Source organism: Salvelinus namaycush, chromosome 14 (assembly GCF_016432855.1).
Source record: "Salvelinus namaycush isolate Seneca chromosome 14, SaNama_1.0, whole genome shotgun sequence".
Classification (NCBI taxonomy): Eukaryota; Metazoa; Chordata; class Actinopteri; order Salmoniformes; family Salmonidae; genus Salvelinus; species Salvelinus namaycush.
Window position 1 is genome coordinate 30,762,753 of NC_052320.1, and position 144,179 is coordinate 30,906,931.

The 144,179-nt window shown below is 41.8% G+C and overlaps 6 protein-coding genes and 1 pseudogene across 6 annotated transcripts; 5 read left to right on the forward strand and 2 right to left on the reverse strand.

The window, feature by feature from the left end:
* The first annotated feature begins 12,079 nt into the window (after positions 1-12,079).
* Positions 12,080-13,488, forward strand: LOC120058698 (putative nuclease HARBI1). The gene is made up of 4 exons (XM_039007443.1): positions 12,080-12,413; positions 12,651-12,697; positions 12,794-12,905; positions 13,000-13,488. The coding sequence occupies exons 1-4, from the start codon at positions 12,080-12,082 to the stop codon at positions 13,368-13,370; spliced, it is 864 nt and encodes a 287-aa protein (XP_038863371.1). The 3' UTR covers positions 13,371-13,488.
* Positions 13,489-16,160: 2,672 nt separating this feature from the next.
* tmem51a (transmembrane protein 51a) lies at positions 16,161-28,203 on the forward strand. Its single transcript, XM_039008380.1, has 3 exons — positions 16,161-16,598; positions 22,222-22,674; positions 26,424-28,203. The coding sequence occupies exons 2-3, from the start codon at positions 22,292-22,294 to the stop codon at positions 26,806-26,808; spliced, it is 768 nt and encodes a 255-aa protein (XP_038864308.1). The 5' UTR covers positions 16,161-16,598; positions 22,222-22,291; the 3' UTR covers positions 26,809-28,203.
* Positions 28,204-36,703: 8,500 nt separating this feature from the next.
* On the reverse strand, positions 36,704-43,708 carry LOC120058699 (annotated as a pseudogene).
* Positions 43,709-46,875: 3,167 nt separating this feature from the next.
* Positions 46,876-50,353, reverse strand: ela2l (elastase 2 like). Its single transcript, XM_039007693.1, has 8 exons — positions 50,237-50,353; positions 49,826-49,914; positions 49,378-49,475; positions 48,791-48,910; positions 47,991-48,127; positions 47,660-47,805; positions 47,274-47,426; positions 46,876-46,968 (listed from the first exon to the last, which is right to left on the reverse strand). Exons 1-8 carry the CDS (start codon positions 50,274-50,276, stop codon positions 46,951-46,953), a joined length of 801 nt encoding a protein of 266 aa, XP_038863621.1. The 5' UTR covers positions 50,277-50,353; the 3' UTR covers positions 46,876-46,950.
* A 4,286-nt stretch (positions 50,354-54,639) lies between these two features.
* On the forward strand, positions 54,640-58,058 carry LOC120058945 (chymotrypsin-like elastase family member 2A). The gene is made up of 8 exons (XM_039007694.1): positions 54,640-54,700; positions 55,038-55,126; positions 55,407-55,504; positions 55,684-55,809; positions 56,167-56,303; positions 56,638-56,783; positions 57,480-57,632; positions 57,978-58,058. Exons 1-8 carry the CDS (start codon positions 54,664-54,666, stop codon positions 57,993-57,995), a joined length of 804 nt encoding a protein of 267 aa, XP_038863622.1. The 5' UTR covers positions 54,640-54,663; the 3' UTR covers positions 57,996-58,058.
* A 5,195-nt stretch (positions 58,059-63,253) lies between these two features.
* Positions 63,254-98,097, forward strand: fhad1 (forkhead-associated (FHA) phosphopeptide binding domain 1). Its single transcript, XM_039007445.1, has 27 exons — positions 63,254-63,349; positions 63,712-63,905; positions 65,312-65,463; positions 65,666-65,763; positions 66,747-66,974; positions 73,781-73,904; positions 73,985-74,115; positions 74,521-74,592; positions 74,719-74,823; positions 75,222-75,311; positions 75,884-76,036; positions 76,343-76,538; positions 76,856-76,926; positions 77,422-77,520; positions 77,669-77,755; positions 78,054-78,324; positions 83,588-83,702; positions 84,937-85,043; positions 85,691-85,850; positions 86,201-86,327; positions 92,065-92,215; positions 92,570-92,649; positions 92,933-93,028; positions 93,334-93,560; positions 94,042-94,210; positions 96,721-96,801; positions 97,924-98,097. The coding sequence occupies exons 1-27, from the start codon at positions 63,254-63,256 to the stop codon at positions 98,095-98,097; spliced, it is 3,654 nt and encodes a 1,217-aa protein (XP_038863373.1).
* Positions 98,098-106,130: 8,033 nt separating this feature from the next.
* efhd2 (EF-hand domain family, member D2) lies at positions 106,131-132,689 on the forward strand. The gene is made up of 4 exons (XM_039008381.1): positions 106,131-106,656; positions 128,780-128,927; positions 129,210-129,344; positions 129,628-132,689. The coding sequence occupies exons 1-4, from the start codon at positions 106,361-106,363 to the stop codon at positions 129,757-129,759; spliced, it is 711 nt and encodes a 236-aa protein (XP_038864309.1). The 5' UTR covers positions 106,131-106,360; the 3' UTR covers positions 129,760-132,689.
* Positions 132,690-144,179: the final 11,490 nt, after the last annotated feature.

Sequence of the window (144,179 nt, forward strand, 5' to 3'; positions counted from 1 at the left end):
CACAGCTCTGACCACTACTCCAGGGTCGGACAGAACACTGTCCTTCAGAGAAGTACACCACATGATGCAGTCCACACCATGTATCATTCAGATCATCAGCCTACATATGCTGAGGTAACCTCTGGCAAAAGACACCTAGAACAGTCAGAGATAGGAGAGGTGCGCCAACTACTGCATCTAATATGCAGACTACTGAGCTAGACAGACCCTTTAATTCACGGGCACACACACACACAGGGTTGCAGATTGCATTGTACTTATTTTTTGTGCAGTCTTATTCCATTCTTATTAATTTGTTTACAACTATTCTTAATTTTATTGGCACCGGTATAATAATAATATTTATATAATGGTGTGTGTGTGTATGTATGTGTGTATGTGTGTGTGTGTGTGTGTGTGTGTGTGTGTGTGTGTGTGTGTGTGTGTGTGTGTGTGTGTGTGTGTGTGTGTGTGTGTGTGTGTGTGTGTGTGTGTATGTATGTGTGTATATGTATATATATATGTATGTATGTGTATATATATATATATATATATTATTTTGTATTGTTTTCAATGTACTTTACTCAAACCAGTGAATATCACTTATTATAAATGAGATCATTAACTATCAGCTCTTGGAATATCCAGGGACTTTACTCTTCACATTTTGGTTATAAAACAACAAATCCAGAATTTATTAAAAACATCAAAGGACAGGACATCATAATCCTACTGGAAACATGGTGTCGTGGAGACATAGATACTCAGTGTCCCTCAGGCTATAGAGAAAGTTTACTACCATCAATCAAACATAAAAATGTTAAACGGGGCCGAGACTCAGGTGGAATCATCATTTGGCATAAGCAGGACTTGGCACTAAATGAAATGAAAAAAGGTACCAGTCACATTTGGCTAAAACTTAACAAAGGTACAATCTATTGTGATAATGACGTGTACATATGTGCAGCTTATGCTCCTCCTTCAGATTCACCATATTATGATAATCAGTTTTTTGACAATCTCCATACAGAAATCATTACATTTCAGGCAGAGGGTAAAGTGCTTCTTTGTGGAGATTTCAATGCAAGAACAGGTTCTGAGCCTGACTACACTGATGCGGGAGGTAACCACCACATATTTGGTCACCACTCCTTGTACAGTAGCCCTATTATAAATAATAGAAACAGTCCTGACCAAATACTGAACAAAAATGGGAAGGAGTTAGTGCATCTCTGTCGAGCCTTAGGCCTGTACATGCTTAATGGTAGAATCAGAGGGGACTCTTTAGGTCAGTTTACTTACTGCTCAGCTCTTGGGACAAGTGTAGTCGATTATGCCATCACGGACATTGACCCCTCCTCCATTAGTGCATTCACTGTCAGACCACAGACACCATTGTCAGATCACAGTCAGATCAACGTGTTTTTGAAGAAATTAACCAGCAATATTCATTCAAAAAAACTGCCCAATAAACTCTTCAACATAAACCAATCATACAGATGGGCTCCAAACAGTGCAGAGAGATTCATTGAAACATTGAACTCAAAAGAAATGATGAACTCTATACAGTTTTTCAATAACTCACAATACCAAAACAATAAAGATGGTGTCAATTCGGCTACTCTAAACATCAACTGCATATTCCAAAAAGCAGCATCGAAAGCAAATTTGAGAAAACCAAAGAAATGCAACATCAGAAACAAAAAACAAAATGTTTCTGACAAATGGTTTGATAATGAATGTAAAACAATTAGAAAACACCTAAGACAAATGTCAAACAAAAAACATAAGCAGCAAAACAACCCAGAGATACGATATGAATACTTTGAAACTCTGAAACAGTATAAACATACACTGAAACGCAAGAAACTGAATTATACCAACAAGACACTTGATGAAATTGAAAACGCAATTGACCAAAATCAGTTCTGGGACATGTGGAACAATTTAAGCACAACAAAGCCACAAGAATTAGCCATACAAGATGTAGGAATTTGGAAAACTTATTTTGATAATCTATACAAAAACATCCCACAAAAAGACTTAAAACAGAACCAATTAGAAATTAAAGAAAAATTGAACATCCTTGAATCAGTCATTAAAAATAACCAAAATCCATTAGATTACCCAATAACCCAACAAGAACTAAATGAAAAGCTCAAATCTATTAAATCAAAGAAGGCTTGTGGTCTAGACAACATCAGAAATGAAATGCTGAAAAACAGCACACCTGAGTTGCAAAATGCTGTGCTTAAATTGTTCAACATGGTTTTAACTTCTGGCTGCTTCCCTGATGTCTGGAACCAGGGGCTCATCTCCCCTATCCACAAAAGTGGAGACAAATCAGACCCCAATAATTACAGGGGAATTTGTGTAAACAGTAACTTGGGAAAGGTTTTCTGTAGCATTTTGAATTCAAGAATCCAAACCTTTCTTCAAGAAAAAAATGTAATAACTAAATGTCAAATTGGCTTTCTCCCTAACCATCGCACTACTGACCATATATACACCTTACACACACTAATTAATAAACACGTCCACCAAAAAAAAGAGGGCAAAATCTTTGCTTGCTTTATTGACTTTAAAAAAGCATTTGATTCTATTTGGCACGAAGGGCTATTCTACAAAATTCTACAAAGTGGGCTTGGTGGTAAGGTGTATGACTTAATAAAATGTATGTACACAGAAAACAAGTGTGCAATAAAAATCAAAAACCAAAGAACAGAATTCTTTTCACAATGTCGAGGTGTGAGACAAGGCTGTAGTTTGAGTCCAAATCTTTTCAACATTTATATCAATGAATTAGCAGACATGTTGGACAATTCTCCAGCCCCAGGACTCACACTATTTGACACAGAGGTGAAATACCTGCTATATGCTGATGACTTGGTACTTCTATCACCAACCAAAGAAGGTCTTCAACAGAACATTAATATTCTAGAGCAATATTGCCATAATTGGGCCCTGGCAGTAAATTTCCCAAAAACTAAAATCATGATTTTCCAAAAACAAAACAGATGTCAGAAACACAAATATAAATTCACCCTGAACAACACCATCATTGAACACACAAACAATTACACCTACCTTGGTCTGACCATATCTGCATCGGGAAACTTTAATAGGGCAGTGAATGCACTCAAAGAAAAAGCCCGCAGAGCATTGTATGCAATAAAAATGAAATTATTCAAAATCAACATCCCAATTAGAATTTGGACCAAAATATTTGACAGTGTAATCCTACCAATAGCTCTTTACGGAAGTGAGGTTTGGGGGCCACTCAATAAACTGGACTTTAAAATGTGGGACAAACATCCAATTGAAACCCTACATGCAGAATTCTGTCGGAAAATCCTACAAGTCCAGAGAAATACACCAACTAATGCATGTAGGGCAGAATTGGGCCGCTTTCCAATAATAATGAAAATACAGAAAAGATCATTAAAATTTTGGCTACATCTAAATTCAAGTCCAAATTCGAGTCTGCAATTTAAAGCACTTCAAACCCAAGAGCTGAGCCCAGAAACGAGCCCTCTCAGTCAGCTGGTGTTGGACCTAACCAACCAAGCTGACACCAGCACTGCTTCAAAAGAAAGAATTCCAATAAACAAAATCATGAACCAATCAAAGGACTCATATTTACAACATTGGAAAAACGAAACAAAATCCCAAAGCCGACTAAATTGCTATCTGACCCTAAACAGAGAATATGAATTGGCTGAATATCTCTACTCTGTCAGAGATTCGAAGCAGAGACAGATCCTTACCAAGTACAGGCTGAGTGACCACCGATTGGCAATAGAAACCGGCAGACATAAAAAGACATGGCTACCCAAAGAGGAGCGTGTATGTGGTCACTGCCTGACAGGGGACGTAGAAACAGAGATGCACTTTCTCCTTTACTGTGATAAATATTCCTCACCAAGAGATTCATTATTCACAGAAATGACTACATTTATTCCAAATTTTAACTTATTAAACCCAGAGGAAAAACTAAAAATACTCATGGGCGAAGGAGCAATGGCTTCTCTTGCAGCCAAATATGTATTTACCTGCCATAGCCTGAGGGACACTGAATAATAACATCTGCATAGTAAGCAGTAACTTACTTATTATGACTGTTATTGTTATTACTGTTTTTGTTATTAGTATTATTATTGTTGTTTATCATTCCAAATAGTAATGGTATGGGTGGTAATGGTAATGATAGCAGTTTAATGATGGTGGTGGTGGTAGTGGTGCATTACACCATACATTACATTCGACTATTGACTGTTACCATTTTATTGTTACTATTTTTATATTTAATTTTGTATTATTATTTACTGCCATTCTATATTATTGTTTGTCATTGTTTTAATTGTATTACAATGTATATTGTATACATTGTTGCTTTGGCAATATTGACACAATGTTTTTCATGCCAATAAAGCAGCTTGAATTTGAATTTGAATTTGAGAGAGAGAGAGAGAGAGAGAGAGAGAGAGAGAGAGAGAGAGAGAGAGAGAGAGAGAGAGAGAGAGAGAGAGAGAGAGAGAGAGAGAGAGAGAGAGAGAGAGAGAGAGAGAGAGAGAGTCTTCTCATGCTTTGTTGATTTCAAAAAAAGACTCAATTTGGCATGAGGGTCTGCTATACAAATTGATGGAAAGTGGTGTTGGGCGTAAAACATACGACATTATAAAATCCATGTACACAAACAACAAGTGTGCGGTTAAAATTGGCAAAAAACACACACATTTCTTCACACAGGGTCGTGGGGTGAGACAGGGATGCAGCTTAAGCCCCACCCTCTTCAACATATATATCAACGAATTGGCGCGGGCACTAGAACAGTCTGCAGCACCCGGTCTCACCCTACTAGAATCCGAAGTCAAATGTCTACTGTTTGCTGATGATCTGGTGCTTCTGTCACCAACCAAGGAGGGCCTACAGCAGCACCTAGATCTTCTGCACAGATTCTGTCAGACCTGGGCCCTGACAGTAAATCTCAGTAAGACCAAAATAATGGTGTTCCAAAAAAGGTCCAGTCACCAGGACCACAAATTCCATCTAGACACCGTTGCCCTAGAGCACACAAAAAACTATACATACCTCGGCCTAAACATCAGCACCACAGGTAACTTCCACAAAGCTGTGAACGATCTGAGAGACAAGGCAAGAAGGGCCTTCTATGCCATCAAAAGGAACATAAATTTCAACATACCAATTAGGATCTGGCTAAAAATACTTGAATCAGTCATAGAGACCATTGCCCTTTATGGTTGTGAGGTCTGGGGTCCGCTCACCAACCAAGATTTCACAAAATGGGACAAACACCAAATTGAGACTCTGCATGCAGAATTCTGCAAAAATATCCTCCGTGTACAACGTAGAACACCAAATAATGCATGCAGAGCAGAATTAGGCCAATACGCACTAATTATCAAAATCCAGAAAAGAGCCGTTAAATTCTACAACCACCTAAAAGGAAGCGATTCCCAAACCTTCCATAACAAAGCCATCACCTACAGAGAGATGAACCTGGAGAAGAGTCCCCTAAGCAAGCTGGTCCTAGGGCTCTGTTCACAAACACAAACACACCCCACAGAGCCCCAGGACAACAGCACAATTAGACCCAACCAAATCATGAGAAAACAAAAAGATAATTACTTGACACATTGGAAAGAATTAACAAAAAAACAGAGCAAACTAGAATGCTATTTGGCCCTAAACAGAGAGTACACAGTGGCAGAATTCCTGACCACTGTGACTGACCCAAACTTAAGGAAAGCTTTGACTATGTACAGACTCAGTGAGCATAGCCTTGCTATTGAGAAAGGCCGCCGTAGGCAGACATGGCTCTCAAGAGAAGACAGGCTATGTGCACACTGCCCACAAAATGAGGTGGAAACTGAGCTGCACTTCCTAACCTCCTGCCCAATGTATGACCATATTAGAGAGACATATTTCCCTCAGATTACACAGATCCACAAAGAATTTGAAAACAAATCCAATTTTGATAAACTCCCATATCTACTGGGAGAAATTCCACAGTGTGCCATCACAGCAGCAAGATTTGTGACCTGTTGCCACAAGAAAAGGGCAACCAGTGAAGAACAAACACCATTGTAAATACAACCCATATTTATGCTTATTTATTTTAACTTGTGTGCTTTAACCATTTGTACATTGTTACAACACTGTATATATATAATATAACATTTGTAATGTCTTTATTGTTTTGAAACTTCTGTATGTGTAATGTTTACTGTTAATTTGTATTGTTTATTTCACTTTTGTATAATATCTACCTCACTTGCTTTGGCAATGTTAACACATGTTTCCCATGCCAATAAAGCCCCTTGAATTGAATTGAATTGAGAGAGAGAGAGAGAGAGAGAGAGAGAGAGAGAGAGAGAGCTTTCCATAAAAACCACATGAAAACATTAGTAACATTCAGGGAACTTTCTAAGAATGTTATTTAAAAACATACATTCTGTTCTCAGAACATTAAGAAAACTTTCCAAAAAACACAAGAAAACATTAGTATTGTTCACAGAAAGTTCTAAGAATGTTATTTAAAAACCTACATTACGTTCTCAGCATCAACAAAACTCTCTCTATCCTCTATCTTGATAAGTGTGTTCAGGTGTGTTAGCCATGCCCACTAATTGACCACAAGTGAGCAACGCATTTAACCCTAACTGTTACTGTAAATCGCTCTGGATTAGAGTGTCTTTAAAAGAAAAACTGAGTGGGTGGGGCAAAACTCTACACATAGACAGGCTATAAATATTTCATCAATTATTAACTTTTTCTTGTGACTCTTGCATTTAATTGGCACTCCCTGTTGCCCACAACAAGCTTCCATTCCTCCTGTCACAAAGGGGATTAATGGCTGATTTAAGAAGAAATCGTCAACCCTGTTATGGTCAACCCTGTTACTTTATTTGTTACTTAATAGTATTTTTTTTATTTAACAACCTCTTGAGATGGGAAAACGTGACAGAATGTAAAAATTGGTTAAAGTTACACTTCTCCAAAGGTACCAAAATGGTGGAATGACCCTTGTACTCTCTTGCACCATGCTAATAAATAAATCAATAAATTCAACATTCCTTCGTTTATAGTGTACAAAATACCTGTCCTATTTATATATATTTTTTAATTGAACTTTTATTTAACCAGGCAAGTCCTAGATTCCGATGACGCTGATCACAAAATTTGTGTATGTAAAAGCTAGAATCCTTATCCAGCAAGCAAAATGACGTTGAAAAGATGTCGAAAATACGTATTTTTGCGACGTTGAAGTTCGGTTCATTTTCGGTTCTGAAGACATTGAAAGACGTATTTTCCAGACGTTAAAATCAGGTTCATTTTTGGTTCTGAATGAAAGTTGAAAATACGTAATTTACAGATGTTGAAAATACATATTTTTTGGTCATTTATTCTATGGCCAAATGTCAATCGCCCATACATTCTCAATGAAGTAAGCATCATACTGTATCTAGTGATGGGCAGTTCGAGAACGATTAATTATTTTTTAACAACTCTATGCACTGAGAGTCATTATTTGTTTTTCTGTATGCAACGAGTCCTACAATGAGTCCTACAGCAGGATTGATACAAGCTCATCTGGCTGAGCGGCTCCAGAGACATATACAGCGTCTGCTCAACAAATTTGAACTCGAGAACAAATCGTTTGGGGGGCTGCAGTTTGCGAACGATGTGCGTCACCTTCAATGCAGTCAAGCAACAGTCTTTCACAATCTCGTCCGGTTGCGGCCACAACTAGAACTTGTTTCAAATGAATACAAAAAGTTATTATTTGTATACCTATCAATCAACAAATGTACATTGTTCAAAGCACACGTTTACAAGTCTCAGTCACAAATGACAGCTCCAATAAGCCCCCTATGGTGAACAAAATATCAACAAGAGGCTTGCAAGAAAGGCATTTCACTGTACTTGTGCTCGTGATGTTAAAACTTGAAACTTTAAAGAGAATCCTGACTCTTTCGAGTTTTCAGTTGATCATTCACCGGTAAGGGGTCCTGCGTGATCTTGGCATTACTGACTCGTTCTTCTTACTGAACGAGTCAAAAGATCTGAGTCAGTACAAAGAGCCTTCCCAACTTCCAATCACTAATTATATGACAATAGTATTTTTTTGATCCATTTAATATTGGAAAGAAGAGCCAACTGAAGACCGCAACATAAAATATATACAGTGTTATTGCTCCCAACTGTCACATGCTCCTATGCGATGATGTTTAAAGTAGTTCAACCTACACAATAAACCTACAGACCATTTCAACGACAATAACATTCTCAGCAATGGTTACAGAAATATGTTTTATTTGTATGACTGTGATATGCTTTTGTTTATCTACCTTAGTTGAATGCCCTGACTCAATGTCGCTCTGGTTAAGAGCATCTGCCGAGTGAGCAAAATACAAATACAAATTTGGTTGGTCTGGACCATACCAAATCTGAACGAATCGTAGACATCTAGGCTACATATTTATATGTATATATTCTTATTCCATCCCTTTACTTAGATGTGTGTATATTTGGTAGTTGTTGTGGAATTGTTAGATATTACTGCACTGTCGGAACTAGAAGCACAAGCATTTCGCTACACTCACAATAACATTTTTAATTTTTTAAAATGATTTAACCTTTATTTAACTAGGCAAGTCAGTTAAGAACAAATTCTTATTTACAATGACAGTCTACCAGGGAACAGTGATAACTGGATAACTGCCTTGTTCAGAACGACAGTTTTTTACCTTGTCAGTTTGGGGATTCTATCCAGCAACCTTTCGGTTACTGCCCCAACGCTCTAACCACTAGGCTACCTGTCAACCCAAATAACAACTGCTAACCATGTGACCAACACAATTTGATTTGATTTATGTTTCACAAGTTTGAACAGCACAGTATGGCACAGTTCAGTACAGTTGAGCACAGTACAGTAGAGTTTTATTTAGTACAGTACAGTAGAATAAAGTACAGTAGAGTAGAGTTTAATTCAGTAGAGTAGGCTAGGCTATGTAGTCTAGGCTATGTTTCACAAGTTTGAACAGCACAGTACAGTACAGTACAGCAAAGTTCAGTACAGTAGAGCACAGTAGAGTACAGTACATTACGGTACAGTAGTTTAATTCAGTTCAGTACAGTACAGTACAGTTTAATTCAGTAGAGTACAGTGCAGTTTAGTTCAGTAGAGTAGAATGCATTGGAGTAAGGTGGGTTCAATGCAATACATTATACTGTACTCTACTGTGCTGTACTGTACTTTACTGAACTATACTTACTTGTATTTTCTTTACTGTACTGTAATGTACTCTGCTATGCTCTACTGTACTGTGCTGTCCAAACTTGTGAAACATAGATGTCTATGATTGGGCCAAATCAAGTCTGGACTAGGCCACACCAATCATAGATGTCTATATTTGGGCCAAATCAAGGAAGGTCCAGACTGGACCACATGAGAACCAATTATAGAAGTCTTTGTATGGGCCAAATATAGGTCGGTCCGGACGTCTGTGGACATTGAAATCAAGGCCGGTCAGGACAAGACCAAATCGGAATTAAACAAAGACATCCATGATTGGTCCGGTCCGGACCAAAAAATCATACATTTTGGGATTTATAAATGTATGATATATATACCCATTGATTCTTGAACAATATAACTTAAAAATGGCTCATGGGCTAGTTCAAATGTTGTATGCCCATAGGGCATGTTGTTGTTTCTCTGTAATACTACTAGCCACCTAGCAATTTTATCAAGTTGGCTACCAAGAAGCCCTTTCAATCAAGTTAGAGATCGCATTGATTTGTTCTTCTAATCAAATCGAATAATTTAAAAAGAAAATGTATTGTTCCTCTATTGTATCGGAGCCCATGTATCTACAAACATATGGAATCGTCTTGAAAAGAGAAAGAGGCACATCCCTATCATACAGTGTTTGTTTACATTTACTTTGTTTGCAAACATATGTTCTGGCCCCTGGGTTACCCCAGTGGGAGGAGTTTGCTCCAGGTGAAAAGTGATGGCATTTGTTTTGGAACCGGGCTGTGTCCTGGGGCCTGTTGCACAAAAGTAGAATTAAGACATCCGGGATAAATGACTCAGCTGAGCTCAATGAAGCCAAAACATGTGCGTCCAGGCTTAATTGGTTGCACAAAGACCAAGCCAGGATGAGCAGACACGGATTCATTAAGCCAGGTGAAACCAATCCTGGATAGGTGCGCGCTCACGGCTCACTCAAATAGACCCCGCCACAGATCACAGATTAACTGATTTACCATGGCAACTAGAGCCGCGTACTTTTCCCCGTCGGAAGCACAAATCCTCATGGAGGCATACGAGGAGGTAAAAGATATAATTAAGAAGAAAGGCAACACCGCCACAGTGATAAAGCAAAGAGAAAAAGCGTGGCAAAGTATTGCAGACCGCCTGAATGCGTAAGTAGTGCACAATTACACACTCACCGCTCCGCTGAAACATCACAATTACAATTCAAATATTTAATTCACATCTCCAAAAATGCAGTTGTACTGTAATTATGAAACGGTTAAATTTTTAATTGAAATGCACTGCAGATATGAGTGAAATTGTGTAAAGTAACTCCATCACACTGTATAAAGCTATGATAAATTTTTTGATATTTTTACTGAAAACAAGACAAAAATACCAAGTAATTTTTTGCAGTGTGACTCCATTAAATGTGTGTGTGTGTGTGTGTAGATTAAACATGAACGGGCCAAAACGGACATGGCAGCAGGTCAAAATCAAATACAAGAACATTCTGCAGAATGGTATGGTCCCTGACTAATATTTAACAAAGCACAAGCATATATTGTACCCAGAAGGTGCCTGCTCACACATTGTCTGTACTGTTTTAGCAGTGAAAAAGAATACCCACAGACAAGGCACGGGTGGTGGGTCACCAAAGGCTGACCTTACCCCAGCAGAGGACATGGCCTTGGAGCTAAATAAAGGCAGGCCCGTCTTAGAGGGGATCCCTGGGGGGAAAGAGACGAGCATAGGTTCCTCCCAAGATGCCACCCGCTTCATTCAAGGTATGTCCTTCCATCTCTACATGGGATACAACCACATTCATATTGAATCAATTTGGACTGTCTGACTTTGGTTTACCTATTGCCTTGCAGTGTCTGGCAGCACTGTGTTCCTGTTAGAGCCACCAGCACAAGCACCAGACGATGCTGATCCAGTGAGTACTCCATCAAAGGCATACTGTAGGCCTGGCATGTCTTGTCTACTAGCTTCAATATGAATCCGATTAAATGTGATAGGGTGAAGGCCCCAGTGCAGCAGCAACAGCACATGATGGAGACGATGATGAGTAGGAGACCATCTCTCTGGATTCCAGAAGGCATGAGGTATCATGTTAAGACTGTGAAAGTACTATTTACTCTACAATGGTGAGGAGTCCTCATCAAAATCAAAAAATCTAATTTCTTTTACAGGACCCAGATGCTATACAGTGGGAAAACCAGCCTGGCAACATAGTGCGTATTAATAAAAGGACACCACATCCTGCCAAATTCCAGCTGCGCTAATTGTATTGTGTTCACAGAGCTCACAAGCTATCAGAAAGTTGTATGGCAACCACCTCCGGCGCCAAATAGAACTGGCAGACATAGACATTCAGTACAAGAAGAAAAAGATGGAAAATCTTGCACTGGAGTCCGAAATAAAAAAGAGGACAATTAGGAAACTGGACCTTGAAATAAAAAAACTTGAGAGGGAGGTGAGATATGCCTTCAATGTACACTGTATGCTAACTGTAACACAAATGTATTAATCATTATTTTTCTTTCCTCCCCCAGCTCCAAGAAGATGACACAGCTCAAAATAAAAATTAGGTATATTCTCGTAAAGTCAAGTGAGCCATGACATATGAGCTCTTATTGTGAGCACACAGGACGGTGGCATCTTTCTAAGGTTTTTTTTATTTTCCCAGCAATCAGTACAACCAAGTCATCGTTATAAGGCATCGCCCTCTTTTGCCCACCCCCCCAGCACCAGGTGTGGCCACTAGCCTATATGAAGGCCCAAAATTGTGTGTTCCTTTCTGCTCTGACAATGGCATGCCCATTCGTGCGAGATGTGGTGGATGAAGAAGCACTTGTGCTGAGGAGAGCCTTCAGGCGAGAAAGGGTCTTCAGGGACCGGTTGGACCCACTGGCCTTCCCTGATGACCATCTATATGAAAGATACAGGTTTTCTGCAGATGGCATCAGGTATCTATGCAGACTACTGGGTCCCAGGATTATGCACCGCACTGCACGGAGCCATGCACTGAGTGTGGAGCAAATGGTTTGTGTGGCCTTGCGCTTTTTTGCTAGTGGAGCCTTCCTGTACTCAGTGGGGGATGCAGAACAGCTGAACAAGGCCACAATTTGCCGCACAATAAGGAGTGTGTGTCTGGCTATCAAAGCATTAGCAGATGTCTTCATCTCCTTCCCTGGCCACAGAAGACTCTGTGACATCAAAGAGGAGTTCTATAGGATTGCAGGTAAGAGGATCTACAAATTACAGGACAACTGTTAACACATAGTAGGATACTCATTACTTTGTGTGACAGGTTTCCCCAATGTCATTGGTGCAGTGGACTGCACACACATAAGGATAAAAGCCCCCTCAGGTGCCCATGAGGCCGATTTTGTGAATAGGAAATCCTTTCACAGCATTAATGTTCAGGTGAACATAACTTTTTGATATTGTCTATTGACGAACACTCTGCATTGCCAGTGATGTGCATTGATTGGTGTAATATTCCTCATCTTATGATTTCAGATGGTCTGCAATGCTGACTGTGTGATCAGCAATGTTGTGGCAAAATGGCCTGGCTCAGTCCATGACTCCAGAATCTTTCGGGCCTCTGAAATCTATCAGTGCCTATCACAAGGTAAGCCACACAACCCCTATTTATAACCATCATGGCTGTGTCAAGAATATCACTGTGTTTATGAGGTAGTAATGATGAGATTTTGTGTTGACAGGTGAATTCTCTGGTGTGTTGCTGGGAGACAGGGGGTATGGCTGCCAGCCTTTTCTCCTGACACCTTTCACAGACCCCCAGGAAGCACAGCAGGCCTACAACCATGCCCATGCCAGGACCAGGGCCAGAGTTGAAATGACCTTTGGCCTCCTGAAGGCACGCTTTCACTGCCTTCACAAATTAAGGGTCAGCCCTGTTAGGGCATGTGATATTACTGTGGCTTGTGCTGTCCTCCACAATGTGGCCTGCCTGAGGAAGGAGAGGGCCCCCAGAGTGCCACCAGCCATGGACTGGGACAATCCGGCAATCTTCCCTGATGACGACAGTGGTCGGCTGCTGAGGGACCAATATGTGTTGAATTATTTTAGTTAGTATGTGTGCTTTCAATTTTGGTTAAATATGTCCTGCGGTGGCAGAGGAATTTGGGTTTTTTTGGGTTCGTTTTTTTACGAATTTGGCCTCTTATGATGTTTTGTGCGGTATACTGTGTGTAATACAAGGCTGCAGGGAGGCTACTGCATCCATTCATTTGTCTGTTCAGTTGATGTGTATGGATTTGTCCTGCATTTATTTTTAGTGTGCAGACATGCAGGGTGTGTTATATACAGACCTTTGAATGTGTATGTATCATTTTGTATAATATGCTTGGATTCTGTGCTTTCCATCTTGTAGAGTCACTGTGACTTCAGTTTCGAAAGGAGCTGATGGTTTACCTGCTTTGTTTTGTCCTTATTCAATAAAGGAACATAATGTTACACATTGTGTTTTTATATTCATATGGAATGTGTATTTGTTTATATGACAGAGTACTAGGGCCACACTGAAGAAAAAGGATAAAGTCATAAATTTATGAGGCTGGTTCTTTCTGCAGAAAAGCTACATATTGTTTTTACAGTTTTGATACTTATGACAATGTGATACTTAATATTCTGGCACATCAGCATGTCTTTGTTTATGAAACCATACTGAAGTACAATTTCACAAAATGCCCCACATCTGTCATTTTAACAACTGTCCTCCTTTAAAACAACTGGTTACAATATTATGACTTGTGGTTTTTTTCCCCTCTGTGGCCCTAATATTCTATCATTTTATATATAGCCTTATAGTCTATGGGAAACTGTAAATTATCTAATGATAGCAACATCATCTAAAAATCATTTTTTATCCAAAATCATTGAAATTAATGATCACAAACGTTTAAATAATGACAGTGGGTCTAGTTATATGTGATAACAATGTATAGTGAGCAGTGAAATAACTATTGGTTTCCATTTGTGGTGACTGCTGACTGACATTAGGGATGAGATTAAATAGATCCTGGAATTTAGCCTGGTCTGGAGCAGGCTAGCTCCACAGAATAAATCTCCATGGTAATTTATACCATAACATATCCTCCTGCCCCCTATCCATCTTTAGTGCAACCGGATTACGGATCAATTGAGCCAGGATCACCAAGATATCCTGGCTTAATCCCTTATCCTAGTTTTGTGCAACAGGCCCCTGGGCATGAACCAGGTGCCTTGTTCAAAGCCCAAAGCTAAATCGGCTCAAAACAAAAGTTAAGTTACCTAGGATAGATTTTAAGCATGTGGAGTAATGAGTAAGTTTCTGTGTTTTCACATGCAAAGAGAATGCTTTTCATAAAAACGCTTTATTTGCCTTCCCAATGAAAACTAGTTCGAAAAGTATTACATATTTTATGGAAATTAGATGTATGTTTCTGGACGATGCACCATGCTGCCTTGTTGACAACATGACTGAGAGTTGCAGATTACTGTTAAATTTGAGAAGGGCACCTCTCCCTCACCGCTTTTGCCCGTTCACGTCACGGTCCATAGACCGGTGCACCCCATATTGCGGAAGTTCAGCGTTACAGCGTGATTAAAATGTAAAGGCAATGTTCCTTCATTAGCGGAGACTACATTCACGGTAAACGCTGCATTTGTCAGCTCAACCGTAAATTACTTTTACAATTGTATTTCACAATCTAACACTTCAGCGATAAATATTGAATAGAGCCCTATATGTTACAAATTCTGTCTAGATGGCTAGGCAGCAAATGTTAGCTAGGCTAATGGTTAGGGTTAAGTTTAGAAGTTAAGTTAAGTTAAAGGGTTCCGGTTAGGTGAAGTGTTAGCTAAAATAGTTAAGGTTAGAGAAAGAGTTAGCCAAATGGGTTAAGGTTAGGGTTAGCTAACATGCTAAGTAGCTAAAAAGTAGTAAGTAGTTGAAAAGTTGCTAAAGTTGTCCATGATGAGTTTCGAACTCGCAACCTTTGGGTTGCTAGATGTTCATGTTATACGCCCACCCTACTTTCGTTTCTGCCTTAAGTAACCATCTGTTTTATCTAACCACATTAAACGTAACATATACTAGTTTGAGTGTCCCGGATTTAAATTTGCCATGTCATATGAAACCAGGCTGGCAAAAATATGGGCGAATACAGAGGAGTTGGCTTAGATCGGTGGTATTCAAAGTCGGGGCCGCGACCACTAGAGTGGTTGCAGGAAACTGGAGTCGGGTCTCCAAAGCATTAAGAGTGCAGATTATTGCATGAGCCAATACACACACGCTTTCAAGAAAGATGATTTAAAAAATACAATGTATTTTAGTTTGCTAAGAGATGAAAATGTTATGAATTGAAGGTTATTTGTTGGAGTACAAATTGAAATGTAAGGATTTTAGGTTGTGTCATGAGATTTGGGGTGGGTGGGGTCTTTTTTTTGTCCTGGCTGAAAAAGTTTGAATTCCACAGGCTTAGATTGTTGACAACAAATTAACTATTAACTATATAAAACATAAATACATTTGCACAATGAGCACAATGAGCACTTGTCTCTCAAATACATTGTTACCTTTGTTGGTTAGCTAGCTAGAGCATTTTTGCCATATTAGCATGGACCTGACATTAGTCAAAACACCTCAAAAGAAGACATGGTATCAAGAACAAGGTTTATGTGTATTATTTTTGTTTATATACAGAACAAGATAAAACTAGCTGAATGGAGCTGCCTCCCAGGCGTGAACTCTGTCTGACTGCGAAGTTGGCTCAAAATTAAGGGGACTTAATTAAGCACGTGTAGTTATGAGTACGATTCTGTGTTTTCCCATGCAAAAGTGATTGCTTTTGATATACACGCTTTATCTACCTTGCCAATAAAACCTTGTTTGAAAATTGAAACATAGTCTATATTTTATCGTAAAGGGATTGTAGCTTGTATTTTGGGGGGACGATGCACCATGTTGCATTGTTGACAACATGACTGACGCAGATTTCTGTTCATTTGAGAAAGCGCTCTTCCCTCGTTCACATCACGGGCCATAGACCAGTGCCCCGCAGTTCAGCATAATCGAATCCGCCCAATGTTGCTCGCAATTGGCACACGGCCTTTTGCCCCATTGAAGCGCGCGCATTGTTTTTGTGACGTGATCACATCAGTCGTCTATAGGTCCGTCGAAGAAAGTTTCTGGTTAGAAATGTGGCTTGGTTAGTATATTTCCAAGAAATAGCTAGGCTACGTACAGTAATTCCCTTGATCGCGGGTGATCAACTTCGAAGAAAGAAAACACTTTGGAATGTATCGTCAGCATGCAAAGGTAAGGGCGGCTATTTTCCACCCATTGTATCATATTGTCTTCATTTTTACAAACCGTTGTTTTTAACAGTTCAGTACCTTTGATTCATACTTCGCGTAGTAGTAGGCTATAGTCTTAATATTAGAGTGATAATGTTATGGGTTAATCTATTTGTTTGCAGAACACGCCTGTGTAGCCAGCGTGATAGCTGGGCTAAGTATCTAATTTAGTAGAATGTGGCGTCTGTACACATTACTACCCTAGACATTACCTCTCTCATCGACATATGCATTTTGTGGGCTATCAATGCACTGGAATGTGACTGTGCTGAAATACTTCGTAATGTCGTCACACTTCCGTTCGTCTACTTCTCAACTTCAACAGGGCACTCACTGCATGCATGTGTCAGCTACTTCTGTTCTAACTGCTACACATCTTTAGAAATACATACACGTTGTAATGGATACAGAACTTCACAAGTTGACAAATCAATGCTACCTCAAATGTCTGCTAAAATGTAATTCTGTAAAAAACAGAACAAATCGAATACAGTTGCAAAGGAGATTTAACTTTTTCAATGGTTAGGTCGACTTATCACTCTCACGCTTTTTTTTATTTCCACAAACGTGGGCACTGTTAATTAACATTTTCCAATGGGCTGTCAATAGAGTTCTGAACATTTTAAACTGCTGAGAGTAGGCACCTGGAATGGTATTCTGAAATTGCTACAAGGCTTTTAAAGTTATTCCAAGTATTTTCCTTATGTCATTGTGGCACAGTTTTGTGCACGTTTGGGTTACACAACTGTGTACAACCAGCCAGATGTATGAGGCTAGGTTACATATTGACTGTTCAAGAAAATGTCCCCCTAAAAAAATAACAGCTGTTATTTTGAAATTACTTTTAGGCCTAGTTGTACAGGGTGGGGTGGGGTTTTGGTCATACCACACATTCTTCAGTGTGCTAGTAATTCTATATCAGTTGTTCCTTGATCTCTCTTTCGCTCTCTCTCTCTTAGCAAGTCCAGACATGCACACAAAAGTATTATTTTGCTGGCCCTAGCAATTTGTAATCTGTCAGATTGAGGGTATCAAGGCATGCATAGGGTAATGTGGGGTAACTAGCCCCCCCCCCCCCCCCATAAGAACAATGTCCAATTGCTGACACAAAGCAAAGTTTGGTAATGTGGATGATTAATTAACTCTTAAAAGCTCAAGTCTGGGTAACTTATTTTAATCAAAGAAATACAATATTTAACAAAATGGCTTTGGACATCTCACTATTAATGTCCTCACCATGATGAGGTTTTGATGTAAGGTCCCTCTTTTAATTTTCCCGCAAATCATGTCTAAATCGTTCTAAAGTACAGTACCAGTCAAAAGGTTGGACACGTCTACTCATTCAAGGGTTTTTCTTTATTTGTACTATTTTCTACATTGTAGAATCATAGTGAAGATATCAAAACTATGACATAACACATATGGAATCATGTGTTAAACAAAAAAGTGTTAAACAATTCAAATTCTATTTTATATTTGATACCCTTTTCCTTGATGACAGCTTTGCACACTCTATGCATTCTCTCAACCAGGTTCATGAGGTAGTCACCTGGAATGCATTTCAATGAACAGGTGTACCTTCTTAAATTAATTTGTGGAATTTCTTTCCTTAATGCGTTTGAGCCAATCAGTTGTGTTGTGACAAGGTAGGGATGGTATACAGAAGATGGCCCTATTTGGTAAAAGATCAAGTCCATATTATGGCAAGAACAGCTCAAATCAGCAAAGAGAAATGACAGTCCATCATTACTTTAAGACATGAAGGTCAGTCATTACAGAAAATGTCAAGAACTTTAAACGTTTCTTCAACTGCAGTCGCAAAAACCATCAAGCGCTATGATGAAACTGGTTCTCATAAGGACCGCCACAGGAATGGAAGACCCAGAGTTACCTCTGCTGCAGAGGATAAGTTCATTGGATTTACCAGCCTCAGAAATTGCAGCCCAAATAAATGCTTCAGAGTTCAAGTAACAGACACATCTCCTCTGAACAGTTGATGTTGAGATTGTGTGAATCAGGCCTTCATGGTTGAATTGCTGCAACAAAAAAAACACAACTAAAGGACACCAATAAGAAGAAGAGACTTGCTTGGGCCAAGAAACACAAGCAATGGACATTTAGACCAGTGGAAATTTGTCCTTTGTCTGACGAGTCCAAATTTGAGATTTTTGGTTCCAACCGCCGTGTCTTTGTGAGATGCGGTGTGGGTGAAAGGATGATCTCTGCATGTGTATTTCCCACCGTAAAGAATGGAGGAGTAGGTATTATGATGTGGGGGTGCTTTACTGGTGAAACTGTCTGACTTATTTAGAATTCAAGGCACACTTAACCAGCATGGCTACCACAGCATTCTGCAGCGATCCGCCATCCCATCTGGCTTGCGCTTAGTGGGACTATCATTTGTTTTTCAACAGGACAATGACCCAACACAGCCTGGAGTTATTTTTACCAAGAAGGAGAGTGCTGGAGTGCCCCATCAGATGACCTGGCCTCCACAATCCACCGACCTCAACCAAATTGAGATGGTGTGCCCGCTGGCACTCGCCCGCTGGCGGTTAGGCCTGTAAAATGAATAACTGCTGATTTATAACCGTTAAGGACTTAGCAGTTAGTTAACCATACTGTAACTGACACAGGTAATTGTCATGGGGGTAAATGTATTTTCTAATCTGGTGATTCGGGTTGCAAAATGCATGTCTGGTTTTATGAGTAACCGTTCTTGCTCTCGTAAAGATAGACACACAGGAGCACCCATATTCAGGCAATACCGTGGGAAGGTCAAATATAAGGGAAAGACAATGTAACATCCATTACATTTTTTTAGGAAACGTTTTTGTAAGACATGCACCTTCAATCGGATCATCTTGAAACATTCTCTGTAAATCTAACTTTAATCAAGGTTTTACATGGTCTAGTATTGGTTTCCCTCTTCATTGTCAGTATCCTTTTTCAGCGTTATGACATCCATAACAGTTGTGATGGATAATAATGTATCATATCTTAGCTTCAGAAGATTGTGATTTCACTACATTTTGTGTGCTTGTTCTGGGATGTTCTTCAAACTTTTCAGAAACATTTTATATCATAAATGATGTATTCTAAGATTCTCTTGGAAAATATATTCTGAAATGCATTTGTCGTACATGGCAGTTCTATTTTTGATAGAAAGATGAGAAGAGTGTTTATCAGCAGTCTGAATAGTCCTGGAGTGTTTACATTTTTTTTTTTTTTATGAAAGCCACTCAAAATATACTGACTTCATCCCGTTTCCAGAAAAGTGACATTCCAAATAAAATCCCTGTAAAACGGCTTTGAATGGCATTTCTTAATTCTACTGAACAACTTGACATTGTGCAAGATGTTCCTGTACCTAGGAGTCTGTGCTGTTAAATCTTGCCATAAAAACACACCTTATTATTATAAAGTCTGCATACGGGAGTTTTCCAACTCCGTGTAAGTGTTGGCTCAATGGTAAGTAGGTGCTAATGTTCACAGGAGACAGAAGCTGCTGGCAGTCGCATCATCTTAAACAAAGGAAAGGCATATTGCCCACCCAACTCTAGCTGGAGGATCTATTGATAGAGAAGCCTATTCAAATGCAAGGGAATAGTGAAATGGTAAGGTGTAGGGCAAGTGTGTGCTTTTTTTTTCCACCGAATTGTTTTAAATTGGACTATATTGAAGTTATTGGAACAATGATTCTCTATCCAAATTCCATCACAGTTTGAGTGCCATAATTTTCCACATTTACTCTTATATTTGGATTTGTATTGAAATAATATTGTTAACTAGAGGTCGACCGATTATGATTTTTCAACGCCGATACCGATTATTGGAGGACAAAAAAGGCCGATACCGATTAATCGGACGATCTTTAAAATGTATTTGTAATAATGACAATTACAACAATACTGAATGAACACTTAATATAATACATCAATAAAATCAATTTAGCCTCAAATAAATAATGAAGCATGTTCAATTTGGTTTAAATAATGCAAAAACAAAGTGTTGGAGAAGAAAGTAGAAGTGCAATATTTGCCATGTAAGAAAGCTAACGTTTAAGTTCCTTGCTCAGAACATGAGAACATATGAAAGCTGGTGGTTCCTTTTAACATGAGTCTTCAATATTCCCAGATAAGAAGTTTTAGGTTGTAGTTATTATAGGAATTATAGGACTATTTCTCTCTATACCATTTTGTATTTCATATACCTTTGACTATTGGATGTTCTTATAGGCACTTTAGTATTGCCGGTGTAACAGTATAGCTTCCGTCCCTCTCCTCGCTCCTACCTGGGCTCGAACGAGGAACACATCGACAACAGCCACCCTCGAAGCAGTGTTACCCATGCAGAGCAAGGGAACAACTACTCCAAGTCTCAGAGCGAGTGACGTTTGAAACGCTATTAGCGCGCACCCCGCTAACTAGCTAGCCATTTCACATCGGTTACACCAGCCTAATCTCGGGAGTTGATGGGCTTGAATTCATAAACAGCAGAGCTGCTGGCAAAACGCACAAAGGTGCTGTTTGAATGAATGCTTACGAGCCTGCTGGTGCCCACCATCGCTCAGTCAGACTGCTGTATCAAATCGTAGACTTAATTATAACATAATAACACACAGAAATACGAGCCTTAGGTCATTAATATGGTCGGATCCGGAAACTATCATCTCGAAAACAAGACGTTTATTCTTTCAGTGAAATTCGGAACAGTTCCGTATTTTATCTAACGGGTGGCATCCATCAGTCTAAATATTCCTGTTACATTACACAACCTTCAATGTTATGTCATAATTACGTAAAATTCTGGCAAATTAGTTCGCAATGAGCCAGGCGGCCCAAACTGTTGCATATACCCTGACTGCGTGCAATGAACGCAAGAGAAGTGACACAATTTCACCTGGTTAATATTGCCTGCTAACCTGGATTTCTTTTAGCTAAATATGCAGGTTTAAAAATATATACTTCTGTGTATTGATTTTAAGAAAGGCATCGATGTTTATGGTTAGGTACACATTGGCGCAACGACAGTCCTTTTTCGCGAATGCGCACTGCATCGATTATATGCAACGCAGGACATGCTAGATGAACTAGTAATATCATCAACCATGTGTAGTTATAACTAGTGATTATGATTAAGTTTAATGCTAGCTAGCAACTTACCTTGGCTTCTTACTGCATTCGCGTAACAGGCGGGCTCCTCGTGAGGCAGGTGGTTAGAGCGTTGGACTAGTTAACCGTAAGGTTGCAAGATTGAATCCCTGAGCTGACAAGGTAAAAATCTGTCGTTCTGCCCCTGAACAAGGCAGTTAACCCACCGTTCCTAAGCTGTCATTGAAAATAAGAATGTGTTCTTAACTGACTTGCCTAGTTAAATAAAGGTGTAAATTTTTTTTTTGTGAATAATCAGGCAAAATCGGCATCCACAATTACCGATTTCCGATTGTTATGAAAACTTGAAATCGGCCCTAATTAATCGGCCATTCCGATTAATCGGTTGACCTCTATTGTTAACCCCACATATTAACCTCTTTACTGTATCAGTGTTCTATTTGTGCCCTAATCAACTGTTTCTCTCCTCAGTCTTTGACCCCAGGTGTGAAGCAGCTAGCTGACCTAGCTGAACACTAGGTGGGCCTACGTTTTGGGGAAAATGCACTCCAGCGTTGAGGTGCCCCCAAACCTCCATGTTGCCAGCAACCACAACAACAGTCCCGGAAACTCGGGTTCCCAGTATGCCTTGTGTGCCCTGGGGGTGGGACTGGTGGCCCTGGGCATTGTCATGATCGTGTGGAGTGTGGTGCCCTCCGACATGGCCGGGAACAACAGCAGTGGCAATGGAGGAGGGAACCCGAAACCGGACACTAGGGGTAGGACTTCATCGGTGGCCTTTGTACTGGTCGGGGCTGGAGTGGCCATGCTCCTGCTGTCCCTGTGCCTGGGGATGAGGAACAAGCAGCGGGAGCAGCAGGTGCTCCTAGAGGCCCAGACTCTGGGGGCAGGCAACGAAGCTGCCAGTGAGGACGACGGAGAGGCGTGAGTACTGTAGCTACTGTGTTAGTTTGTACGCTAATTAATGATCTCAGCAGGTTTGTTTGCTCAGGGTTCAGTGCAGGGGTGGGCAATCCCTTTATTACTTTACTAACCGTTTGACTGCTCCTAGATGTGTAACATTGCATGATGCACACCAGATGACGCCATCAGTGTTTCCGGATGATGTCATCAGAAACACTTATTTCTATATTTTTGACTACAAAAAATAGGAACTTGCCATTCTCACATGTATTGATGTTTGTGGTGGTGCTGGAGATGAATATTGCCCTTTAACCTATGAGGGCTAACACATGTTCAGCTGATTCAACACTGAACAAAAATATAAATATAACATGTATAGTGTTCGTCCAATGTTTCATGAGCTGAAATAAAAGAGCCCAGAAATGTTCCATACACACAAGCTTATTTACAGTGCGTTCGGGAAATATTCAGATCCCTTCACTTTTCCACATTTTGTTACGTTACAGCCTTACTAAAATTGATTTAAATAGTTTTTCCCTCATCAATCTACACGCAACTCCATAATGGAAAAAAAGCAAAAACAGGTTTAAATGTTTTTTGCAAATATAAAAAACAAATCACATTTACATAAGTATTCAGACCCTTTACTCAGTACTTTGTTGAAGCACCTTTCGCAGCGATTACAGCCTCGAGTCTTCTTGGGTATGACGCTGCAAGCTTGTCACACCTGTATTTGGGGAGTTTCTCCCATTCTCTGCAGATCGTCTTAAGCTCTGGCAGGTTGGATGGGTAGCGTTGCTGCACAGCTATTTTTAGGTCTTTCCAGAGATTCAAGTTCAAGTCCAGGCTCTGGCTGGGCCACTCAAGGACATTCAGAGACGTGTCCCGAAGCCACTTCTGCGTTGTCTTGGCTGTGTGCTTAGGGTCATTGTCCTGTTGGAAGGTGAACCTTCGCCCCAGTCTGAGGTCCGGAGAGCTCTGAAGCAGGTTTTCATCAAGGATCTCTCTGTACTTCATCTTTCCCTCGATCCTGACTAGTCTCCCAGTCCCTGCTGCTGAAAAACATCCCCACAGCGTGATGCTGCCACCACCATGCGTCACCATAGGGATGGTTCCAGGTTTCTTCCAGACAAGACAGTTGGCATTTAGACCAAAGTGTTCAATCTTGGTTTCATCAGACCAGAGAGTCTTGTTTCTCATGGTCTGAGAGTCTATAGGTGACACTTAGCAAACTCCAAGTAGGCTGTCATGTGCCTTTTACTGAGTTAGTGGCTTCTGTCTGGCCACTCTACCATAAAGGCCTGATTGGTGGAGTGCTGCAGAGATGATTGTCCTTCTCGAAGGTTCTGCCATCTCCACAGAGGAACTCTGAAGCTCTATCAGAGTGACCATCAGGTTCTTGGTCACCTCCCTGACCAAGGCCCTTCTCCCCCAATTTCTCAATTTTGCCAGGCGGCCAGCTCTAGGAGGAGTCTTGGTGGTTCCAAACTTCTTCCATTTAAAATAGATGGAGGACACTGTGTTCTTGGGGACCTTAATAAATGCTGCAGACATTTTTTGGTAGCCTTCCCCAGATCTGTGCCTCGACACAATCCTGTCTCGGAGCTCTACGGACAATTCCTTCTACCTCATGGCTTGGTTTTTGCCCTGACATGCAGTGTCAACTGGGGGACCTTATATACACAGGCGTGTGCCTTTCCAAATCATGTCAAATCAATTGAATTTACCACAGGTGGAGTCCAATCAACTGGAGCCTCCCGGGTGGCGCAGCGGTCTAAGTCACTGCATCGCAGGGCTAGCTGTGTTCCTACAGATCATGGTTTGATACTGGGCTGTGTCGCAGCCGGCCGCGACCGGGATACCCATGAGGCGATGCACAATTGGCCCAGAGTTGTCCGGCTTTGGAGAGGGTTTGGCCGGTCAGGGATGTCCTTGTCCCATCGTGCTCCAGCGTCTCCAATGGCGTGCCGGGTGCAGGCACGCTGACATGGTTGCCAGGTATACAGTGTTTCCTCCAACACATTGGTGCAGCTTGGCGGGGTTATGTTTCGGGGGACGCACGGCTCTCGACCTTCGCCTCTCCCGAGTCCGTACGGGAGTTGCAGGGATGGGATAAGACTGTAACTATCAATTGGATATGAAGAAATTGGGGAGGAAAAAGTGGGTAAAATAATAAGGCTGTAACAAAATGTGGAAAAATGGAAGGGGTCTGAATACTTTCCGATTGCACTGTCTCAAATTGTGTGCACAAATTTGTTTGCATCCCTGTAAGTGAGCATTTCTCATTTGCCAAGAAGCTGATTAAACGGCATTAGCATTACACAGGTGCACCTTGTGCTGGGGACAATAAAAGACCACTCTAAATGTGCAGTTTTGTCACACAACACAATGCCACAGATGTCTCAAGTTTTGAGGGAGTGTATGCATGCTGACCGCAGGAATGTCCACCAGAGCTGTTGCCAGATAATTTAATGTTAGTTTCTCTACCATAAGCTGCCGCCAACATTGTTTAAAACAATTTGACAGTACGTCTAACCGGCTTTACAACCACAGACCACGTGTATCCACGCCAGCCTAGGACCTCCACATCCGGCTTCTTCACCTGCGGGATCGTCTGAGACCAGCCACCCTGACAGCTGATGAAACTGTGGGTTTGCATAACCTAAGAATTTCTGCTCAAACTGTCGGAAACCGTCTCAGGGAAGCTCATCTGCATGCTCGTCGTCCTCACCAGGGTCTTGACCTGACTGCAGTTCGGCGTCAGTGTGCAAATGCTCACCTTCGATGGCCACTGGCATACTGGAGAAGTGTGCTCTTCACGGATGAATCCCAGTTTCAACTGTACCGGGTAGATGTAAAGAGTGCCCCCATTTTTATCTCCGTGCAATTTGAGATATCGTGACAAGATCCTGAGGCCCATTGTCGTGCCATTCATCCACCGCCATCACCAGGCCACGACCCCCATGTCGCAAGGATCTGGACACAATTCCTCGAAGCTGAAAATGTCCCAGCTCTTCCATGGCCTGCACACTCACCAGACATGTCACCCATTGAGCATGTTTTGGACGCTCTAGATCGCCGGGTACAATGGCGTGTTCCAGTTCCCGGCAATATCCAGCAACTTCCCACAGCCATTGAAGAGAAGTGGGACAACACGCCACAATTAACAGCCTGATCAACTCTATGTGAAGGAGATGTCGCGCTGCATGAGGCAAATGGTGGCCACACCAGATACTGACTGGTTCTCTGATCCATGCCTCTACCTTTTTTTTAAGGTATCTGTGACCAACAGATGCATATCTGTATTCCCAGTTATGTGAAATCCATAGATTAGGGCCTGATGAATTTATTTAAATTGATTCATATCCTTATGAATTGTAACTCAGTAAATTCTTTGAAATTGTTGCATGTTTTGTTTGTTTGTTCACTGTGGTTAGTTGTTTCGTTTGATCATGTGAATGGCTTTGCTTTGGCTGGAGCAAAATCCTGCACCGACACTGGTCCTTTGCTATTAACATTGGTTACCCATGTTTTAGTGCTTCTTTAAGTAACTTTTAAGTTCAAGCCCCATTACATAAACAGGGCACCTGTTGCAATAAAGCAATGTAAAACCATCAGGACTGTATTTATCAGTACACACGGCATAGCCTAGAGTACACACGGCATAGCCTAGAGTACACACGGAATCAACAATATAGAAACGAACACAGTCCATTCTGAAAGCGCATAGTTACTCATGTCTGTCTGTGTTTCTGTATGAATGTCCACAGGGCAGAGGAGCGATCCCAGAGGTACACTGTGCCCAGCTACGAGGAGGTGGTAGGCAGCGGCGAGTACCCCATACGCCAGAGCAACTTGCGCCACAGCTCCTCCCAGCTGCCCTCCTACGACGACCTGGTGGACGGTGTGCAGATTGAGCTGGAAGGGTCAGATGTCACCCAGACGTCACCCGCTTCCGCTAACCCTGCCTCCTCTGCTGTGCCTAACCGCCGCCCTGGGCGAACAGGCCTCAAGCTCCTTCCCCTTAAGATCCGGAGGATTAAATCGGAGAAGCTCTTTATGAATAACACGGATAACTCTCAGCCATCAGGAGGGATCTCTATTGAGCCGCTCACTCCGCCACCAATGTATGAGGACAAAGCACCCCAGCTCTGAGACTTGGCACCTTCTAGGTTTCAAAGCAGGTTACTGAAGCCGCTGCGTCCCACTAGGCGTGGATTGGTTGTGCAGTGCTACTATAGATGTGATCAGATGGCCCTTGTCATGCATCTGTGGTTAAATCATCTCAATGGCCCTTGTCATGCCTACCTGGCTGAGGACTTTTCTTTAGACCTGCAACTCAAGGGCAGTGAGCACTTCCATATGTGAGGCACTGGCATTTGAGTAGATCTTTGGGGCAACTCTAATGTTGCTGGACAGAGGGAACACTTGGACAGAGAGTACATCCAATTTCTGACTATGATTACAAGGACATTGAAGCTTACAAGGACATTGAAGCTCGGTTCAAAGGATCAATATTTTTGGGGGAAATACTCGGTGTGTCTTTGATGCCTTTTATTCCTTTACAACGAGTACTTACTCTGGTCCAAATCTCCTTTTGTATGCAGTTGACCATATTTTATTTTCGTCTGTCTGATATATTATTTCAAGTTCCGTCTTCATCCTCAGTCCAGTCAGCCACGTGTTATAGATGTATTATTCATGTCTGTGTTTTTGTATTCTGTACAGCTACTTAGACAGCTGCTCCTCACATTTTGGGAGAAGTGCTATTTGGCGACTGAATCAATGGCCGCCTTGCTCAGACAGACAGTGTTTGTGTGTTGCTGCCTGTGTTGCTCGTCAATAGAGGACAATTGCGAGAGACCGAGGCTCATGGGTAGTTAGAAGCCTTTACCCTGTAGCCATGGTGAAATGGGGTTGGGCTCTGAAGGCAGTAGTGTAGTCCAGCTCTTTTCCTTGACTTTTTTTTTTTTTTTTTTGCTCAATAGAGGAGAACACAAGGGGGACTTTCTCTGAGCAGCTGGGATAATGGCACCCATTGCTCACTCACTCATCACTCTTGAACTATTCTTCACTAGCTCCTTGACTGGCAGCACTTTCATTAGGAGTATTCAGAGAATGAACTTCTGGTGTCCATGGTTTGACCCCATTTTGTTTAGTGGAGCGAAAATACATCAGTACCTATCTCTCTAGCCTGTTTGTTTTATGCTTATGAGAGTATGGAAATTAGCGAGTCCATGAAGTTTTGGGAAGTTAAGAATGTTATTTTCTTATCATACGGATGCTATTTTCTGATGTCATGTTGATGAACCTGTTCAACAACTATTCACTACTTTTTAGATGGGAACACAAACTGTACACAACAGTAGCCTTTTTTGTGTAAGTGAACACTTAATAAACTAGCAAATGTATACCTATGCACACAGAACAAGAATAGGCTTTTTTAATTAGAATTGAATTGTTGAATTACTATGCTAAACAAAAATATAAATGTAAAGTGTTGGTCCCATGTTTCATGACCTGAAACACAAGATCCCAGAAATGTTCCATATGCACAAAAAGCATATTTCTCTAATTTTCTGAACAAATTTGTTTACATTCCTGTTAGTGAGCGTTTCTCCTTTGCCAAGATAATCCATCCACCTGACAGATGTGGCATATCAAGAAGATGATTAAACAGCATAGTTATTACACAGGTGCACGAAATAAAAGGCTACTCTAAAATGTGACATTTTGTCACACAACACAATGCCTTAGATGTTACATTTTGAAGGAGCGTGCAATTATCATGCTGCCTGCAGGAATGTCCTTTAGAACTGTTGCCAGAATTTAAATGTTCATTTCTATACCATAAGCCGCCTCCAATGTCGTTTTAGATAACTGGCCTCACAACCGCAGACTACATGTAATCACGCCAGCCCAGGAGCTCCACATCTGTGCTGAAGAGTATTTCTGTCTTTAATAAATCCCTTTTGTGGGGAAAAACTCATTTTGATTGGCTGGGCCTAGCTCCCAAATGGGTGGGCCTATGCCCTCCCAGGCTCACCCATGGCTGCGCCCCTGCCCAGTCGTGAAATCCGTAGATTAGGGCCTAATGAATTTATTTCAATTAACTGATTTCCTTGTTAGAACTGTAACTCAGTAAAATCTCTGAAATTGTTGCGTTTTTATATTTTTGTTCAGTACAGTTTATACATGTAAAATAGCATGCACATCATCTACATTTTAGTTTTATACATTGATTTTGTACAATATTGTTGACGGTATTTGTAGTTGTGATGCCTAGGCAGTGCTGTGTGTGTGTGGGGGCGACCAGTTTTGGCTGTGAGGAATCCGTGGCTTCATACCATGTTCTGTACTTATGGGGACACTGCACTCTAAAATGAAAGTTTGTCAGACGTTTTCAAACCTCAAAAGAAGCATTATGTTAAGCAACGTACACATTCCATTGGTTTTGTAGATCCAACGATAATGTCACAACCCCAAATGAATGATAACAATGAGCACCAGAGATGCTTATCTGTTTATGAATAAAAAATTGTGCTCATCTTTTCCATTCATAAACAGATCAGCATCAAGATAAGCACCATGGTGTCCATCTTTTCCATTCATTTGGGATTGAGGAATACAGCTGTATCTATACAATCAATGGTGTTGGACATGGATCCACCTTCACATTAGACTTCTTTTGAGGTATAAAAACATCTAACAAACTTAGATTTTGGAGTGTATTGTCCTTTTAAGAATATTCTTATGTGGAACAGAAACATTGTTCATGAGTTCAATGGACTTTTCTCTCAACCAGCTGTATGTATAACATTTATTCACATCATTTCAAATACTTAGCATTATTTGTAAACTATATGATTGGCTTGTATGACTAAATTTCCTTTTGTATGTATTGTGAAAGTATGTATTTGTATGAGGAGTTCTGTCTGTTTATGTTGACTTCGACGAGTTCAGAATAATGCATTATTGTGTACAGTAAAGGAGTTGAGTATGAATAATGTAAAAAATAAATTCAAACTATTCCGACCACACAGTTTTATTGCAAATAGGTCCTGTGACGACTTACTGGTTTTCAGCAACCACACTAACGTGTTTCTGGGAAATCATTAACCGTGGCAGTACCTTACTTCCTGTAGTATACAGTGCCTTCGGGAAATATTCAGACCCCTTCACTTTATCACATTTTGTTACGTTACAACCTTATTCTAAAATGGATTAAATAAATGTTTTTCCTCATCAATCTACACACAATATACCCCATAGCGACAAAGTGAAAACAGGTTTTTAGAAATGTATTAAAAATAAATACTTTATGTAAGTACTCAGACCCTTTGCTATGATACTCAAAATTGAGCTCAGGTGCATCCTGTTTCCATTGATCATCATTGAGATGTTTCTACAACTTGATTGGACTCCACCTGTAGAAAATATGATTGATTGGACATGATTTGGAAAGGCGCACACACCTGTCTATATAAGGTCCCACAGTTGACACTGCATGTCAGAGGAGGAAAAAAAAGCCATGAGGTCGAAGGAATTGTCCATAGAGCTCCGAGACAGGATTGTGTCGAGGTACCCTTCCCCAGATCTGTACCAACACATTTCTGCAGCATTGAAGGTTCCTTAAGAACACAGTCACCTCCATCATTCTTAAATGGAGGAAGTTTGGAACCACCAAGACTCTTCCTACAGCTGGCTGCCCCCGGCCAAACTGAGCAATCGGGAGAAGTGCCTTGGTCAGGGAGGTGACCAAGAACCCGATGGTCACTCTTACAGAGCTCCAGAGTTCCTCTGTGGAGATGGGAGAACATTCCAGAAGGACAACCATCTCTGCAGCACTACCAATCAGGCCTTTATGGTAGAGTGGCTAAACAGAAACCACTCCTCAATAAAAGGCACATGACTGCCAGCTTGGAGTTTGCCAAAAGGCACCTAAAGACTCTCAGACCATGAGAAACAAGATTCTCTGGTCTGATGAAACATGCGTCACGTCTGGAGGAAAACTGGCACCATCCCTATGGTGAAGCATGAAGCACACAGCCTCGACATCGCAGGAGTGACTTCGAGACTCAATGTCCTCGAGTGGCCCAGCCAAAGCCTGGACTTGAACCCGATCGAACATCTCTGGAGAGACCTGAAAACAGCTGTGCAGCAATGCTCCCCAACCAACCTGACAGAGCTTGAGAGGATCTGCAGAGAAGAAGACTCTCCAAATACAGGTGTGCCAAGCTTGTAGCATCATACCAAAGAATACTCGAGGCTGCCAAAGGTGCCTCAACAAAGTACTGAGTAAAGGGTCTGAATACTTATGTAAATGTCATATTTCAGTTTTACATTTTTTATAAATTTGCAAAAATGTTTAGGAACCTGGTTTTGCTCTCTCATTATGGGGTATTGTGTGTAGATTGATGAAGGGAAAACACAATTTTATCATTTTTAGAATAAGGCTGTAACGTAACAAAATGTGGAAAAAGTCAAAGTGTCTGAATACTTTCCTAATGCACTGTATACAGTATGGTTGAGATATTGTAGGTGATATAGTGCCTTCAGAAAGTATTCACACTCCTTGACTCTTTTCACATTTTGTTTGTTACAGCCTGAATTTGAAATGGGTGAAATTAAAAAAGTATCACTGCCTACACACAATATCCCATAATGTCAAAAAGGAATAATGTTTTTAGACATTTTTACAAATTAATTAAAAAAATGAAAAGCTGAAATGTCTGGGGTCAAGTATTCAACTCTTTTTGTTATGGCAAGCTTAAATTCATTTCAGGAGTAAAAATGTGCTTAACAAATGGCATAATAACTTGCGTGGACTCACTCTGTGTGCCATAATAGTGTTTAACATGATTGTTTTGATGCCTACCACATCTGTGTACCCCACACATACAATTATCTGTAAGGTCCCTCTGTCGAGCAGTGAATTTCAAACACCAATTCAACCACAAAGACCAGGGAGGATTTCAAATGTCTCGCAAAGAAGGGCACCTATTGGTAGATGGGTACAAATAAAAAAGCAGACATTGTATATCCCTTTGAGCATGGTGAGCATGGTGAAGTTATTAATTACACTTTGGATGGTGTATCAATACACCCAGTCACTACAAAGATACAGGCGTCCTTCCTAACTCCGTTGCTGGAGGGGAATTTCAGGAATTTCACCATGAAGCCAATGATAACTTTAAAACAGTTTGAGTTTAATGGCTGCGATGGGAGAAAACTGAGGATGGATCAACAACATTGTAGATTCTCCACAATACTAACCAAATTGACAGAGTGAAAAGAAGGACGCCTCTATAGAATAAAAATATTCCAAAACATGCATCCTGTTTGCAACAAGGCACTAGTAATACTGCAGAAAATGTGGCAAGAAACTTTTTGTCCTGAATACTAAGTGTTATGTTTGGGGCAAATCACACAACACATTACTGAGTACCGCTCTCCATATTTCAACTATATTGATGACTGCATCATGTTATGGGTAGGCTTGTAATCATTAAGGACTGGGGAGTATTTAAGAATAAAAATGAAACGGAAGGGAGCTAAACACAGGCAAAATCCTAAAGGAAATCCTGGTTCAGTCTGCTTTCCACCAGACACTGGGAGATGAATTCACCTTTCAGCAGGACAATAACATAAAACAAATCTACACTGGTGTTGCTTACCTAGAAGACAGTGAATGTTCCCGAGTGGCCGAGTTACAGTTTTGGCATAAATCTACATGCAAATCTATGGCAAGATGTGAAAATGGTTTTCTAGGAATGATCAACAACCAATTTGACAGAACATGATTTCTGAAAAGAATAATAGGCAAATTTGGCACAATCCAGGTGTGGAAAGCTCTTAAGAGACTTACCCAGAAAATCTCACAGCTGTAATCGCTGCCAAATGTGCTTCTACAAGGTATTGACTCAGGGATGTGATTACTTATGTAAATGAGATATACACTGCTCAAAAAAATTAAGGGAACACTTAAACAACACAATGTAACTCCAAGTCAATCACACTTCTGTGAAATCAAACTGTCCACTTAGGAAGCAACACTGATTGACAATAAATTTCACATGCTGTTGTGCAAATGGAATAGACAAAAGGTGGAAATTATAGGCAATTAGCAAGACACCCCCAATAAAGGAGTGGTTCTGCAGGTGGTGACCACAGACCACTTCTCAGTTCCTATGCTTCCTGGCTGATGTTTTGGTCGCTTTTGAATGCTGGCGGTGCTTTCACTCTAGTGGTAGCATGAGACGGAGTCTACAACCCACACAAGTGGCTCAGGTAGTGCAGCTCATCCAGGATGGCACATCAATGCGAGCTGTGGCAAGAAGGTTTGCTGTGTCTGTCAGCGTAGTGTCCAGAGCATGGAGGCGCTACCAGGAGACAGGCCAGTACATCAGGAGACGTGGAGGAGGCCGTAGGAGGGCAACAACCCAGCAGCAGGACTGCTACCTCCGCCTTTGTGCAAGGAGGAGCACTACCAGAGCCCTGCAAAATGACCTCCAGCAGGCCACAAATGTGTATGTGTCAGCATATGGTCTCACAAGGGGTCTGAGGATCTCATCTCGGTACCTAATGGCAGTCAGGCTACCTCTGGCGAGCACATGGAGGGCTGTGCGGCCCCACAAAGAAATGCCACCCCACACCATGACTGACCCACCGCCAAACCGGTCATGCTGGAGGATGTTGCAGGCAGCAGAACGTTCTCCACGGCGTCTCCAGACTCTGTCACGTCTGTCACATGTGCTCAGTGTGAACCTGCTTTCATCTGTGAAGAGCACAGGGCGCCAGTGGCGAATTTGCCAATCTTGGTGTTCTCTGGCAAATGCCAAACGTCCTGCACGGTGTTGGGCTGTAAGCACAACCCCCACCTGTGGACGTCGGGCCCTCATACCACCCTCATGGAGTCTGTTTCTGACCGTTTGAGCAGACACATGCACATTTGTGGCCTGCTGGAGGTCATTTTGCAGGGCTCTGGCAGTGCTCCTCGCACAAAGGCGGAGGTAGCGGTCCTGCTGCTGGGTTGTTGCCCTCCTACGGCCTCCTCCACGTCTCCTGATGTACTGGCCTGTCTCCTGGTAGCGCCTCCATGCTCTGGACACTACGCTGACAGACACAGCAAACCTTCTTGCCACAGCTCGCATTGATGTGCCATCCTGGATGAGCTGCACTACCTGAGCCACTTGTGTGGGTTGTAGACTCCGTCTCATGCTACCACTAGAGTGAAAGCACCGCCAGCATTCAAAAGTGACCAAAACATCAGCCAGGAAGCATAGGAACTGAGAAGTGGTCTGTGGTCACCACCTGCAGAACCACTCCTTTATTGGGGGTGTCTTGCTAATTGCCTATAATTTCCACCTTTTGTCTATTCCATTTGCACAACAGCATGTGAAATTTATTGTCAATCAGTGTTGCTTCCTAAGTGGACAGTTTGATTTCACAGAAGTGTGATTGACTTGGAGTTACATTGTGTTGTTTAAGTGTTCCCTTTATTTTTTTGAGCAGTGTATATGTATTTAATTTTCAATACATTTGCAAACATTTCTAAAAAGGTGTCACTTTGTCATTATGGGGAATTCTGTGTAGATGGGTGACAGAAACACTTTTATTTCAAACATTTTTAATTCCGGCTGTAACACAACAAAATGCAGAATAAGTCAAGGGGTTTGAATACTTTCTAGTATTCTATTTAGCCTATAGGAATTTAGCCTATAGGAATTGACAATAAGGCACAAACAGATCGTGGACCAGGCTAGGTGATATTTGTACTTTTCCACTATGTTATTCACCTTATCTTTGTTACTGTGAAGCTGGATGAAGAGGAAACAAAGCCTGAGAATGTTGGATTCTTCTCTTGTCAGTGTTGAATCTTTGTTGTGTTCTCAAGGTCATTCTCTGTGAGAAAGACACTCATTTTCAAAGTGCTGACTTTTAAAAAGTTCCATAAAACTCTGTGTTAGTCATTATTGTACTCAAACGCTGTTAACATAATTACTTTTGTGTTTGGGAGCCTTTTAACTCAATATAAGGATTTCTGTTTGGCTTTTACATGTACAGATTTGACCTTGCTTCCCTCTAGTGGTAGAGTGCTGTAACCTTTTCAATACACATTTGATAATTAGGGACCATAGTATTTCTTGATCAGGCAGTGGCATCCCTTTTAATATGTCATCACATTCATTGAGAAAATGTAAAACAAAAGACCGTAAGTGACACAGTACTTCCCTATAGCTTTTGAATAACATTGTAAATGATTACTACTATGTACATTCGAAATGTGGTATCAATATAGTAAAATGCCTTGCGAGCTGACACGGCTGACACTGAGTATCTGCAGTTACAATAGATTATAGTTTTGTTCAGAATTCTTGTACAATGATAATGAATCTGCATGTTGTGAATTTGTTAGTTGTTAGTTTTGTTGATTGTTAAATGTGTATATAGAGTGTCAAGAAAAAGTATGTGAACCCTTTGGAAGTACCTGGATTTCTGCAAAAATTGGTCATAACATTTGATCTGATCTTCATCTAGGTCACAACAATAGACAAACACAGTCTGCCTAAATTTAATAACACACAGACAATTCTAAGTTTTCATGTCTTTATTGAACACACCGTGTAAACATTCACAGTGCAGGGTGGGAAAAGTATGTGAACCCTTGGATTTAATAACTGGTTGACCCTTCTTTGGCAGCAATAACCTCATCCAAACGTTTTCTGTAGTTGCGGATCAGACCTGCACAACGGTCAGGAGGAATTTTGGACCATTCCTCTTTACAAAACTGTTTCAGTTCAGCAATATTCTTGGGATGTCTGGTGTGCACTTCTCTCTTGAGGTCATGCCTCATTATCTCAATCGGGTTGAGGTCAGGACTCTGACTGGGCCACTCCAGAAGGCGTATTTTCTACTGTTGAAGCCATTCTGTTGTTGATTTACTTCTGTGTTTTGGGTCGTTGTCCTGTTGCATCACCCAACTTCTGTTGAGCTTCAATTGGCGAACAAATAGCCTTACATTCTACTACAAAATGTCTTGATAAACTTGGGAATTCATTTTTCTGTCGATGATAGCAAGCTGTTCAGGCCCTGAGGCAGCAAAGCAGCCCCAAACCATGGTGCTCCCTCCACCATACTTTACATTTGGGATGAGGTTTTGATGTTGGTGTGCTGTGCCTTTTTTTCTCCACACATAGTGTTGTGTGTTCCTTCCAAACAACTCAACTGTAGTTTCATCTGTCCACAGAATATTTTGGCAGTAGCGCTGTGGAACATCCATGTGCACTTTTGCAAACGTCAGATGTGCAGCAATGTTTTGTCCGTGGTGTCCTCCCATGAACACCATTCTTGTTTAGTGTTTTACGTATCCTAGACTAGTCAACAGAGATGTTAGCATGTTCCAGAGATTTCTGTAAGTCTTTAGCTGACACTCAAGGATTCTTCTTAACCTCATTGAGTATTCTGCACTGTGCTCTTGCAGTCATCTTTACAGGACAGCCACTCCTAAGGAGAGTAGCAACAGTGCTGAACTTTCTCCATTTATAGACAATTTGTCTTACCGTGGACTGATTAACATCAAGGTTTTTAGAGATACTTTTGTAACCCTTTCAGCTTTATGCAAGTCAACAATTCTTAATCCTAGGTCTTCTGAGATCTCTTTTGTTCGAGGCATGGTTCACATCAGGCAATGCTTCTTGTGAATAGCAAACGTACATTTTGTGAGTGTTTTGTATAGGGCAAGGCAGCTCTAACCAACATCTCCAATCTCGTCTCATTGGGTTAGGGTTAGCTGACTCCTGACTCCAATTAGCTTTTGGCGAAGCCATTAGCCTAGGGGTACATACTTTTTCCAACCTACACTGTGAATGTTTAAATGCTGTATTCAATATAGACAAGAAAAATACAATAATTTGTGTGCTATTAGTTTAAGCACACTATGTTTGTCTATTGTTGTGACTTAGATGAAGATCAGATCAAATTTGATGACCAGAAATCTAGGTAATTCCAAAGGGTTCACATACATTTTCTTGCCACTGTATAATTATTCTCAAACGTTTTTGACATAAACATTTTTCAAGGTGAATACGGGTTTGTTATGACTCATGTTGCACCCGGCCACGACGCCATCTCCTCCAGTGGAGACCAGCATGTCAGTGGTCAGGACGCTGCACCATTTAGGCTGTGTACAGCTTGCATGGTCAACGACAGGCACGAGGGCCTGCTGCAGGATGTCAGTGATGGGGCCTCCAGCTGAGGATTACAACAGAATCACAAAAGCTCAGGTAAGAGCCAGGACTCGGGTCGGTTCCATTTCAATTCAGGAAGTAAACTGAAATGCACATTTTCTTCAATGAGGAAAATGTGGAATTGAAATTTCAGTTTACTTCCTGAATTGACTGAATTGAAATGGAATTGACCCTTACCCTGGTAAGAGTCTTTGGACCATAGTGCCCACAGGGTTGGACCGAGAAACATATAACTAGGTTTCCACGCAGACAAAATGAGGAAGAGGTGCAGACACTGTAGAGACGTCCCCAGCCGTTGATGTAGCAGGGCTCGTTGTGGGGCAGGATGAAGCCAACCTCAGGAAGACAGGCAGCCATGATGGAGTCAGTGACATGGTCTCCAACTTGATCAGGGCAATGTCATTACTGCAGAAGACACACGGTTATAACCCCCAATGAGCTCCCAATACACACATAAAGACGTATAGTCTGACAGCGATCTTCCAAAATGAACGGTAGGTTTAGTAAGTCTGGTAATTTAGTGTGCTAGCAGTGATTGTATTGTTACTGTTGGTGTTTACTGGCGCAGTGAGCTAACTACTGCTGCTGGTATTTGGTTGGAATTACTGTTGTTGCTTCATAGCGAAATAGTCATATGGTCATAGATAGACCTGATGTGTACTGTAGCTTGATGGTTGTGTGCATTGAGTCACACACCGAATTCCCAAGGGGAAGCAGTTACTTTACCGGCTGAGGATGGGGGTCCAGCTCTGGTGGATGATGATCTTGGAGGTGCCCATCGGCACAGAGGCCTCCTCAGTCTCTTTCAGGTTGTGCTTGCCCAACTCTACTCTGTAGGTCCTGCTTCTGCTGCATGTGTAACCAACCACAGCTAAGCTACTGAATCGTCAAACATCTACTGACACCAAATGTTATTGAGGGCTATTACACGTGCAAACAATGTTGTGTTTATTTAAGGTAAGGCCACCAAAGTGTTGTATGGCTTGTGTTGATGTGTTTAGTACATAATGCAGTGGGCAGCCGTGACAACCCAGTCAGTGTTGATCAGACTGCCACTAAACACCTGTTTCCACGCACCAATGTCATTGTACTGGAGAGAGATCTGGAATCCAGAGGACGGGACGGATAGTTAGCATCTCTCCTGTCAGGTTGAAGTTAGTCTCTTGTGACAGTTAGTTCTGGGTACCAAGGTTAAGTTCAAGTGTAAAGTGCAGGGGCTTGATTCCATTTAGAAAAAAATGCTCCCTTACATTTCTTGATAACATAAGGTTACTTGCGTAACCCCGATATTATGAGTGCGTGAGCTATCTCACTGCAGGGCTGCATCCCCTTTAAGGACTGAGCGCCCTTGGTCATACGCAGTGATGCGCCACGTTATTCTTGTATTGCTAACTAGCTACTTCAATAAATATAAAGCTCAAGTTCACATCCTTGTATTCGGAGTCTTCCTTATTATATCCATAAAGTAATAAGAGATAAAACACTACAGGAATAGAGATTAAACACCGACCAAGCAAGGAGAATATTTCCCCCCCCCCAAGGGTGTTAATACATATGCAGCAGAGTTGAAGAAACTGTATGAGCATTGCCAGTTTGGAGACATTAAGGGATAGATTTGTTTGTGGACTGAAACATGAACACATTCAGAAACGTTTGCTCACAGAGACAGATCTCACTGTAGCTTTGGAAATCCTTACCAAAGATGCAATTGAGTTGCAAAATAAATACTGACCTCCTTTCAAAACGTTCCTGCACAAGTTTTCACGCAGCCGACAGCGTCCCCTGTGGCTGAAAAATGCAACAGGGGTGCCAAAGATGGCCACAAGGCAGAGGACTTCCTTTTCAGAAATGAAATCTGTCCAAAATGCAATAGCAGTGGCACATTAAAAGAGCATGTAGAGCAAAATATAGTCACAACAGGGAAACTGAGAAATGGTCTGTGCACTAGCAGAGCAGAGTGGCAGGGATTCAGATGAACAATTCATGGTACGATGAAGTTAAACACAGTGACTTCTCCCAACAGTAGCATAATATGGGTGACACCAGACATTGAAGGCATACCATTCAAAATGCAGTGTCTATAATTTACATGACTGTCTACAATGAGCACATCAAGGCTATCAAGCTGAAGAAAACAAATGTGTTGCTGAAGACATACTCAGGAGAAAGATTGAGATCAATGGGGGCGTTGCAGGTCAGAGTGAGTTATGGGGAGCGAACACAGCAGTTGCAGCTGTATGTGGTGCCTGAAACTGGTCCCACATTATTTGGCAGTGAATGGCTGTTCAAAATAAAGCTGAACTGGTGTGACTTGAAAATGCTTTAGACGTCCCAGCTTGAAGAGAAAGGCACAGACCAAACACTGGAACATTTGCTGAAGAATTACAGCACCGCTTTTGGTGATCAGATGGGAATACTAAAAGGCTTAACTTCTTATGGCTGCAGGGCCAGTATCGAGTAGCTTGGATGAAACGTGCCCAGAGTAAACTGCCTGCTCCTCAGTCCCAGTTGCTAATATATGCATATTATTATTAGTATTGGATAGAAAACACTCTGACGTTTCTAAAACTGAATGATGGCTGTGAGTATAATAGAACTCATATGGCAGGCAAAAACCTGAGAAGAAATCCAAACAGGAAGTAGGAAATCTGAGGTTGGTCGATTTTCAACCCAGCCCCTATTGAATACACAGTGGGATATGGGTTATGTTGCACTTCCTAAGGCTTCCACTAGATGTCAACCGTCTTTAGAAACTTGTTTGAGGATTCTACTGTGAAGTGGGGACCGAATGAGAGAGGAATGAGTCAGTGGTCTGCCAGCAGTCACACGCTGGTCATGCGCATTTCACATGACAGGTATCTCGCGCTCCTTTGCTTTTCTGAAGACAACGGAAATCTCCGGTTGGAATATTATTTAAGTTTTATGTTAAAAACATCCTAAAGATTGATTCCATACATTGTTTGACATGTTTCTACGGACAGTAACGGAACTTTTTGACATTTCGTCTGCAACTAGGGAACACGCTTCATGACTTTGGATTTGTTTACCAAACGTGCTAACAAAAGTAGCTCTTTGGACAAAAATGATGGACATTATCGAACAAATCAAACATCTAATGTGGAACTGGGATTCCTGGGAGTGCATTCTGATGAAGATCATCAAAGGTAAGTGAATATTTATAATGCTATTTATGACTAATGTTGACTACCCAATATGGCGGATATCTTTTTGGCTGCTTTGTTGTCTGAAAGCTGTACTCAGATTATTGCATGGTTTGCTTTTTCCGTAAAGCTTTTTTGAAATCTGACACAGCGGTTGCATTAAGGAGAAGTGTATCTATATTTCCATGTTTAACAATTGTATTTTCATCGACATTTATAATGAGTATTTCTGTAAAATGATGTGGCTCTGCAATATCACTGGATGTTTTTGGAACTAGTGAACATAACGCGCCAATGTATACAGAGTTTTTTTTATATAAATATGCACTTTATCGAACAAAACATACATGTATTGTGTAACATGAAGTTCTATGAGTGTCGTCTGATGAAGATCATCAAAGGTTAGTGATACATTTGATCTCTATTTGTGCTTTTTGTGACTCCTCTCTTTGGCTGGAAAAATGGCTGTGTATTTCTGTGGCTTGGCTCTGACCTAACATAATCGTTTGTGGTGCTTTCGCTGTAAAGCCTATTTGAAATTGGACACTTTGGTGGGATTAACAACAAGATTACCTTTTAAAATGGTATAAGATACATGTATGTTTGAGGAATTTTAATTATGAGATTTCTGTTGTTTGAATTTGGCGCTCTGCACTTTCACTGGCTGTTGTCATATCAATCCCGTCAACGGGATTGCAGCCCTAAGAAGTTTTAACAGCCAAACTCGTACTGAGAGATGATGCAACCCCAAAATTCTGCAAAGCCACATCCGTTCCATAGTCCTTGAGACCAAAGGTGGAGGCAGAAATCTTTTGCTTGCAGGATACAGGGATCCTGACGAAAGTGGACAGAAGTGAATGTGCCACACCCATTGCTCCCATTGTAAAGAAAGACGGTCTGTTTGAAAGTGTGGGGACTTTAAGGTCCCTGTGAATTCAATGTTGGATGTGGACCAATACCCCCTGCCCTGTCTGGATGACATCTTTGCTGCACTAGCTGGTGGGAAACACGTCAGTAAAATCGACTGAAAGAGGCTTACCTGCAGCTACTGGTTGAAGCTCCCGAGTGGCGTAGCGGTCTAAGGCACTGCATCTCAGTGCTAGAGGTGTCACTACAGACACCCTGGTTAGAATTCAGGCTGTATCACAACCGGCCGTGATTGGGAGTCCCATAGGGCGGCGCACAATTGGCCCAGCGTCGTCCTGGTTTGGCCGGTGTAGGCCATGATTGTAAATAAGAATTTGTTCTTAACTGACTTGCCTAGTTAAATAAACGTTACATTTTTTTATCATTTAAAAAGAGAGCTCCAAACCGTACCTGGCATTAAACACACACAAAGGTTTATACAGGTATAACCCCCAGCCATTTGGCAACAAACCATTGACCAGATCTGGCAAGGAGTCCCAGGAACCCAGTGTATCCTGGATGACATGATCATAACAGGGCACACAGACAAAGAGCACCTGGCTAACCTGGAAGAGGTCCTGAGAAGACTGAAAGAGTACGGACTACACGCAAACTTACAGAATTGTGAGTTCTTCAAAGACAAGATGATCTTCTATGGACATGAAATCGATGCAATTGTTCAGGCACCACGACCGTAAACAATGTGACAAGTGAGATCTTTCACTGGACTGATCAATTACTACAAAAGATTCCTCCCAAACCTTTCAGCAGTACAACCTCTCATCTAGCTCCCGGAAAATAAAAGGAAATGGCAGTGGACAGCATAGTGTCAAACTGTGTTTCTTGAGGCAAAGCAGCTCCTCACATCAGAACAGGTCCTGGTGCATTACGACCCCGTACTGCCAGTGAAGTGTTCTTTCACACACACTGAAAGATGTGTCAGAGAGGCCAGTGGCCTTTGCGTCACAAACTTTGAATGATGCAGAGAAGAACTACTCACAAATCGACAAAGAAGCACTGGTGCTTGTGTGGCGCATCAAGAAATTCTTCACATACCTGTATGTTGAGCGTTTCTTGCTGGTTATGAGTCACCAGCTGTTGCTTTCCATTTTCAGTTCAAAGAAATGTGTTTCCGGCCATAACAGCAGCCGGGTTACAGCTTTTTACGCCTTGATCCTTGCCATGTATGTATGACATAGAGTTTAAGCCGACGTCCCGCCACACAAATGCAGATGGATTGTCCAGACTGCCCTGTACAAGATAAAAACAAAGGGGAATAGATGCAGTGGACATTTTCCATACCTTTTCAGCTCAAGAACAGTTATCAAATGGGAGACAAGGAAAGATGTGACATTGCCAAAAGCATACACCTACACCATGTCAGGATGGTCAGCTAAGGGCAGCAAGGAGCTGCACCGTATTTCCAGCGGAGAAACTAAATTACAACACACCAAGGATGTTTGATGTGGGGAATGATAGTCTTGATACCCCAGAAATGCCAACATCAGATTTTGCAGCAACTACATGAAGGGCATGTTAGAATTGTAAAATAGAAGCTGCTCGTGAGGAGCCACTTCTGGTGGCCCGGTCTGGATCAACAGAAAATATTGGCAAAGAACTGTAGCGGATGTTTGGGAACCCTTCACATGCCTGCTCCTGCCCCAGTCCACCCATGGAAATGGACCACAGAGCCATGGCAGAGAATTCATGTGGACTCCGCCGGCCCCTTTGAAAAGCACATGTTCATAGTTAATGCCCATTCCAAGTGGCCAGAGGTGTTTTGCATTGACTCCTCCACCTCAGTTCAGACTATAGAGTGCCTCAGAACAAAGTTTGCACACTTCGGATTGCCTCTGCAGCTGTAAGCTACAATGAGCAAGCTTTTGTAAGTGACGAGTTTACACGATTCATGTCAGTAAACGTAATCAAACATTCAACCTCAGCTCTGTTTCACCCTTCCACCAATGGGCTGGCAGAATGGTTTGTGCAAACCCTAAGCAAGGACTACACACAGCAAAACGAGACAAAGGGACTTTGTAAACAAAACTGACCAAGTTCCTGGCCTTGTACTGAAATCCCCACATGCCACAACAAATGAAAGCCCAGCAGAACTGATGTTCGGACGGCCTCTCCACACAGGGCTGGACATCGTGAAGCCAAACAGGTGCAATGAAGTGCTGAACAAAGATGCTCTCTGGCGGCTGTGAGCCCAATCTCCAAACAGGATAGGGAGTGATGGTGCGAGACTACAGAATAATATGGGGGTGCTTATATTTGTCCTTTTACACACAAGTGTGTAATGGAAATGTGTTTATTGCATATCCTAACTCCCCCTGAGACACCCACAGAGAGTGGGGTCACAGCCAGGGTCACCATTGTACAGCAACTCTGGAGTAATTCAAGGGCACAGCAACAGATTTTTTACCTTGTCAGCTCCGGTATTCAACCCAGCGACCTTTTGGTTACTGGCCCAACGCTCTAACCTCGAGGCTATCTGTCGCTCCTGAATAGGAGGGAAATGAACAAGCGGGACCGTACACACACAAATGGAATAAAGAACTTACCAGGTTCAAGTGAGCCCAAACATGATGTGGCGGCATCACATTAACCAACTGCATTCCGAAGGAAACAGGACAACAACTGAGAGAGAACAGGCACAGAGAACTCCTGGAAGTGGCACAGCTGGAGAGGGCAGTGGGGTGGTACAGGGACCCCAGTGATGTACTGGGCCGTTCGCATTACCATCTATAGTGGCTTGTGGTCGGTGGCCGAGCAGTTGCCATACCAGGCAGTGATGCAACAGGCAGGATGGCAGGCAGGATGCTCTTGATGGTGCAGCTGTAGAACCTTTTGAGGATCTGAGGACCAATGCCAAATCTTTTCAGTCTCCTGAGGGGGAATAGGTTTTATGGTGCCCTCTTCACGACTGTCTTGGTGTGCTTGGACCATGTTAGTTTGTTGGTGATATGGACACCAAGGAACTTGAAGATCTCAACCAGCTCCACTGCAGCCCCGTCGATGAGAATGGGGGCGTGCTTGGTCCTCCTTTTCCTGTAGTCCACAATCATCTCCTTTGTCTTGATCACGTTGAGGGAGAGGTTGTTGTCCTGGCAGCACATAGCCAGATCTCTGACCTCCTCCCTATAGGCTGTCTCGTCGTTGTCGGTGATCAGGCCTACCACTGTTGTGTCATTGGTAAACTTAATGATGGTGTTGGAGTTGTGCCTGGCCGTGCAGTCATGAGTGAACAGGGAGTACAGGAGGGGACTGAGCACGAACCCCTGAGGGACCCCTGTGTTGAGGATCAGTATGGCGGATGTGTTCTTACCTACCCTTACCACCTGGGGGGGCGGCTCGTCAGGAAGTCCAGGACCCAGTTGCAGATGGAGGTGCTTAGTGCCAGGGTCCATAGCTTATCGATGAGCTTTGAGGGCACTATGGTGTTGAATGCTGAGCTGTAGTCAATGAATAGAATTCTCACGTAGGTGTTCCTTTTGTCCAGGTGGGAAAGGGCAGTGTGGAGTGCAATAGAGATTGCATCATCGGTGGATCTGTTGGGGCAGTATGCAAATTGGAGTGGGTCTAGGGTTTCTGGGATAATGGTGTTGATGTGAGCCATGACCAGCCTTTCGAAGCACTTCATGGCTACAGATGTGAGTGCTACAGGCCGGTAGTCATTTAGGCAGGTTACCTTAGTGTTCTTGGGCACAGGCACTATGGTGGTCTGCTTAAAACATATTGGTATTACAGACTCAGACAAGGAGAGGTTGAAAATGTCAGTGAAGACACTTGCCAGTTGGTCAGCACATGCTCACAGTACACGTCCTGGTAATCCGTCTGACACTGCGGCCTTGTGAATGTTGACCTGTTTAAAGGTCTTACTCACATCGGCTGCGGAGAGCGTGATCACACAGTCTTCCAGAACAGCTGGTGTTCTCATGCATGTTTCAGTGTTATATACCTCGAAGTGAGCATAGAAGGAGTTTAGCTCGTCTGGTAGGCTCGTGTCACTGGGCATCTCTCGGCTGTGCTTCCCTTTGAAGTCTGTAATGGTTTGCAAGCCCTTCCACATCCGTTCAAGTTCAAATCAAAGAAGAATACAAGTTTTGTGAAATGTGTTGGGTTATGGTTTGGTAAAAGTGAACTGTGATTGTACAAGGGAGAAAATGTTTTGTTTCACTTATAATTCACTGTATCACAATTCCAGTGGGTCAGAAGTTTACATACACTAAGTTGACTGTGCCTTTAAACAGCTTGGAAAATTCCAGAAAATGATGTCATGGCTTTAGAAGCTTCTGATAGGCTAATTGACATCATTTGACCCAATTGGAGGTGTACCTGTGGATGTATTTCAAGGCCTACCTTCAAACTCAGTGCCTCTTTGCTTGACATCATGGGAAAATCAAAAGAAATCAGCCAAGACCTCAGAAATAAAATTGTAGACCTCCACAAGTCTGATTCATCCTTGGGAGCAATTTCCAAACGCCTGAAGGTACCACGTTCATCTGTACAAACAATAGTATGCAAGTAAAAACACCATGGGACCATGGAGCCATCATACCGCTCAGGAAGGAGAAGCGGTCGGTCTCGTAGAGATGAACGTACTTTGGTGGGAAAAGGGCAAATCAATCCCAGAACAACAGCAAAGGACCTTGTGAAGATGTTGGAGGAAACAGGTACAAAAGTATCTACAGTGGGGAGAACAAGTATTTGATACACTGCCGATTTTGCAGGTTTTCCTACTTACAAAGCATGTAGAGGTCTGTAATTTTTATCATAGGTACACTTCAACTGTGAGAGACGGAATCTAAAACAAAAATCCAGAAAATCACATTGTATGATTTTTAAGTAATTCATTTGCATTTTATTGCATGACATAAGTATTTGATACATCAGAAAAGCAGAACTTCATTTTTGGTACAGAAACCTTTGTTTGCAATTACAGAGATCATATGTTTCCTGTAGTACAGAGATCTATATGCTTTGTAAGTAGGAAAACCTGTTGATCCATATTCCACTTGTTTTGTATTGCATGTAAAACAATCATTAGCACTAGCAACTAGGTCTGCAAGAATGACAAACTTCATCATGCCTGTGTCTTCCCCCCTTGTATTCACATCAAGGTTGTACAGTATTTATACTGTACTGTATGTTCGGTGCATCACCCAGAGTTAACAAGTTGGGAAACTCAACCAGACAATTTGGGAAACCACATTCAACCTTAATTTAACTAGGCAAGTCAGTTAAGAACTAATTCTTATTTACAATGACGGCCTACCGGGGAATAGTCTACGGGTATGGCCTTGCCACCTTTCCTATGGTGGGGACACGAGTTGTGGCGGGAAAGGACACCAGACACAACAGCTGGCCACATATGTAAGGGGCAAGGGACACAACATATTTTCAGTGACAGAACTTTCCCATTGCTACTCAAAGCAGAATCTTTCACAATTCTTTACATGTATTTAAAAAACAGCACACAATGCAACCTAAAGATGACTATGAATAAAAACTATAGCTCCTTATAAACTACGGATAACAGGATTTGATGACTTTTCTTCTTGAATACACAGTCTTATACTAACTTGTTGCTCAGTTATTCATATAGGCAGATATGGCTCCTCCCCCTGTTATGGTCTCTTGTTATAGGCTACAGGGCGATAACAGTCATTCCTTTCAAAGAAAATAGTTTAGCTTCTATTGTATCAAGATGTTTTTTAGCCATTATTGCTCATTGGTAAAAATCTGCATCAGCTGATCAAAAATGTATTTGTTTGAGTGTGTGATTCAGGTTACTTCTTTAAAAGTTGTGGCTCAGTATCAAGTGTGGTAGTACTTATTATTTTGTAACTTCCCAATGTATGACATTTGAGCATTGTTCACTCAATCAAGCAACAGCACAGTTCTTATTTTCAATGTTTTATTTACGAGCAGACCCTCCACATGGTGACAGTGGATTCCCAAAAAGTAGCTCTGTTGCCTTAGTTGCTCATCATGGCCTGTGGAAAATATGAGAAGGAAAAACATTAATGTGCCCTCATCATGATTCATGTGTACTGTACAACATCTGTAGTTATACTGTAAAACAAAGATTAAAAGTCTCTTAATTGTTATATCATGCAGCTTGACTTGAAATATCAACAAAACTGTCAAACTCTCTCCAAAAATTTTACAGCAACATTTTTACCATGGCACCTTTTACATCTAAATCATTGTGGACACAAATGTGGTTGTCGACTGAAAGTTTGGTTATGTAATAACAGTTCTAGTCAAAGTGTTCCAATGTGTAGCTGAATGCACTTACAGTGTTGATCCAGTCCATGTAGGAGCTGACTTGGGTGAAGACAGTAGGCTTCTTGCGGAAGTTGCAGCTCAGCCCAGAGCCAAAGCTCACAATACCGTGGACCTCCCAGGCTCCATCAGCATTTTGGCAGTTCAGGGGGCCACCGGAGTCACCCTGTGTCAAAGGACAAAACCAGAAATTCAAAAAGTTCAGTACAGCTCTATCTTCCGCTATACTAAGGGTCTGAAAAATGTGGCCCTAGGGCCATTTGTGGCCCTCTCTTCATGTTGGATGGCCCAGTGTCACTTTTAAACACTCATTATTGTGATTTCTGCAATTATGTGCTAGTGCCTTGCATAATCACATAGTTATGGGGTACTGTTGCAAAGGTCCGCTATGGAACTTACGTTGCATCCGGACACAATGCCATCTCCTCCAGCACACACCATGGTGTCCTTCACCTGGAAGCCCCACCAGTCATTCTGGGAGCAGGTGGCGTGGTCAACGACAGGCAAGAGGGCCTGCTGCAGAATGTCAGGGAGGGCACCTCCGGCTGTTAAGGAGAGGGAAACACGACACAACATGTTACCTCAGGTAAAGATATTCCCTTTAAAGTCCGACTCTTTAAATAGAGAGAATTAGAGCACTCGTCCCCCAGATTTAGGAAATTATGTTTCCTTGAAGTTTGCATTTTAATTAGCATGATGAGAGGATGGTGCAAGAGGTGCAGTCACTCACTGACGGTGCGTCCCCAGCCTGTGACATAGCAGGACTCGTTGTGGGGCAGGATGAAGCCAGCCTCAGGAAGACAGGCAGCCATGATGGAGTCAGTGAAGGTGACGGGAGTCTCCAGTTTGATAAGGGCAATGTCATTACTGCAGAAGACACACAGACACCAGTCAACATGACGTACAGTGCATTCGGAAAGTATTCAGACCCCTTGACTTTTTACACATTTTGTTACGTTACATCCTTATTCTAATCCTTATTCTTATTTACATATGTATTCAGACTCTTTGCTATGCGACTTGAAATTGAGCCATACCCAAGAAGACTCAAGGCTGTAATCGCTGCCAAAGGTGCTTCAACAAAGTACGGAGTAAAGGGTCTGAATACATATGTAAATGTGATATTTCAGTTTTTGCTTTGTCATTATGGGGTTTTGTGTGTCTATTGATGAGGGATTTTTTTTTTAAATAAATTTTAGAATAAGGCTGTAATGTAACAAAATCTGGAGCAAGTCAAGGGGTCTGAATACTTTCCGAATGCACTGCATGTAGACTTCTAATTAGCAGTTAGCATAAGTATGCTAACTAAAAAGTTCAATCAGTTATTAAGGTTGTAGTGTACGTTTTTGCACTGTATTACAAATCAAAATTGTGAAATGTAATCCCGACCGTCCTACATAAGAGAGTTCATTCTTTTGGACTGCTATCTATTCAGTCATAGACTACCATTTTTGCTGTGTTACTCTTGTTCACCATCCTTGTGTCTAATTAAGCTGTACCACTGTAAAGCAAAGTTAGCATTGGTTCTACCGGATGAAGAGGGAGTTCCATTTCTCGTGGACGATGATCTTGGCAACACCAACAGCCAGAGAACCCTCCTCAGTCTCAGCCAGGTTGTGCTTTCCCAGGTTCACTCTGTAGGTCCTGCTACTGCTCAAGAATAACAGAGGAGAACAGATACAGAACACAGTATGAGGGAGTGACACTGAATATCCAATTCACCAAATTCAAGTAATCTGTCAAACTTTGATTCTCTAGCATGCTCTTGTTATCTGTTGAAAAGACAAAAAATATATATTTTCAATTGAAGCACTACTGCCCCTGAGCAAGGCAGTTAACCCACTGTTCGTCGGGCACCGATGACGTGGATGTCGATTTAAGGCAGCCCCCCGCACCTTACTGAATCAGAGGGGTTGTGTTCAATGCGGAAGACACATTTCAGTTGATTGCATGCAGTTGTACAACTGACTAGGTATCCCCCTTTAACCTTTTTCTTCCTTTTACATTATTATTGTAGGTTGAATTTCAGAACTGTGGCCCATTTTATGTTTCCTGCTCATCATGACTGCCCATAAGTGCCCCCTCTCTTAAACATTATTATTCTACTGTCATCTCACCTGATGCAGTGAGCAGCGGTGAGGACCCACTCGCTTGAAATCAGAGTTCCACCACAGGTGTGTCTCCACTCGCCATCCCTGTCGTACTGGAGAGAGATCTGAAAGACACAAGAAATTAGAGAATAATTAGTATTTCTCAATTTTGAAGCCCCCTACACTTTAAGGTTTAATTGTGGTAAAATCTCGATCTCACTGATATAAGAATAACAATTCAGAATAAATGATTGCAGAAGATATAACATGGTTGTGATACATGTTTGATAACAACTGTTGATGACTGACAAGCAATGATTAGTATTGATGCATTGCTGTTAAGATTGTTTAAATCTGCCCAATTCCAAATCAATGCCTAGCCTCTTCCCCCTATGTACTTTATGCAGATCTGAGAGGACTGGATAGCTTTGTCACAGTCACTATGTATGTTCTGCATTGACTTAACGTAAAGTACCTGCCAGGGCCAGCTGTTGGGCCTGACGTCCTCCCCTCCCACCACTCGTGTCACCACAGGAGGGAAGGTGGGCATGCCACACCCGTAGACTGTTGAACACAAACACACTCAAAACTCTCATATATAACCTCCGTCTACTGGTGTTAGCTAGCATACATTACTATAGTATCAATACACTGTTGAGTCACATTTTGAGCTTAAATCATTTTGATTATGTTAGAAATGAATAATGTTTTTAATGAATACACTATCCACATTTATGTATTTCATTTGCAATGCCACTTTATAATAGCCTTTCAATAGGTTTAGCAATGTAGCATTCTATCAATATTCTAACTGAAGATGGAAGAGAAATAGGCTACTGTATAGTGTTCTGTTCTTATTGGTAAAACAAATAAGTAGAATCCTTACCAGCAGCAACCAGACAAGCAAGGACTACAAACTTCATCATGTTTGTATCTTCAAAATGTGTCTTCACACCAGGGATGCCTTTATACTGTAGGCTACTGTATATGACGTTTGACAGGTAAGACAACATTTCAACAGATTCTGGGAAATGTTTCAAGTCAGCCTACTCTGAAAACCAAGCTGGGGGTGAAGCTAAGGACAGCTAGCCCAGCCACACTGATAAAATTGCCCACCCCCCTTTTTTCCACTCCCCTTGAAGTATAATATTAACACAAAAAGATTTGGATTGAACATATGTGTAGTGGCAAGCTTTTCTCACAGCTTCTCAAAGCAGCATGTTTCATGCATTGTAGATTACCAATGCATGATTACCTAGATAAAATAAAGTAAGTACAGTACCGCACAATCTAAAAAAATATATGGACTCAGGTGTGATGGTAATATGCCATTGAATCATATTGTATGCTAATGTGAGGATGTTGTTTGAAAATAAGAATTTGTTCTTAACTGATTTGCCTAGTTAAATAAAGGTAAAATAAAAAAAATCCCGGACTACGCCTTTAAAGAGTTGATACTTGATTGAAAGGCTACGTTACGGTCCAAAACGTCTGAAAGCCCTTTTCAATGACCAATAGCCTTTTATAAACATTTCACTTGACATTTTAGTTTCAGATGCAGATTCCGAGGTACTGCTTCTGACTTAGTTCATATGTTTTACCTCTCTTTGTCCACTCTTTTAATGGTCAAGACACAAATATATAGTTCATGATAGTAATTAATAATGTTGGTTAATATTTGTTTCAACAAATCTGTTTTAGTAGACAACTGTTCCTTAGGAGTCAACTTAGGCAACCGGAGTTATTCCATGACACCTGTGGATTTCACAGAACCTGGGAAACACAGTTGAGAAGAAGGTTATCTGCAAGGTTGATTTAAAAAAAAAAAAAAAAAGTTTTCCTAACTGCTTCCAGGCTAGTTGTTATGCAACATGTCCAAAGGGGTTTTCTATATCACTCCAGCTATACACTGAGTGAGTCCAGGTTAAAGCTATGATCCCTTATTGATATCACTTTAAAAGCCACAAAGGCCAAATAGTTCTCTGTGGAGTAATATAATGTGTGTTGAACCAATGTTTAGCAAAGCCTTTTGCTTTAAAACTACATTCATGGGCATGGAAGATTTGGAAGGTTGTTGGATACTTGACTAAAATAGTATCCTCTGTCTTACAGTCAAGAATAGTAGAAAAGGGTTCAAACGAGAATGTCATGTGAAATGGTTCAACACATTCTAATGAAAAATACTTGAAGACTAGATTTTGCCCATCACTACTTAATTCACCAAAACATGTCCACATATCTAATAATAATAAAATGGCTGTACATTATATGTTGAGTATACAAAATATTAGGAACACCTGCTCTTTCCATGACATAGACTGACCAGGTGAATCCAGGTGAAAGCTATGATCCCTTATTGATGTCACTTGTTATATCCATTTCAATCAGTCTCGATGAAGGGGAGGAGACAGGTTAAAGAAGGATTTTTACGCCTTGAGACAATTGAGACATGGGTTGTGCATGTATGCCATTCAGAGGGTGAATGGGCGAGACAAAATATTTAAGTGCCTTTGAACAGGGTATGGCACAGTAGTATATTTTCCACACTCAACAGTTTCCCGTGTGTATCAAGAGCAGTCCATCACCCAAAGGACATCCAGACAACTTAACTGTGGAAAGGTTCTTCTCATTAATCAGAGACATGCTTATGGTATGAGTGTAGGCCTATGCTATGGGTATGCTGGTTCATTTAAAAATGTTTCAAGACATAAAGGAAAGAGCGACAGCATTCTTATCTTAGAATTGTATTTATGAGCAAACGTCCATATAGAAACATTGGTGTCCCAATAGGTAGCTGTGTTGCATTAGTTGTTGGCCAAGATCTGTGGGAAATGAATGACTCTTCCCTTCAGCGTGGTAGATGTGATTTTCATCTCTAAATCATGGTGAACTTGAGGTAGCGTTCGGCCATAGTTCTAGTAACAGACTCCATCACCTCCCTGATTACCTTCCCTATGTATGTCACTCCCTTTGGTTCCTTCCCCAGGCGTTATTGTTTCTGTTCCAGTGTTATGTGTGTTTGTGTTTTTTTTGCGTTTATTTATTAAATCACTCCCTGAACTTGCTTCCCGACTCTCAGCACATCGTTACTGAAAAACTCCTCACCTAAGGGAAACATCAGGTAGTGTTTTTTTTTGTGTCAGGTAGAATGACTTCGGGTCCTGGAGCCGCTACAGGCTTTCATGCCTCAGCCAGATCGCCAGGCTTCCCTTCCTCCGCCGGCTCGTCGGGCTTTCATGCCTTGGCCGGATTGGCAGGCTCCCCTGCTTCCACCGGCTCGCCAGGCTCCCCTGCCTCAGCCGGTCTGTCAGGTTCCCGGGTCTCAGCCAGCGACAGGTTCCCGCGCATCAGCAGGGGTGACCGGTCCACTCTTGATCCCCGGGATCATCCCTTGGGTTGGCGTCCTGCGGCTGGAGCTGAATTTTAGGTCACCATGCTCCTGCGTCTCAGCAAGATTGACAGGTTTCCCGCACCTCAGCAGAGGTGACCGGTCGGCTCCTGATCCTCGGGATCATCTTTTTGGTCGGCGTCCTGCGGCTGGAGCCGCGCATCAGGGAAGAGCTACTGTCACGTGTGCTCCCTCTCCGGCCTCTAGGTCATCAGGCTGCTCGTTATGGTGCACACCTGTCACCATCATTACGCGCACCTGCGCGTCATCAGACTCACCTGGACTCCATCACCTCCCTGATTACCTTCCCTATATATGTCACTCCCTTTGGTTCCTTCCCCAGGCGTTATTGTTTCTGTTCCAGTGTTCTGTGCGTTCGTGTTTTGTTTTATGTTGCGCTTATTTATTAAAACCCTCACTCCCTGAACTTGCTTCCCGACTCTCAGCGCACATCGTTACACACTGACAGTGTTGATCCAGTCAATGTAGGCACTGACTTGGGTTAAGACTGAGGGCCTCTTGCGGTTGTAGGTGCAGTGACCACCTAAATCGAAAAAGCTCAGCACAGTGTGGATCTCCCAGTTCCATCAGCAGTCTGATGGTTCAGGGGGGCACCATGGTCACCCTAGGTCATAACAAAACCAGATCAACAAACAAGTTCAATACCACTTTATCTCATGGTGCAAGCAATGCCAAGGTCATGGGTTTGATTCCTGCTGGGGCCACCAATACGGATATGTATGCACTCACTGTTGCTTTGGATAAATGTGTCTGCTAAATGGCATATTATTGCATTAAATCTCTAGACCAGTATCACTTTTTTTGGCGTTGCCTTAGTTTTTTCGAACAAAGGCATATGATAATGAGTTTATAATGCTAGACACTCTGATAAATAGTTGAATGGGGCCCACCGTAATGAAATGTTCATGCTATTAATAATTAAAACAATGTTGGTTAATAGCCAATGCAATTTGTGCCATTTTCCATGATCATATACAGTAAGAGGACCTCAGAGGTACTAACATGTCAGGAATGGAGGTCGTTCGGAATACTGAAATGCCCGTAACTTTGAAATTCATTGAAAAATCACAAACCATTATAGAAAATATTGATTGCATATGTACATGTGTTTTCTAATAATTTAAGAACATACTGTAAATATCTGTTTCTTCAAATTGCACCTTTAAAGTACAAGTATGTTTCATACATTTTAGTATGCCTTTGCATAGTGACCTGACTAAATGAATAAGGTCTATAGTCTATATTAGTTCGTTTTTTTTTTGCATTGTTCATTGTTATAGTGTTATATTAGTACTATGTTTTATTTCATGGTCGATGACTGAACTACACACTACTTTCTTTGCAAAAAGAAAATAGAATATGGGTGAAGTACGCAAGAATTTCCTTTCTTTTTCATCAGACCTGCCTAAATCTCACTTCAAACACTTTTTGTCTACATAATTCTCACTTTTTATGTTTAATAGGCTAAATCACACTGTCTGTTAACGTCTGACTCCAGAGTGATCTGTTCTTGCTGTTAACGTCTGACCCCAGAATGATCTGTAGTCTATGACATTTCAGATTTAGATATATGTTTTCATGAAGTAGTTTGGAAGTAGAGAACTTTTTTCTTAAGGGTAGATTTAGTGTATAGCTTAACTTCTTCCAGTATGAAGTAATTGGTAGCTTGGTAAACTATATTTTCAGAGTAGCTTTTCCAACACTGTGAATTTCACAGAACCTGGGTAACCCAGTTGAGAAGATAAACATCCAAAATCACATTATCTGCAAGGTAGATTTTTTTCCAGGTTTTACTGGCTGGTTTTAGACACCATGTTGTGCAACATGTCCCTGACAGTTTTTTTCTACTACTCTTCAGCTATATAAGGGAGCAGGTTCAGCTGACATTCACTGAAACGGTCATCATGAAGTTTGTGATCTTGGCTTTGTTTGTTGCTGGTGGTAAGCTATCCTGACCAGATTTGAGATTTTGCTGAACATTTGACAATATGTTGGTCCCTCGCCTTATCTTACTGCCAGGGAACACATAATTCCACTTTGTATGCCATTTTAAATTACCACCTATTTGTTTTCATTTAGAAATTCTCTCAGATTTAAGTTGAAATATATTGGGTATAGGTATCATGTACATGAAATACAGAAGTTCCGAGTTCACATTTTGGTAGAAATGTGCAATTTCAAAATAAACCTTAGACATACAATATGATGTTCTGGGAAGAGTAAGTCAGTGATGCAAGAGTGTAATTGTATGGTGTGTGTGTTTCTCGTTATTTTTCAGCCTACGGATGTGGGCTGCCCACCTTCCCCCCTATCGTCACCAGGGTGGTTGGAGGAGAGGATGTCCGTGAGAACAGCTGGCCCTGGCAGGTAGGTTCCACTTTACATGTTTACATGTATTATCACCCCTTCTCTAATAACAAGCCCTTCTCTATTAACAAGCCCTTCTCTATTAACAAGCCCTTCTCTATTAACAAGCCCTTTTCTAATAACAAGCCATTCTCTATTAACAAGCCCTTCTCTATTAACAAGCCCTGGGTGTCCTAAAGTTGTAGTAAAGTAGTATTTTTCTTCAAATTGACTTTACCAAATCTTATTTGAATTGTGTTGAATTTAAATACATTGATGTTTGTTTCTTTGTTCTCTCCAGGTGTCTCTTCAGTACCAGTCTGGTAGCAGTTTCCACCACACCTGTGGCGCCACTCTGATCTCCAGCCAGTGGGTCATGACCGCTGCTCACTGCATCAGGTATAACAAATGGGTCCAAGATTGTCATCCCATTAACTTTTTATTTTATTTAATTTCCTACATTATCTAAAAGGCACCAGCTGCCACTGCTTCACTTACTGTATCATCTATGGACTTCTAACATTTTGTTAGTGTTATGACCTGACCCTTTGTGTGTGGGTTCTCTTGTGGCCTTACAGCAGCCGCAACACTTACAGGGTGTACCTGGGCAAGCACAACCTGAAGAACAACAACGAGGAGGGTTCCATGGCTCTTACTCCCGCCAAGATCATCGTCCATGAGCTCTGGGATTCCTACAGAATCCGGTGGGGTTTTCACTTTTTTCTACCTCAAATTATATCTATCCTTGTAGGCCCCATGTCTGTTTACATTCACATGCTTATATGTTTGAACTATTTTCCGTTAGATAATTTATGGATGAATAATCAATTCTCATAGCTATGCGTTGGCCAAAGTTTTTCGTACAGACGGGATGCATGATGTGATCTAACTGGGAATTGGAGATAGAAAAGTAGTGCTGCCTTTTCCTCAGTGAATGAGATTAGTAATATTTCCTAAACTTTGTGACATCTGCTGATGTTAAAAGAGCTTTATTAATGCATTTGGTTGATTCATGACTGTGTACTAATCTGTAATACAGTCGCTCATCATGTCTTCTGCAGTAACGACATTGCCCTGATCAAGCTTCAGAGCCCTGTCACCTTCTCTGACTCTATCATGGCTGCCTGTCTGCCCGACTCCGGCATCGTCCTGCCCCACAATGCTCCCTGCTACGTCACTGGCTGGGGACGCCTCTGGAGTAGGTCATGTTGACCATGAATCAGTTTCCCTTGCACTTTTCTCTCATATCAATGTGTATTATTTCATCTTTTCATCCTCATTTGCTGGTGATATGAATGTCCACAAACTCTGACGTACTACTAATAACTTTATATAAACAAATGTAATGATGATGAACCAATTGCTAATTAGTATGGTAGTTATTTTGAGTATAGTTAAAATATAGTTATTTTGAATATATAGTGTTTGTAAATGAGCGTTGAGCATTCAACATATCCTTCAAGATACTATTGACATTTCATGAGAATCAATAGAGGCACTAATCGGATTGTTGAATTTGTTAATCTCTTCAGCCGGAGGCCCCATCGCTGACGCACTGCAGCAGGCCCTCCTGCCCGTGGTCAGCCATACCAACTGCACCAAGCCCGACTGGTGGGGCAGCCTTGTTACCAGCAGCATGGTCTGTGCTGGTGGTAATGGAGACCTTGCTAGCTGCAACGTGAGTCATGCTACTACAGCTTGTTGATGTTTTGTCATTTCACTATCATGGAGTGATGAACAGACCTAGAGCTAAGAAATGCCACTTGAGGAAAAATAATGATACTTTATTTTGTGAAAGGAATTGTTTCAGAATATCTGATGTACAGTACCAGTCAAAAGTTTGGACACACCTACTCATTCAAGGGTTTTTCTTTATTTTTTACTATTTTCTACATTGTAGAATAATAGTGAAGACATCAAAACTATGAAATAACACATATGGAATCATGTAGTAACCAAAAAAGTGTTCAACAAATTCTTCAACAAATTCAAAGTAGCCACCCTTTGCCTTGATTACAGCTTTGCGCACTCTTGGCATTCTTTAAACCAGCTTCATGAGGTAGTCACCTGGAATGCATTTCAATTAACAGGTGTACCTTCTTAAAAGTGAATTTGTGGAATTTCTTTCGTTCTTAATGCTGTGTGACAAGGTAGAAGTATACAGAATATAGCCCTATTTGGTAAAAAACCAAGTCCATATTATGGCAAGAACAGCTCAAATAAGCAAAGAGAAATGACAGTCCATCATTACTAAGAAATTAAGAAATTCCACAAATTAAAGTTTAACAAGGTTATAGTCAACTATATATTTGACACAGTCATACACTGTGGTCCTGAGCTTACCACTGCTATGTGTTCCTCTGTTTCCCTGCAGGGAGACTCCGGTGGCCCCCTGAACTGCCAGAACTCTGATGGCTCCTGGGACGTTCACGGTGTGGTGAGCTTCGGCTCCAGCATGGGCTGCAACTACCCCAAGAAGCCCTCCGTCTTCACCCGCGTCAGTGCCTACATTTCCTGGATCAACAACGTGAGTGCACACCCAACACTTCAACACTATATCCCTTCCCACCATACTTCCACACTTATTCCCTTCCCGCCACACAAGGGCTAAAATATCTATACTGCATACTGCTCAGATTGAAGCAATGTATTGTGCGTTTTAAGTGGTATCCAAACCAAGCTAGATATACATTTATAATTAAGTAATATTTTGGGTATGCATTTTAAGTGGTATGCTGGTGTGAATATTGGAACAGCCTATCCATGGAAAAAAAACACTTGTAATGTTTAATTATCACCTTGGAGTATATGCAAGTATACTCCCTATTGGCATATGAAGTCATTTTTTGTCTCTTTTTTATTTTTCTATCAGGTGATGACCAGCAACTAAATGATGGATCTGGTTGTATCGTGGTGGGCAGCTGTCAGTAAATAAATACATGTATTGCAAATATCTCATTCTTTGGTTTCCTTTTTTCAAAACCCAATGGTTTTACAAATTAATCTAAGTTTATGTGAAACGTTAGTAGAATAGTTTCTGGTACCATAAAGAAATGCATGTATGGACTTTCAGATTTTATAAACACAAATATTTTCAAAAACATTGAAAAGTGTTCATAATGTTTTCCATCAAATTGCATCCATTTTCATCAAAATTATGATCAGTTGGAAATTTGCAGGGAATTTACTCACTTGCATTAATGGCTCCATATACAGTGCCTTCAGAAAATATTTATATACCTTGACTTATTACACATTTTGTTGTGTTACAGCCTGAATTCAAAATTTATGCAATTAATATGTTATCTCACCCATCCACACGCAATAGCCCATAATGACAAAGTGAAAACATGTTTTCAGAGATTTTTGCAAGTTTTATTGAAAATGAAATACAGAAATATCTCATTTACATAAGTATTCACATCCCTAAGTCAATACTTTTTTTGCAGCGATATTTTGCAGCGATTACAGCTGTGGGTCTTTCTGGGTAAGCCTCAAAGAGCTTTCCACACCTGGATTGTGCAACATTTGCACATTATTCTTTTCAATATTCTTCAAGCTCTGTCACGTTGGTTGTTGATCATTGCTAGACAACCATTTTCAGGTCTTGCCATAGATTTGCAAGTAGTATTGAGTCAAAACTATAACTCGGCCAGTCAGGAGCATTCACCGTCTTCTTGGTAAGCAACTCCAATGTAGATTTGACCTTGTGTTTTAGGTTGTTGTCCTGCTGAAGGGTGAATTCATCTCCCAGTATCTGGTGGAAAGTAGACTGAACCAGGTTTTCCTCTAGGATTGTGCCTGTGCTTCGATCCATTCCATTTATTTTTTATCCTGAAAACCTCTCCAGTCCTTAACGATTACAAGCATAGCCCATAACATGATGCAGCCACCACACTCAGCGGTGTAAAAAGTAACCAATTGTCATACTTGAGTACAAGTAAAAATACGTTAATAGAAAATGACTCAAGTAAAAGTGAAAAGTCACCCAGTAAAATACTACTTGAGTAAAAGTCTAAAATTATTTGGTTTTAAACATACATACAGTGGGGCAAAAAAGTATTTAGTCAGCCACCAATTGTGCAAGTTCTCCCACTTAAAAAGATGAGAGAGGCCTGTAATTTTCATCATAGGTACACTTCAACTATGACAGACAAAATGAGAAAAAAAAATCCAGAAAATCACATTGTAGGATTTTTAATGATGTTATTTGCAAATTATGGTGGAAAATAAGTATTTGGTCAATAACAAAAGTTTATCTCAATACTTTGTTATATACCCTTTGTTGGCAATGACAGAGGTCAAACGTTTTCTGTAAGTCTTCACAAGGTTTTCACACACTGTTGCTGGTATTTTGGCCCATTCCTCCATGCAGATCTCCTCTAGAGCAGTGATGTTTTGGGGCTGTTGCTGGGCAACACAGACTTTCAACTCCCTCCAAAGATTTTCTATGGGGTTGAGATCTGGAGACTGGCTAGGCCACTCCAGGACCTTGAAATGCTTCTTACGAAGCCACTCCTTCGTTGCCCGGGCGGTGTGTTTGGGATCATTGTCATGCTGAAAGACCCAGCCACGTTTCATCTTCAATGCCCTTGCTGATGGAAGGAGGTTTTCACTCAAAATCTCACAATACATGGCCCCATTCATTCTGTCCTTTACACGGATCAGTCGTCCTGGTCCCTTTGCAGAAAAACAGCCCCAAAGCATGATGTTTCCACCCCCATGCTTCACAGTAGGTATGGTGTTCTTTGGATGCAACTCAGCATTCTTTGTCCTCCAAACACGACGAGTTGAGTTTTTACCAAAAAGTAATATTTTGGTTTCATCTGACCATATGGCATTCTCCCAATCTTCTTCTGGATCATCCAAATGCTCTCTAGCAAACTTCAGACGGGCCTGGACATGTACTGGCTTAAGCAGGGGGACAATTCTGGCACTGCAGGATTTGAGTCCCTGGCGGCGTAGTGTGTTACTGATGGTAGGCTTTGTTACTTTGGTCCCAGCTCTCTGCAGGTCATTCACTAGGTCCCCCCGTGTGGTTCTGGGATTTTTGCTCACCGTTCTTGTGATCATTTTGACCCCACGGGGGGAGATCTTGCGTGGAGCCCCAGATCGAGGGAGATTATCAGTGGTCTTGTATGTCTTCCATTTCCTAATAATTGCTCCCACAGTTGATTTCTTCAAACCAAGCTGCTTACCTATTGCAGATTCAGTCTTCCTAGCCTGGTGCAGGTCTACAATTTTGTTTCTGGTGTCCTTTGACAGCTCTTTGGTCTTGGCCATAGTGGAGTTTGGAGTGTGACTGTTTGAGGTTGTGGACAGGTGTCTTTTATACTGATAACAAGTTCAAACAGGTGCCATTAATACAGGTAACGAGTGGAGGACAGAGGAATCTCTTAAAGAAGAAGTTACAGGTCTGTGAGAGCCAGAAATCTTGCTTGTTAGTATGTGACCAAATACTTATTTTCCACCATAATTTGCAAATAAATTCATTAAAAATCCTACAATGTGATTTTCTGGATTTTTTTTCTCATTTTGTCTGTCATAGTTGAAGTGTACCTAGGATGAAAATTACAGGCCTCTCTCATATTTTTAAGTGGGAGAACTTGCACAATTGGTGGCTGACTAAATACTTTTTTGCCCCACTGTAAGTATCAAAAGTAAATGTAATTGCTCAAATATACTTAAGTATCAAAAGTAAAAGTATAAATAATTTCAAATTCCTTTTATTAAAGTATTTTTACACCACTGCTTGAAAATAATGGAGAGTGATATCCAGTAATGTGTTGTAATGGATTTGCCCCAAACGTAACACTTTGTATTCAGGACAAAAAGTTAATTGCTTTGCCACATTTTTTACATTATTACTTTAGTGCCTTGTTGCAAACAGGATGCTTGTTTTGGAATATTTGTATTCTGTACAGGCTTCCTTCTTTTCACTCTGTCAATTAGGTTAGTATTGTGGAGTAACTACAATGTGGTTGATCCATCCTCAGGTTTCTCCTATCACAGCCATTAAACCCACCATTGGCCTCATAGTGAAATCCCGGGAACTGAGCCTGCAACTTTGTAGTGACTGGGTGTATTGATACACCATCCAAAGTGTAATTAATAACTTCACCATGCTCAAAGGAGCATTCATTTTTACCCATCTACCAATAGGTGCCCTTCTTTGTGAGGCATTGGAAAACCTCCCTTGTCTTTGTGGTTGAATCTGTGTTTGAAATTCACTGCTCAGTGAAGGATCTTACGATTATCTGTACGTATGAGGTAGTCATTCAAAATCATGTTAAACACTATTATTGCACACAGAGTGAGTCCATGCAACTTATTATGTGACTTGTTAAGCACATTTTTACTCCTGAACTTTTTTAGGCTTGTCATAACAAAGGGGTTGAATACCTATTGACTCAAGACATTTCAGATTTAAATTGTTTATTCATTTGTATACATTTTGAAAAACATAATTCCACGTTGACATTATGGGGTATTGTGTGTAGGCCAGTGACCAAACAATCTAAATTCAACCCATTTTAAATTCAGGCTTTAAACAACAAAATGTGGAAAAGTCAAGAGGTGGGAATACTTTTTGAAGGCACTGTACATGACTGCGATTTTTCTTTGCTATATATTTTGCCCAGCTCTTTTTGAATTTATTTGAATGTATCAAATTATTTCACTTTATTTTTTTTGCTTTTGAGAGGTTTTGGATTACCTAGGCAGTCATGAGATAAGTGCTTATGCACAGACAGGTGATGATAAAATACACAACAGGGTAACTCTATATCATATTATTTGAAGAAAATAATTGGGCAATTATGTATACTTTTGTTACACTATTACAGGGATCATCAATGAAATTCAGCCCGGGCAGATTTTTTTATTGGGCGGATGGTAAGTGGGCCGGAACATAATTACAAATCATTTGTGGACAGCAAATTCACCACAAGAAGCCCAAACAAATATAATATTTGACTTTAACATAATCATTTCAAATCTGGTTTACATTTTTATAAGATCACATATATCTCTCTATTTTGCGTGGGATTACTTTGGAACAGATTTCGAAATCAAAATCATTTGGAGCGGATTTGCTGGTCTTCTTAGTCTTTTATGTCCAACAACTGTTTTTTTGTTGTTGCTCAAATTATATATAATAAAATAAAATTGTATTAGTCACATGCGCCGAATACAACCTTACAGTGAAATGCTTTCTTCTGAGCCCCTAAACAATAATGCAGTTTAAAAAAAATACGGATAAGAATAAGAAATTAAAGTAACAAGTAATTAAAGAGCAGCAGTAAAATAGCAATTAATGTGTCAATGTGCGGGGACACAGGTTAGTTGAGGTAATATGTTCATGTAGGCAGCATTATTAAAGTGACTATGCATAGATGATAACAACAGAGTATGCACTTTTATATATGTATTATAAATCATAATGAGAAAATATTTATATTCTTGATTCATGTTACAGTATTTGGATAAAATATGTATTACTTTATTTATCAAATATTGATTTTGTCAACCATTTTACTATACATTTCTCCAGAAATGATAGACGTATGAACCACATGTTTTCCAGCAAATCGTTTTTTCCCATGGACTAAAGATTCCCCGAAGTCACCCATCAGATGCAACAAATGGTTAAATACACCAAGGGCGGAGTCTAGTATAGTTTCCATGGCGCTGATATACAATCACAAGTCAAGCTGATTTCCATATACAAACCTGTAGGCTACAATGTTTTTTCTCTCTGCTGTTGAATGAATTGGATACATTTCGGACTGTCTGCCTCGTTTTAAGGAAAGTAAAAATGTTGTCCCAAAAATCATATATTTTCTGAAGTTGAATAGAACTGTTTTGGGTGGACTCCATTTAAACCTTTACACTTTATTGTAAAAACGCCTCAAAAACGTGTTTGTCTCTTTAATGTATGAGAGAATAATGTATATTGTAACATGTTAATGTACCATTAATTCGAATGATATCTTAAAACGAAGTCAACTTAAGCAGTCGTCGTACTTATCAAGCATAGTGTGCCACTGCCAAGTTGAAGTTGCTGACACGTCTCATGTCAATTTTTTAGGGAGCAATTACGTGCATATGTGGTAAGATTATTCATTTGGTAATGCTTTACAGGTGGATATGAAGGGTTACCTGAAAACAACGGGGTGGGTATTTAAACTCCAGGCCGAAACCACTACAGTAGGAACACATAGGGATTGCGATTTATGTTTACAGGTAAGGTCATGATGCTGCATCCACAAACTGCAAATGTATGTCTGTACAAAAAGATAAAATGCTAACAATGCTATTATTTTCTTTAATATAACGATAATATAATTTAATATAACGATAGGCTACCGGTACACACACCTATCAGCCAAAACTAGATTGATTGTGGTAAAGTCGTCTGTATTGATGATGGTAATAATAATAATAATACTAATAGTAATCTGTATTGAAGATTATAGAACTGAGCAATACAGTAAATATGTCCTTATCTGGTATTGGAATATGTGTGCTGGCTTTATCAATATTTAAATGTGATCTTCTGTACGGAGTTACTATTATATTGACTGCTTTATGCTCATAATTGACAGAATGGAGGAGTTGAGGAGCATCACGCCCTGATCGAATGGAGCAAATCAGAGCCATGCTTTGTGCTGAGTGACCTGAACTCTGCCCATGGTACATATGTCAACGACTGTCGTATCCACAATGCAGCCGTGCATCTAACCCCAGGCGATGAACTGCACTTTGGCTATGGAGGCTCCACCTACCAGCTAGCTGTGGAAAGCCCATCTATGGTATGATTTATGTAGTCTGTAGTGCATATTTTAGATTTTTTTATTTCACCTTTATTTAACCAAGTAGGCCAGTTGAGAACAAGTTCAAATGTACAACTGCGACCTGGCATATAGGCCATACTATCTTATCTACCAGATATCTCCCAATGCAGCAGTAAGAAGTTATCCACTCTTTGCTTGCTTTAACCCTCCTGCTGTGTTCTGGATCGAATTGGACCAATTTACAAGTTTTCTCTCTGAAAAATGTAGTTAATTTAATCTGATTGTCATAAGGTTCCATGACTTTGTCCACACAAAATACATTTGGATGATTTTCATTAAATTTTGCGTGATTCATTTAACTTTGGTACACCTGTGATGTTCCAGGTCAAAAATGACCGGTCATTAGAAATGAATGAGACTACAATTAGTGTATACAATTGAGTTCAGGCACATGCCCGTTCATCAGATGGACACACTTCCTCTCCCAGACCCCCACATGCATCTGTGTTTGAACGCACGCACGCACGCACGCACGCACGCACGCACACACGCACACACACACATACACACACACACACACACACCTCACTCCCCTTCTTGGCTTCCATCGCAACCCCCACGGGAACCTTTCCCCAATAGAATCTTTCCCCCACGGGAACCACACTTGTTGGCATTCTCACAAACAATCGCAACATTGTTTCAATAATATATAGAACTTTTCTCTCAACTCTGGTATATAAAGCTTTTTTGAGGCCTTGCTCACAATTCATTCTGTGGCAGCACAATGACCAAACGATATACTGTATGTGAGGCTCTTGATCATATCTTTGATCGTGACACTGGTGAGAAGGAGAGAGTCCTTATTAAACTTTGACACAAAGTAGTCTGTGATAAATAGCACAATATGTTTAATCTGAGTATTTGTTATAGTCAAAATAATCCATACATTATTCTTTTATTACTCAAAAACGAGTTGTATGAGCTCAGGTCAATGAAGCCTACAGGCCATAAATAGCAAATAATAATGTTCACAAGAACTTAAGTTGATAAAAAGATCTAACACAACATTAGGTGATAATATATGTATTATTATTGATTTATAATCAGCAATAATGGGGCGGTCATTTTGGACCGGGAACACATAATTAATTTACATGAAACGAACACAACAGGAGGGAACCTATCACTATTCCCTATATATTTGGTCAGTGGTGTTAATCTGTTGTTAAGCTGCATGGCCTCATTGGTGTTGAGGTGTTGTATGTGCCTCTATGTATCTCTCTATTTCTCTCCAGCTCCCCTGCCCTCCCAAGAGCATCTGGACAGCCAGTCAGAACTCCCTGCAGCTGATAGAGGAGCCCCCCATTGCCCAGTCTCCCTCCTCCCCCTCCTCCCAGCTCCCTCTCCTACCTGGCAATACTTCTGCCCCTGTTGCGTGGGTATGGGGGCGATCATCTGTCACCCCTCATCCCCCTAGCCGGGCTCGACCAGCCAGTGCTGGGACCAAACGGACTGGGCAGAGCATCCCCTCTGAACAACAAGGGACAACCTCACGCAGACCAGGTGGCTGAATTATACTGTGTCTCACTGTGCACACAACGTACATGGTCTAATCATTTGGTGCCATGTTAGCTACTGTGTACTAGCTAATGTTTGCGAACAGTATGCCTTATTGAACGAGCCTCAGTTTACATTCGAGTTGGTTTCAATAGGTGAAGGTGTGTGTAAATGCATCACTTGTACATAAGACTCTTGGTTTTTGCAGGAAGTTGGACTGGACACACAGGAAGCGGGCCCCCTCAGAGAACCGGAGCAGTGGCATCTGAAAGTTCTCAGACCATGCAGCACCTCTTACAGGAGAAGGTGGGCATCTGTCTTGTTAGTGGTCTTGTTGGTGGTATTGTGGTGGTCTTGTGATTGTGTAGCCGCTATATAAAATACCAATGTGGAAGTGCACCCAAGCCTTTGTTCCCCCAGTGAAAATAGAAATGTGTCTCTGCTTGACATTTATCCAGTCCTTTTCCCTGTTTGCCTTGTACAACCAAAAATGTTGAATAACTCTCCAAACAGAATACTAACAAAATAACATGTTATTTGTCACATGCTTTGTAAACAACAGGTGTAGACTATCAGTAAAATGCAGAGAGGAAAATGGAAATATGATAGAAAGATAACAAGGAATAAATACACAATGAGTATCGACAACTTGGCCATATACACAGGTCGATGTGCTGGGGTCGAGTCGATGTGTTGTGGTACGAGGTAATTGAAGTAGATATGTACATATAGATAGGGGTAAAGTGACTAAGCAACAGGATAGATAATAAGCAGTTGCAGCAGCGTATGTGATGAGTAAAAATAGTTAGTGCAAGGGGGGGGGGGGGGGGTCAATGCAGATAATCCAGGTAGCGATTTGGTTAACTATTTAGCAGATTTGTGGCTTGGGGGTAGAAGCTGTTCAGGGTCCTGTTGGTTCTGGACCTGAAGAATATTACAGTTCTTCAGGTCCCGTTGATAGGATAGTCTCGAATGGAGTTCATCCAGTTGGTTCTCGCCAAAAGAACAGGGGAAATTGTGGTATATTTGTTGGTCGACGTAATCACGTTAGGAGGCTACCATACCTGCCTCTTTTTCGCCGCTGCTTCCTCTTTCGAGTCACGGGGATTAGGGCCTGATCTGGAGTAAGCAGAATGTCCAGAGCTGCTGACTTGTTAAAGTAGAAGTCTTCATCCAAATCGGTCATAGGAAATTATGGTGGAGACATTATGTAAAATGAAAAGTTAAGAACATACACCCAGAGCAGGTTACCCACTAGCAAATATTTTTCTTCCCTGTGCTCTGGCTAGGAGGAGAGGCTGCTGCGGCTAGGAGACGAGATCAGCAGGCTGGCTGTGTTTGAGAGTGAGTCCCAGAGGAAGGACAGGGTGATTGCAGGGCTGAGGGACGAGATGTCAGCTCTGAGACACCAGCTGACCCAGAGCCAGCAGACCGACCAAGAGATCAAACACAGGCTGCTCAGTCTGGAGAGGGACATCAATGACAAGAGGGAGCAGATCGAAAGGATGAAGGAGCAGGTACAGTGCCTTCAGAAAGTATTCATACCCCTTGGCTTATTCCACATTTTGCTGTGTTACAGCTTGAATTCAAAATGGATTAAAAAAAAAATATTCTCACCCATCTACACACAATACCCCATAATGAAAAAGTGAAAGCATGTTTTTAGACATATTTGCAAATGTATTAAAAATGAAATACAGAAATATCTTATTTACATTCAGTATTCACACCCCTGAGTCAATGCTTTGTAGAAGCACCGATGGCAGCAATTACAGCTTTCTGGCTAAGTCTCAACGAGCATTCCACACCTGTGTTGTGCAATGTTTTCTCATTATTCTTTTCAATATTCTTCAAGCTCTGTGAAATTGGTTGTTGATTATTGCTAGACAACCATTTTCAGGTCTTGACATATTTTCAAGTAGATTTAAGTAAAAACTGTAACTCGGCCAGTGAGGAACATTCACTGTCTTCTTGGTAAGAAACTCCAATGTAGATTTGGCCTTGTGTTTTAGGTTATTGTCCTGCTGAAGTGTGAATTAATCTCTGGTGTCTGGTGGAAAGCAGACTGAACCAGGTTTTCCTTTAGGATTTTGCCTGTGTTTAGCTCCATTCCGTTTTTTTTAATCCTGAAAAAATCCCCAGTCCTTAACGATTAGCATACTCATAACTGTCACGCCCTGGCCATAGAGAGGCTTTTATTCTCTATTTTGGTTAGGCCAGGATGTGACTAGGGTGGGCATTCTAGTTTCTTTATTCCTATGTTTTCTGATTCTATGTTTTGGCAGGGTATGGTTCTCAATCAGGGACAGCTGTTTATTGTTGTCGCTGATTGGGAATCACACTTAGGCAGCCTGTTATTCCACCTTAGTTGTCGGTAGTTGTCTGTGTTAGTGGCCTGTACAGCTCTAGTCAGCTTCACGTTCGTTTTTTGTTGTTTCTTGTTTTTGTTGGCGACATTCATAATAAAAAGAAATGTACGCTGACCACGCTGCACCTTGGTCCGGTCATTTCCACACTGACGACGATCGTGACAGAACTACCCACCACAAACGGACCAAGCAGCGTGGTAAGGAGGAATGGACATGGGAGGACATCCTGAATGGGAAAGGATTCTGGACGTGGGAGGAGATCCTGGCGGGAAAGGATCGCCTGCCCTGGGAGCAGGTGGAAGCAGCGAGGAAAGCGGAGGCAGCGAGAAAAAGGGCCCAGGATTACACAGGGTCACGGCTGGCACGAAAGACCGGGAGGCCACTCCCCCCCCAAAAATTTGAATTCAGACCTGAGCCAACTCCTCATGCTTATCGTAAGGAGCGTGGTACTGGTCAGGCACCGTGTTATGCGGTGGAGTGCACGGTGTCTCCAGTGCGCGTTCACAGCCCGGTGCGCTACATTCCAGCTCCCCGCATCGGCCGGGCTAGAGTGGGCATCCAGCCAGGACGGATGGTGCCGGCTCAGCGCATCTGGCCGCCAGTGCGTCTCTACGGCCCAGGATATCCTGCGCCGGCTCTGCGCACTGTGTCAACGGTGCGTCTGCACAGCCCAGTGCGTCCTGTGCCAGCGCCCCGCCTTTGCCGGGGCGAAGGTAACCATCCAGCCAGGACGGGTTGTGCAGGCTCTACACTCGAGACCTCCAGTGCGCCTCCACGGCCCAGTGTATCCGGTGCCTGCTCCCAGAACCAGGCCTCCTGTATGTCTCCCCAGCCTGGTGAGTCCTGTGCCTGCTCCCAGAACCAGGCCTCCTGTATGTCTCCCCAGCCTGGTAAGCCCTGTGGCAGCTCCACGCACCAGGCTGTCCATACGTCTCCTCACTCCAGTGATGATCCATGGCACAAAGCCTCCAGTGATGATCCATGGCACGAAGCCTCCAGTGATGATCCATGGCACGAAGCCTCCAGTGATGATCCATGGCACGAAGCCTCCAGTGATGATCCATGGCACGAAGCCTCCAGTGATGATCCATGGCACGAAGCCTCCAGTGATGATCCATGGCACGAAGCCTCCAGTGATGATCCATGGCACGAAGCCTCCAGTGATGATCCATGGCACGAAGCCTCCAGTGATGATTCATGGCACGAAGCCTGCAATAAGGATCCATGGTACGAAGCCTCCAGTATTGATCCGCGGTCCGGAGCCTGCAGCGACGGTCTCCAGTCCAGAGCCTCCAGCGACGGTTTCCAGTCCGGAGCCTCCAACGAAGGCCTCCAGTCCGGTGCCTCCATCGACGGCCTCCAGTCCGGAGCCTCCAACGACAGCCTCCAGTCCGGAGCCGCCAGTGAGGGTCCCCAGTCCGGGGCCTCCAGCGAGGGTCCCCAGTCCGGGGCCTGCAGCGAGGGTCCCCAGTCCGGGGCCTGCAGCGAGGGTCCCCAGTCCGGGGCTTGCAGTGAGGGTCCCCAGTCCGGGGGCTGCAGCGAGGGTCCCCAGTCCGGGGCCTGCAGCGAGGGTCCCCAGTCCAGAGGCGCCACCAAAGTGGGGGGGAGCCAGAGGTGGAGCGGGGTCTGCGTCCCGCACCGGAGCCGCCACCGAAGTAGATGCCCACCCGGACCCTCCCCTAAAGAGTCAGGTTTTGCGGCCGGAGTCCGCACCTTTGGGAGGGGTACTGTCACGCCCTGGCCATAGAGAGGCTTTTATTCTCTATTTTGGTTAGGCCAGGGTGTGACTAGGGTGGGCATTCTAGTTTCTTTATTTCTATGTTTTCTTTTTCTATGTTTTGGCCGGGTATGGTTCTCAATCAGGGACAGCTGTCTATCGTTGTCTCTGATTGGGAATCATACTTAGGCAGCCTGTTTTTCCACCTTAGTTGTGGGTAGTTGTCTGTGTTAGTGGCCTGTATAGCCCTAGTCAGCTTCACGTTCGTTTTTTTTGGCGACATTCATAATAAAAAGAAATGTACACCCACCACGCTGCACCTTGGTCCAGTCATTTCCACCCTGACGACGATCGTGACAATAACATTATGCAGCCACCACTATGCTTGAAAATTAGTTATATGTTGTATTGGATTTGCCCCAAACATAACACTTTGTATTCAGGACAAAAGTCAATTGCTTTGCCAAATATTTTGCAGTATTACTTTAGTGCCTCGTTGCAAACAGGATGCATATTTTTTTAATATTTTTATTGTGAACAGGCTTCCTTCTTTTCACTTTGTTAATTAGGCTAGTATTGTGGAGTAACTACAATGTTGTGGATCCATCCTCAGTTTTCTCCTATCACATACATTAAACTCTTTCTTTCCTCTCTGGCAACTGAGTTAGGAAGGACACCTGTATCTTTGTAATTTCAACCAAACAATTCAATGTAATGATGTTGAATCAATGTGGAAAACTGATTGGATTTGAAAAAAGTAATCAACGTAAAATAGTTTCATATTGATTTACCCAACTTTTAACATAAATCCAATGACATGGTGAAACGTTTTGTTGATTTGACATTGAATTCACGTTAATTGACAACTCAACCAAATGTAAATCAAAACTAGACTAAAAATAAATGTTGTCTGTGCCCAGTGGGTCAAAGCAATGAGACTTTCACGTTTCATGTCTCAGTTGAATTTCTTTGAATTGAGATGTCTCTGAGTTGGGATGAATTTAATTAAATTAGGAAATTCCTAACTGACCCCAACCCTGCTGTTTACCTGCATTCTCTCTCTTCAGCTCTTCCACTCCCCTCTCACTGGCACTCAGTCTGGCCTCAAAGGCTAAATCAGAATGAAAAGACACACTGATACATTTTTAAGTTTTACCGTTTAAAACAAGCAAACTATTCTATGCCCAAAACAGTTGCGTTATGCCAGATCAATGTCCTATTTCCCACTCTCACTGGCTGCCACTTTAGACTTGAAAGTTGAAAACGTAAATACACAAAGAAAAGAAACAATGTAGTGTCTGTGTTGCCTACTTTTTGTCTAGTGTAACAAAGTTAGAGGGCACACCTCCTGTCTTTGCCATTGGTGGCTGGGTCGTTACACGAATAGAGTACATTTTGCGTCCCTTTGATATTTTAAGTAGAAATTGTGCACCAATATTGAATATCAAAAGCCTGTTATATTAAATGTAGTGCCCTTTAATATAAACCGTATACAAAATTCAATAAATCCGATTTTTAATATGAATGAATACTTATTAAAGTTCCCCATATCTGGATAAATATGAGTTTTTCCTAATTCTAGGGAGATTTTAACCCACTTAAACCGAAGATTTCTTTGTAAAGCCCTAGTTATGTTCTTGCTTTGACAAAGTCATTTCTGAAGATGATTATTTATTGATGATTAGTGATTCATTTCTGTCTGTCCCTCATTTTAAAGTCAACCCTGTTACGTGAACCGAACTATCATTTTAATATGGTGAAACTATTCCTTTGAAAATATTTTTTCAAACGAAACATTGAACATCAATGTTTTCATAGTGTAAACGCAGTTGAGCTGGTTCTACTCTTTTTGGCAATTTTCTGGTGTTTTGTGGTGGAAAACTGAACGTGTCGAGCATCACACGTCAACCATGTTACCATAGATAGTAAGGCTAGAAATGTTTTAACAATAAATGTAAAGAAGTGACAAGCTTGCATTCAATTGCCCCTGTTCAACACATCAAGTGTCACGCCCTGACCGTAGAGATCTTTTTATGTCTCTATTTTGGTTTGGTCAGGGTGTCATTTGGGTGGGCATTCTATGTTCATTTTCTATGTTTTGTATTTCTTTGGTTTTGGCCGGGTGTGGTTCTCAATCAAAGGCAGCTGTCTATCGTTGTCTCTGATTGAGGACCATACTTAGGTAGCCTTTTCCCACCTGTGTTTTGTGGGTAGTTGTTTTCTGTTTTGTGTTTCTGCACCTGACAGAACTGTTTCGATTTCGGTTGTTCTCTTTGTTGTTTTGTTATTTAGTGTTCAGTTTTATTAATAAATCATGAACACTTATCACGCTGCGCTTTGGTCCACTCCTTCTTCTTCAGATGGCCGTTACAACAAGCTTCCATTCCCCCTGTCACAAGGGGATTCATGGCTGATTTAGGATGAATACCTCAACCCTGTTACTTTAATGGCATTACTATAGCCATTTTTATACACCTTGAGATGGGAGAACATGTTCTTTATGAAGTTCAACATGTTTTCTTTGTGACAGAATGTTTAAAGGAGGTGAAATGAATAGTTTATTTTGACCAAGTTACACTACCCAAAATGTACTCTATTCGTGGAACGATCCAGTAACAGCAAGGACAATGCCGTGGAAGGCTATCTCCATTTTAACGAGAGCACCACCCAACAGTATATTCATGTCTGGATATTGGATCAGCATCACTCATTCATCAAGTGGCTAATTTGAACTAAAAATAAAAGGGAATTCAATATTAGTTCAACAAAATTGTGCATTGTACTGAATATCAACCTATTGAGTAGGCCTAAACTAACATTGTGCTTTTGGCTGCTGCGTGTCATTTTTTCATTACCTACATTCTCTCTCTTCAGTTCTTCCACCTCCTTCTCACTGACACTCAGTCTGGCCTCCAAAGCTGTGGTAACAGAAACTTTAATTGAGTTAAATCGCTCATGTTAAATCGTTTTAAACATCTGCTATCTGAGCAGCTAACCGATCGCTGCAGCTGTACATAGTCCATCGGTATATAGCCCACCCAATTTACCTACCTCACCCCCATACTGTTTTTATTTATTTACTTTTCTGCTCTTTTGCACACCAGTATCTCTACTTGCACATGATCATCTGATGATTTATCACTCCAGTGTTAATCTGCTAAATTGTAATTATTCAATTTATTGCCTACCTCCTCATGCCTTTTGCACACATTGTATATAGATTCTCTTTTTTTCTACCATGTTATTGACTTGTTTATTGTTTACTCCATGTGTAACTCTGTGTTGTTGTCTGTTCACACTGCTATGCTTTATCTTGGCCAGGTCGCAGTTGCAAATGAGAACTTGTTCTCAACTAGCCTACCTGGTTAAATAAAGGTGAAATAAAAAATAAAATAAATAAATAAAAATGTTGTGATGACTTTGACTGGGACCTGAAGGCTTGTGTCAGCTCAAAAATAAATAGTATTATCGTATCAATGTCCTCTTTTTATTACCTGTGTTCTCAATATCACTTCATTCAACAGTCTAAACTATCAATATACATATTACTATTGGTATCTCTTAACAAACTTAGAAGTGCAATTTACATAAATCTTTTCTTTCACATTGATCAAAATGGGATGTTTTCTGACATTACCTCCATTTTCTCTCTCTAGGTTGTCTACTTTGTGTTTTTTGGCATTGCAATTCAGTCTTCTGTTCCACCACGAGGGCTCCCATGTTGTGCACCATGTCTCTCAGATCCTTCAGCTCAGTCTAGATGTCAGGGGTGGTGGTGGTGGTGGTGGTGGTTTGGCCACTCGTCTGTTTGTAGGTGGTATCTGTAGCTTCAGTCTTTCGGGCTCGCAATCTCGATCTCAATGGCCCTGCTCTCGCGCCCATCGCTGTGACCATGTTGAGTGATGTCCCTCTCTCTGACCCTTCCTTTCTCTCCCTGAGCCCATGTCCCATACAGACGGACAGTATCCTGGTATCTGAATTAGAGAGATTTGTGGCATTTTCTGTCGAAGTCTCACTTTAAAAATCTCTCTCTGTCTCATGGAAATAACATTCCTTTTGCAGTTTATTTTCAAACTCTGTACCCGCCGCAACACCAGACAATGTCACATGATTTTTTTTGTTTCTGAGAGTGTCTTAAAGTGCCATTCTAAAATATCTTTCCCACAATGTTATCATTGAGGTATGAATAGTTTGTAATAGTGACTGTCTGTTTGATTATAACCTATACTTTGTTAAGATGGTAGAGCTGCAGAGGGGCTCCAGTGAGGTGTTTAGGCATTCTGTCACCGAGCGAGACCTAAAGATCTACAACCTAAGAGGTCAGATGGAGAGACTGAAGAGGGAAAGCAGCACTGCCTCAGGTTTGTGTGTGTATGTTTGTGCTTGTGGCATGTGTGCCCATGGATTTCAGTGTCAGTCTGACTAAGTGGTGTCCATTTAGGTCTGGTAAGAAGCTTACAGAGAGACCTGAGTTCGAGGGAGAAGCAGGCTCTGAAACTGGTGTCTGAGGTGGACAGACTCCGGCAGGACATCCGACACAAGGACATCCAACTGGGGGCTACTGCCACCAAGGTCTCCATTGTTTTTGAGTATATTTCTCACAATCTAGTCATATAATCAGTTCTTTCTCTCCAGATTCTTAATTTTCCTTTGACTTTAAAGTAATTAAATGTAATAACTTTTATAGACTAAAATTATTTTAAGACTTTACTATGGCTGAATGATATCCATGTCCTTTGAGAATGATTGCAGAGATGATTTAGTGTCGAAACCAGAATCTTTTGTGAGGCCCAATAACTTGAACTGAGAAATACTGTGCTGTAGCTATGCAGGTGTTGCTGTTCTATCTGCCATATTTAAGCCACAGACATTCATCTGCCTCAAGGTTTCCTGTCAACCACTTTTCCAATCAACCACTTGCCCTTTGTAGCTCATTTCAGCTTTTCTCTCTCCTCTCTCTGTCTTTCTGTCCGCCAGTTCTCCAAAATGAGCAAGAAGCACCAGGAGGAGTTACTCAACCATGAAAATGAGGTGATGACACTGAAGAAGGTAGATATCCATTTCTCTGACCATGTTTGACTCTTCAAAGTCAATAGATAAAGAATGCATACCTCCCTGTTTCACTCTGTCTCCTCCCTACTGAACATGATCCAGATTCTCTCATGTTATCTGCAGAGCGTTGAGAGGCTGGAGGTTACTTTGAGAGATAAGCAGAGGCTCCTGGAGCACCAAACAACAGAGAGGGACTTGCTAAAAAACAGACTGGAGAAGAAGATTGGGGTTAGAACTTCATGTCATGGTTTTATGTTTAGGGAAATTACGGCATCGTGGGGTGGAATAGGATTTTGAGGGTTCTATCTTCTAGAAGAAGCCTCTATTGTTCTATTTAGAACTCTTTTAATTAGAGTGTATAGAAATGTGAGGCAAATCCTAACGTGAGATTAGCGTTTCAGAATTTCACATTCAGTATATCATGTTGATGCGTCAGTGTGAAATTTGAGTTATACATACATATCTCACGTGAGGATTTGTCCCTTTTCGAGTAACCTTGATTGTACACATATAACATATTATTGGGAGGATATGATGTCGTTAGATCTAGTGGGATAGTTTTTGTGGAATTTGAATACAGTGTAGTTCCAAAGCTCTAGGTTGACTCCTATGATGGTGTGCTCCAGGAGCAAGCTTCTATGTTCGCGGAGTCTGAGGCTGAGAGGCTCACACAACAAAAGAAGCGCAAAGCTGAGCTGGATCTGGTGCAGTCACAGGTAAGTTCAAAGAATTCGAGTGCCTGTCTAATTATAGTTCCCGATAATTACGCAAATCAATTTAAATATCTTTCCTCATAGAAATTAAAGTGTGACTTCATGAGTATGATTGACTTAAACTGAAATGGCGCAAAGTGAGGGAGTGAAATACTGTTTTTGTCTCAGATTGAGCACCTTCGTAACCAGCTGCTGATGATGTTACCCACTGAACCCTCTGACTCCACTTCCCATGATGCCTTGTCAGACCAGCAGGTTACTGGGACCTCTTCGTTGACAGTATAGAAAAGAGACTGATAAATAACATAAAAGTATATCAATGTCCCAGAGAGCTCCGTATTGTGAAGGTTTGCAGGGTTAGAGTACATTTCAATTCAGTCAAGGAAGTAAACTGGAATTCCATTTCCATTTTTTTCTCATTGAAAAGCATTGGGTTGGGCCATGATGGTTTGTGATGACCAAAAACATGGGGAAACAGATCCGCAATTTACTTGGGGTGTTAAACGGCTATGCTAGCCGAAAGGAATGTGGTCATCCATAATTTAACCACTGCCTGTGATCTTTGCTCCTTGTAGGTATTAGAGCAGGTGGCAGAGCTGCTAGGAGAGAGAGAGAGCCTGATGAGTAAAATAGAGGAGCTGGAAGGACAACTGAAGGAGCTCATGACTGAACAGGAGGGGGCAGCAGAGGACACAGAGAGACTGAAGAGTAGGCTGGAGACCTGTCAGGTATTCATTCCCTCACATTTGAATAGTCCTACACTTGGATATACTGTCATACAGTGTGTATCTGTCAATTATAAGATGCTCAAATCCAAAGTGGCTTACAAATTAGGGTAAATGCAACACAACCTACAATGTGACACAAATCAACTCTCAACCAGACAATCAAGAAACGTGTCTGTCTCAAATGTTCCCCGAGCAAATTGAAATGCTGCTTTGATACTTTCACCCAAACATCCTAAATAGCACACACACACACACACACTTGACCAAACAAGATACAGCTGGTATGTCTATTGTCCACTCACTCAGAGTCAATTACAGGAGGCATGCTTGGCAAATGCACTGGAGAAGGCCATGACCTCACTACAGGAGGAGAGTGTGTCTCCAGCTCTGGCCTGGGTCAAGGCTTCAGTCCTCTCCATAATGGCTACCCAGCTCCCACTGCTTCAGAGTGCCACCCAGGCACTACTGGAAGCTGGGATAGATGCTTCACATCCCACTGAAGGTGATTTAAATCTGGCTGTTTACATTTTGTTTAGCTGTTGTATTTGTACTTCTTTACGTAGTCAATTATGTATTTATGTGGTAAAGCAGTGTTCCAGTGTTCCTGGAAAGTCGCAGGACAAGGCATGAAAAACACTGTAGTAATGGAATAATGCAAAGTCGTTTCCCTATCTTAAATTAAGAGATATTTAATAAAGGGTGCACTAACTAACACACACACACATTGGTACTAGGGGATTGGAGTACTACTATGGTCCATATATGGGTTAAAATCACAAAGGGGTCCATATGATCTAATATCCTTTTGTATCCCCATAGGAGTCCTGAGTGGCATCAGAACCCTGGTCAATGAGCATCAGGGATACAAAGTGGAGCTTCAGCGTTTGAAGGTAGGTAGAATTGGTTCCCTATCACTTTGCTCTGCACTGACTCAAAAATGTTGGTGAATGGTCTGCTCTGTAAGCCACATACACAGAACTGGAGTAGATGTTCAAATAAGAAAATGTAGTAAGAATAGACATCAGGCCCTGTATACACAAAGCATCTCAGAGCTCTGGGATCAGGATATCCCTGTATGTATAATCTTACATGTCTTCTTAAAAGGCACAACTGATCTTATATCAGCACTCCTACTCTGAGACTGTTTGAAAATAGGCCCAGAACCCTTATACAAATGGGATAATCATTGATGTATTTGTAACCCAATGGAAGATCACTGTCATTATCAATAAACTTCCAGTGAGTTTGAGTGGTAGGTTTTCCTATCTAAGGCCTCATTTTCTAATCAGTGGTTTTAATGTGATGTATAGCGAGATTGCACATATGATGTGGCTGATAGGGTTGTTTAGTTGTCATAGGGTCACTGTGTCTTTTCTGGGGTGCAGATAGACCTGGAGGAGCTCCAGGAGAGAGAAGCAAAGTCCAGAGAGCTGCAGGAGCTTCTGAGCATTACCAGAGAGGAGCTGGTGCAGCAGAGACAGCAGGTTGGCTCCCACACACACATGCATGCACTTGCACACATATACACACACACTGTGCATGTGCATGACTGGGAAAGTGGATTCAATAGCAATGCTTTGTTGACATCCACGAAAAGACACACATCTTTATGTTCCCTTACTTCCATTGTAGATGACTGTGGCACAGCATGAAGAAGAGACCAGGAAGAAGGAGTTGGAGGAGCTAAAGGGGGAGTTGGAGGCACTCAGACAAGCCCAGGTGAGGGGGCTAGGTGCTGGGATGGTTTTGACCAATTTCTCCTAGTCCATGTCCTTCGAGAACACTGTGGATGCTGGTTCCATCAGTCTGTTTGTTTTGTAATTCAGTGTGTTATTAAACTGTCAAAGGATTCACCCTTAAAGCAGTCAAGTAACACAACAACTAGCCGGTAATAAAGCTACATAAAGATGCATCTACAAGGAGAACACCTGAAACTGATAACTAGCATACACAGTGGTCCACCAGGAAACAGACGTTACAATCCACCGACTCTCTACGTGTTTCTCTCGCTTCCCAGACTAAACTGCAGCAGGAGGCACAGACCCAGGAGGCCGAGTGGTGCACCAGGCTGGAGGAGGCGGGCAGGAGGGAGGAGGAGTGGCAGGATAAGATGAAGGAGATCTTGGAGGAGGAGAAGGAGCGCTACAGGGTCTGGGAGGCCGAGTACAGGGAGCAGGTGCGGCAGCACGCACACACCATCGTGGCCCTGGAGCAGCGCTGGGTCCAGAGCAGACAGAGAACCCAGGAGGTGGAGGAGGAGAGGGAAGCGCTGATTGGACAGCTGAGAGGTGAGGGGGGTGGGGGGGGGGGTCAAAGGAGTGGACTGTCTGGCTGTCTGGCCGTCTGGCTGTCTGGTTGGTCTTGTTCTTCTAGGAGAACCCTAGAAGCCTGGGGGGAAAAATTGGCATCTGGGCATCTCTGTGCTTTAACAACAAATAATTGGGCAACTTTTGCACCAAAAAATGTCTGAGTGAGGGAAACGCTGTAAATTAAGAGGACTGTATTTTGAAAGATGAGACGTTGAGGATTATAATAAATACCTTTTTATGTCCTACAAGCAAGCCAAACACCCGTGTCCAAATGTGCACTTCACATTTCCATATCATAAAACTCATGTCAGATACAGTGTCAACGTTTATGATCACTATGTTTTGATGTACAGTTACAAGATGACATGGCCTCATACCTTGGGTTGTTCTGAACAGAATGAGCCTATGTTTGTGTATTGTAAAGAAAATGTGCCACTGAACACGCACAAATGCACGCATGAATCCTTTCTATGTGCACCAAAATTAAGATCTGTTTCTCTGAATTGGCCTGTGAAAGTCTAGCACTGTAAGATCGTTATTTATAACTTAGCTAGGGATGTTGACAATAGAACAAGCTTGATGCCCACCTGACGCAGACTGAGATTTATAATGGTCTGTTTTAGGATTGTGTAAACAACAACAGTAATTGTGTGATGGCAGGGTTGTGTTCCAAATGAAACAACTACCAGTGTACTGATATTTCAGACTCTTCTATGAGTCATAAAAGTGCATTGAAATTGCTTAGGAACTGTGCACACTTTGGGGAGGTGTGTGGCCACTTGGAGACGCCAGTTAGTCCTCTCACTCAAACCCATAGTAGTTTTTTTGTCTTACGTTGCACCGATCCCACATTTTCCAGAAATACTCGTATCATGTTACTGAATGTATCCAGAGTATTTTCAGATTTCGTTATCAACAAATGCGGCGTAAAGTGCAGTAAGTGTAAAATGCACATAAAATCACCAGTGTAATGTTTGTATTCAGTCATGTGTTAGGTGAATTGTTGTGTCCTCACCTTTTGGTCTAATAATTTCCCCATAATCTCCTAACTGTTCCCTTTCAATTGCTACCATGGTTATGCATATGCTTTTCATATTTCTTCTGAAAGAAACATTTCAATTTAGCCCTATCCATATATAGTGCCTTTAGAAAGTATTCACACCCCTTGACATTTCCAAATTTTTTTGTGTTACAGCTAAGATTTTGTGTCACTGACCTACACAATACCCCATAGTGTCAAAGTGGAATTAGGTTTTTAGAAATGTTTAGAAATGATTAAAAATGTAAAGCTAATAAGTATTCAACCACTTTTTTTTGGCAAGCCTAAATAAGTTCAGGAGTAAAAGCGTGCTTAACAAGTCACGTTATAAGTTACATGGACTCACTCTGTGTGCAATAATAGTGTTAAATATGATTTTTTTTTTTATACAAAAATGATGCAGATATTGAATGTTCCTTTGAGCATGGTGAAGTTATTAATTACACTTTGGATGGTGTATCCATACACCCAGTCACTACAAAGATGCAGGCGTCCTTCCTAACTAAGTTGCCATAGAGGAAGGAAACCTCTCAAGGATTTCACCATGAGGCCAATGGTGACTTTAAAACAGTTACAGAGTTTAATGGCTATGATAGGAGAAAACTGTTACTCCACAATTGTTAGCTAAATCACAGAGTGAAAAGAAGGAAGCCTGTACAGAATTTAAAAAAATCCAAAACATGCATCCTGTTTGCACGAAAGCACTGAAGTAAAACTGCAAAAAATGTGGCAAAGAAATTAACTTCATGTCCTGAATACAAAGTGTTATGTTTGGGGCAAATCCAACACAACACATCACTGAGTACCACTCTTCATATTTTCAAGCATTTTGGTGGCTGCATAAAGCTAAGCAACAGGCAAAATCCTATAGGAAACCTGGTTCAGTCTGCTTTCCCTCAGACACTGGGATACAAATTCATCTTTCAATAGGACAATAACCTTAAACACAAGACCAAATATACACTGAATATACAGAGAATAAGGTGCAAATATTTTACAATCCAGATGTGCAAAGCTCTTAGAGACTTACCCAGAAAGACTCACAGCTGTAATCGCTACCAAACATGCTTCTACAAAGTATTGTAGGGAGGTGAATACTTATGTACATTTCTGTATTTAATTTTCAATAAATTTGCTACAATTTCTAAAAACATTTGTTCACTCTGTCGTTATGGTTTATTGTGTGTAGATGGGTGAGAAAATAATACATTGAATCAAATTTGAATTCAGGCTGTAACATAACAAAATGTGGAATAAGTCAAGTGGTATGAATACTTTCTGAAGGCACTGTTGGTCAGTTCCCACAAGTCTAAATTAAACAGCACTGGACACAGTAGTGTGCTTAATGCAAGGTAGTGCCATTTTATGTCACTAGATGACAGTCACATGTAATGCAACACTAAAGAGCAATGCTAGAAGCACATATTTTCCTCAATTACATTACACTTTGTAGTCAAATGCCAGAGAGTGTATTATCAATGCATAGTTAAACTTGGTGTTACTGGGTGTGAAATAAACTCAGTAACACTTTACTTATTCAAAATTCAATGCAAATAACTTTTAATTCCTGGGAGGGAGCTTCATGTGTGGTGACGAATTGGTACATACAAGACACAAACAGTGGTGTGTATTCATGGATGCCAAGGGAAGCCAGGCTTCCCCAAATATTTGACCAATAATTTTTTTAAATAATAATTTATCTTTTGTCTCTGTGTTTAATAATTTTCCTTCAATTAATGTATCTCACTGGAAAGCATCCAAGCGAGCGAAACAGTGCCCCTCTGTCTCTGTATGTGTAGACCATCTATCTGATTCTGTCTGGTCCAAAAAAGCATTACATTGTTGCTGCCCGTAGCATTGAATGCAGGGGAAGTCAGCGAGCATTTGGCCAATCAGCGTTGAGCTAAACTGAGTGAGCTCAAGTGTGAAGGGTCCTGGCACACCAAAAAAAGTGTCAATGGAAGCCAGTTTGGATTTGTCTTCACTCCTATCAAATCACATTGAGAGCATGTGTCACTGACAGAAACAACTTGAATTGTTGCATCTCGTTGTGTTGTTGTCCTCCGTTGGCTAGCTAGCTAGCAAAAATTGTCCCTTTCCTAAATTAAATGGATGTAGATAAGGATTTGGACTTAATTCTCCGTACTGGCCAATGATTATAACAGTGATTCTGATCCAACCATTAATTCATACATTGTGCCCCTGGCCTGAGAGGATGGACATTCAATATGTAACTAGATGTACAGTAGAAGGCTAATGTTGCCCATGAAAGGAAGGATCGGATCCTTCTTTTCAATTTTCGCCTATAATGACATACCCAAATCTAACTGCCTGTAGCTCAGGACCTGAAGCAAGGATATGCATATTCTTGATACCATTTGAAAGGAAACACTTTGAAGTTTGTGAAAATGTGAAATTAATGTAGGAGAATATAACACGTTAGATCTGGTAAAAGATCGTACAAAGAAAAAACGTGTTTTTTCCCTTTAAAAAAAAATCATCTTTGAAATGCAAGAGAAAGGCCAAAATGTTATATCCCAGGTTAGGCACAATTTAGATTTTGGCCACTAGATAGCAGCAGTGTATGTGCACAGTTTTAGACTGATTCAATGAACCACTGCATTTCTGTTCAAAATGTTGTATCAAGACTGCCCAAATGTGCCTAATTGGTTTATTAATACATTTTCAAGTTCATAACTGTGCACTCTCCTCAGACAATAGGATGGTATTATTTCACTGTAACAGCTACTGTAAATTGGACAATGCAGTTAGATTAACAAGAATTTAAGCTTTCTGCCCATAACAGATATGTCTATGTCCTGGGAAATGTTCTTGTTACTTACAACCTCATGCTAATCACATTAGCCAACGTTAACTCAACCGTCCCGCGGGGGAACCGATCCCGTAGAGGTTTAAGCTATTTTTAGCCAGGTAGCCTAGGACAACAAAAAAGAGAAATAGACCGCTTCGTCAACATTAAAGAGAGGAGGAAGACATTGGTGAGTCAACACAGACACACAGAAATCAGAACCATCGACAGCCACATCCTATTTAGTTTAAGTTGATTGGACTAAATTGTTTTGGTATCTTTTAGTTGCCACTGTACTAGAATAAGCATAGGTGATTTGATAATGTTTAAATGTTGAAGTTGAAATGGTGCTGGAATAGTGAAGGCAGCTCCTGTTTTCTTTGCTACTCGCGGTAACTCTCCGTGGTTCTAAATCAATAGTTGATTAGTGGTCCGAAGATGTCGTAGACATGAACTTGCTTGACTATGTTGTAGGTCATGTAACTGTTTGTTACATGCAATATGCTTTGTGGACTTCACCAGACAGAGGTTGCTCTCTGGTTTTTGGCACAAAACTAGAAGTTGATCTCTTCAGTTTGTATGGGAGTCAAAAGCTATTTGTTCCCCCTTCTTCCTCACTCTTTTTTTGTAAATGTCACTGAGGGGTCCTGGCTTGCTCCAATGACCTTCCCACTGATTCGTATTACCCTGTTCAGTGGGTTCAGGCTTGTGTTCCCTAGAGCACCAAACCACCCTACAACATTAAAAGCTATGATGGATTCTATAAAGCAGTTATAAAATTATTGGAGGATTGATTGGTGTACATTAAACTTCCTCAATTTCTGTAGAAAGAACAGGGGTTGTTGAAATTTTGAGTGAATTTGTTCAGTGCTTTTTTTGAAGAAGAGCTTGTTGTTGATGATGATTCCTAGGTGTTTGTAGTCTTCTCCTTGTTTAATGATGTGTCCGTTAACCTCCAGCGCGGGGATGGTAGGTTGGTCTCTTCTAAAGTCAATGACCAGGTCTTTGGTTTTGGTTGCATTGAGGTGCAGGTAGTTCTGGTTACACTACAGTGAAAACCTGTCGATTTCAGCCTGGAGGCGCCCCTCTGGATTGCCTGTCTATTATTACTGTGTCATCAAAGTACTTAATGAACGTAATCTCTGGGTCCGAGCTCCTACAGTCGTCTGTGTACAGGGTGAATAGCACCGGCAAGATGATAGAGCCTTGTGGGGATCCTGTACAGGTGGTTCTGGAAGGGCTGAAGTGAACATTGAATCTGACCAGCTGGTGTCTATTTTTCAGGAAAGACCCAGAGAATCAGATACTTAAATACTTACAGGGTGCAGATATAATGCTTTATAACTTGTTTTAACCATGTATGAGCCTTTATAATGTCTTCTAACTCTCCACAGCGTTGGAGGGGAATCTGGAGAGTAGTAGGCCTGTGATGAGTACCAGTCCCCTGGAGACACATACTAAACAGGCCTCAGAGGTAGCAGCCCTGGAGGGTAATATCACTTCACTCAGGTAAAGAGGGGGTTTTCAACTTATTAGATGGCCTCAATATTGATGAGACTAAGTAGTGGAAACATTCCCCAATAGGCACAGACTATTACTGACATTTAAGTAGAGGGACCGTACCACATTTTATAGTAAATCTGATGCAATACATCAACAGTTTTGATTGTAAATCATAATGTATGCAACCTCCAAATGTTTTAATGTAAGGTTATTCACCTTAGATGCTGTCTCTGTGTATTCACACCATGGTACTTCTTGCCATCTTCCACAAAGGAGTGACGTCATCACTCAGCAAACATCCCCATGCTCACACTGTGCTTTCCTCATGAATTATTCACGAGGCCAGAAATATATGCGTGAGTCACGACTCATGCTTTTCTTATATAATGACTCTGATATATATGATCCATATAGGGATCAGTCTGTGAAACGACCTTCTTGTCTCAAACCAAGCGGAGGATTACTTCTGAAGGCCCAGGCACTGATTCCTAAATGTAATCTGAGGTCTTCTTATCCCATCCCATGTGTGCCACTGCATTCCAGTTAAAGATAAGCCTATGAGAGTCCCTGGTGTCCATTTCTGAACACAGAGTATAGTACAGCTACAGTGCAGCATGTGTCTTTTAAATCTTAGATTAATGATCATGCAGACTTATTTTTTACAGCTAATTTATGTTACCACAGTTATCTCTTTCAAATATGGTGATAGAAGGCCTTGTTTCAGTCTGTGTGTGTCTGTGTGTGTCTGTGTGCATGTGTGTGTGTGTGGATGTGTTTAACTATACTTGTGGGGACCAGAAGTCCCCCAAGAATAGTAAACAATTTTTTTTTGACCAACTGGGGACTTTTTGTTAGTCCCCACAAGGTCAAATGCTATTTCTAGGGGTTTAGGGATAAGGTTAGAATTAGTCTTAGGTTAAGGGTTAGGAACTAGGGTTAGTTTTAGGGTTAGGATTAAGGTTAGGTTTTCAGGTAAGGGTTAGGCTACGGGTTAGGCTACGGGTTAGGGGTTAGGTACTGCGTGTGTGTGCGTGCGGGTGCATGTGCATGTGTCCGTAGTGAAGCTGTGGAATTATGAGTAAGTGGATTAATCAGGCTAAACATGGTCGAACATTCTACTGAGGAAGCCCCAGTTTGGGGTCGAAACGTGTACAGATTTACTTTTTGTTCAACCATTCCATATTTCTAGTTTGTTAACTAAAATACCCTCCTCTTGTTTTCCTTGTTCTCATCTCTCCAGGGCAGACTTGGCCCAGTCTCAGCTGGAAACATGTAGCCAGGGTGACCTCATCGTGGCTTTGAGTCGTGACCTGGCTGCAGCCAATGCCAGGATAACAGACATGACAGGTGCAATCTCACATGTTGATCCATCCCTTCAGTGTATTATGGTTTTCTCATTTATTAAAAAATAATGGCAGTATGTAAATGAAACAATGATACAAAGAATATTGAAAGCAAGTGCTTCCACACAGGTGTCGTTCCTTAGTTAATTAAGCAATGAAGATCCCATCATGCTTAGGGTCATGTATAAAAATGCTGGGCCGGCCATTACATTGGCTACCATGGCTATGCCCCCATAGAATGACAATGCCCCCATCCACTGGGCACAAGTGGTCACAGAATGACTTGATGAGCATAAAAACAATGTAAACCAAATGTCATGGCTGCCTCAGTCACCAGATCTCAACCCAATTGAACACTTATGGGAGATTCTGGAGTGGCGCCTGAGACATTGCTTTTCACCATCAACAAAACACCAAATTATGTTCTGTCTCGTGGTGGCCCAAACGCTCTATTAAGACACTTTATGTTGGTGTTTCCTTTATTTTGGCAGTTACCTGGATATGTCAGATCACATTCAGCAGAAGCACATTTTTGTCTGATAACATAGCAGTCTCACATTGTGTGCGCTTGTGTGTGTGTGTGTGCGTGCGTGTGCGTGCGTGTGTGTGTGTGTGTGTGTGTGTGAATGCTTAACTGTGTGTATTCTGCAGGGGAGCTCAGTGAGCAGCAGAAACTACAGTTGGAGCAGCTTAAGGCTCTGGTTGTGGATCAGAGGGTCCAACTGAGCATTCTCACTCAGAAGCTAATGCTGATGTCACAACTCGTGGAGCAGAAAGGGGAGGAGCTTGAGAAAGTGAGGGATGAATTGAGGTAGGTCTGAGGTAGGTGCGGGGGGAGACATTTAAAGCTGAGGAGTGAGATTACCAATCCCCATCGGTTACATTGGATTTGTAATGTGGAATCCTCAAATGTAATATCATATGTGTACAAATGTGAAGAACCAATACATTTAAACTCTCTCATGGTTTCTCGCCACGATATAATACAATTTTAGCAAAAAATATATATTTACCTTGAAATGGCATAAGTACAAAGTAATGTAGTAGCTATATTAGGGTCATTAAGATAGCAAGCAGCCAGCCAGCATGTAGTGAATTTCGTATATTTTATTTTATTTTATGATTTTATTTTATTTTATCTAATGTGTTGTGTCCTACCAGGCTTTGTCAGGTGGACCTGGAGAAGAGTCTCAGGGCAGAGAGAGAGATGAAGGAACAGAGGACAAACCCAGAGCAGACCCAGCCTGTCCACTACTCTGTTGTCACCTGCATACCACCACACACAAAGGCGAGTGGAATTACATAAAGGCCCATATTCACAAAGAGTCTCAGAGTAGGAGTGCTGATTTAGGATCAGTTTTGACTTTTAGATTATAATGAGTGAACCCAAGGGGGAACCTGATCCTTGTACTCCCTACTCTGAGACGCTTTAGGAATACAGGGCCAGTGGTGTACACCTCTGGTCCTCGAGGGCCACCGTGTCTCCTGGCTTTTGGTGAACTGGTTGATTTAGATTTAGACCAGGGACACCAGGTGTTTGTAGCCTGGTCCCAGATGTGTATGTGCTGTCTCATCGACTCATACGGTGGTTATCATGCCAGACAACAACCATAGGAGTTGACTATGCTATAAAGGACAAACATATCTGGGACCAGGCTAAGAGGATTGTACTCTCCAGCCGCATTGATCATCTGAAGGCAAGAGAGGAATCAAATGAAGCACGAGGCACACAACGATATGGAAAAAATCTGCAGCATCATAGGTTCACCACACATACACTTGAATACGTTACTGAAAAAAGAGGTCTGATATTTAGCTGTCTGGTTCAGTAAACGCTGGAGGGTGCCTCTGTTTCCTCAGAGAAAAGCCAGTTTGAACAGGTTCTGCTGATAATGATCTTGTGCTGTGGTGACACGCCTCTTACTCAGTACAATCAACACTCAGAGGAAGAGACCATCTCCTATTCCCCCTCCTATCAGGACACTGGAGAAGCAGGAGATACATTATATGACATTGTGCATCACTATGTTTAATGACATGTGCCTCGCATCCTGACAACACACTCGCATGTAAAGCAGCACCTTGTCGTAAACCATAACAACAGTACATTACAACATGATACGACTCCTCTGTATTCCCCAGGACACTCATTTATCTGCTGTTTGTCTCTCTAAATGGAAAATAGAGGGCCTCAACAGCTTCGTACTGCCCAGACATGATTTAGGCTTGTGTTTGTTATACAAACTGTATTTGTGTGTGTATTTGTGTGTGTGTGTGTGTGTGTGTGTGTGTGTGTGTGTGTGTGTGTGTGTGTGTGTGTGTGTGTGTGTGTGTGTGTGTGTGTGTCTGTGTGTCTGTGTGTCTGTGTGTCTGTGTCTGTGTGTGTCTGTGTGTGTGTGTCACTCAATCACTCACTTCTACAAAATAGCCATTCAGACTCTTGTTTTAGTACCCGTGTTATAGTCAATAGGCTCGGGAACATTGCATTGTGTCAGTAGGTGATGCATTCGAACTTGCTGACTCACACAACAGACCACAATGACAAGTGTTGTGTCCCTGAGTGTGTTTCATACGATCAGCCACAGATCTGCAGTCAAGGACACTTGGCTGGAAAGGAGCTCAAGTCAACGTCCACCGAGTCATTGAACTCAATGGAGGTGCATTTCTATGCATTTTTGACAAGTCAATATAATTTCCTTCGATTTCACTCATAGCAACACAAAGAAATCACACGTCATAGTCTAGTAACAGCTTGGATCTTTTCATAAAGCACAGCCAAAAAGAATCTCAACCTGCAAGATGCCAGCAGTCAAATGATTTGCGCATTAACAGAAGCGCCATTGCTTGATATGAGTCCAAAACACAAATCTGAAACCTTAATTGTATAAAGGAATATTAGTGGATGTATAGCCATGACACCAGAGAATGGAGAATGAAATATAATAGATTAAAATATAAATTGACATTTTTCTAAATTAATAATTTGTTAGTGAGATGTGTTCGCGACCCGTGTATGAATTGCTTTATCTAAAAGCTAGTGATCAATTGTAACAGGGTGTAGATGTGTGTCATATCTTTGGGGTAATAGAAGGACACCTCCCTACTGTCGTAGTCAATTCAAATCAAATTTTATTGGTCACATACACATGTGTAACGGATGTGAAATGGCTAGCTAGTTAGTTAGCGGTGGTGCGCGCCCGGGTCGGGGCGAGGGGACGCCATAAAGTTAAACTGTTACATTGATGCTGTTGACCCGGATCACTGGTTGCTGCGGAAAAAGGAGGAGGTTGAAAGGGGGGTGAGTGTAACGGATGTGAAATGGCTAGCTAGTTAGTGGGTACGCGCTAATAGTGTTTCAATCAGTTACGTCACTTGCTCTGAAACCTAGAAGTAGTGGTTCCCCTTGCTCTGCAAGGGCCGCGGCCTTTGTGGAGCGATGGGTAACGACGCTTCGTGGGTGACTGATGTTGATGTGTACAGAGGGTCCCTGGTTCGGTATGGGCGAGGGGACGGTCTAAAGTTATACTGTTACACATGGTTAGCAGATGTTATTGCGCGTGTAGCGAAATGCTTGTGCTCCTACAATGGCAAGAAAAAGTATGTGAACCCTTTGGAATTTCCTGGACTTCTGCATAAATTGGTCATAACATTTGATCTGATCATCTAATTCACAACAATAGACAAACAGTCTGCTTAAACTAATAACACACAAACAATTATACGTTTTCCTGTCTTTATTGAACACTCCGTGTAAACATTCACAGTGCAGGGTGGGAAAAGTATGTGAACCCTTGGATTTAATAACTGGTTGACCCTTCTTTGGCAGCAATAACCTCATCCAAACGTTTTCTGTAGTTACGGATCAGACCTGCACGACGGTCAGGAGGAATTTTGGACCATTCCTCTTTACAAAACTGTTTCAGTTCAGCAATATTCTTGGGGTGTCTGGTGTGCACTTCTCTCTTGAGGTCATGCCTCATTATCTCAATCGGGTTGAGGTCAGGACTCTGACTGGGCCACTCCAGAAGGCGTATTTTCTTCTGTTGAAGCTATTCTGTTGTTAATTTAATGATGTGTTTTGGGTCATTGTCCCGTTGCATCACCCAACTTCTGTTGAGCTTCAATTGGCGGACAGATAGCCTTACATTCTCCTGCAAAATGTCTTGTAAACTTGGGAATTCATTTTTCTGTCGATGATCGCTAGCTGTCCAGGCCCTGAGGCAGCAAAGCAGCTCCAAATCATGATGCTCCCTTCACCATACTTTACAGTTGGGATGAGGTTTTGATGTTGGTGTGCTGTGCCTTTTTTTCTACACACATAGTTTTGTGTGTTCCTTCCAAACAACTCCACTTTAGTTTCATCTGTCCACAGAATATTTTGCCAGTAGCACTGTGGAACATCCAGGTGCTCTTTTGCGAACTTCAGACGTGCAGCAATGTTTTTTTTGGACAGCAGTGGATTCTTCCGTGGTGTCCTCCCATGAACACCATTCTTGTTTAGTGTTTTACGTATCATAGACTCGTCAACAGAGATGTTAGCATGTTCCAGAGATTTCTATAAGTTTTTAGCTGACACTCTAGGATTCTTCTTAAACTCATTGAGAATTCTGCGCTGTGCTCTTGCAGTCATCTTTACAGGACAGCCACTCCTAGGGAGAGTAGCAACAGTGCTGAACTTTCTCCATTTATAGACAATTTATCTTACCGTGGACTGATGAATATCAAGGTTTTTAGAGATACTTTTATAACCCTTTCAGCTTTATGCAAGTCAACAATTCTTAATCTTGGGTCTTATGAGATCTCTTTTGTTCGAGGCATGGTTCACATCAGGCAATGCTTCTTGTGAATAGCAAACTCAAATTTTGCAAGTGGTTTTTATTGGGCAAGGCAGCTCTAACCAACATCTCCAATCTCATCTCAATGATTGTACTCCAGGTTAGCTGACTCCTGACTCCAATTAGCTTTTGGAGAAGTAATTAGCCTAGGGGTTCACATACTTTTTCCAACCTACACTGTGAATGTTTAAATTATATATTCAATATAGACAAGAAAAATACAATAATTAGTGTTATTAGTTTGTCTGTGGTTGTGACTTAGATGAAGATCAGATCTAATTTTATGACCAATTTATGCAGACATCCAGATATTTCCTAAGGGTTCACATACTTTTTCTTGCCACTTTAGTTCCGACAGTGCAGCAATATCTAACAAGTAATATCTAGCAATTCCACAACAGATACCTCATACACACAAATCTAAGTATAGGAATGGAATAAGAATATATAAATATAATATATGGATGAGCAATGACAGAGCGGCATCGGCTAAGATGCAATATATAGTATAGAATACAGTATATACATGGGTAATGCAAGATATGTAAACATTATTAAAGTGGCATTATTAACGTGACTAGTGTTTATTAAATGTATTATTATTATTATTATTTATTAAAATGGCCAGTGATTTCAAGTCTGTATGTGGACAGCATCCTCTCTGTGCTAGTGATGGCTGTTGAACAGTCTGATGGCCTTGAGATAGAAGTTGTTTGTCTGTCTCTCTGTCCCAGCTTTGATGCACCTGTACTGACCTCGCCTTCTGGATGCTAGCGGGGTGAACAGGCAGTGGCTTGGGTGGTTGTTGTCCTTGATGATCTTTTTGGTCTTCCTGTGACATCGGGTGCTGTAGGTATCCTGGAGGGCAGGTAGTTTGCCCCCGGTGATGCGTTGTGCAAACCGCACCGTCCTCTGGAGAGCCCTGCGGTTGTGGGCGGTGCAGTTGCCGTACCAGGCGGTGATACAGCCCGACAGGATGCTCTCAATTGTGCATCTGTAAAAGTTTGTGAGGGTTTCTTCAGCCTCCTGAGGTTGAAGAGGCGCTGTTGCCTTCTTCATCACACTCTCTGTGTGGGTGGACCATTTCAGTTTGTCCATGATGTGTACGCCAAGGAACTTAAAACTTTCTACCTTCTCCACTGCTGTCCCATCGATGTGGATAGGGGGGTGCTCCCTCTGCTGTTTCCTGAAGTCCATGATCATCTCCTTTGTTTTGTTGACGTTGAGGGAGAGGTTATTTTCCTGACACCGCACTCCGAGAGCCCTCACCTCCTCCCTGGAGGCTGACTCGTCATTGTTGGTAATCAAGCCTACTACTGTTGTATTGTCTGCAAACTTGATGATTGAGTTGGAGGCGTGCATGGCCACACAGTCATGGGTGAACAGGGAGTACGGGAGGGGGCTGAGCACGCACCCTTGTGGGGCCCCAGTGTTGAGGATCAGCGAAGTGGAGATGTTGTTTCCTACCTTCACCACCTGGGGCGGACCGTCAGGAAGTCCAGGACGCAATTGCACAGGGTTGAGGGCCTCAAGCTTAATGATGAGCTTGAAGGGCACTATGGTGTTGAATGCTGAGCTGTAGTCAATGAACAGCATTCTTACATAGGTATTTATCTTGTCCAGATGAGATAGGGCAGTGTAGTGTGATGGCGATTGCATCATCTGTGGACCTATTGGGGCGGTAAGCAAATTGAATTGGGTCTAGGGTGACAGGTAAGCTGGAGGTGATATGATCCTTGACTTGTCTCTCAAAGCACTTCATGATGACAGAAGTGAGTGCTACGGGGCGATGGTAATTTAGTTCAGTTACCTTTGTATTCTTGGGTACAGGAACAATGGTGGCCATCTTGAAGGATGTGGGGACAACAGACTGGGACAGGGAGAGATTGAATATGTGTCCAGCTGCATTCTAAACCTTTGGGGTCTTCTTTTCAGTGTGAGAGTCATCCTCCTACTTTGTACTTACCACTCTTCAGCATTATACACATACTCAATGATTTGGTGATGCATCCAGCTCTTCCTTCATGTCAATTGACTTTTTGGCTACAACCATAGTCCACTTAGTGTTGTCCCCCACCTCTACCTCTGAGTTGTGAAATCCTGAGCTGAACCTCTCAGAGGAAAACTCTAGACCCTATCATGAGTTAAGAATATGATTCAAATGTCATTTTATTCTCCCTTTGTGTCCAGGAAATGGCCACTGTCACCGCTCCTGGGGAGTATGCCAAGCAGGGGTCAAAGTCCAGAGGTTATCGACACAAGGAGGTGATTCAGCATCAGAGGGAGGCTCTGTCAGAGATGAGGGCCAGGATCGGAGCCTTGGAGCAAACATGGCCCCTGAGTAAGCAAGGTCAAAACTCTATGAATATAGAAAGAAAGCCTGCACACAGCATGTTTTGCTCCCATGTGATATAATAGAACACGGCAAAGGCTATTGCAGGATTAATTAGGGCAGGGACCAGGGGCCCTAAGACCCCATATCAGATTATCTCAGATAACATTTTTTTTTGTTAAGTAGGGAAAATATATATATTTTTAATATGCTGTTTTTGTGCTGCTCCCTATCTCTATGCCTTGGTCAATGTCATTGTACATTGTCTACATATGTATTTAAATGACTTAGGAGACTATAAAACTTTGTGTCCTCCAAAGTGTTCCTCTTCTCTGATATTTGGGTAACTGTTTGTTCCCTCAGAGCGCTTCACCCAGCAGGGGGCACCTAAGAAACAAGCAGGGAGTGAGGCGAGCAAACTCAGCACACCGAGGTCTGCAGTGGTAAGCACCTGACCCAGCCTGGTCTCATAGACTAGCCGTAACATAGTAAACGTAAATCCGGGAACTCAAATTAGTATGATATGTTACGTTTGGTATGGTTACATAAGACAGATGGTTACTTATTTTCTTTTTCCATTGCAAAATGTATTAAAAGTTTTTCATTAAATGCACCCAATGAACACGTCCCAATACTCACTCTGCTGAGAAATTCATCTTAATGCCAATGACTATGATTATCAACGTATTGTGTAATGTCATATGTTACATGATCATTTCAATCTAGAGTGGCTGGCCACTCCCTGGAGCATTCGGGGAGGAGACCCTGGAGCGCACAGCCAGACTGGACCTATCAGACGCCCTGGACCTCAGCGAGAGGACAGTGAGTGGAAGGATGCTCTTAGGGGGAGAGTGTGGGTGGCTATGACAGCTATATGACATTTAGCAGAATGTATCCCCATTGCCATCTACGGGTGACTGGGCTGCAGTGTTCTTCAATTCTAACCCAAGAGAGCTACAGGGTGTGCAGGTTTTTGTCCTAGCCCAGCACCAACTTGATTCAAATAATCATTAATTACTCCTCTCATTCTGTCTTTGTCTCTCTCTCTATTTTTCTTTCTCTTTCTCTCTCTCTCTCTTTCTCTCTCTCTTTCTCTCTCGCTCTCTCTCTCCCTCTCTCTCTCTCAGTACCTGGATCTGGCACGGGCGCTGTGCGATGCTCTGGAGTTGAGCGAGGGCCAGCTGCAGGGGTGTGTGTCCCTGCAGCACCTGCCCCAGGAGGAGAGGGCCAGTCTGGCTTCTTTGCGTCATGCAGACCTGGAGCTGCTCCGGAGCTGCATGGCCCGACAGCACAGCCAGGCCCAGCGAAGTGAAACCCTACTGCAGCAGCAGCATAGAGAAATGACTACTCTCAGGTAGGGAAGTAAAAGAAGGGAATACAGGGCCATGAAATAGATCCCTTTCCTCAATAGTGAATTTTCATTTAAATTACTACAAATATGCCACTTTGCAGACACTTTTATACAAAGGAATATACAGTACAGTGAGTGCATACATTTTTATAATGTGTATGTAATCCCTGCAGAAATTGTACCAAATAACTTGGCATTGCTAACACCACACTCTTACCAACCAATCACCCGCTAGCTGCTTCAATAGTAATTCAGTTATAAGAGAGATGCTACTGTTGGAGCAACACAAAGAGTCAACTATTTATTTTGCCTACTTTTATTGGTTGGTGTTTACGTAATGTGTTGACTCATTTGATTGATGATTAGAAAACCCACCTGCCTCAAGTGACTTGAAACAGGATTGTAGTTAGGGTGATTTGATCATTGATAAGTGTCTGTATTACATCTGTCCTCCCCCTCTGCTTCCCTCCCCTCCCCTGCCCAGGGAGAGCCAGGCGGCGGGCCAGCAACTCCAGTCCAGGCTGGATATGCTGAGGACCGAGCTGGAGACGGAGAGCCAAGAGAGCTCCCTGCTTCGCGAGGCCTTGCTCCACACCCAGAGTCGTCTGGAACATGAGATAGACGTAAACACCAGGGCCGTAAAGAGCCGTAAGGTATAGAAGTAGTAGAGGGGAGTGAAACACTCAACAAACCCAGGGGCCTATTTGTTTTGTAACACATATTCACCTTGATGTACAATAGGCTGGACCAGGAGATCGGCCTTAACACCAGGGCCCCAAAGAGCCGTAAGGTATAGAAAGTAGCCTAGTAGAACGGAGTTCAACAGTCCAACCCACGGGGTGATTTGCTTTGTAACACCTAAAATCTATCTAGTCCAGCTAGTTAAACTTTGCTGGGTACCTGACTGTTTCTGCTTCATCAATGTTACTACTTCCAGGTATGCATGCGTAGGTAGTATTTGGAAAATAACAGCTGTGGTAAAATTCTTACGGACGTTGCCGTTGAATCCCAGTCATGGAATAGTGTAATTTACCTGGGGCCATTATTAACAGAACAGATACAAGAACCTCATACTTTTGTTCCAGGTAATTTGCCCACCCTCAGACAAGCTATGCTGAGTCCATTGAAAATGGACATGACTAGTCGATTGCCCACTAAGCAAGTCCACACACGACCGACCGACCCGACCCGACCCGACCCGACCAGACCCGACCAGACCCGACCAGACCAGACCAGACCAGACCAGACCAGACCAGACCAGACCAGACCAGACAGAGCATTTATTGGGCCCTTCCTCAGGCTTTGTTGTGCTGTTCAAGCATGTATGGATTGATCAAAATTCAAGTAAGTGCTTAAGTAAGGTAAATTTCCTCCATTACTGTATAATCAAGTAGATAGAAAGCTAACTTGGAACAATCTTAGGAGATGCTGATGGTGTCTCATTGGGACGCAGAATGGCAATTGACCGTAGGGCTGAACCTATAACCTGAGGCTCATTATTACATACAGTATGAGTCAATAGCATCTACAGTACCAGTGTTCATACAAGCATATACAGTGCATTCGGAAAATATTCAGACCCCTTGACTTTTTCCACATTTTCTTACATTACAGTCTTATTCTAAAATTGATTAAATCGTTTTCCCCCCGTTATCAATCTAGACACAATACCCCATAATGACTTGGTGGTTCCAAACTTCTTCCATGTAAGAATGATGGAGGCCACTGTGTTCTTGGGAACCTTCAATGCTATGCCTCGACACAATTGTGTCTCTGAGCTCTATGGACAATTAATTTGACCTCATGGCTTGGTGTTTAATCTGACATGCACTGTCAGCTGTGGGACCTTATATAGACAGGTGTGTGCCTTTCCAAATCATGTCCAATCAATTGAATTTACCACAGGTGGACTCCAATCAAGTTGTAGAAACATCTCAAGTATGATCAATGGAAACAGGAGGCATCTGAGCTCAATTTCGAGTCTCATAGCAAAGGGTCTGAATACTTATGTAAATAAGGTATTTCTGTTTTTTAGGTTGAATAAATTTGATAAAAAATCTTAAAACCTGTTTTTGCTTTGTCATTATGGGGTATTGTGTGTAGATTGCTGAGAGAAAAAAAAATATTGAATCCATTTTAGAATAAGGCTGTAACGTAACAAAATGTGGAAAAAGTCAAGGCGTCTAAATACTTTCCGAAGGCTCACTCGCTTACAGAATATGTAACACAGCCATCCTCTTAAGGATTGGACCCTTTTTTTCCATTTTCGCCTAAAATTACATTCCCAAATCTAACTGCCTGTAGCTCAGGACCTGAAGCAAGAATATGCATATTCTTGATACCATTTGAAAGGAAACACTTTGAAGTTTGTGGAAATGTGAAATTAATGTTGGAGAATATAACACATTATATCTGGTAAAAGATAATACAAAGAAAAAAACATGTGTTTTTTACATCTTTGAAATGCAAGAGGAAGGCAAAATGTAATATTCCAGATTAGGCGCAATTTAGATTTTGGCCACTAGCAGTGTATGCGCAAAGTTTTAGACTGATTAAATGAACCATTGCATTTCTGTTCAAAATGTTGTATCAACTGCCCAAATGTGCCTAATTAGATTATTAATACATTTTCAAGTTCATAACTGTGCACTCTCCTCAAACAATAGCATGGTATTTTTTCACTGTAATAGCTACTGTAAATTGGTCGGGTGCAGTTAGATTAACAAGAATTTAAGCTTTCTGCCCATATCAGATATGTCTATGTCCTTATCATTATGATTATGTCTATGTCCGTGTCATTATGAATCAGGGTGAGGATTGGTATCAGCAGCATGTTTTCAGCATAATATAGCAAGTATTCAGCATAACCTTAATTAACCATAAAAAGCTTCATATTAATAGCACTATCTTCATGGCAAGATCTGATGTGAAAAGATCTGATCTGATTGATCAAAAGACCAATTAGTGGGAAAAAGAACAGAGTTGCGCTGCCTGTCTAAACGCAGCCTTTGTTTGCTCTCCTCCCTTTGCACCCTCCCCTCTCTTCTCCTCTATTCCCTAATTCCTTCTTAACCTCCCTCCCTCCTTTCTCCCTCTCAAACCCCTCTCATCTCTCCTCCCCTCTGTCTCAAACCTCCCTTTCCTCTCTCTCTTCCCTCCACAGGCAGTGAGTGTGGAGAAAGTCCAGAGGAGGAGTGGGAAGACAGCCTCTCACAGCTGTGTCCGTACTGAGGCCGGCGACAAGGTGAGCCAGAGCCACAGCTGGATAGACAAACAGACACACTATTCCTCTGCTACTCATATCAACTGTTTTTTTAATTCCATTTTTTATTTGACAGTATGAACACAATACAGAAAGACACGTTTGCATTGTGGAACTTTGTGAAAACCCATGAGATGAAACCCAATGGTGTTAAAAAACAGCTGTATCCTGGCCTCCTATCCTTCTCCTGACAGATACTGGTCCACCCAGCATACTTTCCCTCACTCTACACGCAGTGATGTCCCTGTTTTAGTCCACAAACCGTTAACATCCTAGATTTACAATTTACTAGCATATGTTGCTTGTCTGCTTGGTTCTGTTCCAAGGAAGTGGCTTTCAGATTAACTTTGTGATATTTAATGAATGATTATTTAACATAGTATAGTCATCCTATATGGTCTCTCCTCTCCAGTCCTACCAAAAAAAGAATTGGTGGTTCTGACTTGCTGCTACTCCACACAAAAATCCCAGTTTGTTGTTTGAAGTTAACATACCCATCTAACTGTACCTCCAGTAGGCTATCTCTTTTCATGATCCTCATTACCTCAACCACTGGCTGCGTGAGTCCGTCTACCACACTAGCATAATCTGAAGATCAATAGAAATCTCACGGTCACCTATTAATAATTCACATGCACACAGAGGTGTAACACACACCCCAGCAGCCCCGTTATTATCTTTAAAACTGTGACATTTTCTCTCAGCCTCATGGCAAAATGTATAGAATAGCATGAGATTAGCTATAAAACTGCACATTTTTCTCTCTGCTTGCAAAACTGTGTTACTGCACGCACGCACACACATAACACACGCACACACAAACACACACTACCATTGCAGCCCCCAGAAGTGTCAATTATAGCGGCTAATGCTAATAAGGAGGGAGGCTAGTTCAGAGTTTCTGATATGGTTGGATTGGAGAAATCAGTAGGGTGGAAACCATACCTTCACTTATCCAATCAAATGAATGGTTACCTCAAGGAAGAGGGGAACGAAGGCTACATTTTGAAGCTATTCCAACAGGGCCCCTGTCTTCCTCTGTCAAAAACACATTTCCATGGACTGTATAGAAAATGGATAATTAAGTACTCTTCTTCTGAACAGGCGACAGCGAAGACATCCAGCCTGTTGGAGAGGCTGAAGAAGAGGGAGTACGAGGTGGAGACCCTGAAGAGGCAGCTGGGGAAGAAGGAGTTTGGCAAGATGGCCTCCAAGCTGGAGCTGGCCATTGTACAGCAGCATCCTCAACAGGCCCCACCACTGACAGAGCCCTCCTAATGTACTGTAATCCTGCCCCGCTACACTGGAGTGACTGGACACCAGGGGCAAGGAGACTGGCTCAAGGGTCCTTTTGACTTGAACAGCGGAGGACACTCATTACGACGAGACTAGCGAACACTGCTAGTGTGCGTCACACCATAGAATTAGAAATATAGCACAGCAGGTCTACTAGAACTCACCTTCCCATTCAAGTCAGCGTCAGTCTATTTCATTGCATCACGCGTACTGTACCGCTGCTTCTGGCCATGAGGAAGTTTCTGCTGGTGGCTGTATATTACCACACATCAGAGCCATCTGTTCTATATACTGTATAGCTCTGCACCACATCGTAATGAGTGAATGCCCCTATAGAGATGATGGAATAGTCAATGCATGAGCATGTGGGTGCTAATGATGTGTGTTTCAAAGGCAGCTTTTCTCAGCTTCCCTCTGAGCTTTGAATGTAAAAAGTCTGTCGGGCTATATCTGCCACAGCTATATTATTTTAGCCGGAACACTTCACCGCTCTTGTTCATCCATTCACCACGGAAAATGAGGCAGTCTTTATGCACGACAATACAAATGCGTTCTTCCGCAGACTTTTCTGCCGATACAGTATAATATTTTGGTTGACACGTCATTGCGATATCTCAGCAGTAAAGAAAATGGCCAAGGCGCCCATTTGAGCGGCTATTTCTGGAGTGTGAGTGCTACACTAACAACAGGAATATGCCACTGAACCGCAGATATAATGAAAAAAGGAGTCTGTTATTCCTCCTATCTGCAGTAGACCTCCTCCCCCACTCCCGCCCTCCTCGCTATGCCTCGAGGTTGTTGTGGTCCGTTATCGCAGTGGGCAGAGAGAAAAGCTGATTCATTTATTCATCATCAGAGCCTTTTCTTCCTCACAGCAGCACACACCGTCACAAACACAGTCACGTGAGCATAGGATGAGAGAGAGTGGTTTGTGTGTATAGGTGTGTATGTGTATGTGGGAAGGTGTGAAAGGGTCAAGCGTGAGCGAGCATGCGCATCAGTGTGTTGTTTTGAGTGCGTGTTTGTGACGTGTGGCAGTGTTCATGACGTGTCTGAGTGAGTAGGCCTATGTGTGAGTCTGTCTCTGTTTGTGCATGTGCAAAATCTATTATTCAGGATATTAATCCTCCATTGTTCTACATAAAGCAGATGCCACAGATAATAGAGCCAGTACATGGTTTGGTTTCTCTCTCTATTTGTTTGACTCAATTCCCATAAGGCAAGGTTCCCAAACTGGCAGCCTACCAAGTGATTTTATTTGGCCCCCCAAGTTTTCTCTTATAATTTTTTTTATTGTTAGACATTAAAGACTGTAAAAACACCAGCAAATCAGCTCGAAGTGATTTTAATTTTGGAAATCTGTTCCAAAGTAATGTCACGCATAATGGAAAAATATATGTTATCGTATACAAATTTAGGTTTGAAATGATTATGCTTTTGTGAAATATGATATCTGTTTGGGTTTTTTGCGATCAATTTGCAGTGTACAAATGATTTCTAATTATGTTCTGGGTCCCTGACCGTCTGCTCAAGAAAAAATTGTCCCACGGCTGAATCTAGTTGATGATCCCTGTCGTAAGAGATAATGAGGGCTACTCCTAAAAAAGCTTCTTGTCTTCCTCACTCACTGACCCAGATTTGGTATTTTAGTGCATACAAGCAGATGGTACAATTTTGTGATGGTACAATGTTTCTTTGTTGCCTCCAGGCAAAAGGCTGCATCAGTCCGTCATCATTGCTCCTCTCTGATGTTTGCCATGGTCTACCTACCTCTATGGCCATGTGCATCAGTATAACTTCACCCCAATACTACTTGTTTCGGTGTCTTTCAGACATGTTTGTCACTCTATGCACTTTTGTTTTTATTGTCTGGACCATCACTGATTTATCTCCAGACGCCATTATAGTTTGTCTGCTTTCATTAATCAGGATCAATTATGTCTGTTTTTAACATGAGTATGTCACTCACTGGCATTGGTATGCCTTTGATTTCAGCTGGCAGTCCACAGTGGTGTGTTGAGTTGTTGCTAATTATATGTGTTGACCTCAACAATTACTGCTCCTCCTCAGTCTGAGTGGACACAACCAGCTAATTGGCACTGTGCAGATTCCAGTGTGTTCCTTAAAGGCACAATCTGGGATATTTCCTGCTGTTCAGTGGTAACGTCAATTCATGATCTTGTTCTTGAGGAATATAACTTAAACATTTTATGGCCCATTAGTCCTTACATTCGTAGCTGCGCCTATGAAGTTGGCAGTGGTTCCATTCATCCAGCTCCCATTCCTCAGCTTAAGTCACAATGCTACTGTTTGGGCTGAAGCTAAACACCAGATTTTGGCTTTCATCTTTTTATAATCAGCAGAGTGCCCCTGGTTCGCACCATTGCCTTCGCGAACAGCTAGCTCAGCCACAATCTCAGTGGCTTCCATTAGCATTGCTGAGTCAAGCTTGACCTCTCCTCACTGCTCATTTACTTAAAGACTATTCTGTTTTGTTTTATTATAATGTAGGCTATCTGTGTTGAGATTCATTCACACAGAGTTTGTAAAAGCATTGAGGTTCAGTTGAACTACATCTGACAGTATAAATAAGTATAAAGTATACATATGACAGTATACCTGTCTGGGGCGATGGCTAGAAATATTACTGTGTTTGTGACTGGTCAAGAGACATCCTAAATGCTTTACTGTATATGTATCACAATACAAAAACACTTGGGAACCACCTACTGTATCTTTCCAGACTGCTGCGTACTATAGGTACATATCCTTATTCCTATTTTCAAGGGCAGTCTGCATTGCTGAGTGTGTTAGAAGTGAGGTGGTATGTTAGGAGAAGCGGTACACAAATATTTTATAGAAAATATCATTTTTAAAACGCTTTGAACAGCATACTGTCCACATTGTCTTATTTAATGTTGGTATAAGGGTTTCATTACATGATATTTGATCCGATTTACCAAATCATCCAAAAGTGTCTGTACTTTCTCCTAATATGAATGAATTAGGATATGATTAGCAATATATTTTTTCTTCTTCATTGAATTAGGATATTATTATCTATTCAATTATGACATACACTCTTAGAATTAGTGGTGACTCAAGGAACCCCTGGAGTTCCTCAAGAAACCATTGCTTGTCAAAGGTTCATATTGGCACCTTTGGTTTGTTGAGGGGTTCTTGGAGGAACCTTTCATGTTTAAATGTAGCAGAGAGTTCCTGGATGAACCCTGGACTGGAACCGTGGCTAAGTAGAGGTGTGGCTTTCAGATAGATCTTTTTAGGCCACCGGTGGGAGTAAGGCCACCCGTGTCACTTCTGTTCATGTGTCCTGTTGTATTGTCATCAAATGTTAAGGTTGAACACTGACAGATTTGTAGCTTCAATTGTGTTTACAGAGGTGTATGAGTTCCTCAAGATCCTATGCAAATCCCAAAGTTGGAATAGTTACCACTTTATAAATATTCAAGGGAAATACAAATTTGCAGTGTACAAACTTAACATGATGAACAGGAATGACATTTCCATACATTTTGGTGGCCAAAAATAACTACTTGAAAGCTTCAAATAAGCCATGCCTCCAATCTTCTGATAAGCAGCCACTTCAACAATATATTATTACACTGAACAAAAATATACATGCAACATGTAAAGTGTTGGTCCCATGTTTCATGAGCTGAAATAAAATGTATTTGTTTACATCCCTGTTAGTGAGCATTTCTCCTTTGCCAAGATAATCCATCCACCTGACAGGTGTGGCATATTAAGAAGCTGCCACAGATGTCGCAAGTTTTGAGGGAGCGTGCGATTGTCATGTTGACTGCAGGAATGTCCATCAGAGCTGTTGCCAGAGAATTGAATGTTAATTTCTCTACCATAAGCCGCCTCCAACATCATTTTAGAGAATTTGGCAGTAAGTCCCGCCAGCCTCGCAACCACAGACAACGTGTGACCACTCCAGCCCAGGACCTCCACATCTGGCTTCTTCACTTTTGGGATTGTCTGAGACCAGCCACCCGGACAGCTGATGAAACTGTGGATTTGCACAACCAAAGAATTTCTGCACAAACTGTCAGAAACCGTCTCAGGGAAGCTCATCTGCGTGCTCGTTGTCCTCACCAGGGACAGCAGTTTGGCGTCGTAACTGACTTCAGTGGGCAAATGCTCACCTTCGATGACCACTGGCACACTAGAAACGTGTGCTCTTCACGGATGAATCCCAGTTTCAACTGTACTGGGCAGATGGCAGACAGCGTGTCATGTGGGTGAGCGATTTGCTGATGTCAACGATGTGAACAGAGAGCCCCATGGTGGCGGTGGGGTTTGGTATGGGCAGGCATACGCTACGGGCAGCGAACACAATTGCATTTTATCGATGGCAATATGAATGCACAGAGATACCGTGACGAGATCCTGAGGCCCATTGTCGTGCCATTCAACCAACGCCATCACCACATGTTTTAGCATGATAATGCATGGCCCCATGTCGCAAGAATCGGTATCAGAATTCCTGGAAGCTGAAAATGTCCCAGTTCTTCCATGACTTGCATACTCACCAGACATGTCAACCATTGAGAGTGTATGAAGGCGTGTTCCAGTTCACGCCAATATCCAGCAACTTCGCACAGCATTGAAGACGAGTGGGAAAACATTCCACAGGCCACAATCAACAGCCAGATCAACTCTATGCTAAGGAGACGTCTGCTGCATGAGGCAAATGGTGGTCACACCAGATACTGACTAGTTTTCTGATCCACGCCCCTATCTTTTTTTAAAGTATCTATGACCAACAGATGCATATCTGTATTCCCAGTCATGTGAAATCCATAGATTAGGGCCTAATTTATTTATTTTAATTGACTGATTTCCTTATATGAACTGTAGCTCAGTAAAATCTTTGAAATTGTTTAATGTTGCATGTATATTTTTGTTCATTGTAAAAAGGTACAACATTTAACCCCTCCCATCACAAAAAGGTTCCGGTTTGAACCTTTACACAGGGATTCCTCAAATAACCTTTTTGAATCGGAAAGGTGGCCTCTGTCTGGCAATTTTTAGAATTCCAAAATGTTCTTCCAGGCTTCTTTACTTCTAAGAGTGTAATGTACTCTGCAGAAATGAATCTCCTACATTCATTTGTTTGAACATGTTGCTCCTCTGTGCCTTGATATTGTTGATTTTGGGGAGTTTGGCTTTGTTAGACAAAAGATATAGGAACATGCACAGCCTGTTGTGTTCATTAATCACTGTGTCTAGTTTTTATTTTACTGTTTGAAATTAAATACGGTTTGTTATTGCACTGGGTCATGGAGAATACAGTATGCATACTAGATTTGCTTGTGGTACTTGGATCTATTTTTTCATTCAGTTGATTTATGATTATCGTTTTTCCATTTAGTATCACTATTATTATTGCAATTTATTGATAGTATTCATCCCTGTTTGCTTAATCAGTACTTATACTTGTTTGTTCATCTCTTTGTGGTGCACTTAGAGATTGTTTAAATGACAATCACTGTCATTTGATTAAATATGTTATAAGCTGTTACTAAGCTGTTACATTTCAAGACTTCCTTGCTTTTTTGTCATAATGGCTAAATTCCTTTTTCATCCGACAGTGATTTTGATACCATGCTATGAAGAGCTTTGATCTTTCCCCCCATCTCCCTTTCCTCTGCCGGAAATCCTCTCTATTTCTTGCTGCATTGCATTAGTTGAAACAAAGATCGTTCTCAGGGCAGGCCTGGTTGTAGCTAGATACTGTATGTTTGAGTCGGGTCAGTGAAAAAATTAGCATTTTATCTAGCCTTAATCTTTTTCCTAACCTTAACCAATTCTCCTAACATGCCACGTTAATTCTCCTAATCTGCCACGTTAATTCTCCTAACCTGCTGTGTAAGTTCTCCTAACCTGCTACAAAAAGTCACTTGTGCTACTCAAAAACCGGCAGACCTGCCCTGAGAACAGTCTTGGTTTCCACTAATGCGATACAGCTCTATTCTCTCCCGTCTCGCTCCATATATGGTGTGACTCAGGTAGAGTGGGTGTTGCTGGCTGAGGCAGCCCCTCCTTCACAGAAAACAGAGGAGATTCAGAGAAGCCAAGCCTCCCATGCGTGAGTCATATCACATGACTCAGGGTGCGTTCCTCTGCTCAGTCGTGGCTGACGCCTGACAGATCTTAAAATGCCTATCCAGACATTGTATCAGCTAACCACATCAAATGTTATAGCAAGCTGTCAGTTGACGACACAGTTGATGAAGTGGCATGCAACCATTGGTTGATGGATGCAACGTCTGAGCAGGGGAACACGACCTCAGTCTGCTTATGGGTTTCAATTATTTACCTGCACAAAACACCACTGCTGATCTATTAAAATGTGTAATTCCACTTGTGAGCACAAATGTAGACCAGATTTTCTGTGTACAGAGCTACTGAATGGCAGATCTAAGCTATTATTTGAAAGGAGCGAGGGGAAGTAATTGAGTCATTTAAATATGCTTGGCAGACAGAGATTGGACTATAAACCTCAAAGACAGATTTACAATACCTCCCATATGTTGTCAGTGCAGCTAACTCTTTAATCTGTTACTATATTGTGGTGAATTCAGAGGGTAGCTCTGACTGGGACTCAAACCCAGGTCCATCAATTGTCAAGCCAACACCTTAACCATTACGCCATCAGGTAGGAACTGCTTAATGAGGTCGCTAGATGTTGTGTTAAGGTCGCTGCAATATTATAATACAGTTTAATACACAGTACAATTATGCCAGTTTAGATCAATTTAAAATCTACAAATGTTGTGCACAAATTTGTTTACATCCCTGTTAGTGAGCATTTCTCCTTTGCCTAGAAAATCCATCCACCTGACTGGTGTGGCATATCAAGAAGCTAATTAAACAGCATGATAATTACACAGGTGCACCTTGTGCTGTGGACAATAAAAGGCATTTCTAAAATGTGCAGTTTTGTCACACAACACAATGCCACAGATGTCTCAAGTTTTGAGGGAGAGTGCAATTGGCATGTTGACTGCAGGAATGTCCACGAGATCTTTTGCCAGAGAATTGAATGTTAATTTCTCTACCGTAAGCTGCCTCCAATGTTGTTTGAGAGAATTTGGCAGTACATCCAACTGGCCTCACAACCGCAGACCACGTGTAACCACAATCATTCTGATTGGCTGTGCCTGGCTCCTCAGTGGGTGGGCCTATGCCCTCCCAGGCCCATCTGTGGCTGCGTCCCTGCCCAGTCAAGTGAATTCCATAGATTAGGACCTATTTAATTTATTTCAATAGACTGATTTCCTTATATGAACTGCAACTCAGTCAAATTGTTGAATTTATTGCATGTTGCATTTCTATTTTTGTTTAGGTATTTCAAGCGTGTAGCTTTGAACGTTTATGGGCAGTGAGATTTGTATACTACTAAAAGTGAGTGTATTCAAACTAAGTGATCATTTTGGCTGGCCATTTATGAATAGAGTAGGCAGAGTAGAGTAATCTGGTGTTGTGATTCCATGACACAATTCAAAGGTATAACCTATATAACCTGCATGTAAAGCGTCAGACAAAGTTCCCATAATAAACACCCGTGTGGGGCAGGTATAACTTAATTTAGGACACACTTTGTGAGTAAAGAGGCGGTCCGAAGTGAACCATTCTGTATCTGCCTGACACAAAATATTATTATTGTAAAGGATGGGGATATGGTCTTAATCCAATGCGTGGACTATATTTATATTTTTTGGGTCATGGAATTGTATTTGTAGGCGCACGGTCATCATAGCACACTGTGGCAAAAAGGTGAAAACCCCTGTGAACGGTAAAGAGCTTTTGACACATATGTCAGGAATATGCAATAAATGTGCTATAATCTACGTTTGGTGACGTTGGAAATTCTTGTCATGCGTCCCTTTAAAAGGCGTGGTGACGGGATTGAAAACCAACCTACGTAGTTAGCTGTCAGCGTACTTCAGTGGAGATATTCACCCGATTGCGATATTCGTGCGCCTCGCTGACGCTGTACAATCGTACACTGTCCTTGCTTGCTGGAAGAGGATTCTGATATTTTCCAGGGTAATTAGCATTCCAGAATCATTCTGACTGTCTACACAGGAGTAAACACGCAGGAGACAGACGCATGCCTATGGACCGCAGATATTGCCGTGGTGTATGCGCTCTCGGTGTCTCATTTGTTTTGTAGTTAACGTTAGATACAGCAGCGTTTGAAACACACATTAAAATGGCCACAGACGAGCTGTCGTCAAAGCTCAGCCGTCGGCTGCAGATAGAAGACGGTGCCGAGGAACCGGTGGCCGTTGATGAGGGTGGTCAGGGACATGAAAACGGAGCGGTTGAGGAGAAGGCAGCCACAGCGAACGCAGACTCTGAGTTGGGCGCTAAACTCATGCGGCGGGGGGAGTTGAACGACGGAGTGGGTGAACACCATCAGCCGAGCATGAAGGTCTTCAACCCCTACACTGAGTTCAAGGAATTCTCCAGGAAACAAATCAAAGATATGGAGAAAATGTTCAAACAGTGAGTTCATGTTGTCAAAATATCAGCATTACTTTTCTTTTTCTTCATTTTACAACCTGCCCTAGAATTACAAACGGCTAACTCAGGGATGGGCTTCTCCAGTCCTTGGGTGGCAGAGTGGTGTCACACTCAGGCTCCCGAGGACTGAAGTTGCCCATCCCTGGACTAACTAGTTGGCTTTGGTTTAGTAGAATGTCAGAAGTGCAGTGTCTCAAACTCAGTTATTTTCCCAATCAGGTATGATGTGTTGATTGACACTTGTTGAGCAATGCACTGTTCAATTGGTAATTCCCCTTGAATGTCTATTTAATGTAATCAAATTTGATTGGGTCACAAGATAACCTCTATATTTAATAACAAACTCTAGAACAGCTCAAGCTATGATTCTCTGAACAAGTGTATGTGATCAAGTTTTTCATGAATTCATAGAGCTGTGTCAGTGCTGCCCCACCCAGTCTCTCTCTGTCTCTGTCTCTCTCTCTCCAATTTGTGAGTGTTGTAGCATGACAGCCTAAACCCATAGTATAGGATGTCATTGTGATAGTATCATTATTTTTCATGCTAACTAATTTAGTCTCAACTATCGGCATACTTTGGTTCATGCATGTACTTTAGTGTGAAAAACCTGTATAAATATGCCATCTGAAACCTTTTTCAGGCCAATGTACACCATAAATTTGTACATGATCATATACATGCCTTTTATGATACAAGGTTACTGATGCACTTATACTATACCTCTTATGTCACAAGGGTAAGTAAGGGATTGTCACAAAGCACTATGGAGTTGACAAACATACAGTCCTTCCCCTTGGCACTGTTGCACTGGGTACTGTTGTGGCCGCGCCAATTATGTCTGACTAATTCCAATAGAAAACCACACAAATGTCCTACCGGGAGTTGAAAGCTGAAATGGGGGAGGGCGGGCTAGGGGGATTTTGGTTAAAGCCATTCTGGGGTTGGTGCCCAAAGTCCCTTGTTCAGGCGTCGGTTCCCACTTCCCAGTGCCAACCCGATGACAGATTGTCCTTTACAAAGACTAGGGAGTCTGGGAGAGGGATTGCTGGTGCACTGGTCAGGGGGAACTTTGGGAGAGGAACTGTCCCACACTACTTAGTTCTGCTTCCCCATGGCCACAGCAACAACAGCCCCTTTGTTAAATGAGCAGCGATGAATGAAGAACTCGTTCCAAGAATAGAACATGGTCAAGAGATATGCGAGTGTCAGATCGGACCTGAAAAATCAGTCTCATCACTGAATGCTGCCACTCCTGCCTTTTGACATGATTACAAATTGATTATCCCAGGAATCTGTAGTAGGCCTATTGTGGAAAATACAGTGGACCGGACCATGGGCAATTCCACAGGAATGGAATTACACTAAGACTTTGTTTCACAATTCAATTTATGCCAAACATGGTTTGTTCAAAGTTTTTAACAAACCATACACCGATATGCAGAAGTCTACTTTGAACAAATACCACTGAAATTTTACTAAAATACATTTACTTGAGGAACAGTGCAGAATCAAAGTTTGGTAACAGAATGACAGTTGTGTCCCTCAGTTTGTGGCCTCTTTTTCCCCCCCCAAAACTCTTAAATATCTACTCAGAATTAAGATTTAAAAAGATGTCTGCAGACAGAATGGGGTGTCAGCTATTATGACACCTTGACTTAATGACGGCAACATAATAACATGGGTCCTTGATCTGTACTATACAGAAATGCATTCTCTTCATGGTGATATCTTGAATAGGTACACAAAGGTAGAAAAATGTAATATCCTCCTTTGCATGTTTAGGTATTATTCTACTATTATTCTAATGAGCTCTGCCCCCAAACAAGACAACATTTGGTTGGTCCGGAATGGACCAAATCTGTACCAATCATAGACATCTGTTTCACAAGTTTGGGCGTCACAGTACAGCCCAGTAGAGCGCAGTAAAGAAACGTAGCGTGGTGTATATTACTTTATACTGTACTCTACTCATCTGAACTATACTCTACTTTTATTTACTGTACAGTACTCTACTGTGGTTTGTGACTACTATGAATTCCTAAACAAAATGATCAGTGAAAACACGAACTAAATGGTAGGTCTTCCTTTTACTTTTATAACCCTCCCTCATGAGGGAGAGAAATTGTCGATTTTTGGTAACAGAATGACAAGACACTAGGCAATATTTCTTAAACTTACAGAAGGCAAATCATTTCCCCCGAATTAAATGTTTATTAGTTGGCAGGGTCTAAATTCTAATGCCTTAAGACTTTTTCTGGTAGGTGTTATCAAGACCCTTTTTCCATGTTTTACCAGAAGTCAAAGTTTTCCTTATTCCAAATATTTAGGATAAGAAATGGTTGAAACATGTTTATATGCCTTAATAAAACATAAAGTAGTGTTAGCTTTCATTTGACACCAGATTTGACATGAGCCTATAAACTTCACATTGGTGCTCATAGGTCCTTTAATATGGAAATGCCCTCATTGCCATTGTGCTTACTGCAGAATCAGCTAAACAAATTCACAGGCCTGTCAGTGGCATTAAGTTTTTATTATTCAAAACATTAAAGTAACTGTGTGGGTGGTTAAGCAGTGCTTGACAAGATCTGTCAGGACTTAACAGTTACAATGGCGCTGGGCCAGCACCTATTTGTTTACATTTCAGACACCATTGAATTGGTCGGTAAATCAAAACTAAAGTCTAAGAGACTCTGCTTACTTACAGCTATTTGCAAATAATTGAGCCCATAGCATTGCTACTGTACCTTATGGCTTGTCTGTATTTTAGAGAGCAGAAGGAAATTGTATTACAGGGGACACAGTATGGGAATCCATAGGATAGCATGGGGTACACACGCACACTCTCACTCAGTCCTGGCATACTGCCCTGACCACTTATTTTTATTTTTTAATGAAGAGAGGTCACACTTACGCCTTTGATACTCAGTGTAGGCTACTCATTACGTACTCCATATTTTCAGTCCAATCAATGCAATGTCTACCTGATTCTTCTTATGTGCTCAATATGCGGTCACTGTCATTGGTTGCTGTATACAGTACAGTAGGTTATATTCACCCTCATCTACGTTTTAAGCTTTGGCAACCCTATTTGGCTGCATTCCATTGTCCTTGACTTAAGACTGATAAAACACTTGGACGAGGTACACTCGCACCTTTTTGATTATAACTTAATAGGACCGTTTTGAAATATAAAGCTTTTAACACATCAACTCTGACTTCATTACACATGGTTACTTTTTGATAGTGCAGGAATTTACATTGTTGCCTCAAGCATGGTGATACCTGAACCAGAATGACATGAATGTCTTTGTTGCTTGGTACTTACAATACCACATAGGCCTAACTATATTGCAAGACCCTATTGAGAGCCATTTTGTTGATTTGTCGTCAGTCACTATTTCCAAGCCTTCTCTTGTGGTCGCCAAACAGCTGACATTTCAGATAGAAATAAACAGTCAAGCGATATGATGAAACTGGCTCTCATGAGGACCGCCACAGGAAAGAAAGACCCAGAGTTACCTCTGCTGCAGAGGATAAGTTAATTAGTTACCAGCCCAAATAAATGTTTCACAGAGTTCCAAGTAACAGATACATCAACTGTTCAGAGGAGGCTGCGTGAATCAGGCCTTCATGGTTGAATTGCTGCAAAGAAACCACTACTAAAGGACACTAATAAGAAGACACTTGCTTGGGCCAAGAAACACGAGCAATGGACATTAGACCGGTGGAAATCTGTCCTTTGGTCTGAGTCCAAATTGAGATTTTTGTTTCCAACCGGTGTGTCTTTTGTGAGATGCAGAGTAGGTGAACCGATCTCCACATGTGTGGTTCCCACCGTGAAGCATGGAGAAGGAGGTGTGATGGTGTGGGGGTGCTTTGCTGGTGACACTGTTGGTGAATTATTTAGAATTCAAGGCACACTTAACCAGCATGGCTACCACAGCATTCTGCAGCGATACACTGTCCCATCTCGTTTGGGCTTAGTCCCACTATCATTTGTTTTTCAACAAGACAATGACCCAACACACCTACAGGCTGTGTAAGGGCTATTTGACCAAGGAGAGTGATGGAGTGCTGCATCAGATGACCTGGCTTCCACAATCACCAGACCTCAGCCCAATTGAGATGGTTTGGGAGGAGTTGGACTGCAGAGTGAAGGAAAAGCACCCAACAAGTGCTCAGCATATGTGGGAATTCCTTCAAAACTGTTGGAAAAGCATTCCAGGTGACGCTGGTTGAGAGTGCCAAGCGCGTGCAAAGCTGTCATCAAGGCAAAGGTTGGCTACTTTGAAGAATCTCAAATATAAAATAACACTTTTTTTTGGTTACTACATGATTCCATATGTGTTATTTCATAGTTTTGATGTCTTCACTAGTATACAATGTAGAAAATAGTCAAATTTAAGAAACCTTTGAATGAGTAGGTGTGTCCAAACTTCTGACTGGTACTTTATATGCAACTCACGGCTTCAATTGAGTTCCTGTTTCTCTATATGGCCTACAGCTCTGTGTGGCAGGTGATTTAAATAAATAAATGTTTTTTATAGCAGTTCTCCTTTCATGTCTGTGGTAACAGAATGATGCTGAGACTCGGATGCAAAGTTTGGTAACAGAATGACTGCACCAACAGCACAAACCGTCATTCTGTTACCAAACTTTGCATCTGCACTGTTCTTCAAGTAAATGTGTTTTTGTAAATGTATCTGTGGAAATTGTTAAAAGTAGTCATTGTGCATAGAGGAGCATGGTTTAACTTTGCAGTCCATCTCAGCATCACTCTGTTAACGTGGAATTGCTCCTCTGCTATTCTGATGTCCCCCATTTCTTCCCGGTAAGGTGGAGTTGACACCTGCAATTATATTTCCTGTGCTTTTAAGTGTGACAACATAATTGGTATCATCCCGAAACACAATTAATATCCTTCGTTTTGAATCATATTCATTATTGATTCTCACTTGATGAATTTTTGATCACCAGTGACTTTAAAAAAAAAAGTGATTACATTTAATGTTTTATCAATGAGCCTCCAGGCTTTTACCTTAATTGTATTGTCAAGTAGGCAGTTATTCACTGGCCTACAGTACCAGTTCATTGTACAGGCACACATTGCATCGACCACAATGTTGCAAGGTATAGGTTAACATTTTCTTTTAGCCTACTACTGTTGGGCTAGCCTATGTTGCACCAATTCAATCTTATTTCGCAGTGATAATTACTTTGCTACCGCCCAGCAACCAATCCAGGTAATCAGCTATCAGTGATCAAAGTACAGCCAAACAGCACTGGACCTGCCTCAGAGACCTGGGGTCTGTTCAGATGGACATAACGTTAGCATACAGAATGTTCAGGTGGCAATGTATTGTGTAGAACATAAATTGTCAGAATAGTGAATCGTTTCAGCTCTGACGGTATTTTTATATGAAACATTCAGAGTATTACACTTCCCTAAATACACCCCTGATCTGCTGTTCTATCCACATATCTGGTAGGGATTATGGAGGTGCCGCTGGGCTGGTCGCTAGATTGATAGATGGTATTAAACCCCCTTCCCTGTCTAGCAGAGAGTAAGCAGATAACGATGGACAGACAGTAAAAATACTGGCTGGCAGACTGTCTGTTATACCAGTAGAGAAGCAAATGTACTGAAACAGTGGGTGGTATGGGTAGATCTGTCAGAATGCTGTAGCAACATACATACATACATAGAAGGCACTGCTGAAAAGGGCACTGTACGATAAGTCATGCCTTTGTGGCCTCAGCAATGAGTAACAGAAGTTTCTGTAGGCTGTAGCTCACTGTTTTGTGCAAACCAAAAGATGAGGGTGTAGTTAGCTATCAAACCTCTGTAACTTGATCTCAACTGGCTCACTGCTAGACCCTTCAAGATTTGGCCAAACCGAAGAGATTTCTACTTTTTCACCTACAGGCCTTTTCCAGTGGGGAGCAATAGAACCCAAAGGCAACCTCCCAAGCCTGTCTATGTTTTTTAAAGAAAATCAATTGACACATGACAGGCTGCTGTCAAATCAAAACAAATGCCTGAGGACGAAAGCTGCTAGCTTAATGATCCATTGCATTGGCATGGGATCACCATTTCATTTTGTGCCTCAGGACTCCATCACAAGAGTCAAGCGGGCGTTACCTTCTTGCTCGTCTAATAGGGTCTCGTCCTGTACCACCTGCTGTGGCCACATATGAGACAAGGGGAGCTTATTGTCTTTTCGGGGAGAGCCTGCTGGTTCTATTCCCCCGTAATGAGAGCTTAGCTCAATACTGTTTTCAATGCTGTTTCATTATATTACCCCTTCACCAAATTCCATCCCTACTCCATGTAGCTCATCTTCACTCCCAGCCTACCTGAGGGGTATACTATGATCAGATCTACTCAGGGTTTTCTAAAGCTAGCCAGCTTCAGTTCTCTTCACATTCCTGCTCAGGCTTCATCCGTTTCTACTATGGTGGCTATTGCTTGTCCGTACTACCGCTAACTCTAGCAGGCCTGTAACTGCTCGTACATGTTGCACGTGTCTAGTCGAATGCTGAACGCTGAGACAATTCTGAAAGTCAGTGCCACATTTTTATTTGTGCCTAAATCAAAATGATAAATGTAATCTTACAAATTCCGCAGGCTGTGGTGTGAAATAGGCTTGTTGAAGTGCCGTCTTTGGTGTGCAATATGCACAAGCACCTTTTTTCCCCAGTCCTATCGATTTCTAAAATGCGTGAAGTTTCAAATGACTAAATGTGTAATGTAATAGGTTTTGTAACATGACTGACAAACATTTTAATTTAATAAAATATTTAATCCGTCTTCCTCAAGTTAAGGGGCTGATGATGCAGTCTTTGCGATAGGGAGGGAATCTGAGTTTCATTGGTCCTCAACTCTGTTGAAACATTTCATTCAGGATAGATGGAGTTAGCCCTGAGTTAGAACTAACCTGCTCCGGCGGCAGGCTAAAAGATTCGTTGCCATATAAGTTTACCTGGCTAAAAAGTGAGCCGCTTTCATGGTACTGGTTATCCCGAGTTGAACTCTGAGTTGACCAAAGTTACCTTGCTAACTCGTTAAACCACGTACGTAGTATAGAGGGATGTGTTGATTGGGCACCAAACCCCCTAACTGGGTCGTGTTCATTGGGCACCAAACTGAAAACTGACGAACGGGGAGGGACTACCAGGGACTTTGTCGGTTCCATGCCATAATGAACACAACCCAGTTAGGGGGTTTGCTGGCAGGTTATTGGATTTAGGGTTAGGCTGCCATGGTTATCTGCCCTGAAGTGCCACAGCCAGACTTCCACTGATGTTAAGGAGTGCAGCGTTTGCCTGGCTAATGGGAGTTGAACTATATACCCTTTTTCAACCCGGAGGAGCAAAAAGTCTTATTTTTGAGTCTAGTGATATAGGCCTATTTATTTTCAGTACTTCTCCATGACTGCTGTTTATTTTTATCCCTGACTCTTGCTTTAGTTTTTAACATGGTAGTTAGTTCATGGCAGCATTGCATATTTTCTTTTAGAAGCTGACCTCCCACTGATACACTATCACATATACTAATGGTGTAACATGTCAACAGCAATATAAACACAATGGAGAGGGAATGGCTAACCACCAAACCTATACCCCCTCCGAGTGCCCTGCGAGATAGGATGCAACTAAGTGCAATGCCCACAGCTCTTAACTGTCCTGCCCTGAACATCACAATACCATCCCACATGCCAACATTATTTACGCTTTCATAGCCCAGCACCATGCTAAAAATAACCACTCAGATAATGTCAATCTGTAACCACGTTGGGCTGATCCAATCGGTGTGCTTAACAGCATCACAATTAGTCACCTGGTCATTAATCCCCTGACATCCGGGGGAGAGGGGAGAGCCGGTACCAGAGAGGAGTGTGCCATTCCCAGGGTATTACCCAAACACATTCTCTCTTGCCCTAAATGGATTGTCCCGTATCCGATTTCCAGCTGTGACATGGAACATCTGTCATCAAGGGAACCGGAGCCAGAAACCTCTTTCTCGTACTGCCTTTTGACATTCATGGTGGCGATTCTGTATGAAACTCTAGGCAGAGGTCACCTGTTCTTATAGGCAACGTGTCAGGTTTCCAACTCTAATCCCATCATTAACCTTTTATGAAGTGGATGCCAAACTCACCCGGGACCAGGGCAGTGCTTACACCACGCACACTGGATTAAACGCACCGTAGTGATGCTCTTGAGTCCGTGTTATTATCGGTGTAGGAATGCCTTAATATTTTGAGTTGGCTAATGATCAACCTCCCTCCACATTTGTTTTTATCTTGGCTACTAAGTCCAGGCGTGAAGTACGTCCATCTCACAGAGCCTTTAAGTAACCGTGTCCAAGGCCTAAACCATCTATTACCTGAGAGAACTGCCCCTGGTCTTTTGAGAAATGATCCTATTTGGAGAGCTTGAGAGCTTTCATTCTGTGTGCATACTCTGGATCGATTTGGATCTCAAACCTATTATGCATTGACAGGAAATGGATGAAAGGCCTAGTCAAAGACAAAAGAATAATGTAGCTAAATCAATATTGTATCGCCAGAGATACTTAAGAGTAAAAGTTAATCTTGAGCGTGACTCTTCCTCTTGGGTTGAACTGTCATAAATCTACAATTAGCCACTTCATGGATGTTTAAAAAAAAAAAAAAAATCTTCAATCTTAGAATTATTTGCTACTACAGTAGTGTTTCATTTTGACTGCACAAATGTGGTCCATAGAGAACCCCATCTAAACAATATGAGAGGTTCTGGAGTACCACAAGTCACTTGTCTCTACTCCAACCAAAAAAAGCCACTTGCTCTACTTCTCAGTTTATGACGGATGAAATTGAGTTGGATGTCACACTAGAGGCTGACTAAGCACTCTCTCGTTTAACTCGATGCAGATGCTGCCGAAGAGTGGAGGCCAAAGCTAAACCGGGCTCTCCAGTTTCCCATGACCCTGACCAAGCATACTATGACCGTCCCAGCTTGCATCTGGCCGGAAGTCCACAAAGTCACTTGACACTCGAAAGCGGGTCTCTGCGATTATAGCAAACTGAAATTAAATCCCAGAACTTGATCTATTCCCTTGTTGAGTTCCACTCTTCGTGGATCTTCTTAAAGAGCCGGCTAAGTGAAAGCAGAATGGCGAAAACCCCACTTAGACTTGTCTTAGCTCGTCTTGTGCCGCAGCTACAGTAAATATTTTGTGGACATACAACGTCTTAATGCGCTTCATAATGTCATTGTGGAGGATGTGATGCCATGTGGAGCACTCAAGGCCTCACTGTTTGCATTTTGATCTCCTGGCCCAGTTGCCTCAGCCTGAGGGCTCTGGATACTCTATGAGACTTTCTTGGCATCTGTGGACACTGCACAATGATGTAAATATACCCTGTGTTTTGTTTTCATAAATTAAATACTCAATGAGAACTACTAGCATGCATTGTAATCTGGGCTGCCTGTCAGACGAACCAGTCAAGTGATGTCATTGACATGTTATCAAGATGGCGGCACACGAGTCAGATTTTGTTATCAATCACCTTTTTAAAAATTCTGTTCATCTTTAAATCTGGTAGAAGCAATTTGGCCTGGGTAGGGCCTGAACGTTGCGGGCATGGGTAGGGCTTGGACTTAAAATGAATTCCCGTACAGGGCTCGAGCACGCATACACGCTTAGTCAATCAGACATGCCGTGTGTCTGTGTGCCGTCATAACTGGGCTTGTAGTGTGGCGCGAGAGAGGCTTTTCCCCAAGCCTGCTCCGGTTAGCTGTTGTCTAGCAACATAACTGGGACTAAGCCCCAAGGACTCAAGAAGATTGGCAGAGAAGACAGAGGGAGGGAGTGGCCTGGAATGAAGTAGATCTCTGTAAACTGCTGGTTTAGGAGTAGTGAAGCAGTTATGTAACAGTTATGTTTGATTTGCACAGTATGTTTCAGTTGAATGATTTTATGTTCTAGCAACTCAATGTTGTAGTCCTTTACGGTCTAGCTAAGCTCCTCACTTGAAAGTGTAATCAACCCTTTAAACTAGGCCTGCGATGTATTTTGGTTTAGGTGTTTCATGCATTCCAAGGTTTTGCATGAGCTTCTAGTTGGTTTGCAACCATGGGTATATAACCCCAGAGAAATGGGATATATATTGTCACTATATTGAAGTTCGTATCATTGGAAGCGTAATTCATTCCTTTTATGGCATTCTGTTTTGCTACGTGTGCATCTAATTGAGACTATATTTAGAGTATGTGGGTGAACTGGTTATTTCCAGAATAACACTGAGGTAGGTTAGCCACAGGAAACATGGGTTTACTGTGACTGCAGTATTGATATCGTAAGCCAGTTTCAGATGGAAAATGCAAGGCTGCTTTGGCTTCGTTATGATTTATTTGCAGGCAAGTACATAGACTACTTGCTTCAAGCTTTATTTATACAGCACATTTGACATGGAGTGCAACGCAATGTGCTTCACAGGGAAAAAAGCAAATAAACGATGAAAATAAAAGCAGAAATATTTACTACACAACAAACGTAGGATTAAAACGATGAAAGAATGACAAACTGAACGACTAAAAAGCACTCTAAGGAAAGGCAAAGCACTCTAAGGACCTAAAAGCATATCTGACATGTATTGGGGTGCACAATCGTGGATTGATTTAAAAACGAATAGAATAATCTTTAAAATAATTCTAAAACGGGCAACTAGTGCACATTAAAACGGGTGTAATGTGTGCTCTCCATCTGGTCTTGGTCAGTACCCGTGCTGCAGCATTCTGTATGTTTTGCAGTTGACCAATGGCTTTCTTGGGTAGCAGACAGGAGAGCATTACAGTAGTCAAGCCTGCTTGTAATAAATACATGGATGAGTCTCTCTGTATCAGCCTGAGAGAGAAACGGCCGCACCTTGGCAATGTTCCTCAGGTGGTTAAAGCTATTTTCGTCACATTCCTAATGTGTGACACAGTACATCCATATCTTCACCTAATCAGACTGAATTTATAGGAAGGCGGGTAAACTTGTGACTGGATTGTTATGTAGCCCGGTAGTTGTTGTAAGCGGCTTATATTATTTTGTCCATGGTTTTGCAGAAGAGTGGAGACGATTATGTTTTCTTCATTGGCATTCGTCTTTGTGTCTGACCAGTTGATTTGCTGTGTTATGAAGGTTTTAATTAGAAAGCCCCTTATCTCACAACCTTACAAGAAACTAATCCCTCTTTATTTCGTTTTTTGTCTGCAAAATTCTCCAGATTTTGTGCCAAGTTGCAAGCATAAGTGCTACTGTACTTTTAAAAGTAGGTTGTAGTACTTCTACTCCAGAATGTCCAACTTTATTTAGAATTTGAACAAGGCCCAGATCCAGACGTTCACCCATTTTTATATGGTCTTGAGTGCTCTCAAGATGGGAGACAACAAGATTACAATTTCATATCTGCTCAGTCTTCTCTTTAAAATCTTTTTTTTGGCCTCTGCTCATTCAAACTTATGGTTGTTGTTGTTCATTGTGATTGACTGGTATCTCTTTGTCTCTGTTCTGTCACTCTCCTAAGAGAGTGTGCTGTGTTGATTACCGTGGGCTCTCTGTCCTACACAGCTCGCCCAGGGTTTAACACTCCACTCCAGCCCTGCTGCCGAGCAGAACCCCTATACCAGGTGAACACGGCTCATTAGAGCCCCAGACAGACACACACACCTCACAATATCAGACATGCCACTACCTTACACCATGCAAACACACACACACCACTCCATCTACACTTAGATCTCTGACGTGCCTTATCCAGGGGCGGCATGTAACCTAGCGGTTAGAGCGTTGGGACAGTAACCGAAAGGTTGCTTTTTCGAATCCCGAGCCTGCCATTCTGCCCTTGAGCATGGCAGTTAACCCCCACAACAACTGCTGCCCGGAAAGCAACGCCTTGGACGTCAATTTGTCACAACTCTTTTTCTTTTTTTTTCTTTTTAAGGAATCCCCCCTCACCTCTGATTCAGAGGGGTTGGGTTAAATGCGGAAGACAAATTTCGGTTGAATGCATTGTTGCGCAACTTGCCCTAATTCATACTCGCCTTCACTGTGACTCATTTGGCCACTACTTCTCTACTTTCAGGAACAGGCATATTTCATGGATAGATGGTGGATGGTGGTTTTTGTAATCTCTATCAGAGGGGAATGTCATAGGTGGCAGCAGCTGGAGTGTAGTCTGGAAACGTGATACTTGGCCTTCTTACTTATTGTAGCTGTACATGGCTTTATCATTTCCAGGAATAGGTTGTCATATGGCATCCATGCGCTATTGTCTGGTGCAAGAAACATTATTGTAATTTGCCTGTTGCTCTATCTAAACCAACACGTGCAGTAAGAGTTGAAACAACACATTGTTAACATTCACCAGGGTCTGTGGATTTACCCAAGAGATTACTGCTTCCCTGTTTGTCACAACTCCTTGGAGTAGGGGTGTTAAGTATGTCAAGCTCACGCCAAAGCGTTTCGCTTTCACCTAGACTTACAGGCCTCTCACGGGTCAATGTGTAACACACGTACTGTAAATGACAGTTCAGTTCACCCTTATTTACTTCTCATTCTTCTCACATACCATAATCATATGAACTCCTCAGTGTTCACAGCCTCACATTTTTGGGGCAAGCTTTCAGCTCCAAGTCATTGGCGTGTAACTTTCTTTGGTTAAGTTGGAGACCGACGTTCATGTTTTTCTCATGTACGCTGCACTGCAATTCAGGTTTCTGTATTGTAAACTGTATTTTAAAAGCTAACTATAAGAAGAGTGTAGGCTGAGATTTAGACTGGAGGCATCTACAGTATAGTACCTACTGTAGTAAACTTCTGTTAGTCATTTTTTTAGCTCTGAAAGGTAATGGTGGATGTGGACATTTTCTGAAGCCCTGGCGTTGACTAAACCTTTGAAATTTGTAAGTGCAGACGAGGGACTCGGGCGTGCCCAAATATGGATATTCTTACCTCCTGCTTCCACATTTGCCAGAAACACCACTGCGATTAAGGAAGTTGGGTCTATTTGCACGTCCTCTTTTGCTGAGGACAAGTCATGTCCAAAGTAGCTCATTTCTTCCGGAACGCTCAGACACGTCTTAAAGGGCATGGTCTGAGAGTCAACTGAAAGTTGATGCTCATTGCTTAAATCATCAGCATATGATTCTTCAACCACCTCGTCATCATCATACCTTTTTTCATGGTGTTTCCTCAGCTTGCATTGACAAAAGTTCTAGTTTGAGCAATAAGTTCTCAATCAATGAATTTTGACTGATTCACTTGTCATGGAAGATAAATAACGTGGGCTACAGTTCAGAGGATAACTCCTGCTGACAAAAGGAAGTCCATTTCCCGTGGGGAGTTGGGGAAAGTCCTCTAGTTTCACTGGGATTTTTTTTTACCTCGAGCAACCTTTTCTCTCTCCTCGTCCGTTGTTCAGCAAAGAAACTCTTAGAGCAAACCTACACCCAATTTAAAAATGGCTTTACTTTTTACTGTAGGAGTAATCTAAACCCATATCTGTACTATACTTTCATAGAGTTAGCTAGATGCAGGTTTTACACAGGCTGGACAAGCATGGACATGTATGGAACGCAAAGAATCTGAACATGTCTGTTCAGTTGAGGGAAAGCAATAGGCCTGGATGTTCTGTTAAAAACCTGTAATGTAAGCCTATACAGTAATTTCTCGTGAGTACAGGCAATGGGTCTCTAGAGATGAGCGTAATAAGCGAGTGTTTAGCTTTCACTGGGGCCACCCCTTAGGGCAGTATGCTGAAAGTTTCCTGTGCCATGAAGATAGGCCCAATTTTGCCTTGCGTGGACGAAAGGGGGGAAATAGAGGGAGTATGATGTAACCGAGCATAAAGGGCAACAATAAGGGATAGGAGAACGAGACAAGAGTACCTTGAAGGATGCAAAAAGTGAACAAACGGGTATATCTTTTAGGTTTCCCCAATTATTTAGCCTACCCTGCTGTTTGTGATCCAATTATGTCCTAAATTGACCAGTGACATGCATGTTCGCTCAGAGCAGTATTATTTATAGGTGAACTGCGGACATCTTTGTTTACATTCCTAACTACAAGGCACAACCAAGGCTAGTGTCCGGTGAGCTCAAAGTAATCCTTATCAACTTTCAAAGCCCTACAATCAGGCCCAAAAACAATACTAGCAACTCTAAAGTCCTTGCCATTAGCTAAAACTTCTAATCCAAATGGACCTTCCCTTATGTATAGAAGTCATTACATCATACTGTACGGACAGAGCAATGATGATGCCCTTGGTCTTCACATCGGCTCAAATTAAATTTGACAGACTGCTTCCCAGGGCTCTAGAAGTCAGCCCGTAGCTCAGACTGTGGCTGCCTACTCAATAAAGCACATAGCAATAAGGTAGTTATTCCACAGTTATTGAGTGGCCTTTGAATAATCCCATCCTCCCCCCATTATAAGACAAGGGGAATCTACTGTATAGTGCTGTTAAAATACTCCCTTCATTCATTGCTTTCCTCCTTGACCGGTGCAAGGCCTATTGTATAACTCCCACAACCCAGTCGTTTTGAGCTGGATGCCAATTACAGTACTGTGCAATGCTGCTACACACATCCTGACCTAGTAATAGATCATGTTCATAATACACCATCTCTCTCTCGTAGGCAGGATTGTAAGTGCTTTTCTCAGAAGGAAAGGCACAAACGTAAAAACGTTATGGTCTTATTCTGAGAGAAAATTATCAAAGTCAAGCTGTTAGGGGCGGGTTGTCACAGGAAATAAGAGGCCGATATCATCTCTTATCTTTGTATCGATCTGCGTAGTCCCCAACTTCTCTCATCTCTGCCTGCAGTCACGACAGACTAGTTCCTCTTCTCCCTCCATCTGTCGCCCGGAGCAAAACTATTACGACAGAATGACACATTTCAACTTCCTCATCAATGTAAACTATGGCAGTAAACACCCCATTAACCAGCCTCACAGCTATTTAATGGAACTTGTCATGGTACACACCCTGTTAATGAGAAGAGGAATGGAATCTAGGCCGGGGTAAGAGTTTGCATGCTGTGCACGTCCTGCCACTGACGTTGGTTGCTGAAATCACTTCCGTAGTGTTCAAGACGTTTGCCATGAATGTTCAGAGCTGCAATGGAATGCGGGGTTAAAATGTTGGTTGGACCTTAACTTCAGGGCCCATTCACAAAGTGTGTAAGGTAGGAGTGCTGATCAAGGATCAGGCCCCAGCTAGAGCTGTTGTGGTGACCGTATTACCGCCACACTGGCGGTCATGAGTCATTAAAGGCAGTCAAATTCCACGTGACTGTTTAGTCACAGTAATTAGGCTTCTCCAAGCTCTGATGCTGCTAATGGTCATTAGTAGCCTACCGAACTTGCTAACTGCCTGGTACTCAGCACTCTATTGTCTCTCTAATCACTCTGACATTGATGCAAATGTTCACAAATCTAATCAAACACTTCATGAGCTCATGTTGTGCAATATTTCAAGAGGCTATGCAATTGCGTGAGAACAGAGTGATGGCCTCTATTAGAAAGAGGAGGATCCCATCAGCTTTCTGTAGGCTCGGCCTACTATTTATTTCTCAACTTTCCTAATATTAAGTACATTGCTCGTCTTTACAACAGGAGTATAGCCTACCTGGCTGACAGGAAAACCGTCCTCCTTTTGCTATTTAAGTGCAGAGATTACATTTGTTTTTTTCCCTGCTCCTGTTTTGAGACAGGTGCTTGATAATGGTCCATTCTAAATCAAAATGAATTTCTCACACTTATTTAATTTATATGAAAACAAGATTCAATTAAGAATAGTCTGATAGGTGACAATATTATCCTATCACCTGTGAATTATATATATTATCACTTGTGAATGATGCCCAGCTTAAGGCAAGAAACAATGCCTTTATTTTTAACTTTTTTGAATCAGTGGCACATCTCATGTAGCCTAGCCCATAGGCCTATATGTTTTGTTAAGGTTTGGCTCTTTAACTAATGTGGCAAAATAACTAATTAAAATGAAGCACATTAATCCGCTTTACAATTGGTGTAGAGCCTAACTGGCAGTACGTGAGTCAAGTTTGGGGAAGATCATTTTCACCATAAAAATATACTTTATAATAAAATAATCGCATTTGAGGTCACTTTTGAGTGGTGTTTTCCTGATAAAGCCTATTGCCGTGCGTGCATTGCTGGGCATTTAAATTGTGAAGAAGTAAACTACTAGGTGATCAAGATTTTAAGCTAATTGTTCTGATCTGGTGCATCAGCCTCATTTTGTGTAAAAAAAAAAAATGTTGATGCTAGTGGTTGTACTAATTTGGGATCTATGCATCCCACAACTGTCCCAGACTGTTGAATATTTATTTTCTCCAATAGAATAGGTCAACTTTTGTACTATGGGGATAGTAGATTGACATAGGCTAGTGCATTTTCTGTTCGTTAGGCCTACTAATCTTGTTGGGTGACGAGAAGTAAATGTAGACGTTTCTTCCAAGATCTTCAATATGCACCTCGAAATTGAATAAGGACGCGTGAGGTTGCGTCACCAACATCTCGGTCTTCACTTGTAGCCACAGAGAAAGACCCGATCACGTGATGGAGAGCCGTGTGAGTTCGATGAGAGGTGCTTCGGAGCGGGCAGCATTTACGGAGAAGGGCTGCAAAAGACACGGATTTTATTTTGCGTGCATTATTGCCACACAAAGGGGATGCCGCTGGGAAATTCCAGAAATTATCAAGTGCTTCTCAAATGATGAATTAGAGACTGACGAAGTTTGTACAGCCTGCGCAAAATAACAAAGCAGAGCTTTTCAAGGGAATTTTTTCAAGTCAACATTAGTTGCATCATGCAGCCTTAAATATATTTTATTTTTAATAGATTCTATTGAACTAGGCAAGTCAGTTAAGAACAAATTCTCATTTACATTGACGCCAAACCCGGACGACGCTGGGCCAATTGTGCTCCGCCCTATGGGACTCCCAATCACGGCCGGATGTGATGCAGCCTCGATATCGCCCAACGTTTGTAGAACTACAGTTGCATTTATAACTCTAAATGAAGCATAAGTACCAATTTCTTTAACCGCCCAACACAGAATGTGCACACTCCTCATCGTTTGGAGAAACTATCCTTTCTATTTTATTCAGCTTTGTTCAATTGTATTCTTCATACTATAATATCAAATGCCATGGAATTCTAAGTAAATCTTGTCTGCTAAATTAACTAGTGTAGCCCACAGCCAAATGGCATAGCCAGATCAGGACCTAAAGTAAGAACAACTCAGAGTATGCTATTCTGTTCTTCTGAAATAGACTATTTTCTTCTAAAAGAATGGATTTATTGAGAAGATCTAGGCTATATTACATGGATTTATTAGACTTTTTCAAATGTAGTTGTTCGAAAGGTCTGCATCGGTGGCTTGTAGGCTGTGTGGAAGCCAGGAGACGCTAAATGTGTTTGTTAATTATCGGTCAATTATCGTGAAACCGACAGTTATTTGCGTGACAATCACCGGCTGACAATTTCGTGACAGCCCTAGCCCCGCTCACCTTATTCATTATGAATTAGAAGGCTAAATTGATCCTAGCTCAGCACTCCACTCAGACACATTGTGAATACGGGCCCAGGACTTCATTCCTGGCTGTGAATACTAGCAGAGATGGGGGGGGGGGGGGGGGGGGGGGGTCTTTGCTGTAAAGCCACTCGTTCCTCCATTTCACCGGATGTATGCCTCTGGAGGGACTCTAATTGGCTATCAATATTTGCTGACACGACTCGCATTGTAGTCTACACTACAGCCCAAGAATGATGGAAAAGATGGACTCTGACAGAACAGCATATGTCTCTGGCTAACAATGACTGTCATGCGCAGTTAGCTAGTTGGTGCTAACGCTACAGAAAGAGCAAGGAGAAAAGAAAGCGTGACTTGCTTGCAGGTGCCTCACCCCAGACTGCTGCGATCTTCAGTGAAAGGTGCCTGTTGCCATGGCGACGCCATCTCAGAGCGAGAGCGTAGAGAAGGTGGTTTCAGACAATGACTGAGGAAAAGGGAGGCCAATCCTTTAGCCAAAGTGCTTCCTCCTTCACTCTGCTTTCTTGCGCGCATATGACAGACTGTTGGTGGTCGGCGCACGTCTCTGGAGCCACTGAGCCAGAGGTGTGTGTATTAGAGTGCTTTCAAGACAACTGGTTACTCTGGGGGGGTCAAATCATGACGTCAATAATCTTTAGGTCGGAAAGTCGGAGCTCTACAAAGAGGCCCGAGTTCGAGTTGGATGACCGTTCATCGATTTTTGCTAGTCGGAGATTGTTTTGACCGGAAGTTGCCGATTTTCCCAGTTGTTTTGACCGAGGTGTTAATCCTGCTCATTATAGCCAGCTCTAGCAGGTCAAACGAACGAGTCACTCAGAAAAACAAATCATGACTCCCGAGTCAGTAAAAAGAGTCGTTCAAAAATAACAAATCGTTTGTGATCTGCACAACACTACAGGACACCGGGGTTACAACCCCTACTCTTACGATAAGTGCCATGGGATGGTTTTTATTAAAAACAGATTCAGGACACCCATTTTAAAGTCTCATCCGAAAGAAGGTAGGTGCCCTACGCAGGGCAATGTCCCCTTCACTGCCCTGGGGCATTGATGTCTGGAGGGAAGAGTGCCCCCCCCCCCCCCCACACACACACACACACACACACACACACACACACACACACACACACACACAGACAGAGCCAAACCCCACCCTGTCTTGGCTTGGACTCAGAGTTTCCCCAGCAGTGTACACTGGCCCCCCTCTCTTGGGCTGGTGGGTCAGAGGGGCTGCCAGTGCCAGCCTCTATGTACTGATAAGCACACAGCTAGCTCCTGTCCAACTCCCCTTTTTTTGTTTAGTCCGCGCTCTTTTGTCTCTTTCTGTGTGTGTCATCTAACAGTTGAAATCTAGTTATGCTGCCTACTAAAAGTGCATTCTGTCTCAAATGTTAATTTCCTCATTGTGCAATTGCACTTGTCTAGAACAACTCACAGCAGAGGCCAGCAGGGTATGATAAGAAAAGATTGCATAGCCTACATAGACAAGGTAAAGGTCAGGGAAGTTGTAAAATGTAGCAGGTGCTCTTTCTGTTGCACAGAGGTTGATATGCTGTATAGGCTGGCTTATTTGTGGGGAAACTTTCGTATGACTTAAATATGTAAGATTACCACCCCCACCCCTCCTTAGTCAAACCGCTTCCTGTAAAAGTGTGACTCAACATGGTTTAACTCACTGGACGTCAGACTGAAAGTGTGTGTATGGTGACTGTACAGCTTACCGTATGCTTCCCTGTCCAAACAGTTCATGTACAGTACTAGTCAAACGTTTGGACACCTACTCATTCAAGGGTTTTTCTTTTATTTGTATTATTTTCTACATTGTAGAAAAGTAGTGAAGACATTAAACTATGAAATAACACACATGGAATCATGTAGTAACCAAAAAAGTGTTAAACAAATCAAATTATATTTGACATTTTTCCAAGTAGCCACCCTGTTAGTTCCCTCTTTCAGTTGAGCGACAATTTTTGGTTTCTTATTGGGAAACGTAAGTGACTTAGACTGTTGAGTGGACAAGATGGCTGGGGGTCTGATTTTCTCTCTTTATCCATCTCTCCCATTCATTATATTTCCCCCTCTCCTTTAAAGGCCTCTCCTCAGGTAGCCAGCAGATCCGACTCGCTTGCTGACAGCTGTACTAGGGTCGGAACGCATTCCTGTGTATATTAACACCAGTGTTGGGAGTAGTGAACTAGAAAGTATACACCCATTGACTTTTTCCACATTTTGTTGTTACAAAGTGAGATTCAAATTGATTTGTCATTTTTTGACAATGATCTACACAAAATACACTGTCAGTTTTTTTTTGTTTTTTTGTAACTCATGGAAAATAGTGTTATTTTGATTAGATAAGTATTCAACAAATGTTAGTCACCTTTGGCAGCGATTTACAGCTGTCTTTTTGGGTCTCCTAAGAGCTTTGCACACCTGGATTGCACAATATTTGTCCATTCTTTAAAATAATTCTTCAAGCTCTGTAAAATTGGTTGTTGATCATTGCTAGACAGCCATTTTCAGGTCTTGCTATAGATTTTAAAGCAGATTTAAGTCAACTGTAACTAGGCCACTCAGGAACGTTCAATGGCTTGGTTAAGCAACTCCAGTGTATATTTGGCCTTGTGTTTTAGGTAATTGACCTGCTGAAAGTGTCTGTTAGAAAGCAGACTGACAATTTTTCTCCACGATTTTGTATGTGCTTAGCTCCATTTTTGATTATTTTTATCCCCCAAACTCCCTAGCCCTTGCCAATGACAAGCATACCTATAACATGATGCAGCCACCACCATGCTTGAAAATGAAGAGTGGCACTCAGTGACGTGTTATTGGATTTGACCCATAAGTAACTCTTTGTATTCAGGACAAAACTTAATTTCTTTGCCAAATTGTTTCCGTATTACTTTAGTACCTTATTGCAAACATGATACATGTTTTGGAATATTTTTATTCTGGACAGGCTTCCTTTCTTTCACTTTGCCATTTAGGTTAGTATTGCGAGTACCCACAATGTTGATCCATCCTCAGTTTTGTCATATCACAACCATTAAACTCTAACTGTTTTAAAATCACTATTGGCCTCATGGTGAAATCCCTGAGTGGTTTCGTTCCTCTCCTGTAACTTAGTTTGGAAGGACGCCTGAATATTTGTAGTGACTGGGTGTATTGATCACCATCCAAAGTGTAATTAAGAACTGCACCATGGTCCAAAGGATATTCAATGTCCTTTTTATTTTTTTGAGAAGATTGAATGACTGCTAGAAATGGCAGTCATTAAATCTTCTCGTGTAGCAGTTAGGATAATGGGACAATTCGGTGTACAACGCATTTCTCATCCCTGGATTGAGGTATGTTTTCTGAGCCATATCTTGCCCCAGCTCCGGTGTCTTACTATACAAAGGAATGCTGTCCGACCCTAGTGCAGCTGGAAGCAAGCAGGTCTGATCTGCTGGCTACTCCTCTGACACAGCTGACCACTGGCCTTTAACACAAAGTTGAAATAAGATTTTAACAATGTGGCCAAGATCTGCATATATGAGCCACTAGCCAGTAGATCATTTTTTGTTGTTGTTATGGATTAATGGATTAAGGATATTCAGTTAGAGCTTCCCCCCCCCCCCCCCCCAAAGATTTCCAAGTCAAATGCATTCTTTAAAGGACCATTCTGCATTTGCTACATCAATTTTTGGACTTCAGAATTAAATTAATTCATGAAGAATTTTATAAATACGTCATGAGTTTCAACTCTCTAGCTCTAGTGTTTGTTTACAAACACTGTATAGCTTCAAAACATGGTTCAAACTATCATGTTGATATCATGGATGGTCAGTCCTTGCATCCATAGCCATGTCTGAATTTGAAACGGGTTACATTTCTCCAGGCCCATCCCTAAGCTGTTTACCCAAAAAGGTGGCGGGAGTGACTGCTTTGTTTGAACTGCAGAGGACCCTTTTTAAGACAGTCTGCCTCCCAACAGATGCAACTCACCCGAGGATGATTGTTATCATGTAGATTGGCTAACACTGTTTGACAAATAGACAACTTCAGAGGAACAGTGAAGAGGCTAGCACTGCTCAGGAGAAGGAAGCAGTCAGATTGACATGAAAGGCGCTCTTTTTATTACGCTCTACCCCCCTCAAGTGGTCATCGGTAGCATGACGCGCAAACCATGAATACCTATTTGAGTGCATTGACAGCAATTTGGAATCAACCACTCTTATTCCAGTGCATAATACTCAACATGTTAACGTGCTTCAATTAAGTGAAGTACTTAGAAATTCGTAACATATCATATGGATTGCAAAAATGAAAAGAATAAAGGCTGTAACACATGAAATTAATGATGTTGTGCACAATTTTGGGGGACCCGTTTTATCTTGAGCGCTACTTTCAAAACTACTAGCTGAAATCATACAAATCCTTGAACACGTTTAACCTACGCCGGGCTAACTGCTTTAAGGCTAATCCGTCTTTGTCTCTGTGCATGTGTTCAGGTATGACGCGGGGAAGGACGGCTTCATAGACCTGATGGAGCTGAAGCTAATGATGGAGAAGCTGGGGGCACCACAGACCCACCTGGGCCTGAAGAACATGATTAAGGAGGTGGACGAGGACCTGGACAACAAGCTGAGCTTCAGAGAGGTGAGACGAGAATGAAACAGCATGGCACCAAGCACTCGCTCTTCCTACTAAATCTTATAACTTGTAACACTTGTATTTGTGTGGAAGATGACTGAGTGGTGCAAGCTGTCAGGTTTAGTGATATTTTTTTATGTGATCATTTTGCTGCATGTATGCATGTTTTAAAAAAAAAAAAAATTATACATACAATCAAATATAATATTGATCAGTGATCACAAAAAGAGAACCTGTATGGATTCTGTTCTGACTCCAGTGACAGTCCTTTCTTCTTCTTCTCTCCAGTTCCTCCTGATCTTCAGGAAGTCGGCAGCAGGGGAACTAGCAGAGGACAGCGGTCTCAGTGTTCTGGCTCGGCTATCAGAGATTGACGTGTCCACTGAGGGAGTGAAGGGAGCCAAGACCTTCTTTGAAGCCAAAGTGAGTTCAAGTTCTGATCCTCCGTGTCCGAGGTTGGTTGTGCACCGCCCTCAGCACAAGCATGAGAGAGAATCCCATTCTCATGGCTCTTCTACACTGTTTCTCCCTCTATCTGCCTTTTCATTCACATTGATCCTTTTCAATAAATAATCAAGAGAAATAGAGCCACTTTATTGAACTGACTTGAGACGTTGGTTGATTAGTGATGTTTGTAGGCCTATGAGATGAAATGAAGGGTAGGATAACAATGGAGCAGTGGTAATACATTTGTTCCCTTCGACAGGTGGCGGCCGTCAACGCGGGCAGCCAATTCGAGGCGGAGATCCGGCAGGAGCAGGAGGAGAAGAAGAAGCAGGCGGAGGAGAAGAAGCAGAGGCAAGCCGCCTTCAAGAACCTCCAGTCGGCCTTCAAATGACCACCTCTTCCTCAGCCCCTACTGTCCCACCTACACTGTCCGTCTGTCTGTCCCTTTATCAGTGTCCCGATGATTTTTCTGCCTCCATTTTGAAATGTGGTCATCATATGCAAGGCGCTGGTAGTCTGTCCAGGGTTAGTCCCTGTCCCTGAGAGAGGAGCTGTTCTATTCTGCTGATTCCCCGTTTGATTTGACCTGACAAGTAACTAAAGAACTACACATTCAGGGTTGTGCAGAGACCGTTTTACTGTTCTTGTCATGTTGGGTAGACAAATATTCCTTTGCTCCTCTCTAAGTCCGGCACTGATTTTAGGCCATAGCCATGCCTGAAATGAAGATTCAATGGATTGGATACATGATGAGAATAGATCTGTGATGCAATGTCTCTCCTGTAGATTATGCGGTTATGTGCCACTAGCTTAGGTCTGGATTTTAGCTCTGTGTTTTCTGTAGTGACTGAGGGAACGTGAATAAAAATAGGAATGCATTTTTAGTGATGTGAACAATTAGGATTGCATTTTAACCAAACATTATTTACTTACATTGATTCCAGTGAATCGGAATTGTGAGCGTGTGTTCTGAAGAGGTCTTATCCAATCCATTGTGTTACTTGGTACCAGTGACGATTTCGAGCTACACATGTCATTTCCTGTAGGAAGTCTTCTCAAAGACACAAGGGTTTGACCTACGGTGTGAGAGAATCTGTGCACACTTAATTCCAGACCTTCAATCACATTCTAGAAGAGTAGATCGGGGGGGCAGGGAAGGCAAATGGTGGCGGAGAACCTTTCTTCCATTTACCTGGTCCTGGGGTACCCCTGTGTATGTTTGTTCATTCTTCTGTTTAGCCTGGTTTTTGAGGACAATTGACAGTTAGATTTCTTGCAAAACCAGCACATACAGGGCTACTAGAGGACTTGGGGTTCTGTAACAATGGTCAACCACTCCCCTGCTTGGTTTTACTGCATGAGCCTTGCTTGTGACTAGTCAGTATCCAACAATCCCATATTGTCAAAGCTTTGCTTATGGCTTGAAACTAAGTAAGTTTATGCACTTGATATCAAATAAATGTTTGCTCAAAGCAACAAGCTGTCAACTAGACACCAACCCTTTGAGCACATGGCAATACTCTGAGGTGAAAATATGCTGTCTGTAGTGATCTATATGTCACCTTTGACCTATAGACTGAGGTTGCATTATAAAGTGTGTGGCATTCTAATGCTCTGTAGCATAGTAAATGGCTATTATCGTTTTGGAACATAGTTTGAGATATGCAATCAATTTGGCCTTTTCAAAGGGTTGACTTACAGAGCTTTGATATGCTTAAATTAAACCTTGTTTAATGCAAACGCAGCTGTAGCTTTATTAAACAGACTAAATTCTAATCATTTATTAATCGATTTATTGGACAGAGGTAGAAAGTAGTCTGTTTGGTCATATCATTCATGTACCCTTCCAGGAAATGTAATGCATTTAACTCAACCTAGCTACTTTAAAAAGGACCAGAATGGGAGTTTAACATAAAATGAGGGAAATGGTTGTAAGTTTTCAGCATAAGTTTGCGAGCTTCCAACGTAGTGTTATTAAAGGGTATCAACGGGTGATATCTGGCAGCACACCACAGTACAACTGAGAGGTTGTATGTAAAGAATACAATATTTTTTCATGACAATATACATTTAAAAAAAAAAATGCTTTTAGTTTTGTATGGTGAGGGGTTCTGTGAAATGTTCTGCATTATGGGTGTTGTACACAAGCGGGTCTCCTAGTTAAAATAAATAAATACATGTGTTCACTGGTTACTACACTTCCTGGTGATGGGAGATTGGCCAGTTGTAATTCTGTGAGTGATTTTAAGAAGAGGTTTATTTTCCGATGTGGAGACTAGTTTGTGAACAGTGATTCTGTGTCAAATGTCAATAGTCAAAACCTGTAGGTTTCTTCCACAGTCCATTTGGACATGCAGGTTTGTCCATGCTCTGTGTCCTATTTTGTCCTGTGAAAACTAGACTACAGATGTGATTCCATGATGCATTCTCACACTACGTCACTCCTCTCATATTCGGATGTACTTTCACCCTGTTCTGACGACGTGAGAGTGGGGTGCAATAAGCCTGGTCCCAGATCAGCATAAATTTGTTAACCTTCACAATAGGAGTTGGCTAATACACTTTAAAAAGTTCTGGGACCAGGCCAGGGTGCAGCGAGCAGAGATTGGGTGTGTGCGAACGAACACAGTGAAGTCCACACTTGTTTCTGTCATTTTCTCTTGTCATTCCTCTTGATTTCTTCTGTCTTCATCATTACCAGGGGAAATTGTGCCAAATGTTTTTTGTTGTCAACCTACCATTTCACTGTTGTCTTTAACACTTGAGAAATCATTCTATTGACCATGTCATTTTAGATTTAGCATGATGAACTGGTGATGGGTACACTATAGTAAATGAATGCTACAATGTACCATACGTTAGCTCCTCTCTTTTGGGCTGTAATGATAATACAGCAGGTGTGATGTAACCGTAGGACTGGGAAACATCCACTTGCTTCTGTGTCTCTGACTTTAAATGTCAGTCTTCAATGGCTTCATGTTAAGACCCAGCCTCTGTTTGAAAAGTTATCATTATTGGTTTAAGCGGACAAAAGTTGGAGTTTGGCTATTTGAATATTTTTCAGCAGGTTTTTGTCTGTCGCTTTGATCTGTTCTACTTTTTTCAAGGTTCCATTTTTCCTGATCCTTTGTTTGTAATTTTACTTGCAAGCATCATCAAAATTCGTCTGTTTTACGTTGTGATGAAAGTTATTGAATTGTCTTGTAGGCTGATAAAATGTGGCTATTCTATAATACACCTTTTTATTTTAGATTTTTCTTACTAAAATGTATGATTATTCTTGTGGCAATAAAAAAATAAAAATAAACAATTTGAAACTTGGTTACTTGTGTTATTTTCACTTTGTTTCTCATCAGTGTATGGTTAGTGTATGACTTGCTTCTCTCTAGTCCAGTGAGATTGAACTAACCTTTGAATTTGACATTTTATTCAACGTCATGTGATCTGCCATCTATCTTCACTGTGGATTTTAGAGTGGACAAACTTTTCATTTCCACAGTAAAAATGCTTAACACTGGTATACTTAAACACCTGTCATGTCACAGCCTTTACCCTTTCAAATGTTTAATTGTCTGTCATTGTTTTATTACATGTTCTAACCATAGCTTGAGTGAAACTGTGCCCTCGTGTGTCGATAATGAGGATGTGCAGTTTTGAGGACAGCTTGGGAAATGAGAGTAGCATGTTCACTGCTCTCAGGTGACTGCACACAACAGTATCGTTGTCAATCAGGTAGAGGTGATGGTTACTGTTTTCAGACGAGAGCTTCTTCATGAAGCAGTGGCACAGTTCAGGTAGGTGGGAATTAACAATTCAGCCTCTTTCTAGAGTAGTTAGTTCTAGGAACTTGTGCACAAGTTCTGGTCCGTTTTTGTTAAATCAATGGTGTGTAATCAAGGTTGTCAATTCAAGCAAATGCTAAAAATGGCCAAGGATACAACAAATTGTTAAAACTAGGAAGTGTTGGAAAAGCAGTCCTGCAATGGGTTGAAAGTCACGTTTGTGTATAGTATTTTGTCATAACCCATTACTTTACCTTTTGTATACAAAATAAATAATTTACTTACTGAGTGATTACTCTGTTGCTATGTTCAGAATGTTTACCAAAATAGCTACAGTTGTTAGATCTATACAACAAAATTCTTTCAGGTTTGACGTATGTGTACGTTTGTGTATGCATTGTACTATAGTCAACTGTCCTTGTGTTTGAATTGAGATGTGATGTTGGCAGCCAGTTGTGATCAGGCTTAGAATATATCTATTTTTTTATGTATTTTTACAATTGATTTAAAATAGTTGTGTAAATGGATCTAAATCCTCACTCACTGACTCAATAGATTTGATTTCTCCCACTTGGCACAGATGTCATTTCAACATCTAGTTTAGATTCACAAAAGTGAAATCAGCAGAAAATGCATATCTGCTGGAAGTAAGGCACCCCCTAAAAAATCAAAGTAGTGCACTGGGCCTTTACTAGTATTAGTGGCCCATATAGACATCTGTAGGGCGGGCAACAACAAAAACTATTCTGCATCTGCTTTGGCAAAAAAGGTCGTTGTATAATTAAGAACAGTATCTTGCAGGATTCAGTATTTGGAATTGTATGAGCTTTTGCCCTGTCCCTTTCTCTGTTATTGTCATTAATGGAATCCAGAAAGAACTAAACCCTGTCCTCAAACACAGGGCTGCAACTTTCACTGGGGACCACATTCTGAAATTGCATTGTTATCCCCCCCAATTTTATCATTGGAATGTGATACAAAACTAGGCAACGGTGTGCTTTAGGACCATGTGGACGCCTCCGAGCAGTCGGGTAGGCTGTTTGGAGTGTTTATCTGACTGGATAAAAAAATATATTATGTCCCCCCCACTTCTAAAACCAAAGTTGCGCCCCTGCTCAAACATTTACATCAAAAGGTGCAGTTATGGGCAAAGACACAACATCCACATCAAATAAAATATTTTTCTTGATCAAATAACATGGAAAACAACCACTTTATGTGCGATATTAATTTACCCTCCTTACAAACCAATGTAAATGTACATTACTGTACTGGACATAGACTGGTCATCTAGGTTTGTACCTGTAGACTTTCCATCACCATGAAGAAGAAAATATGCACAATACAGTAATTGAGTACATCCAGTGGTTTGTGATCATCTGATGTGATGATGTGGCTCAGTTGGTAGAGCATGGCACTTGCAATGCTAGGGTTGTGAGTTTGATTCCCATGGGGGACCAGTATGTAAAAGTATGAAAATGTATGCACTCACTACTGTTAGTTGCTCTGGATAAGAGTATCTACTAAAATGGAAAAGGAATGAAAAGACCATTTCAGTTTCCACATAGAAATAAGTTCCATTTGCAAAATATTAAAATAAACTGGAAAACATATTTCAAGTATTTTTATATTCCACAAGTATTATCAGATTAACTGTTTTGTACAGATAATTATCCGACTGAAGTTACAAATTCTGGTAAACACTCAAATACATTTAGTAACAAAAACAACACAAAAGTAGTTCACTGGGCCTTTACTAGTCCTGTATTAGCAGACCCGATATAAATGTCTTCAGCGAGGCAACAAAAAAAAGTCTGCCTCCCTCCCTCAAACTACTTCCTGCGGCTATGAGAAAATGTCACCATGTCACTGGATTTAGGTCAAAAGTTGGGTGAAAAAATTACGAAATTCCATTATTTCATGACTTTTTGCGAATCCAATCAGTTTTACACGTTGATTCAACGTCATCACATAGATTATTATTGTATTTTTTATGACGCGGAAACAACGTTGATTCAACAAGTTGATGCCAATATTGTCATATCTCATTCATCACAGTCATCTCAGTGTCAATGTTGTCCTTCTTTCCTAACCCTCCATTTGAATGGGTAATGCATTTGCCCACTAGATTGAATGAATTATTGATTTCCGCTTTAGGGTTACCCTATCTCCTCTCCCCCTCTATCATTTCAATCTGTCTCTCCTCTCTGCACCCACCTATCATCATCCCTCCCCCAAACGGACCTCCCGCAGGGTCCCAGCATGCAGCAGGAGCTGTGGCTGCGAGCAAAATCTCAGGTGCTGTCCTCCCTCAAGCCTGTGTGCGCCCTGAGAGCCGTGTCCAGAGACCCACCCCACCCTGCAAGCTCCGACCCCCACTGCTACGCCAGAGCCGCTGACCTGACCCACAGCCCCCTGGCCAAGATGTCCAACAGCGCCCCGTCTCCCCGCAATAGCCCCAACGTGCCCCCCCACCCTCTGGCCCTCCCGAGAACGCCCAACCTTGGCCTCAGGACCAGAACGCTTAACCACAACGCCCATTCACACACCCACTACCACAACTACAGAGGTCAGTTTTTCCCGATACTATTTCTACATCTTTTTTTGATTTTTGATTTTTGATTTCACCTTTATTTAACCAGGTAGGCCAGTTGAGAACAAGTTCTCATTTACAACTGTGACCTGGCCAAGATAAAGCAAAGCAGTGCGACAAAAACAACAACACAGAGTTACACATAAACAAACATAGTCAATAACACAATAGAAAAAATCTATGTACAGTGTGTGCAAATGTAGAAGAGTAGGGAGGTTAGGAAATAAACAGGCAAAATAATTACAATTTAGCATTAACACTGGAGTGATAGATGTGCAGATGATGATGTGCAAGTAGAGATACTGGGGTGCAAAAGAGCAATAAGATAAATAACAATATGGGGATGAGGTAGTTGGGTGTGCTATTTACAGATTGCCTGTATACAGGTACAGTGATCGGTAAGCTGCTCTGACAGCTGATGCTTAAAGTTAGAGAGGGAGATATAAGTCTCCAGCTCCAGTGATTTTTGGAATTCGTTCCAGTCATTGGCAGCAGAGAACTGGAAGGAAAGGCGGCCAAAGGAAGTGTTGGCTTTGGGGATGGCCAGTGAAATATACCTGCTGGAGCGTGTGCTACGGGTGGGTGTTGCTATGGTGACCAGTGAGCTGAGACAAGGCGGGGCTTTACCAAGCAAAGACTTATAGATGACCTGGAGCCAGTGGGTTTGGCGACGAATATGAAGTGAGGGCCAGCCAACGAGAGCATACAGGTCGCAGTGGTGGGTAGTACATGGGGCTTTGGTGACTAAACGAATGGCACTGTGATAGACTACATCCAATTTACTGAGTAGAGTGTTGGAGGCTATTTTGTAAATGACATCGCCGAAGTCAAGGATCGGCAGGATAGTCAGTTATACAAGGGTATATTTGGCAGCATGAATGAAGGAGGCTTTGTTGCGAAATAGGAAGCAGATTCTAGATTTAATTTTGGATTGAAGATGCTTAATGTAAGTCTGGAAGGAGAGTTTACAGTCTAACCAGACACCTAGGTATTTGTAGTTGTCCACATATTCTAAGTCAGAACCGTCCAGAGTAGTGATGCTAGACGGACTGGTGGGTGCGGGCAGCAATCGGTTGAAGAGCATGCATTTAGTTTTATTAGCATTTAAAAGCAGTTGGAGGCCACGGAAGGAGTGTTGTATGGCATTGAAGCTCGTTTGGAGGTTTGTTACCACAGTGTCCAAAGAAGGGCCAGATGTATACAGAATGGTGTCGTCTGCGTAGAGGTGGATCAGAGAATCACCAGCAGCAAGAGCGACATCATTGATATATACAGAGAAAAGAGTCAGCCCGAGAATTGAACCCTGTGGCACCCCCATAGAGACTGCCAGAGGTCCGGACAACAGGCCCTCCGATTTGACACACTGAACTCTATCTGAGAAGTAGTTGGTGAACCAGGCGAGGCAGTTATTTGAGAAACCAAGGCTATTGAGTCTGCCGATAAAAATGCGGTGATTGACAGAGTCGAAAGCCTTGGCCAGGGCGATGAAGACGACTGCACAGTACTGTCTTTTATCGATGGCGGTTATGATATCGCTTCCGACCTTGAGCGTAGCTGAGGTGCACCCATGACCAGCTCGGAAACCAGATTGCATAGTGGAGAATGTACGGTGAGATTCGAAATGGTCGGTGATCTGTTTGTTAACTTGGCTTTCAAATATTTTAGAAGGGCACGGCAGGATGTATATAGGTCTATAACAGTTTGGGTCTAGAGTGTCTCCCCCTTTGAAGAGGGGGGTGACCGCGACAGCTTTCCAATCTTTGGGGATCTCAGACAATACGAAAGAGGTTGAAAAGGCGGATAATTTTAGAAAGAGAGGGTCCAGATTGTCTAGTCCAGCTGATTTGTAGGGATCCAGATTTTGCAGCTCTTTCAGAACATCAGCTGTCTGGATTTGGGTGAAGGAGAAGTGGTGGGGGCTTGGGCAAGTTGCTGCAGGGGGTGCAGAGCTGTTGGCCGGGGTAGGGGTAGCCAGGTGGAAAGCATGGCCAGCCGTAGAAAAATGCTTATTGAAATGATCGATTATCGTAGATTTATCGGTGATGACAGTGTTTCCTAGCCTCAGTGCAGTGGGCAGCTGGGAGGAGGTGCTCTTATTCTCCATGGACTTTACACTGTCCCATTTGGATTCTATAAACTCATAGCTGTATCGGGTATACTCAGATTGTACATCACACATCAGTGAAATGTTTCTGCTTCACACAATACATTTGCATGTATTTCTATTGAACATTTCATCAGGTATACTATAACAGGGCACCAGTGGAGGCTGGTGGGAGGAGCTATAGGAAGACGGGCTCATTGTAATGGCTGGAATGGAATCAATGGAACGGTATCAAACACATCAAACATATGGAAACCACGTGTTTGATTCCATTCTATTAATTCCATTCCACCAGCCTCTTCAGCAGGCACATGATGGTCATAGTTTAGTCAGAAATGGATGTTGACACTGTCTGTACTGTATTTTCCAGATAATGGCATCAAAGCAGAGTTCAACCGCAACTGCTCGGCCGAGGGCCCCTCGGGGCCACAGGCCAACCCTATCAAAGCCTCCAGGACCCATCATGAGCTGCATAAGGAACTGCTGTTAGCCCACAAAAAGTAGGGACCACCATAGAGATGAGGGGAGTGCATAAGCTCCTTCCTTTTACATACAAACTCTCATTAGGGCACACTGTAGCAAAACGCAGCAAAAAGCTTTGGAATAGAAAATGAAAACAAGTGTTTCTTATTGGACAAGTTCAGGTAATAGTCCCTCCCTATTTTCTTCCATTTGGTGCCTTATTTGGTAACCTCTGGAAAGCAGAGCTAAACTACCTTTCACCTGAGTATCCCTTCTCCCATGGTTGATTCATCAAATATGAATGACGGAATCTCACAGACTGCAATAGTATACCCTTTATCTATGGTGCTCTGTTTCTTTCTAGGCCACGGGGAGCCCAAACCAGAGTAAAGTGATATTGTCTTAAACAATGGCTGACCTGACCCCACCCACCGCGAACATCTTGATATCAAATACTGTAAAGCTTGAATCAGTCACTGTGCCATTGGTGCGAATGATTTGTGAAAGTGAAACCTTAAATCGCCATGAGAAACAATTGTTTGCTACATACATTTGAAGAATTAAAAGTTTAGGTTATTTGGTCATGAAAACTCTCGTTCCTATTTTGAGTGTACCTCAAACCTCTTCACTGTCTTTCCATCATCAATAGGCAGTGGTGTAAAGTAACTTAGTAAAAATACTTTGATGTATCACTATGTTTTTGGGGACATCGGTACTTTACTTTATTTATATTTTTTACAACCATGACTTTCAATCCACTACATTCCTAAAGAAATGATGTACTTTTTACTCCCATACATTTTTCCTGACACCCAAAAGTACTAGTTACATTTCGTGTGCTTAGCAGAACAGCAAAATGGTCCAATTCATTCACTTATCCCTACTGCTTCCGATCTGGCGGACCCACTAAACACAAATGCTTCGTTTGTAAATTATGTTGGAGTGTGCCTTTGGCTATCCGTAAATTAAAAAAGAAAACTACAAAATCGTGCAGTCTGGTTCGCTTAATATAAGGAATTTGAAATTATTTATAGCACTTACTTTAAGTTTTGATACTTAAAGCTGCAATATGTTTTTGGGTGACTCAAACACATTCACATATATATGTATGTTATAGATCTGTCATTCTCATTGACAGCAAGTCTAAGAAGAGGTATATCTGTTCTATGTGCACTATTTCTATGCTTTCCGTTCTTAAGTTTCATTTTGTGTCTTTTACTTTCAGTTTTGTACTCTAGCTTCAAACAGCTGGAAATACAATATTTTTGGTTATGGAAAATATATTTTCACTCACTATGCTTGCTTGTTTTGTCACATAAAATGAAATTAGGTGAACTATTCGAATTTTAGCAACCTGGATATGGCGGAGCGATTTCTGCATAGTGCATCTTTAAGTATATTTAAAACAAAATACTTTTAGACTTTTACTCAAGTAGTATTTTACTGGGTGACTTTCACTTTTACATGTTCTATTAAGGTATCTTTACTTTTACTCAAGTGCAGTGATGTAAAAAGTTTTTGCCCCCTTTCTGATTGTCTCTATTTTTGCATATTTTTTTACACTGAATGTTTTTAAATATTCAACCAATACCTAATATTTGATAAAGGGAACCTGAGTGAACAAATAACACATTTTGATAATTTTTTTATTTATTTTATAAACAAAGTTATGCAAAACCAATGCTCCTGTGTGAAAAAGTAATTGCCCCCTTACACTCAACTGGTTGTGCCACCTTTAGCTGCAATGACTGCAACCAAATGCTTCCTGTAGTTGTTGATCAGTCTCTCACATCGCTGTGGAGGAATTATTATTCCATGCAGAACTACTTTAATTCAGCGACATTTGAGGGTTTTCAAGCATGAACTGCTAATTTCAGGTCCTGCCACAAGATCTCAATCGGGTTTAGGTCTGGACTTTGACTAGGCCATTCCAAAACTTAAAATGGGTTGCTTTTCAGCCATTCTGATATAGACTTGCTTGTGTGTTTTGGATGATCTTCTTGCTGCATGTCCCAGCTGCACTTCAGCTTCAGCTCACACATGGATGGCCTGACATTCTCCTGATACAGAGCAGAATTCATAGTTCTTCAATGATTGCAAGTCATCCAGGTCCCGAGGCAGCAACTCATCCCTAAACCATCACACTATCACCACCATGCTTGACCATTGGTATTAGATTTTTACTGCGGAATTCAGTGTTTGGTTTTCGTCAGACATAACGGGACCCATGTCCTGCCTGATCAACAACTACAGGAAGCGTTTGGTTGCAGTCTTTGCAGCTAAAGGTGGCACAATCAGTTATTGAGTTTAAGGGGGCAATTACATTTTAAACCCCAAAGGGCATTCGGTGTTGCATAACTTTATTCAATAAATGGAATAAGTATGCAAATGTTTTGATATGTGTTCACTCTGGTTCCCTTGATCTAATATTAAGTTGAAGATCTGATAATATTCAGTGTAAGAAATATCCAAAAATAGAGAAAATCAGAACGGGGACAAATACTTGTTCACCGCACTGTATGACCATTGGATACTTTTTCCACCATTGCCAACAGACCTAGCGAATCCTCAAGTCAAGCACTTGATGATGTACCTAGCCACATACTTCTGTATTTAACATCCCAAAATGAACCCATAAGGTGCACACAGAGCCACTAATATACATTATGTGTATTAAGAACTCTGGGTACACCCACTTTTATATACATTATGTTTATTAAGGACTCTGGGTACACCCACTTTTATATAGCCAGCAGCATACCACCCTGCATACCACTGCTGGCTTGCTTCTGAAGCTAAGCAGGGTTGGTCCTGGTCAGGCCCTGGATGGGAGACCAGATGCTGCTGGAAGTGGTGTTGGAGGGCCAGTAGGAGGCACTCTTTCCTCTGGTCTAAACAAAGATCCCAATGCCCCAGGGCAGTGATTGGGGACACTGATCTGTGTAGGGTGCCGTCTTTCAGATGGGACGTTAAACGGGTGTCCTGACTCTCTGAGGTCATTAAAGATCCCATGGCACTTATCCTAAGAGTAGGGGTGTTAACCCTGGTGTCCTGGCTAAATTCCCAATTTGGCCCTCAACCATCACGGTCACCTAATAATCCCCAGTTTACAATTGGCTCATTCATCCCCTGTAACTATTCCCCAGGTCGTTGCTGCAAATGAGAACGTGTTCTCAGTCAACTTACCTGGTAAAATAACAGATAAATAAAAATAAATAAATATACATTATGTGTATTAAGGACTCTGGGTACACCCACTTTTATATACATTATGTGTATTAAGGAGTCTGGGTACACCCACATAGTTCTTCCTAGGTTACCTGTTTTGACTGAAAAGGACCAATAGTGCCTGACAGTGGCGGTGTCATAATACCCATAAAACCTAGCGTTCAAACAGGGAAATGGTTCCAATTATTTTTCCACCATTCATTTTTTTCCATAGGGAATTTTAGAAACACTTAAAATAAGGGCTTTGTTTCATGTAAGCTTACCCTGGCATGATGTTTTGATAACCATGTAAATCTCTTTTGGACAAGTTGACTTTATCAATATGTTTGACTCTATATACTCTTAGATTCGAAAATGCTAATTAGCATCAAAGTAGATATCATGCAAGACTACAAATCCCTGCAAGCTCCTGCACGTCAACTCTAACTGACACCTTTGCTAAGAGGTATCGTGCCAATTAAAACTTGCACAAGACAGTTCACAGAATTGTCAATTTAAAGAAATCTTGCCAATTTGTAAATTTAGCTAACATTAGGTAGTTAATCCAGAGTTTGTTTTTTTTACCTCGATTCAGCAATCTCGTCCAGATCATCATGGCATTTTCAGTTATTTACAGTAGGATAGCCACATTAGCATCTAATTAGCATTTCAGTTTTGGGGGGTAAATACAGGTGAATATTTTGCTAAGAAAGTCACCTTGTCCTAGAGAGATTTACACGGTTATTAAAAAGTCACTCAGGGTAAGCCTACAGAAAACACAACCCTTATTTTAAGTGTTTCTAATATCCCCTATGGGAAACATGAATGGTGGAAAAACGATTGGCACCATTTCCTAGGTTTTATGGGTATTATGACTCTTCCTGTGGTACTCTATGTCCTACTGTAGCTACAGCATGTCCTTCATGCTCTCCTTTTCCCTCTCCCCACCTCCTTCACTCCCTCTCCCCCTCCTCCTCTCTCCCTCCCCCTCTCTCCATCTATGGGCCCAGGGGTAAGGCCCTGTGCAGTAAGCCTGAGCTGCAGCAGATGCTTGAGAGGCGTAAGAAGGAGCAGACTCAGAAAGAGGAGGGAGACCAGGCCAGGACTCCCCTGGAGGAGGTGCTTCTGAAACGCCAGCAGAAAAACACTGAGGTGAGTGGGGAACACTACGGTAGCCTATCCCATCTCACACAGCCCACACCTGGGTCATGTTCATTGAGCAACAAACGGAAGAAAGCAGACTGAAACAGGGAGGGACTATGTGTACTTGTCCAATAAGAAACCCGAATGTTCCATTTGTTATCGTATGGGCGGGGGGTAGTTTAGTGTTAGCACACAGGCAGGCAATACACTACCAGGATACACTGCCACACTCCATCCCAGCACCAACCAGGTCAAGGGCTGTGCTCTGCCAGGAAGCCTTCATAAACACAACAGGTTGGGCCAATCAAGGTGATTGTGACTCAGTGTAAGAGAGGTGGCAGGATGCCTCTCAGCCTTTCTCTATTTGTTTTGCATTACCTTTCATTTTCGGCATGCCTCTAGTATTTTTTACTTTTTATACATATTTATGTTTTGTCACCATCTGAACACATAATACTCTGCTTGGACTGGCCGACCATGGGAGTCATGACTGAGCTGGCCCTGGACCTAAGGTAAGGTTGTTGTCAACCGGGTACATGCATTCAGCCACAGGAGATTGGTGGCACCTTAATTGGGGAGGACAGGCTCATGGTAATGGCTGGAGCTAAATAAGTTTCCATGTTGTTTGATGCCATTCCATTTTCTCCGTTCCAGCCATTCTTATGAGCCGTCCTTCCCTCAGCAGCCTCCATTGCATTCAACACCTGGTAGCATATGCTTGCTTCTCACCTTTATGCACACATCAAATCAGGTTACAGACCATGCAGACCATGCCTAAGACCCCTAGACATAACTAGTGCAGCTAAATCAGTAGGCTAGTTATTGGTTATTGGTTTGTAAAATGTTTTCCGTTGTGTGCCCTGATGAACACGACCCTGACACAGCTCCCAACTCATGTCTAACAGATTTCATTCAACAAAACTGACACAAAATGCATATTGTCTCTATCGTTCGGTAAAATGCTATGGACAACTTTAAAGTTTGAATTGATATGCTATAGCGGTGTTGTTTCCATTTCTCCTGTCTGACAGAGGGAGAAGCACGAAGGGGAGAAAGTGCAGGAGGAGGCCCAGCTGTTGGAGTTTGTCCGAGTCCGACAGAACCTGAAAAAGATCCAGGCTTTCCACAAGGCCACAAACTCTTGAGTTGGTTGCGTGGATGGGCTTGGAATAGACTGACTGAGACAGAGTAGACTGTTGTACTGTATGTTGCCTGGGAAAGGACATAAATCAGCATTGACTCTCTCCCAACTTCTCCAAAATGGCTTCCTTACACTGTCCCACACATTGACAATAATGCGTTTGTGTGCAGAGTCAGAAACTCAAACAATATCACTGGTACGATTTGAAGGCATAAGGATACCTTGAACATGGAAATATTTTAAACCAAGGAGAAACATCGACAAATGTTCTCATTTGAACTAGTTGTGGGGGAATACAAAAACAATATTGCTGTTCAATGGATCAGTCAAAAGGGTGTGGATCTATGGTTGTGATGTTAGGACTCAAGACAGTATTCAG

What these genes read in the sequence shown, in the direction of transcription:
- LOC120058698 (XM_039007443.1), top strand. Translation starts at nt 12,080, where the DNA reads ATGGCATGCCCATTCGTGCGAGATGTGGTGGATGAAGAAGCACTTGTG. An exon ending in TTCACAGCATTAATGTTCAG is followed by an intron (nt 12,698 to 12,793) that starts GTGAACATAACT and finishes TTATGATTTCAG; the next exon opens with ATGGTCTGCAATGCTGACTG. An exon ending in CTATCAGTGCCTATCACAAG is followed by an intron (nt 12,906 to 12,999) that starts GTAAGCCACACA and finishes TTGTGTTGACAG; the next exon opens with GTGAATTCTCTGGTGTGTTG.
- tmem51a (XM_039008380.1), top strand. Translation starts at nt 22,292, where the DNA reads ATGCACTCCAGCGTTGAGGTGCCCCCAAACCTCCATGTTGCCAGCAAC. An exon ending in AGTGAGGACGACGGAGAGGC is followed by an intron (nt 22,675 to 26,423) that starts GTGAGTACTGTA and finishes GAATGTCCACAG; the next exon opens with GGCAGAGGAGCGATCCCAGA.
- ela2l (XM_039007693.1), bottom strand. Translation starts at nt 50,276, where the DNA reads ATGATGAAGTTTGTAGTCCTTGCTTGTCTGGTTGCTGCTG. An exon ending in TGCTTGTCTGGTTGCTGCTG is followed by an intron (nt 49,915 to 50,236) that starts GTAAGGATTCTA and finishes TGTGTTCAACAG; the next exon opens with TCTACGGGTGTGGCATGCCC. An exon ending in TGGAACTCCCTCTTCATCCG is followed by an intron (nt 48,128 to 48,790) that starts GTAGAACCAATG and finishes TGTCTTCTGCAG; the next exon opens with TAATGACATTGCCCTTATCA.
- LOC120058945 (XM_039007694.1), top strand. Translation starts at nt 54,664, where the DNA reads ATGAAGTTTGTGATCTTGGCTTTGTTTGTTGCTGGTG. An exon ending in AGAACAGCTGGCCCTGGCAG is followed by an intron (nt 55,127 to 55,406) that starts GTAGGTTCCACT and finishes TGTTCTCTCCAG; the next exon opens with GTGTCTCTTCAGTACCAGTC. An exon ending in GAGACCTTGCTAGCTGCAAC is followed by an intron (nt 56,784 to 57,479) that starts GTGAGTCATGCT and finishes GTTTCCCTGCAG; the next exon opens with GGAGACTCCGGTGGCCCCCT.
- fhad1 (XM_039007445.1), top strand. Translation starts at nt 63,254, where the DNA reads ATGAAGGGTTACCTGAAAACAACGGGGTGGGTATTTAAACTCCAGGCC. An exon ending in GACTGGAGAAGAAGATTGGG is followed by an intron (nt 74,824 to 75,221) that starts GTTAGAACTTCA and finishes GGTGTGCTCCAG; the next exon opens with GAGCAAGCTTCTATGTTCGC. An exon ending in GGTAATATCACTTCACTCAG is followed by an intron (nt 83,703 to 84,936) that starts GTAAAGAGGGGG and finishes TCATCTCTCCAG; the next exon opens with GGCAGACTTGGCCCAGTCTC.
- efhd2 (XM_039008381.1), top strand. Translation starts at nt 106,361, where the DNA reads ATGGCCACAGACGAGCTGTCGTCAAAGCTCAGCCGTCGGCTGCAGATA. An exon ending in ATGGAGAAAATGTTCAAACA is followed by an intron (nt 106,657 to 128,779) that starts GTGAGTTCATGT and finishes GCATGTGTTCAG; the next exon opens with GTATGACGCGGGGAAGGACG. An exon ending in ACAAGCTGAGCTTCAGAGAG is followed by an intron (nt 128,928 to 129,209) that starts GTGAGACGAGAA and finishes TCTTCTCTCCAG; the next exon opens with TTCCTCCTGATCTTCAGGAA.